This window comes from Oryza brachyantha, chromosome 7 (genome assembly GCF_000231095.2).
Source record: "Oryza brachyantha chromosome 7, ObraRS2, whole genome shotgun sequence".
NCBI lineage: Eukaryota > Viridiplantae > Streptophyta > Magnoliopsida > Poales > Poaceae > Oryza > Oryza brachyantha.
Genome location: NC_023169.2, coordinates 3,367,669 through 3,491,404, shown reverse-complemented (window position 1 = coordinate 3,491,404; position 123,736 = coordinate 3,367,669). Strand labels below are relative to the sequence as shown.

Sequence of the window (123,736 nt, the reverse complement as noted above, 5' to 3'; positions counted from 1 at the left end):
GCACTTTGGATCACCATCAAGGCCTATTTAGTAAGTTTAAGATCATTAGAAGTAGCCGGTAAGAAGCCAGCTTCTCAAGATTTGAAAAAGCTAGGTTTTCCAGCTTTTGTCTTTTAGTTTATTTCCTGAATTTATCAACTTTATATTATCATAAGCTAAGTACTGTCCAAGAGAGATTCTTCTAGATATTATGTAAGAAGCTATGGATGGCATAAACTTGAAATTTTTTATTTTTTAAACCTTTTTAAGAAATAATTTTATTACTAAACCTTAAAAAATATTTTTAAATCTAAATTTTTTGATCACGCCATCAACATTGACGTGGCAAGACTGAAAATCTGTTTTGCAATGCGTCAGCTTGCGAACTTGATTGTTTTGGAGTTGGCAACCACCTTTCTCCCACACTAGACCTCTCCTCTTCCGAGCTTGGTGGGACCCCCCGGGCCAAGCTTAAGTGCCCACGAGACAGTGGCGTGTGAGGTAAATCCAGCTCAAAAAGGCTTGAAACGGATGAAAACTCGTGTGTGGTAAAATCTAGCTACGGTTGAAAACTAGTTTAATTCTTTTGTAATAGTACTTTTATCGCTCGGTTAGATATTTACCTTTTTCGTGCATGTCAACTTAAATAGCTATCATCTTTTAATAAAAAATACAAGATATGTTAATAAAAGATATATCACTTCACATATGGAGACGTTCAAATTCAATTTTCTACCGGTTAGGTTATAACGAAAATAATAGATTTAAATTTGAGTATGTACGCATGCTAGTTTTAGTTTAGTTTAATATTTTTGCAACTAGTAAAAATTGAATTTGAATTTACATGTTTGTGAAGATATATGCCATATTAATCTATCTCGCCAATTTTTTAAAATTTTTAAATGGCTATTGAGGTGACATGGAAGAAATAACCGAGTGATAAAAATCTATCTTAATTGTTTTTGGGTCTATATTTTTTGGCAAAGCCTACCTGTGGCGTGAAGGGCCGGAGTGGAATACCCTTGTGTTTATCAATTTTTTCTTAGGGTTCTGCGTAGTACCGCTAAATGATATTTTTTTTAAAAAATATCTATATAAAAATTCATCCTCTCACGTTTTGAAGTAGATTTTTAAATTTATATCAGTTAATTTTATTATATATACAGTCAAATATTTTTGATAAAACCTGATAATCTTTTATCCTTAAAAAATTACAGCCAAGATTCCACCTTTTTGACTCCACGGAAGAGCTTGAACTCCAGCCTGCCAGCCTGCGCAGGCACTCAAGGTCTTCGTGCGGGACAGGTCTTGCTTGAGCTCGGGGGAGGTGGCAACCCGGCAGCAATAAGAGCAAGTTCAGTAATATAGCTAACTATGAGCTCTAATTCATCAATAATTAAACTACTAGGCAATTCATATAATAACTATATATATAAAACATATGCTACTCTGTCCCACCTGTCCCACCTATCATACAGTTTGTGCTGTAGCTGGTTACAAATATATAGTTTACTGTTTTTTTCTTTTTTTTTTCAATTTTAAAATATGTTCACAACTGACTTATGGTCTCATATTTTACCCGCTCTAAAAGTGCGACAGTGGAAAACACGAGGTGAAAAAGAGAGATGAGAGAGACCGGTCCAGACTGAAAAACATATAAATAATAGCTGATTTTATGTGTGTCGGGTGGGGGCAGGCAAAGTGAAAAAAATAGTAAAATTACAATATAAACTTTTATTAGCCTGTCATCTGACATTAGAAAGAAATATTAATCGTTGATATATATGTATATATATTTATTAAATAGTCCAGATATATTTTTACTGCCGTATCATTTTATTAAGAAACATCGAGGATATAATTGTTCAAAAAATAGACTTGTCAGGTAAAATCGTGTATTTGTACGTGTGTAAAAGGATATGGCATTCAGTATAGACTAGGTAGCGATACGATCTGAATGAATATACATAACATTTCATGAAAAATTAATAAAATCATAAAAACCATTGAGTTAATAAAATATTAAAAATAACTTTATGACCTGATAGTTCCGATCGATTATACTCATGCTATTGTACCGAGCAGAGAGCACTACAGCATTTCTGTTTTTCTTTAAGCTCAAGTTCAGTGAGATTTACTTCAGTCAAAAAAATAAAAAAAATCTTAAGATACCGGTAATAGCAAATTATTTGTGATCGTTGGATCTAACAGTATATAACATACTCAGCTAAATTCAACGATAAGAAACGATTTGATATCGATACCTCGAGAAACTTTTTATTAGATGAAACCAAATATCTTGTCAGCAAACTTGCGAATCTGCAGTGCACGGCGAAGAATTCCATCAGAGAAATCAAAATACAAATACATTCTGAAAAAAAACAGGTTGCGTCAACACTCAACACGTAGCTCGCGCCGCCGCCGCCGCCCGTCAGCGAGAAATTTGCTATTTAGGCCATGAAACCGAGTGACTTCGCTCAAATAGCCACCAAACCGGAGGCTTCTCTAAAATGGCCTCGTATCCGGCTCCTCATCGCTAAAATGGCCATCTGGGATTTTTGAAATCACAAAAAAAGAATGTCAACTGGTCAACTAGTTTTTGGACGAAAATACCCCTGTGAGAAAATGATAGAGCCTGTGGGCCTCTCCCATGTGTGCGTGGTCTCCAGCTCCTCCCGTGGCTGGCCTGTGCGAGAGCAGGAGACGGAGAGAGAGAGGCGGCGGCGGCACGGCCGGCGGCGACGGCGCGCCGCCGGCGACCCTGCCTCGGCGACCCGTCCCCGCGCCCCCCCCGGTCGCCCAGCCCGCCTCCGCGCCTCCTCGTCGCCCACCCCAGCGCCCTGCCGGCCGCCGCCGATTTCGGGGCTGGCGGGCCGAAGGTTCTCGCCGGCGGTGACGGCGCGCCGCCGGCAGCGCCCTCCCCGCCGTCGTGCTCCCTCCCCTCGCCGCCAATCGCCGCCGCCCTCGCGTCCTTCCGCGACCGCGAGTCAGATCTGGCCGAGACCTGCCCGGCGGCGCCAGCTACGGCGATGCTTGGGTCGGCGACGCCATCTCCACTTTGTGAAAGATGAGAACACCAGATTCAAGCATGCAACAGATTTCAACAAGCATGTAGCAAATTTCATCAAGAACGCAGCAAGCAGGCGCATCGGCTTCGGCCGCCGGGGGATGCGCTCCCCGGCCGGCAACCAGGCGTGTCGGCGGGACCAGGCGGCGCCGGAGCTGGCCGACCGCCGGAGGATGTGACTCCGGCCGCTGGGGGATGCGCTGTCGTCGTGGTCGCGGAAGGACGCGAGAGCGGCGGCGATTGGCGGCGAGGGGAGGGAGCACGACGGCGGGAAGGGCGCTGCCGGCGGCGCGCCGTCGCCGTTGGCGAGAACCTTCGGCCCGCCAGCCCCGAAATTGGTGACGGCCTGCAGGGCGCTGGGGTGGGCGACGAGGGGGCGCGGAGGCGGGCTGGGCGACCGGGGGGAGGGGCGCGAGGGCGGGTCGCCGAGGCAGAGTCGCCGGCCGGGGAGCTTGTCGCCGGCGGCGCGCCGTCGCCACCGGCCATGCCGCCGCCGCCTCTCTCTCTGCGTCTCCTGCTCTCGCATAGGCCAGCCACGGGAGGAGCTGGAGACCACGCACGCACGGGGGAGGCCCACAGGCTCTATCGTTTTCTCACAGGGGTATTTTTGTCCAAAAACTAGTTGACCAGTTGACATTTCTTTTTTGTGATTTCAAAAATCCCAGATAGCCATTTTAGTGATGAGGAGCCGGATACGAGGCCATTGTAAAGAAGCCTCCGGTTTGGTGGCCATTTGAGCGAAATCACTCGGTTTTATAGCCTAAATAGCAAATTTCTCGCTGACGGGCGGCGGCGGCGGCGCGAGCTACGTGTTGAGTGTTGACGCAACCTGTTTTTTTCAGAATGTATTTGTGTTTTGATTTCTCTGATGGAATTCTTTGCCGTGCACTGCAGATTCACAAGTGTGCTGATAAGAGATTTGGTTTCATCTAATAAAAAGTTTATCGAGATATCGATATCAAATCGTTTCTTTAGCTGAGTATGTTATATACTGTTAGATCCAACGATCTAGCTGGACTGGATCCACGGCGGCGGGGACATGAAGTCCTCGGGTTCCGTGCGCGGGTGCGCTTCGTTCGCCTCCCTCGGGCCGACGAAGGACAGCGCCGCCGCGGAGAAGATGGAGAAGTTGGCGCATGGCACCTGGTGCTCGTCGGCGATGGGTGGGACCCAGCAGTGAGAGAAGTCGACGACGATCCAATCGGGCTTCCTTCTGAAAGGATCTGGCCCTCCTCCTCCTCCTCCACCACCTTCTTCCCGGTCTCCGGCGGTGGCGCAGGCGTCGGCGAGGAAGGCGGCGAAGGGTGCGGCGAGGCCGTCGAACGCCTTCTTGAGGAGCTCCACCTTCTCCGGCGGGACGTCGGCCGTGGACTCGGCGCCCACCGGCAGGCCATCCACCGCCGGCAACGGGAGCGGCACGACGCGGATGCGGGAGGACAGCTCCGGCGGGAGCGGCGCCAGGCGGAAGGCGTTCCGCGGGGTGGAGAGGAAGGTGACGGCGGCGTGACCCCTCGCCGCCAGCCGCTTGGCGAGCTCGAGGAACGGGATGAGGTGGCCGAACGCCAGCCACGGGAACATCACGACGTGGAGAGGAGGAGGAGGAGCTGCTGATGCATCGTCGGCGGCGCCGCCATGGGTTGCCATTCTTGGCTATCTCCCCAGTTGCTGGGGAGAAATTAGACGTTATGCCACTCCCAATACCTGCTTTCGCCGAAATGCCACTTCGCGGAATTACATATTTAAAATACCACCCGAATCGATGTACAACATTTATTTTGCCAATTTTTGCATTTAAATCAATTTCTATCTCTTCTCACCACACGTTGGACGAAAATGCCCCTGCAGGAGAGCGGCAACCTCCTATTGAGGAAGTCGAAGGCTGGCCGGCGGTGATGGCGTGCCACCAACCGCGCCCTCCCTTGTCGGTGACCTTCAACGTCGATGGCGAGATGTGGCACGCGCAGCGGAAGCTGTGGCACGAGTTCTCGGTGCAGGCGCTCAGGAGCTGGAGATGACTGTGCTCGAGGGCAAGGGGCAGGATCGCCTCGTCTCGACGCCGGCGGCGATGGCAACGGTGGCCGGTAGGGGAGGGGCGTGGTGGACATGCAGGACGTGCTTCGGCGGTTCGTATTCTTCTGGCTCCTCATGCACCACCGCGACGTTGAGCAGTAGGTCCTCGGTGAGATCGCCGCCACGCGAAGCACCCGCGGCGGCGCTGCCAGTGAGGGAGACACCGAGGAGGAAGGCCTGGACCTCGACGACTACCGCAGGATGCGCGTCCTCCACGCGGCGCTGTGCGAGACGATGCTGCTGTACCCGCCGGTGGCGTGGGACTCCAAGCACGCGGCGACTTGCCACGCCGCCCCCACAATCGCCGTCGAGGTAGGGGAGAGACAACGCTCACACGGAGGGCGTGAGTGGCGGCGTGGGTCGGACCGACGCGGACGAGGGCGCTCGCAGCGGAGGCAACGACGCTCACGGTGGTGGTGAGGACGCTCGTAGCAGCACAACATAGACAGTGGCCGGAGACTTAGCTAGGGGCAATTTTGTCTGGCGCGCAGTGAGAAGAGGTAAAAATTGATGCAAATGCAAAAAATAGCAAAACAAATGTTGTGCATCGAATTCGGGGTGGCATTTTAAATGTGAAAATTTGCGGAGTGGCATTCTGACGGAACCAGGTATGGAGAGTGGCATAATGTCCAATTTCTCGTTGCTGGGAGACAATATATGGGCCAGTTTAGTTCCTAATTTTCTTTTCCCAAAATGAATCATTGGACATCTAAATAGAGCATTAAACTTGTATGAAAAACTAATTGCATAGTTACGAGAAAAATATTGAGACAAATCTTTTGAGCATAATTAGTCCATGATTAGCCATAAGTGCTATAGACCCTGTTTCTTTTAGCTTGGGATTATTATAATCCAGATTATTGGGAGTAAGTTAAAAAATAGACAATTTATTGAAGTAACTTATTATAATCTGGAGCTCAGCTTATTATAATCTGATAAGCTCATTTATATGAGCTTTTTCTATCTTATTACGTAAAAAATTACCTACCATGCCACCCCACCCTCTCTTTAGACTTGCAAACCCAATAATTTAGGCTCTAATAGTCTAGGAAAGAAACAACTCACAACTTATTCTACTACAGATTATAACAATCTAGCTTATAATAATCTGACTCAATAATCTAGATTATAATAATCTGAAACAGGGCCATAGTAATATATATGTGCTAACGATGAATTGATTACACTCAAAATGTTCATCTCACGGTTTTCAGGAGAGCTATGAAATTCGTTTTTTTATTTATATCCAAAAATCTCTTACAATATCCGGTCAAACGTCTGATACGCCCAAAAGTTTCTTTTCACGAACTAAACACGCCCAATGCCCTATGACAGCATGGTTTAACATTGATTTTTTCTAGGCTTATGGGCACACATTATTCAAACTACTAAATCATATATTTTTCTTAAAAAAGTATATGTATCGAAACATATCATCTTGTTTTAGCTAATTTCATTGTTTACACTGTTAAATACTCTCTCCATTTCATAATATAAGACTATATTTATATGAATGTTAATAAATCTAGATACATATATAAATTATATATATTTATCAATTGATAAATTTAGACCAAACTAGAAAGTCAATATGAAGCAGAGAGCATGTTAAATAGCATGTAACGTTATCAATATTTATATATCCGTACCGAAATTAAATTTTACTGTAGTGGTACTGGTACCACTGGAAGGCGAGATCGAGAGCGGGATGGATCAACCAGGGCGGTCGGTATGATCGGCGCGTATTTGCTCAACCTAGCGAATCAGCGTAGTATAACTGTTCGCTTATGGGACGGCCACGTATTATTTCGAGATAAAATTTATATGTGTAAATTGATAAATTTACACATATATACTCTAAATGCTATCTTTGTAGATATTATCTTTGTGCATGAAGACCTTACATATATATAAATATTATGCATGAATTTGAAATAAATTGAAGTTATTTACAAATTTTAGACCATGGTCAAATATTTACATAAAATTCCTACAGATTATAAATATTATATGTATATAGTGGTGGAATTAGAAGTTTTCTAAACCTAGGGCTCATGGATAGAGTATAAATTATTAAGATAAATTTTAGCTAAAATTTAATACACACTTAATACAATTTTAGGCAGATATGAGGCTTAAGCCCAAGCCGCTCCACGCTTGGTTCCGCCCATGTATGTATACACGTTTCACATATAAATATATATCATATATACAAACTTAATACATATAATGATGTGAGTCTGAGTTTCTTTACCTATATTTTGAACTCAACAATTCATACGTTCCTATTTAATTTTAACCCTCTCTATAAAGTCTAAATACAAATATACGGAATATACGGAGTACTAATGTTTACCATAGGACTACTGTGGAGCGTGTCAATTAATAGTAGATGTCCGACATTTCAGCTACCACATCCACAACGATGACACTCTCAGACGTTTCATCCACAACGTCTGGAGTTTTCTAGGTGCTTCAGTTAAATTTCACATCCTCGTCTTTTAAATTTTTTAATATTTATATGCTATAATTTAAAATTTTTAACCTTAATTTAAAAGTATGCTTTAGGTTTTTTATTATATTTTATTTTCAATCTTTGCTTTTAGATCAATAAAAATATGTATATAAAACTTTTATCCATAAATTAGTTTTGTCGCAACTACGTCGTTAATACCAGAAAACCAAACGAGACTTCCGTTCGTCGGACGACAGCGTAACACAGTCTGTTCTTTAGAAATAACTTCATTATAGCCCATGTTATATACATAATTACAGTGTCCACACTTGATGTGATGTGCACGAGGGTGGTCCGATCTTTCGGTGAGTTATGATAACTACGATTTGAGAGAAACGTTGACGATCCGACTATAACTGTACAAGACGTTGTGTTACGCCTTAACGATCGATACACCTCTCATTGGTTGTTGATCTTGCCGGTGCAAGTCAACCTTATTCCTACAAGCAAATCGAAGAAATAAGCAAGAATAAGATAAAAATAATCTAATATTGTAAATAGGAATTGAATACAAAAGATAAGTTGGGGTTTCAAATAACAAGTATCCGAGTGATTGCGTCAACACACACGTGTATAAGTAAGTAGCAAAGGCTAAACTTTAATCTAATAAAACCCGCCGTTCTAGCTGGGGAAGGCACGACCACAGGGTCATGACCTAACCCTAAAACACGTCCCTAATGGGCCCAACTTGATACATGGCCCATTGGGCCAAAAGAGGTGACGCAACACCTATGGAGATAAACCACTCCAAAGTAAAACATCAATAGCGGTCAATCCAGAATAGATAACGAGATGTGGTTGGATCCATTTGAAAGTAGACTTGATAAGCTTTCTATGAAGTACTTGAACGCCCAAGTCGAAGTTCGCATGAAGTTGTGGCGACCGTTAGAAGTTGCCGCTGTCCTGCAGTCCAAATCCTTCCCGCGCGAATCCCCGCCCGTTTGGATCCTCTCCATATAACAATAGTGCACGCGTCTCTGAAGTATAAAGAAGAGAAACATGAACTCAAGAAAGAATTCACCTCATAGATGAGTTGACGTGCACGAGCATAAATAGTGAGATCGAGAAGCTGTACTGAAGGAGCTGTGGATGTATCACTGGCGTTGATGTTTTCTATTTTTTATTTTCATATATCTCCATGAATTCTTTTTTTTTTATATATAAAAAATACGATTTTGGTCTGCCCGAAGGCCGAAGCGCTTACCCGCATCCTCCGAGCTCCTTTTTTTTTCTCCGGACATGCGCGCGTCTGCGTCGAGACCATACTACCATCTACCAGACCTAACCATCCTCGCCTGCATTCCGCCATGATAACTGAGGCTCTGTCCGATTTGTCCCGTGCATCTCTTGGAATGTGTCCATATGGAAAATCGTATATAACATTGTGGCATGAAGGTGGTTGTTATCATTTACTACTAGTTATTTGAGATAACAGTTTATTTGTTCTTGCTATATATGACCATTTGGTTAGGCGCCGTTTAGATGGCAAAATTTTTTGGGAAGAGGTCACGTCGACGCGTACGGTCACACATTTAAAGTGAGTATTAAACATAGTCTAATTACAAAATAAATTTTAGATTCCATCTGAAAATCACGAGACGAATTTTTTGAGTCTAATTAATCTGTTATTAGCACATGTTGGTTACTGTAGCACTTATTGCTAATCATGTACTAATTAGGCTCAAAAGATTCGTTTCGCCATTTTCTCCATAATTATGTAATTAATTTTAATGTTCATGCATATTTAATGCTTTATTTAGATGTTCAGAGATTCGATGTGATGTTTTTGGTCAAAGATTTTAGGAACGAGACAGGGCCTTAGTTGGTGCATGCTAAAATTTTCGAGGTATATGGCCGTATGAGACCGATTCCTGCCCACCGCAATATTTTTGTTTTTTTTTTCAACGCGTATTTTTGATTTTCTACTTCAATTTAATAGTTTGGCTTGAACTAATAACATGTTGTACACATGTTTCTGATACTCTACTTTAGATATATTAGAATATGATTCCTCAACAAAATCACTTCAAACTTGAAATATCCCATTGTATAAATCCTGCACCCGAATTTGTGTGCTTTAGCACACTAGGTATGCTTAGAGCAAGTATAATAGCAGGCTAAATGATTATGTGGACGAGAGAGGGGAGAAGAGAGGAGAGAAGTGAGCTATAATCTTATAGCTAACTTTGACACAAGAAACAAGAAGTTATGTGAGAGAGACATGTGGGTCATGTATTTAATGATAAAGAGTTAACTATTGTATGAGTGGGCTAAGAGAAGACTATAAGAAGCCAACTTATTAGCTATATTATTAGCCTTGCTCTTAAAGATCAATTATATCTTGTTCGAAAAGCACTATACAGTCCTACAAGTAACACAGTAATTTACAGTCTTGAGAGTAAACACATCGGCTCCTTTTAAACCCACGAATTATCTCTTTTGTCCATCATCTGTTTTCCATACACCTCTTGATGTCAATGCAATGCTTCATCAACCCAATCTAACCTAACATGCCAAGAGCGAACTCACACCTTTTATACTTATTTTGATATGCATAAGTTAATAAGATTTTACTCCGTAGTAATCATGAGCATTGTGCTAGTCTATATTACTATAAATATCTCTAGTGGTGGTGACAGTAAATCTGTCATCCTATTGCTTTTTACAGTTCTTTACAAATTGACCCCTGGCATTTCCTGATATTATGGAGTAGTTCATATTTAATTCAAAAAGTGATGTTACTGTAGTTGATAAATAAATTCTATGATATTTTGTAATATGTTTCTATTGAAAAACACGTGTATTTTGCTAGTGTATATAAATATAGAAGACACAACCACTATATAATTTATCAACTTCATTTAAAGAAAAGCTTCTTCGCTGGATGAAGCGAGTAGTTGTCATCGTTCTCACCACTCTTTACTGATCTAGTTAGATCAAATGAGAACACAAGGATTTTAGTACACGCCTTTCATTATTTTTATTTCTATGTCCAAATAATACTAGTCAAAGCGTTGCTTATAAAAACATTAGTCTTACATCATTATACTTGTCATTAACCAGCAAAACCAGATCAATGCACTTCAAATTACACCATCCCAGAAGAATGGAAGGGAGAGAGAAGAGGTAGAGGAGGAAGTTATTTTATTGACACATAAGGCACACTGAATTTTCTATTTTTTTTACTATAATGCCATGTAAGACGCCACATTTAGATAGAGACCTAGTCAAGATGTCATATAGGTCAAAACCGCTGCCTGAAACTGCTCAGGGAGGCAAAATGAGCCTGTATTAATAGTTGACGGGGATGTTATATGGTTTGCGGTTAAGAGACGAAAATCATTTTTTTCCTTAATGGAACACGTATAGCTGAATACCAGCTTATTTTTAAAATTTACTACCTCCGTCCCATAATAACTTTATTTTTTAGTTTTTTTATATAATGTTTTGACTCTTCGTCTTATTTAAAAAAATACGATTAATATTTTTGTTGTTACTAGATGATAAAATAAGAATAGTACTTTGTGCATGAGTAATTTTTTTAAGTTTTTGTATAAAATTTTTAGTAAAATAATGATCAAACATTTAACATAGAAAAATGAAAAATAAAGTTATTATAGGACAGAGGCGGTAGTTAGGACAAATTTTGGCATGCTTCGTGCAGGGTGAGTAAACATAAGTTATACCATTTCACATGGGCCAAATTAGGCTTTGAACGAGCTTAGATTCTTCCGTTTAATGTTTACGGTTAACAAAATTTCAGCCCACTACCGGTTCCATTGGACCAAATCTTGACCGATCATTGGCACTTGGTAGATCATCAGTTGTCACGTTCAAAATTAAAATTTCAAACGTACTTCTAAATTAAACTTGGTGCTTTTTTCATCGCCTTTTATTTTAAATATAAATAAAGTTAGTTTTGTTGCCTGGTTTAATTTTGTTTTGCCTGTGTCCTTAAATAATTGCCATATAATCAGAATAAATCCTATAAAGGTGTCAGATAAAAGCCCATTCTTGCAATTCTGATATTTTCAAGTTCATGCCAGAAAGAATTTAAGGTTTTGGGAGGATGGTTGGGTTATCTACTCTTGTTTTGCCAAATTTTACCCTATGTTATGTTTGATAACTAGGGCCGCGTTCGGCTGATACTTAACTTACCCCAGATTCTCTCGTTTTCCGCACGCATGCTTCTTGAAGTGCTAAGCAGGGTATTTTTTGCGAAAATTTTCTATACGAAAGTTGCTTCAAAAAAACATATTAATCTATTTTACATTTTTTATAATTAATACTTAATTAATCATATATTAATCTATTATTACGTTTTCCATGCCAAATAACTAACACCCATCACTACTACTCCCAACGCGGCCTAATAGCTAGTAAGAATGGTGAAGTGTCGGAAGTTTTGTAGAGTTTAATCTCATCTTTTTCTTTCTCTTATATTTATAAGCTAAAATTTAAATTTTTTTTATCTAAGTTGATTTTAGGGTTTTTCTCACCAAAATTTATTTTTTAACGTTGGCTTTTAGAAAAAAGTATGTATGTAAAAATTTATTCATGAATTATCTTTTATTTATAAATATGTTACCAAGCAGTCACCCCGATGTCTTTTAAATGGCATTAATTTTACGGTTGAGAACTTGAGATGGCCGTGGAAAAACTGGATGCATCACGATAAACAGAATTGAGGAATAATTAACTTTTTGCCACTTTTAAAAACGACACTAACATATTTATATTAGACCCATATGTCATAGACATACGAGACCTACGTGTTATAGATAACGGGTGACAAATAAGTTAGGTATCATTTTTAAAAGTAGCAAAAAAATTAAATGCCCCATAATTGAGTGCCTGCTCTGCTACGGTACTGCTACCTCCATCACCCTGGGGAATGGTGCCCCGTGCAGCATTGTACAGAGGCATGGCTGCCTGATGTGAGCGCAACCTGCAGCAATAAGCCCTGAAAGTTTTGGACATTTATGAATCATTAAATATATAAAAACATTAAAATTAATTATATAGTTACAGAGAAAATCGTCTGATGAATCTTTTGAACCTAATTAGTATATAATTAGTCATAAGTGCTACAGTAATCGACATGTACTAATGACGAATTAATTAGACTCAAAAGATTCGTTATCGCGATTTCTCCCACAACTATGCAATTAGTTTTATATTTTATCTATGTTTAATACTTTATTTAGGTGTGCAAAGAGTTTAATGTGATGTTTTTGGAAAAATTTTTGAACTAAACGGGGAAGACGACAACCTTTGTCCTAAATTAAACTTATTTTTCGATTTCTGTGTTCAACTTTTGATCATTCGTCTTATTTGAAAAATTTATAGAAAAACTAAAAAAAGTCTCGTGTAAAGTACTATTCATGTTTTATTCATGTTTTAATGAAAATATTAATCATAAAAAATTCAAATAAAACGGAGAGTCAAACATTATATCCTAAAAATTAAAAAATAGACTTATTTCGGGACAGAGGGAGTATTAATTCTTGCTTCTATGATTGTAATAAAACAATACATCTCTTCTTTCAGTATCATAGGAGAGATACTTAAATACTTAAAAGAGAAAATCTAAAAAATATATTGAAAATCATAGAAGAGATGCATTGTTTTATTAGATCTTCAATACATCTCTTCTTTTAAGTATTTAAGTGGAACTCGAGGAATAGGTCAAAAGTTAAGTACGGAGTATCTCTTTCGGCTGCCTTTTGTTGGTCGACTTTTGTCTTAGTGGTAAAAAGTCGGTGACTTAATAGTTTTGTTATATTGGTTGGTGGTAAAAACGTTGTGTAAGATTTGAGGTTGAGTACTCTATAATTATCCAACATTAATGTTTTGGCGTGTACACCCTATAGGTCTGGTTTATAATAAATCACACTGTTATTCATCATAACACACGTTTAACACCATCATATAAAAAAAATTTGTGCAATACGCAAAAAATGTCAGTTATACCAAAAGCACATTTAATAATGAATCAAATCATAATAAATAAATAATAAATACATAAGCTTTTTAGGTGCTGTTTGTCTCCATAAGAGCAAAGTATAATAGCAGGCTATAAGCCAACTAAATGCTGATATGAAAGAGAGAAGGGAGGAGAGAGAGGAGAAGCTGGCTATAAGCTTATAGCCAGCTCAGGCACAAGAACCAAGACACCATGTGAGAGAAACATGTGTGTCCTGCATTAAAGATGAATAGCTAACCATTATATGAGTGAGCTATAAAAAGATTTCAAGAAGTCTTATAGCCAACTTGTTAGCTATATTATTAGCCTTGCTCTAAGTCTCTTTTAGTCCTATTCTGTATGTTTGGAGGGACTAAAACTTCATTAAACGAAGTCTTTAGTCCCTTTTAGCACCTCCTCTAAGGACTTATGGACCTAAACAGTTTTAGTCTCTTTTAGTCCCTACTGTTTGATATTTTAGAAGCTAAAAAGAACTAAAGTAAAAGGAGTAATAGATTAGTCCCTCCAAACAAACAGCCCTTAATAACCAGTAAACACGTCTTCCCCCATCATCCGATGCACGTCATTGCACCGAGCTGCAAGTCATTCAACAAAACCCCATGATACGATGGGCCTTGGGTTCACCTGGACAGGTGTGAACTGCTCTCGTGTTTACCTATCCTAGGACCCTGTATCATCGCACCCAGGGACTGTGAGCGGGCGAAGCGGTGGTAGGCATTGTCGTTATAGGATAGCTAAGCATTGTAGGCTCCCCTTGATGTAAAGAAAAGGGGATGCCACCGACATGCAAAGTATTGCGAAGTTGAAAATCCAGGAGTCTACCCTCCACGGAAAACACCAGAGAAGCTATACTAGCGACCATTCCATAGCTCAGTTCTCTCTTTATGTTGAACTCATCGAAGTTCAGTTTTCCACTAATTTTTCAATTCGAAGTTGAGTCCTTCCCAAGCAAATCCTTCGAAGAAATCTCATCACCTCCTCAGGAAACATTTCTACTCATTACTCTCCCTGGCTGGACCTCAGAAGGGGGCTACAATTTTCCTACTGCGGGAGAGCTGGTCCTCCACAATATGCTTAAGGAGAAATGGATAGTTAAATATATTAATAATATATAGTAATATAGATAATGTAATATGGATAATCTGCTAAACTACAAACATATAACCCATTTTTTCGTTTATGTTTATGCTTATATGCTAAAATTTGAATTTTTAATTTTTAATTTTAGTTGGTTTATAGAGGGTTTATCGAAGTTTATTTTTTTAGCATTGGCTTTTGAATCACCAAGAATACACATATTAAAATTTTATCCATAAATTATTTTTTATTTGTACAAATCGTTTGATTTTTTTTAAAAAAACCAAACAATCACCTCTATCCTTTTTAGCTAGTCGCTCGTTGAAAATAAGAAGGACCAAATATTTGATGAGTGATTCATCGTCCTCTTAGAAAAATATCCGAAATGGCACGGGCGGAGCATGGTATGCCAGGCACCCTGCACTCCATACTCGGTGTGTATATCTATATGCGTATTTCTAAAAAGACACATATAAATACAAATAGTACATGTTTGCACACATATATATATTGAATAATATTGTTAATTTTATAATTATTAATAATTAGCTAAAATAGTTTTACATAAGGCTAAAATAGTTGGGAAAAAGAAAATTTTTGGGTGTTACGTCAGAGGTTTGACCGAATGTCGAAAGATGTTTTTGACACGAATGAAAAAACAAATTTCAAAGCTCGCCCGGAAATTATGAGATGAATTTTTGAGTCTAATCAATTCGTCATTAGCACATGTGAGTTACTGTCACACTTGTGTAATTAGGTTTAAAAGATTCGTCTCACAATTTTTCCTTTAGCTGTACAATTTATTTTTCACTTCATGTATATTTAATATTTAATGTTTTATTGAGATATCTTAGATTCGATACTATGCTTTCAAAAAACAAATTAATTATGGACTACGAAATGGTCTGTCACGTTCGCTCGGGACGCCTCCGTCTTAGCACGACCCGACACCCGCTGGCCGGCCAGCCGCCTACCTACCACCAGCTCTCCTACGCAGCAAATTCGCTACTGGCTTTAATTTATCTATAGTCAATCTAATAATTAATTTATATAATATACAATAGATATTTATAAAATATTAATACATATCCTCATATATCATAGACAATAGCTCAGCTGGCTACACTCATTATTTTTTTCTTTTATCTTTTTAAAATATATTTATAGATGGCTTTATTATAGCTGCTCTAAGCAAAACTGATGAGCCCGAGTGCGACGTGAGACGGTCACCCTCTACTCTACGCACTCCCCAAGAAGCTGGAGTACACTACTGGAGTAGGAGTACTACGCATCAACTCATCCGCCTCGCGCTGCTCTGCCCCCATCCCCCACGGATCTCCCACCGATGGACGACGCCGCCGCCGCCCGGCAGCGGGAGCGGCTCCACGTGGTGGTGTTCCCGTGGCTGGCGTTCGGCCACCTCATCCCGTTCCTCGAGCTCGCCAAGCGGCTGGCGGCGCGGGGCCACGCCGCCGTCACCTACGTCTCCACGCCGCGGAACGTCTCGCGCCTGGCCCCCGACGTCCCGCCGGAGCTGTCCGCGACGCTCCGCCTCGTCGCGCTCCCGCTGCCGCGCGTCGCCGGCCTGCCCGAGGGCGCAGAGTCCACCACCGACGTGCCGCACGACAAGGTGGAGCTCCTCAGGGCGGCGTTCGACGGCCTCGCCGCGCCCTTCGCCGCCTTCCTCGCCGACGCCTGCGCCGCCGGAGCTGAGGACGCCGCCGGGTTTGACAGGAAGGCCGACTGGATCGTCGTTGATTTCCCCCACCACTGGGTCCCACCCATCGCCCATAAGTATGAGGTATGTAAAGCCTTTCAAAAAGTTTTTTTAAAAAAACATCTACTACGTATTAAATATATTAAAAAATACTAATCGTATAGCGGGACGGAACTTTTAAACTTAATCAGTGCGCGATTAGGCATAAGTGTTACGCTAACAATGGATTAATCATGCTCAAGATTTGTCACGCGATTTTCATGCTAGCTATGAATTTTTTTTATTTGTGCCAAAAATATCTTTCGATATTGAATCAAACATTATACGTATCACCTAAAAATTTTCTTCTTGTGAATTAAACATGACACACTTTAAGCGTACGGTACAGTCCTGAAACTAGAACATTGGCTTCAAAAACAAATAGCAACAGTATATATTGCTATCATTTTTCTTTCATTTTTTCTCACTGACAACAAAACGCCTATTAGCTCCGTTTCATATTAAATTTACTTTTTAGATTTTAGATACGTGTTTTGACTCTTCGTTTTATTTGAAACGTTTTTACGATTAATATTTTTATTGTTATTATAACATGAATGGTACTTTATGTGTGACTAATGTTTTTAAGTATTTTTACAAATTTTTTAAATAAAATGAACGCTTAAACATAGAAATCGAAAAATAAAGTTATTATGAAACCTAGACAATATAAAAGTACATTTTTTAATGTACCTGAGTCTGGTTTTTTCTGAGACGTGCAAGCATCATGACCGGAGATGTGAAACCAATTTTAGAAAGATGAATGAAAAGGGGATGCCACCGACATGCAAAGTATTGCGAAGTTGAAAATCCAGGAGTCTACCCTCCATGGAAAACACCAGAAAAGCTATACTAGCGACCATTCCATATCTCAATTCTCTCTTTATGTTGAACTCATTGAAGTTCAGTTTTCCGCTAATTTTCAATTCGAAGTTGAGTCCTTCCCAAGCAAATCCTTCGAAGAAATCTCATCACCTCCTCAGGAAACATTTGTCTGCATTTGTACTCTGCTGGACCTCAGAAGGGGGCTACAATTTTCCTACTGCGGGAGAGCTGATCCTCCACAATATGCTTAAGGAGAAATGAATAGTTAAATATATCAATAATATACAGTTGGGAGTAATATAGTAATGTAATATGGATAATCTGCTAAACTACAAACATATAACCCATCTTTGTTTATGTTTATGTTTATATGTAAAATTTAAATTTTCAAATTTCAATTTGGAGTTAGTTTTTAGAGGGTTCACCGAAGTTTATTTTTTACATTGACTTTTGAATCACCAAAATACATATATTAAAATTTTATTTATAAACTATTTTTTATTTATACATATATTGGATGATTTTTTCTAAAAAGAACCAAACAATCACCCCAATCCTTTTTAGACAGTGACTCAATGAAAATACGAAGGACCAAATATTTGATGAGTGGTTCATCGTCCTCTTAGAAAAAATATCCGAAATGGCACGGGCAGAGCATGGTATGCCAGGTACCCTGCACGCCATACTACTACTACTACTACTACTACTACTAATATATATATATATATATATATATATATAAAATACACACAGAAAGTGTAAACTCTATATAATATTATTTATATGAGATTTAATAGTGTATACTTTCTGTTGGCGAAGTGTTTTTCGTTATGAACGTGAAGGGAGTAGCTATACCTGTTAGCAGGATCTAATTTTCATATATATATATATGTTTTTATATATGCGTATTTCTAAAAAGACTTATATAAATACAATAGTACATGTTTGCATATATATATATATATATATTGAATAATGTTGTTAATTTTATAATTATTAATAATTTGGTAAAATAGTTTTACATAAGGCTAAAATAGTTGGGGGTATTACGTCATAGGTTTAACCGGACGTCGGTTGAGGTTTTTGACACGAATGAAAAAACGAATTTCATATCTTGCCTGGAAATCACATGTGAGTTACTGTCACACTTATGTAATTAGGTTGAAAAGATTCATCTCATCATTTTCTCCCTAGCTATGCAATTCGTTTTTCTGTTTTATCTATATTTAATGCTCTGTTTAGATTTATTTAGATTTCTAAGAATTGGATGATGCTTTTGGAGAAAAAAAAGGTTAATTATACACTCCGAAATGGTCTGTCACGTTCGCTCGGGACGCCTCCGTCTTAGCACGACACGTAACCCGCTGGCCAGCCAGCCGCCTACCTACCACCAGCTCTCCTACGCATATCTGATGAGCCCGAGTGCGACGTGAGACGGTCACCCTCTACTCTACGCACTAGCCAAGAAGCTGGAGTACACTACTGGAGTAGTAGTACTACGCATCATCTCATCCGCCTCGCGCTGCTCTGTCCCCATCCCCCACGGATCTCCCACCGATGGACGCCGCCGCCGCCGCCGCCCGGCAGCGGCAGCAGCTCCACGTGGTGGTGTTCCCGTGGCTGGCGTTCGGCCACCTCATCCCGTTCCTCGAGCTCGCCAAGCGGCTGGCGGCGCGGGGCCACGCCGCCGTCACCTACGTCTCCACGCCGCGGAACGTCTCGCGCCTGGCCCCCGACGTCCCGCCGGAGCTGTCCGCGACGCTCCGCCTCGTCACGCTCCCGCTGCCGCGCGTCGCCGGCCTGCCCGAGGGCGCCGAGTCCACCACCGACGTGCCGCACGACAAGGGCGAGCTCCTCAGGGCGGCGTTCGACGGCCTCGCCGCGCCCTTCGCCGCCTTCCTCGCCGACGCCTGCGCCGCCGGAGCCGAGGACGCCGCCGGGTTTGACAGGAAGCCCGACTGGATCGTCGTGGACTTCCCTCACCACTGGGTCCCACCCATCGCCCATAAGTATGAGGTATGTAAGGCCTTTTAAAAAGTTTTTTAAAAAAACATCTACTACGTATTAAATATATAAAAAATTAGGCGGGAGAAATCATGTAACGAAACTTTTAAACTTAATTAATGCATGATTAGTTTTAAGTGGTACCGCAAACTACATGATGGATTAATCATTTGTTTTGAAGGAAAAACAAATGATCTGGTCTGTAAGGTTTGAATTTCTTTGAAAGTTATTCAGTTGGTAGGAATGCACCATAAAAAAAATGAAAGAAACTTTTTCTTTCTACGAGATATAGAGAGAACATAGAAAATTTTCATTCATTCAAACCTCTTAGAAAATTTTTTATGAATTAGTACTGCCATGCATCCGTGTTGCTCAACTTTTTCCCTGTAGATTGAAATTGCTCCAAAGCGCTTAGAATCCACGCTCTTATTTCCACTTTTGGTTTAAAAGTCGGAGCGCAGCCAGCTCACAACGACAATACCCATCTCTTGTGGGAAGCATTTTTTTAGCGCAGTATATACCTGTTACTTGCATTTCATCTGTATAGTTATAAAAAATATAGAAAAAATTAACAAGTTAGTTTAATATGAGTTATATCACTCCACCAACATGCAAGTTTAAATTCATTTTCTACAAGTTGGAGCAAAAATAACAAAAACAATTATGAATATACGTATAGTTAGTTTTAGTTTTTTTTTTCTACAACTTGTAGAAGTTGAATTTAAACTTGCATAGTTATGGAGTGATATAACTCATATTAATCTATCTTGTTAATTTTTTTTATATTTTTTGATGACTATTTTGATGACATGAAAGGTGCTAAAATCTGTTTCCCATCTCTTTGTGCATTTGTGCATTTGCAAATCGCCATTGCTAATGCATCTGTGCGAGTCATGAACAGGAGTCAGGAGGCAATCAAAATAATCTCATCATGAACAGATTTTGATCACGTTTTCATTATATAATATAATAGTATTCACATCTATTGCAGATTCCATGCGCCATTTTCCTCTCATTCTCGGCGTCCATGCTGGCCTTCCATGGCGAGAAGTCGCGAGCCGCCAACGCCGCCGGCGACAAGAAACACCTCGGCAAGAAGGTCGAGCACTTGATGGCTCCGGCGCCGAGGACGTCCGGCTACCTCCCCTCCGACCTCGCCTACCGTCGCCACGAGGCCAAGTACGTCGCCTCCGCGTTCCAGCCTGACGACTCCGGCGTCTCCGCCGCCGAGCGCACGAATCAGCTGCACCGGCGCTGCCCTCTCAGCTTCTACCGCAGCTGCCCGGAGGCCGAGGGCCCGCCCTGCCAGCTCCTCGCCGACATCTACGGCCCCCGCTTCCTCCCCACTGGCCTCCTCGCGCCCACCGCCGGATCAAACGGCGGCGGCGAGGCCGCCGCCGACCTGATGCGCTGGCTGGACGCGCAGCCCGAGAGGTCCGTGCTCTACGCCGCGCTGGGGACGGAGGCGCCGGTGACCACGGACAACGTGCGGGAGCTCGCCCGCGGGCTGGAGCTCTCCGGGCAGCGGTTCCTCTGGGCGCTCCGCGTGCGGGGCACCGGCGGCGACGACGCAGCAGCGACTCCGCCGGCGGCGAGAGACGGGCTCCTGCCGGACGGGTTCGAGCGGCGGGTCGCCGGGCGCGGCGTGGTGTGCGCCGGGTGGGTGCCGCAGCTGCGCGTGCTGGCGCACACGGCGGTGGGCGCGTTCCTGACGCACTGCGGGTGGGGCTCCACCGTGGAGAGCCTCCAGTTCGGTCACCCGCTGGTGATGCTGCCGTTCGTCGGCGACCAGGGCATCGTCGCGCAGGCCATGGCGGCGAAGGGGGTCGGCGCCGAGGTGGCGAGGAACTACGACGACGCGTCGTTCCGCGGCGAGGACGTTGCGGCGGCGGTGCGGCGGGTGATGGTGGGGGAGGAGGGGAAGGTGTTCGACCGAAAGGCGAAGGAGCTGCGAGCGGCCGTCTTGGACGAGGAGCGCCAAGGGCACTACATCGACGTGATCGCCGAGCACCTACGGGGCTACAAGTATGGTGGTGGCGACTGACTGAACCCTGATGACATCTTAGACGCGTGGATCTGTTGTATTCTCCTATCGGTTCATATATATGTCAGTGATCGTAATATCGTAATAACGCTGTGTTACCACATGACTGTGAAATTTGTTTGGATTTTTTTAATTATTAAAGTTTTACTCGAGACACTTTTGTTTAAATTTCGATCCACTGTCACCTCGTTCACTAGCTTAGGCAGTAATTCCGAAATCCATTGTTTGTTTACGTCTGCTCCGCTTTCATGGTTATTGCCAAGGCCGCACGAGCTTGGATTCTAAACTCTCGAGGGGATATACTCTCATCGGCTTTTCGTTTATTGTATGCTATCTAAATAGTTATCAGGAAATATATATTTTTTAAGATAGATTAATATGTGAGTTAAAATATGACTTATACAATTTATAAAAAAATAACAAATTAAACTATGAATAGTACACATACTCACAATCATATATTTACCTGTTGGTCATGTGTTAGCCTACCCTCTTGAAATGATGCATTCGACATTTTGATCACGCAAACATAGCCTCTCTGGCTTTTTCTTATTTACGCCCTATTTAGTTCTAAAAACATCACATTAAATCTTTAGACATCTAAATAAAGCATTAAATATATATGAATATTAAAACTAATTACACAGTTATGCAGGAAATCATGAGACGAATCTTTTAAGACTAATTAAGATGTGATTACTCATAAGTGCTACAGTAACCAACATGTACTAATAACGGATTAATTAGACTTAAAAAGATTCGTCTCGCGGTTTTCAGGTGGAATCTGAAATTTGTTTTGTAATTAAAGTACATTCAATACTTTAAATGGGTGTCAAAAACTTGATTTGATATTTTTACAAACATTTTTTGTAAACTAAACAAGGCCTTAATGCTATTGATGTTTAGATCAGCGTTTAACTTTTTTTTTTGGGTAGATACTTAAAATTAATTTTAAGTCAAGCTTAAAGTTTTCAATAATAAATTAAATTATAAAAAATAATAATTATAAAAAGATATTAAATAAGACTAATGATCCGTCAAAAATCAACGACGGTCAAATACGAAAAACGGAGGTAGTTATTTGTTGTACACACCTCGTGAGTCAGAGTGTCAGGATCATTGGGTCGTCGGTGCCTTCATGACTTCTCACTTTCCAAGTGAATGCAAACTTGTCGGTGCTTTCATATATTTGGATTTGTCTGCTTGATGTCTGCCTGCAAAGGAATTTGGACATATTTTGCCTCTATTTAGAATTTAGATTTCAATCTTTTAACTTGGTCGATTGGTAGTTCATAAGTGATAACCGGCTCAGCTCAACATGTTCAATAACCACAATAATCTAGCGGCTATCGTTGCATTTGTAAACCCTGTTTGGTATTAGTATGGAATTTATACAACACTGAGAAATGCATATTAAAACAAGTGAGCACATATATAGTCATTATACTAAAAAGGCAAACGAGTAGATTGCATTTTTGATTTTTTGTAGCTTTATTTTCACTCTGGACTTTCTTTTACTTCCTTCTACTTCAGTTTGAACCCTCACCCCCTTCTCGAGCTTGGGTATATCAATACAGCTAGTGGTACAGCCATACGATTGCGAACGTGGAAGTGACACGATCAAACAGACGAATTTCGGAATTATTCTTGGAACTGCTTCAACAAAAAGACTCCAAAGTTTAAAAAAAAAAACATAAAAGGATTCAAATCAAAACTTGGATACGAAAAGGAATCCGAAATTCCAAACACAATTCACTCGAAGGGTTCATATTGTTCAGTCGCCACCACCATATTTGTAGCCCCGTAGGTGCTCGACGATCTCGTCGATGTAGTGCCCTTGGCGCTCCTCGTCCAGAGCGGCCGTTCGCAGCTGCTTCGCGTTTCGGTCGAACACCTTCCCCTCCTCCCCCACCATCACCCGCCGCACCGCCGCCGCCACGTCCTCGCCGCGGAACGACGCGTCGTCGTAGTTCCTCGCCACCTCGGCGCCGACCCCCTTCGCCACCATGGCCTGCGCGACGATGCCCTGGTCGCCGACGAACGGCAGCATCACCAGCGGGTGCCCGAACTGGAGGCTCTCCACGGTGGAGCCCCACCCGCAGTGCGTCAGGAACGCGCCCACCGCCGGGTGCGCCAGCACGCGCAGCTGCGGCACCCACCCGGCGCACACCACGCCGCGCCCGGCGACCCGCCGCTCGAACCCGTCCGGCAGGAGCCCGTCTCTCGCCGTCGGCGGAGTCGCTGCTGCGTCGTCGCCGCCGGTGCCCCGCACGCGGAGCGCCCAGAGGAACCGCTGCCCGGAGAGCTCCAGCCCGCGGGCGAGCTCCCGCACGTTGTCCGTCGTCACCGGCGCCTCCGTCCCCAGCGCGGCGTAGAGCACGGACCTCTCGGGCTGCGCGTCCAGCCAGCGCATCAGGTCGGCGGCGGCCTCGTCGCGATCGCCGCCGCCGCCGCCGTTCGACCGGACAGTGGGCGCGAGGAGGCCGATGGGGAGGAAGCGACGGCCATAGATCTCGGTGAGGAGCTCGCAGGGCGGGCCCTCGGCCTCCGGGCAGCTGCGGAAGAAGCTGATCGGGCAGCGCCGCAGCAGCAGCTTCATGCGCTCGGCGTTGGAGATGCCGGTGCAGTCAGGCTGGTATGCGGCGGCGACGAACTTGGCCTCGTGGCGCCGGTAGGCAAGGTCGGACGGGAGGTGGCCGGACGCGCTCGGCGAGGGCGCCATGAAGTGCTCGGCCTCCGTGTGGGGGTGCTCGCTGTCGGCGGCGTTGGCGGCTCGCGATTTCTGGGCATGGAAGGCGAGCAAAGACGCCGAGAACGAGAGGAAATTGGCGCATGGAATCTGCGTCGTCAACATGAAACATTCATTCATTCAAATGTGTTTGTGAGGGAGTGAAAAACTGTGACAAATTCGACATAAGTGTTTCTGATCAGTGATCAGCCTACGTTCTTTTGACGATGAAAGATTATTAGGATCTTTTTATATAATAGGACTGACTTCGGTGTATTTTACTGATAGTAGAATTTAATTCATACCGCTTATTGAACGGCTGTGATTAAATTATATTACCAACAATATTAAGTGTAGTGGAAATTTGAAGGTGTAATATCGTCCTTTTTATTATAATCTTAATTGCAAAAAAAATACACCGGAGAGTATAATACCACTGGTAAAATGCATCGGAGAGTTGCCCATATATAACCCACTACATGTTCTAATCCTGTGGAGACCTTCTAAGCTCTCACTAAATTTTCTACCATCGATTTATAGAAAGACGTGTTAAAGTTATTTCTAAAGATTGAAGAATAGAAATTCAGTCCTCATTGTTACTTTCTTCCATATCCTTCCCTTATTTTTCATTACATACATGACACAAATAACGTATTAAAAACTATGAAAAACATTATTAACAATATAAACTAAGGAGACATCTTCCACCTCACCAAAATTGCATGTCTAAACTTGGTCTTTATATACGATTATAAAAAAACAAGAAGGGCAAAATAAGGTTGTGCATGTAGTATATTACCGGTTTAGTTCATACCGTTTATTTCTCTCCTTTTCTTAGGCTTCAATTCTTATGGGATGCTATATCATAACCCACCCGGTTATGAATATTTAAGTCAGTTGATTTTGGAAGTTTTGATCATCCATCTTGCTGAAAAAGGCTACGTACATACCATTTATCTTTTGACATATACTTTGAACATAACTTATAGTTTTGTATATTTGGCATAAATTTTTGAATAAGAAAATGACCAAACACCATGTCCAGCGCCCAGTTTCCAAACTAGCTAGCGTCCAGTTAAATCTGAATGAGTACATATGTGCCGGTGATGTTCTGTACTGTACTAATTTTCAAATGCTGCAAAATTAATCAAACCAAGTCGTTTTCGTCATATATTGTCTGCATTTGGTTTCACTTCTTCAGGTGACATCTTATGATGCATGCATCATATCTCCATCTTTTCGTTTATGCTTATATTTGTGTGATAAAATTTTAATTTTTAAACTTAAATTAGAGCTGATTTTAAGTTTTATACGCTCTTGCAGCTGGTTACATAGTATATATACCTTGTGTTCATCGGCGATGGGTGGAACCCAGTGGTGGAAGAAATCAACGACGATCCAGTCGGGCTTCCTGCCAAACCCAGCTGCCTCTTCGCCGTCGTCCTCAGCTCCGGCGGCGCAGGCGTCGGCGAGGAAGGCGGCGAAGGGCGCGGCGAGGCCGTCGAACGCCGCCTTGAGCAGGCCCACCTTGTCCTTCGGCACGTCGGTGGTGGACTCGGCGCCGTCGGGCAGGCCGTCGACGCGCGGCAGCGGGAGCGACACGAGGCGGAGCGTCGCGGACAGCTCCGGCGGGACGTCGGGGGCCAGGCGCGAGACGTTCCGCGGCGTGGAGACGTAGGTGACGGCGGCGTGGCCCCGCGCCGCCAGCCGCTTGGCGAGCTCGAGGAACGGGATGAGGTGGCCGAACGCCAGCCACGGGAACACCACCACGTGCATCGGCGTCCGCCGGCCGCGGCGACCGTCGCCGGCGTCCCCGGCGTCCATGAAGGAGAGATCCGAGGGGAGGCAGGCAACAAGGTATGGGCCGGGAAGCAATTAAGCTAGAGATGGGAGAGTAAGTGAGATCGAGTTGACGTACGTCGCACTAGCTCTTGCTTGCCTATTTATATACGTTGATCGAGTTGGTAGGTAGCTACAGCGCAAGGCTTCGGCCTTCGGGTGCATGGCTGCGTGGCACGCGCAGAGGCACGTGCCGGCACGTGTGAACGTTTTAGACACTATTATTATTATTATTATTATTATTATTATTATTATTATTATTATTATTATTATAAAGACGACCCTCTTCTGTCCGAACGGGAACGAACAACACACACCGACGTCTACATGTGGAGGTTCCTCTGACTTATGGACATGGAGGCTGGCTAATCAATCTCACTATGTATGTACCTATATGTGAGCTAACACGAGTTTCTCTGACTTAAATAAGAGGATCACATTACCATCGTCCCCCGTGCTGCTCCACGTACCCCTCCATCCACGTGTGCTTTTCTTCGGCCGGTGCCGACCTCCCCCACGCACTGCTCCTCTCCGCGCAGCTTTGCACACAGGCGTCTTCCTCCTCCTCTTCTTCGTGCCCAACCCTTCCGTCCTTCCTCTCCATCAGCGTTGATCTCCCACCGAGCTGCTCCACTCCACCGTCTTCATGCTGTGGCGGACGTAAGATTTAAGTTGTTGGGTATTTAAAATGTTAAGGATTAGGAAAAAAATGTATACCCCAAATCCTAATAATTGACTCGTATATCATATATATAAGTATATATCATAAAATTGACTCGCATAATGTCAAAATTTAACGATTATACGATATATATCATGTATAACACAAAATTAAGTATGAGATCATATTTAATTAAATTAATCACAACATAACATTGTCCAACATACAAAAATTGGTAACATATAAAACGTGTAAAGGATTGTTGGTGAGATTTCCCTCACCTTGATTTTCATTTTAAATTGTCTTTCTTTCACCCAGCTCTTTCCAAAATAAATCCTTAAGATCAACGGCAGGCACTTCCTTCCTCTTTTGAGATCTGAAAATATAACGGTGGATTATACTTCTATTAAGACATTGACAATGCACAAAATTTCATAATCGACAATTGTGGAAAAAAAATATAACGGTCATATTTTCACCCCTATCTTTTCACTGCTTCTTATGCTTATAAACCAAAAAATAATTTTTTAACCTTGAATTTGGAGTTAATTTTAAGGTATTCAAGTTAATTTTCAGGTTACTTTTACAGTAGTTTTTTTCTTTTTTTAATCGCTAAGAATACATATACGTATATTATTTTTTTTGTTTGTGAATATGCCAAGCCATTTTGGCCCCTTTGTGATGACATTAATTATGTGATTTTCTATTTCGCTGTCTCTTTTATCTCGTGTGCCCTGCCAAGCCATTTTGGCCCCTTCAATTCACCAGAAAAATTACTAATTTCAGATTTTGGCTATTATATTTTGCTGTTTGCTGCTTTCTCCTGTTCTTTGTTATTGGAGGAGATCATGGGCTCAAGCCATTTCAATGGAATCTGCTTGCTCAAGACCAGCGTTGATTAAATCATTAATTTCAGGACAATGGATGGAGTTCATTCATGTAGAATGGATTGAACCCATTAAAGTGAAATGGGTTGGGGTGAGTTGAATTAGAGTTGTGTTGAAGATGGTTGGTTTCGTTTGGGTGTTGGATGAATGGAAGTGGGGTGGTCTGGTCTGATATGATACTTTATGGAGATGTGGGTTGGATTGGTTTAAACCAATTAATGTTGGATTAGATTTCAGCCAATTAATAGGCCTAAATGGCATATATAGTTAGAATTTACAACAGTTTCTACAATACTTATCCGGTTTCTAATCTTTATTATTGATAGTGCATTTTTATAATAACACGAATACAATTAACCCTCCACAATTTTCCACTAGATGAGGCCACTGATGTTCACGAAAAACAAGATAAGGTTCACTTTTGTTCACCCATGTTTAACGAGCAAATTTATTATTCTTGAGAAGTACATAAGGTAATATTATTTTAGATAATAAAAGGTACTAAATTTTATAAAAAAATAGTGATATCTTCTCAAGGATGGTAAAATTGCTCATGTTTAACAGAGTAAATGTTACACAACCGACATCCCATCAACGAATGGGATTGCAATCAAGAATCTTTACACCTCCTAACATGCCATATAAACGTAACACTTCACATGTACATCGTCATCATCAGTGAACCATTAATGATAAAAGCTTGAGTTCATGGAGGAGGAGGAGGAGGAGAGCAAGGAATGGCGATTATTTGTAGCGCTGCAAGTAGCCGACAAGCTCGTCAAGGTACAGCTCCTGCCGTGCCCTGTCGCCGACAATGGCTTGCAGCTCCTTGGCCCTGCGCGCCAGTTCCTTCCCCTCCTCCTCCACCATCACCCTCCGCACCGCCGCCGCGAAGGCGTCCCGGTGGAACGAGCCGTCGTCGTGGTTCCTCCCTACCTCCACGCCCACCCCTCTCTCCGCCATGGCCTGAGCGATCAGCCCCTGGTCAACGACGAACGGCAGCATCACCAGCGGGTGGCCGCAGTGGAAGCTCTCCACGGTGGAGCCCCAGCCGCAGTGCGTCAGGAAGGCGCCGACCGCGGCGTGCGCCAGCACGCGCGTCTGCGGCACCCACCCTGTGCACACCACGCCGCGCGTGGCGACGCGCGGCTCGAACCCGCTCGGGAGGAGCTCGCCGGCATGGGCGCCGCTCGGGGCCGGAGACGGAGGAGGACGGAGCGCCCAGAGGAAGCGCACGCCGGCAAGCTCGAGCCCAAACGCGAGCTCGCGTACGTTGGCTGCCGTGACAGGCGCCTCGCTCCCGAGCGCGACGTAGATGACGGATCTGTTGGGCTGTTTGTCCAGCCACTGCATTGCCGACACAAAGGGCAGCTCGGAGGTGCCGTTTGGGGCGCCGCCACCGTCGTTGTCGTCGTCAGCGACGATGTTGGCTGCCGGGAGGAGGAGGCCGGCGGGGACGGCCGGCTTAGCAAAGAGCTCGGTGAGGAGCGGGAACAGCCGCGGCTCTACCTCGGGGCAGCTACGGTACACGACGAGGCGGCAGCAGGAGCGCTCCATCCCCCACAGGCGGTCGGCGTCGGACACTCCGGAGGCGTTCGGCCGGAACGCGGCGGCGATCCACTCCGCTTCGTGGCGGCGCCGGTACTTGAGGGTGGACGGGAACGGGATCCATGGCGGCGCCACCATGTAGTCCTCCGTCGTTGTGCGCGGGTGATCCACGTTCTTCTGCTTCGGGCCGACGAACGCCACGAGGGCCACCGGAATGATGAAGAAAACGGCGCATGGGATCTTGCACGACAAAAGATAAAAACGATGGCCTATTTATTAATTAGGGAGGTATTTAACGACCATGGAAATTGCCACTAAGAGCTCGCCACTTCGATATCGCCGGTTTTTGCACTATTTGACGATTTTTTTATTTTTTTAAATATTTTTAATTTAATAATTTTATTACATAACCTCAACAGAAAATATTTTCACTATATAAACCTTTTGGTCATGTCAGTGTTGATGGTGCAGTAAAATAACGCTGCCATGTAAACTGGTTGGTGTGGCAGGCTTGGCACTTCAGTATCACTAGCGTGGCAAGACGTACAAAGCTGCCATGGTGGTGTCGATGGCATGGTGAGACTAGTCGGGATGACAGTTCGAGTATGAGTATGAGTACCGGGTACCCACTAGGTACCCATCCTGATGGGGACGGGTACATGTATTTTTTTTCACCCGTGGGTAACCCATTGGGTACCGTAATGTAGTGAACATATTGAATTTTGGTTAAAAATTTACTATCTCTATCTCATATTAAATTTATTTTTTAGTTTTTAATACAATGTTTTAATTCTTCGTCTTATTTAAAATTTTTTGTGAAACTTTATACGTGACTAATTTTTTTTACAATTTTTTTAAATAAGACAAATGGTCAAATATTAGACATAGAAATCAAAAAATGAAGTTATTATGGGACGGAGATAGTATTATGGTATTCATATAATAATATTTGTGATATACTCACTTTTAGCTAAAAACTTTGATATGACCTATGTCTTGAACTTTAAATGTGTGATGTAATATTGAATAGTTGAATCTGAACATCAGACAATATACTATGGTTTGTTATTATTGATATGATTAGTTTATTGTATTTGTTGTAATATTTTATTATGAGCAATAATGTTGTATCTGGTAAACTTTATATGTGTGGTGCAATATTGCATTATCAGCAGTATATTTAGTTGGTTGTATATGTTGGAATGATTATTTTGATGTGATTTTAACATGTGAAATGATAGACTCAACAGATGACTGATACCAATCCCAACGAGTACGGGTACGATTATTAGATTTTACCTGCGGGCACGGGTACATGTAGGGAATTCTACCCACAGCCTTTGAGTTGACGGGTGGGTAATTGTTCTGCTCGCACCAAATCCAACCCGTTGCCATCTCTAAAGACTACCATACCAAATACTCTGTGTTACAGTATTATCTTGCCACGTCAATGTTGGTGACGTGACCAAAAGTTTCATAAAGTGAAAATATTTTCTCTTGATGTTTAGTAATAAAATTATTTATTAAAAATGTTTAAAAAATAAAATAAATCTTATTTAACCCTTTTCGAGAACAAATTATGAAATAGATCAATTTAAAATCTAGACCATTCGCTCGGCGCCACCCGACCACGCTGAAGTCCTTTATCTTTTATTCATAGGATTGTCATTGAGGTACATATCCCTAGATAGGCCGTACTTAGGCATCAAATCCCATCGAGCTCTGGCATGGAGATGTAGTACCTCTACACCTTCACTGACGATGCGAGCAAAACGATTTATTTTTAAAATAAGTTTTAAATTGATCTATTTTCATATTTACTTTTTGAAAATAGTCAAATAGCATAAATTTTGGTCAATATCATGATCACCCCGAGTCAGCTTAGAGCTCACCTCGTGCTCCTCAGCAATCGGCCATATCCAGTTCTGCGCAAAGTCGAGTATGATCCAGTCCGGCTTTCTCGTAAACCCGGCGGCGGCGGCGGCTTCCCCGCCGCCGACGGCGCACGCCTTGGCGACAAGGCCGGCGAATGGCGTGGCGAGGCGAGGCCGTCGAACGCCTTCTTGAGGAGGCCGACCTTGTCCGCCGGGACGTCGGCCGTCGACTCGGCGCCCTCGGGCAGGCCGTCTGATGAATATAATCTCGTTGTTAGCAGTTTATTATGCTTTGAATAATTCTGAGCCTGACTCGTGCTGTGTCCACGAGGGGTTCACGGTTTAGACGTAGACTGACTTTAGTTTTCAGTTAGCAGTTTCAGTTTTTTTCAGTTTGTAGCTGCAGACTCGAGTGAGGTCAGTCGTGGGATGGCGCGATTCAATAGGATCCACGCGGGTTTAGCGGATCGTTCTATTTTTGTAACGAACTGGTGAAGTTCGGATCAATAATAAGGAAGAAAGGAGAAAAAACCTCGCTCAGTTTCCTTCTGTTCTTCGTCAGTTACTGTAGCAGCTCGGTAATTATTCGTTTTCGTCAGAGAGTGAGCGAGCTGAAACCTGAGAGTTTTGAGCTAGGCTAGACAATTCCTAACACCGTCGACGGCCGGAAGGTCGAGCGACACGACGCGGAGGTTGGCCGACGGCAGCGGCGCCGGCGCAGGGAGCACGCCCAGCCTCGCGGAGTGGAGACGAAGGTGACGGCGTGGCCGCGCCTGGCCAGCCGCTTGGAGAGCTCGAGGAACGGGATCATGTGGCCGAAGGCCAGCCATGGGAACACCACGATGTGGGGCGGTGGAGACGAAGCAGCAGCAGCGGCGGCCGCCGCCTCTCTTGTCGCCGCCATGGCCGGGGTTCTTGGTGAGAATACCTCGACGCGCGTTGTTATATATACTGTGAGGTCGGTGAAATGCATGCAATCATCACTGATATTTGGAGAGAGAATGCAAATGCGCGCGGTACACGAGTTTGATTATTTTAGCGATTGTAATTGCTGTCGTACGTACGATTTGGTGGTCGGTCAGCCTTGAAGTACGATTGTTTGTTTGATCTTCCAACGACATATTTGAGCTTATTAAACACGTCAGTCTATCACACTACATGGATGTGTTTTGTGGGGTAGTATTGGCGATAACAGTGCAAATCCAAACGCATGAAAAATAATAGCAATATGATTTTATACGGTACTAATTAAGGCCTTACGCTTCTGGAAGAAGTACAAAACGATTTCACTAAGGATGGATTTTTTTTCCGTGCCATGTCTCTGAGCATTTTTCTCATACCTAAGGAGCTACTACTATTTTCTATGTAAAACATATTTCTACTAAATTTTATATAGAAAACAGTTATACCTCGTAGTATCTCCTTAAACATAGAAAAATTGCTCTAAAATATTAGCTAACTGTGTGCATATGGCACAACATTTTATTTTGCCAAATTCTTGTGGTGAATGCATACGTAGTTGCGCGGCAATTGCTAATACCGAACACCTGAACTTCTAACATATTAAATATTAAGTATGAGCATTTTGCATTTTTACAGTTATTAAGTAGATACCGAGAGGTACTAAATTTTTATAGAATTTGATACCTCTTGGTACCTTATGTACTAAGAGATTTTAAAAAAAAATTAATACATCTTGATATCTTCTCAAGAACTGTAAAATTATTTATCAAATATATTTTGTTTGGAGGAATTTTAAACCATATGAATAGAAAAAGTGCAGAAATAGGAATACGTGTCCACATAAATCTATATGACTTTTTTTCAAGAGGAATACGGTCCTCTTGAACACACCGTAAAACTACTAAACATTCTCGTTGGGGAGGCATGGTCGATGCTCGTCGTCATTGGGATAGAATAGAGGAGGAAGAAGGTAGGATTGGAATACAGCAAGGACATGGAGTACTGGGCCTAAGATATTTATTTCCTCAATCGGATCGGTTCAGCTCGCTTCTATCAACTCGGCTTGGTTGCCTTTTTTTTTTTTCAGTTATCCTCTCAATAACCAAGACTGGTAGTTTTCTTTCTCTATCAATCTATCTAAAACTTCGATATAAAATACATCAGTGCTGGTTTTTCTTGCAAACCAGCACTGATGAGCAGTCTCACATGTCCTGGATCTTGGTCATATGGAGTGCAAAAATCTGGTGGATGGATGAAAATTCTCCTATCAGTGTCAGGTTTTCACCACGCAGTAATTGAATCTACTGATAGGGTTATACGAGTAAGATGTGCTCTAGTAGTGCATGTAGAAACTTGTGAACTATATCAATATATTTGAGGACATTACAACACTGAAGTTGATAAAACTAGAAACAACCCTAGCTAAATTTCGAAATCGCTCGTTATCCACATTGAACTTCATAACTGGAAATTATCGATCAATTCTTGAACATCAAACCATTGCCATTATGAAAATTAGCCCCACTCTTGACTGGTTTTCTTTGACATGCTGACGCTAACTTAGTATTAGAATGGTTCTATTCTCGGTGTATTTGTCGTACCATTTTCATGTGAGAGTAGTTTTCTTCTGTTGCAATCGTACAATCATGCCACACAAAAACAATTTTGTCGAAACTATCCCCTATTTCCCTTTTAACATAAATAAACATAGAGGACATGTATGTGTCAGCTAGCTTCAGATGTTCATCAATGCCTACACATATATATCAGCTATTTTCGATAAAACTATGCTCTGTTCAGCTTAACCAGCAAAAAAAACCCACCATTTCTTTTCAAATATTTTTTTGTGACCACCATTTCTTTTCAAATATTTTTTTGTTGATATAGCCAACTAATTTACCGATGATGCAACCTTACTTTCATGCCATTCAACATAGCATATAATTATGTTAATTGAAAGATTATATATGGATCCACCTGATTCTTTGCAAAAGATCGGACGAATATAATTATGTCAAATATTTTTGCTTATGGGCATGAAACATTAGTTTTTAAAGATGAAACATCGATCTTCGATGTCCCACTGCTAATAGAAAAAAAATTTCACCACAATATGAAAAGTGTGTCAATATGTTGAAATATTGAAACATAATTGAATCGTGTTGAAAGATTTCTTTCTTTCACATATGAAGCATCTTTCCTCGACTGATGAAACATCAATGTATCTATAAGACATGTAAGATGAAGGTATGAATGCCAAAAAAAACCTAGTGTAACATAACATTGAAACAATATTATATGCAACACTAAAAAGATCAATTGCAAGAGAAATAGAAAATAATATTATCAGAGAAATATAACCAAATCTTATTATGAAGAATTAATTATATAACAAATACAATGATACAACCGGATTGAACATACAGTTTATAACAAAAATATATTTAAAGATCTTATAATATGATGTGCATGCATGTTGTCATAGGAGAGATGAGAGCTAGGTATGCATGCAGAAGTAGCCGCACGGTGGGAGGTATGGTGCCATGGATTCATATTCTCCGTAGAGAGGGCCCCGTTCGGGTGCCATGGATGCAGTGGAGGGAGGTGACACAGGCATCCGATTTTCCACACAAAATCGGGCACCCGTGTCGAATCATTATTGATTATATATGTTTGGCCTTAGATATCTTTTATTAGCACAAATTTTTCACTGTATTTACATAATTTTATTAAGATGTGAAAAGACATTACTTTGTCCATTGTATGTGTAACTGCACACAAGAACATGGCCATTATGAGTGTGGTAGATTGGAGAGAGCATGATAATCAAGAGATTTGTTACGGTCCAACAAAAAATATCTCGAGGTATTGGTATCTCACTGTACTAAATCGTTTTTCACCATTGGACCTAGCTGAGTAGGATAGACATTATTAGGTCTAATGATTAGAAACGATTGGGTACCGTGAGATACCGATATCTTGAGGTACTTTTTGTTGGAATAGAGCAAATCTTGGTAATCAAAAGTCATTTGTAGCACTGCAAGTAGCTAACAAGCTCGTCAAGGTACACCTCCTGCCGCTGCTTGTCTCCGAGAATGTCACGCAACTCTTTAGCCCTACGAGCCAACGTCTTCCCCTCCTCCTCCACCATCACCCGCCGCACCGCCGCCGCCACGTCGTCTCTACGGAACGACCCGTCGGCGTCATTCCTCGCCACCTCCACGCCGATGTCCCTCGCCGGCAGCGCCTGCACGCCCAGGCCCTGGTCGGCGAAGAGTGGCAGCAGCACTAGCGGCAGCGCGAACCGGAGGCTCTCGAAGATGGAGCTCCAGCCGCAGTGCGTCAGGAACCCACCCACCGCGCGGTGCGCCAGCACGTGGAGCTGAGGAACCCACCGGGCAGAGATCACGCCGCGCGGCGCGACGCGCAACTCGAACCCATTCGGGAGGACGGTGCCGACGGTGTCGCTGTCGGCGTGCCAGCTCGGCGGACGGAGCGCCCAGAGGAAACGAACGCCGGAGAGCTCCAGCCCATGGGCGAGCTCGCGCACCTGGTCCTGGGTCAGTGGCGCCTCGCTCCCCAAAGCGACATAGATGATCGACCTGTCAGGCTGATCGTCCAGCCACTTCATGGCTGGCGTGAAGGACTGGTCGGACGTTGCGGTGTACACACCGACATCGTCGTCGTCGACACTAGGAGGCATAAGGAGGCCGGCGGGGACGACCGGCTTAGCGAAGAGCTTGGTGAGGAGTGGGAACAGCCTCGGCTCCGCCTCGGGGCAACTGCGGCAGATGATGAGGCGACAGGAGGGACGCTCCGACTGCCAGAAACGGTCGCTGTCGGACACGCCGGAGGCATTGGGCCTGAACCCAGCCGCGACCCACTTCGCCTCGTGCCGCCGTCGGTACGCGACGGTGGAGGGAAAGGGGATCCATGGCGGCGGCACCATGTAGTCCTCTGCCTTTGTACGCCGGTGAGCTAGGTTCTCTTGTTTTGGGCCAACGAAGGCCACCATGGCCGCTGGGAAGATGGAGAATATGGCACATGGGATCTTCAAAACCAAAGAGAAAGAAAAGCAATGAATTAGTGTCGTCTCGTTTACATCACCAACATGAGTTTGGGAAGATACCTTTTAGCATACATGTGGGATGTTCACCCATTGCTTAAGGGCGAAGCTAGGGGAATAGAGGGGTACGCTCATTTGTTTTTTATACTTTGGATTAGATTTAAACTACAACAAGTGCCTAAATTTGGATTGAGAGAATACATATATATTGAAAATTAATAAATTCTAGATAAATTTTTTTTGAGGGGGTTTTCAGGAATCCCCTTGAATGAAACAGCTCTGTCACTGGTTGCTTGCATGTCATCTAAATAGTTATTCGAAAAGATTTTTTTACCATTCTTAAAAAGCATTTTAAGGTAGCAAAAGTTTTAGTGCAAAATTTTGGTACTCACTTTATCTCAAGGCACCATATTTTTACACTAAAAAAGTGTTACCTCAAGATATTTTTTCAAGATAATAAAAAAGCTCCACTAGAAAATAAAAAAAAATTAAGAAGATAGGTTACTATGAGATATATCAGTATCACTCTATGAACATTTAAGATCAAATTTGACTTCTAATGTTTGTATATTAGTTTCAATTTAATTTATTATTTATTGTAAGTTATAAAAGTCAAATTTGAACTTTTATATTTATGAAGTGATCATATATCTCGTCTTAATCTCTCTTATTAATTTTCTTATACTTTTAATGAGTATTTAAATAGCATAAAAAAAATAGGTGGATGTCCTCACGTGTGCTAAAAGGAGTTTCGAGCTCACCTCGTGCTCCTCGGCGATCGGCCATATCCAGTTCTGGGCAAAGTCGAGTATGATCCAGTCCGGCTTCCTCGAGAACTTGGAGGAGGCGGCGGCGACACCTCCGGTGGCACAGGCGGCCTCGGCGACAAGGCTAGCGAAGGGCGCCGCGAGGCCGTCGAACGCCTTCTTGAGGAGCCCGACCTTCTCCGGCGGGACGTCGGCCGTCGACTCGGCGCCGTCCGCCAGGCCGTCGACGGCCGGAAGGTCCAGCGGCACGACGCGGAGGTGGGTGGACAGCGCCGGAGGGATCGCGCCCAGCCTGTCGGCGTTCCGCCTCGTGGAGACGAAGGTGACGGCGAGGCCTCGCCTGGCCAGCCGCTTGGAGAGCTCGAGGAAGGGGATTATGTGACCGAAGGCCAGCCATGGAAACACCACGATGTGGAGTGGAGAAGAAGAAGAAGAAGAAGAAGAAGCAGGCGTGGCCGCCATGGCTGGCTTCTTGGAGATCGTAGGTGTTGTACTCGCCATGAAATAGCTAATGTAGTATACTGCACTTGAGATATACTCCCTCCTTTTTAAGATGTTTGCAGCTATTTGCTTTTTTATACACATTTGACTATTTGTTTTATTCAAAAAATTACGTAATTATTAATTATTTTTTATATTATTTTATTTATTCTTAAATATATACTTTTATGTATATATATAGTTTTACATATTTGACAAAAAAATTTAAATAAGACAAGTAATCAAATGTTTATAAAAAAGTCAACGGTGTCAAATATTTAGGAATGGAGGTAGTAATATTAATATGCTGGCTTGTATTATTATATATGCTATACATACTATCATATTAATGAATTAAGTGCAAATAATAATTGAGAATGTGATGCACGAGGCTGCTTATTAATGAAATTTTGGTTGAACTAAAACTAAGATGGTGATCTTTCCTACCTACCAATGATATTTATATATATAAACATGCCCTTACACACGTTAACCATGTAAAAATATGATTCGTAAAAAACATGAACTAGCAAAAGTTCAGTACCACCTTACTAGTGTGAGAGGAGATTTCCTATAACGAAAATAATCATCCTTATATTGCTGTTGTTTTCCTTCCTCTTAGTAGAGCTTGAATTAGATGGTGAAGATTAGGGTTTTATCCCTAGACCCAACATGTGATTGGTATTCTAGACACTTGAAAGCTCCAATGTTGCTGTTTCTAGATAAAAGTTTCTACTAAAGGATTGCCTAATGTTGCAACATAAAGTTACAAATTCATTATTAGAATTGAAACACTTCATTTTGTTGCAATGGGAACAAGCATCATTTCTTCTAAGACTGATGTATTGTAGCTCTGCAGGAAGTGGTTCGTTGTTCCCCTACCCTTATTAGTGTTCTCTACCTCTACCCAATGGTGTTAACGTGGGACGTGCCATCCGACATGTTGAATGAAAGAAGTTGTGTGTAATTTCTATGCCCCACAATAATATATGAGAAAATCTAACAAATGGCATTGACAAACACTTAATTCTAAAAAATACCATCGACGAGTGTGAGTTTTAAGAAATGTTATCGTACAAACGAATTTATCTAAAAAATATCATTGCCGTTAGGGTTCCGTTTGCTATAGCATGAACAGTGTTTTTATCGGCGGAAATGGATGGAACCCTAACGTCGATAACATTTCTCAGACAAATTCGTTTATACGATGGTATTTCTTATAACTTGCATTCGTCAATGGCATTTCTTAGACTTAAATGTTTATCAATGGTATTTTTTAGATTTTCTCATAATATATAGAGAAATAAAAGAAAGGAACTTGGGTACTTATGTATAGATTTAGATTTAGTACTATCTAGAAAAAAATAGTCAAGATTAAAAAGTCATATTCTATAATAAAGTGTCACCAGTGAAGTGCAATCATATTCGTATACCATGTGATCCATGTGATCACTTATTTTAATCAGTTTAAGTTTTCAAGTTAAACTGGCTGGTTTATGAATCTGTATGCCCGTAACATATACTCCATTTGTTTTAAATTATATAAATCATAAGACTTTCCACGTATATATTTTGTACTTATGTATGGATTTATTAGTATCCAGAAAAAAATAGTCAACACTAAAAAAGTCATATTTTAATAATGCCATATAGATTCATATACCAGCCAGTTTAGCTGAAAAACTTAAATTTATGAAGGACGGACATTCCACTACTGGTTTAATAGACACTAGCAGGAAAAGCGTGCTTTCACACGCTGCACCCATTGCATAAAAATGCCAGTCTGCGATTAGTTTTAGCTTATATCTTTAGGAGAATTTGCTATTGTAATTATTTTTCTTAGTGTGGTGAAAAAAGAAGTGTTCCGTTGTGATGTATAAGTTAATAGTTGTGCAAGATACGAGGACTAATTCACATCATGAAATGAAGCACTATGAACAATAAAAGCATTATAAGCGGGGATAAAGATTCCAAGTTCTTAGACCTAACCATCCTATAATTAAGACACTAATTTGAACATAATATTTTGTTGTACGAAAGATTTATTAGGTTGATGAATCGTGGTAATTGCTTCATACTTGGCACAGAAAAATAAAAAACATTCAACAACACAAGATCAATTTTATTAGATTTTAAAATGCGACTAAGATGCATTATGGGTTTTTATTGAAATATTTGTATATTAAGTCACTAGCATTTATATTGTTCTATCTATGATGCACAAGTTAATCAAAATTGAATTTCTAGCATAATACTAACGATACATTATATTGATTAACATGAGAAAATTTGAATACCAAAAGCCTGGAATCATTAGCACTGTAAATCTGGGGAACATAGCACTAAAACATAAACATGGTGCATTTACTTTCTCTTTGCTATCTTGTCTTGTATTTAGCATGGATGAACTATAGAGCTTCAATGGTGGGGTAAACACAGGTATGGATGAAATGATCAAATTTATGTGCCTAGATTAATGAAGATGCATACCAAAATTTAAGAAGCAAGCACAGTGGTAGAAGTGCACGCTACATTTTAAATAGCAGTGGCCTGCAAACCTGATTTCATTGGAATTATGTAGCTGGCAGGATGGAGCATTGATAGCTATATATGTCATAATTGGTTGTAGGACACACACAATAGTTCTGTTAGGATCCGTTTGGATGGTGGTCAAGGTGGGATGGGATATGACCATCCATATTTTTAGAGATATAGTGATCCAGTTTTATGTTTAGTTAGATGGATGAGATGACCAAAATTTTTGTTTGGTTGAATGGATGAGGATGGATGGGATGGACATATCGAATTACTAATAAATAATAATATAAATTAATCATTATAGATTTTATCATAATTAATATAAATTATCAATTAAATATATCTATTATCATTAATTAACACTAATTTAAACTTGGTAGTTACTAATTAATATCAAAACAAGCTAATTATCACTAAACAATCACTAATGATCATGGTTCGTGAAGGTTGATGAGCTAATCCGGCCAATTTGGCCGGATACATCCATCCAGCATCTTCGTGGAATATTCCTTTTCTAGGCCACCATATCCAGTTTCGCCCACGAACCAAACGCACCAAAAACCTGGACGGGTCATCTCTCATCCAGGCATATCCCACCAACCAAACACACCCTTAGTATTTAACATAGCATATGTTCTAGTAAAGGTGATAGCAGCAGGACCACCTATGTACATTAATATTAGGATGTAGGTCCTTAGCAAAAGAGTCTTGCTCATTACTTTATAGCTTTATTTTGGCTGCCTTCTTTCTTCTAGCAGTGGACATAGGCTTTGTACAAACATCCAAAATATATGTTGGATGGTTGGATCCAACAAGCATCTCATTCACTGCACGAAAAAAAAATTAATTTTACAGACCAAAACCTTGTCTATAGTTATATATTGGTCCTCTGTTATGGCTGTCAAAATGCTTAGGTATTGTACTGTCAAGAAATAGGGGGTTTACCTTTTATCCTTTGTGGAGCTGGAACTGAAGGTAGAGTGGTGGTCCTGGGTAATATTAGGTTATAAGTTATAAGTGTAATATTAGGTCATAAGTTATAACAGCCAATTAAATTAGCAATATTGTAAGCATCAATCACTGATGCGCTGTAGCAAGCTATTCATAGGTACCTTTTTTTGCTTGCACTTTTGCTTGGCACAGAAGGGTTAACAGGTGGAGTATCAAGTGTATTGACAAAAGCTCCTTTGGTCTTATAAGATAGATAAATTTGTTAGCATCTGATATGTTATATGGAAGCAAATAGATGTGACAGCACCTTATGTTAGGATCCAAATTCAAACGGTCCAGCTTCAGGAGGAGATGAACGCTCCAAACTTTTCTGTCCAGTCTTTAACTCGGTTGTGGCCTTGCAAAATTAATTAATCACACGATTAGATTGCTTATAAGGCGGTGCTGAAAATAGATTGGATATTAGTATAATCTGTGAAAATAGATTAAAATACAAGGGAATATCCTCTACGGGGAGTAGAATCTATTTTCACATTGCCTCAGGAACATACGGTTGTTCAACCTTAAATTTGGAGTTTGATTTTGGGATTTTCTCACCAAAATTTAATTTTCATCCTTAGCATATATAAAAATTTTGTTAACAAATTATTTTTCATTTGTAAATACTTCGTTTAGCCAAACAATCACCCAAAAACAAAAACAAAGATCAAGTTTTATCTTGAAATTTTATATGATATAACATCGCCTTTCCTGGGAAGAATATGATGTTCATCTAAACTGCAGTTCCTTTCCCTTAGGCAACAAGATAACATGTTATCGACAGAGTACACAACATCCCAAATATACAGAAATTTATGGGATTAATTCTCATTGCACTTTAAAAAGTAAGCCATATGTAAACAATTCTAAACCCGCGAGACAATATCATCTACTTTATTTAAATTTTATTATAATAGTTTAGATAAGATACAATAGACGAGACGAAAGAACGTCTCCTCGAGAATTTAGAATACGCAGCACGGTGATCAAACTGTTATTTGTAGCGTTGCAAGTAGCCAACAAGCTCGTCGAGGTACGCATCCTGCCGCGCCTCGTCTCCAAGAACGCCGCGCAGCTCCTCCGCCCTGCGGGCCAGCTCCTTCCCCTTCTCCTCCAGCATCACCTGCCGCACGGCCGCCGCGACGGCGCTCCGGTGGAACGACGACCCGTCGTCGCTCCACTCCACCTCGACGCCGATCTCCCTCGCCGGCAGCGCCTGCACGCCCAGCCCCTGGTCGGCGAAGAGCGGCAGCATCACCAGCGGGAGCGCGAACCGGAGGCTCTCGAAGATGGAGCTCCAGCCGCAGTGCGTCAGGAAGCCGCCCACCGCGCGGTGCGCCAGCACGCGCAGCTGCGGCACCCACCGCGCGCACACCACGCCGCGCGCGGCGACGCGTCGCTCGAACCCGTCGGGGAGGAGGGGCGCGCCGCCGCCGAGCGCCCAGAGGAAGCGCACGCCGGCGAGCTCCAGCCCGAGCGCGAGCTCGCGCACGTGGTCCGCCGTCAGCGGCGCCTCGCTCCCGAGCGCGACGTAGATGACGGACTTCTCCGGCTGCTTCTCCAGCCACTGCATCGCCGGCGCGAAAGAGTGCTCGTGGTCGGACGACGTGCTGCTGGCGACGTCATCGTCGGTGGGCATGAGGACGCCGGCAGCTACGGATGGCTTGGCGAAGAGCTCGGTGAGGAGCGGGAACAGCTGCGGCTCCGCTTCGGGGCAGCTGCGGTGGATGATGAGGCGGCAGCAGTTGCGCTCCATCTCCCAGAAGCGGTCGGCGTCGGACACGCCGGAGGCGTTTGGCCGGAAGATGGCGGCTATCCACTCCGCTAGGTGGCGCCGCCGGAAGGCGACGTTGGACGGGAAAGGGATCCATGGCGGCTGGACCATGCAGTCCTCCGGCGCGGTGCGTGGGTGAGCCAGGTTGTGTTCTCTTCCGCCGGCGAAGGCCAACATCGCCGCCGGGAAGATGGAGAACATGGCGCACGGGATCTTTGAGACAAAAAGAAGGTAGTGATCTCTCTAGTCGAAAATGGTAAGGGTTCTTTTCAAAACGGAGAAGTTCTTGAGCTCACTTCGTGCTTCTCGGCGATCGGCCATATCCAGTTCTGCGCGAAGTCGAGTATGATCCAGTCCGGCTTCCTCGAGAACCCGGTGGCGGTGGCAGCGGCGGCGGATTCCCCGTCTGCACAGGCCTTCGCGACAAGGTCGGCGAAGGGCGCGGCGAGGCCATCGAACGCCTTCTTGAGGAGGCCCACCATCTCCGGCGGCACGTCGGCCGTCGACTCGGCGCCCTCCGGCAGGCCGTCGACGGCCGGGAGGTCGAGCGACACGACGCGCAGGTGGGCGGACAGCGCCGGAGGGACCGCGGCCAGCCTCGCGGCGTTCCTCGGCGTGGACACGAAGGTGACGGCGAGGCCGCGCCTGGCCAGCCGCTTGGAGAGCTCGAGGAACGGGATCATGTGGCCGAAGGCCAGCCATGGGAACACCACGAGGTGGAGCGGAGAAGACGAAGCAGCAGCCGCCGCCACCTCTCCGGTCGCTCCCATGGCTGGTTTCTTTGGAGATGTGATGAGACCTTCGATGATTGTATTAGTATTCTCCTGTGTATATACTCCCTCTTCTTTCTTATTACTCCCTCCGTTTCTTAACGCAAGATGTTTGACTTTTTAGTTGCTATGATTGATCATTTGTTTTATTCAAAAAATTATGGAAATATTATTTATTTTGCTTATGACTTACTTTATTATAAAAAGAACTTTAGGCACAACTTGTCATTTTTTTATATTTTTACTAAATTTTTAAATAAGACGAATGGTTAAACATTACAACCAAAAAAGTCAATTATCTTATATTATGAAACGGAGATAGTATGTTTTTTATGTCCATCAAACTTTAAGTTTATATTTAATCAGTCATCTAATTTAAAAATTTATATAATTATTAGTTATTTTATTATGATGAAAATATTTCTTAAAAAATTTAAATTAGACGAACGATTAAATATAGATTCACAGTTGCAGTAAGCAAATAAATAATACAGCGCGTTTCACGAGCTTGTTTAGGTAAGTAGTACATGATCTGGACATGTTAAACAAAGCTCAGTAACAAACGGATTAGCGATCTATGCTTGCAATGGCATTAAGAACAGATAGCCTTCAGTGGGAAATATCTGATTTCTACCTAAATGCCAGGAAAAATAAACAGCACATGGATACTTCTATCGCATTATGCGTGTACAGAAATATGGCTCTCAGTGTCTCCCATCGATGATGCAGAGAAGAGTGAAGCTACAGTGGGTGCCAGTGACCTAACACCGGCTATTCCTTCCACCCCGTATCTATCCCCATATTATTTAAGCATTTTCTCGATAGAGATACCATATAAGGTGACACTATTTTTAATGTATTAAATTTTATATTAAAAACAGTGCTACGTCCGGATATCTATTGAGATTTTGGATAAAGGAGGGTATTACTTATTTTGCCCATTTTATTCACACCCATTTAGTATGTATAAACTTGAACCTAAAATTTTTTAACTCTTGTTCGTACTATAAAAATTTATCAAATTTGGTGGGATGATTTATTGTGTATAAGAGCAATTTTATACAAATTTTGATTAATTTTTATATATAGGACTTTATATATATATATATTCTTATCCATTGGTTACCCTTTTATATATTAATACGCATTTAGTAACTTTAGGCATACACTGAATCCGTCGGTGCGCTTAAATACACCAGCAGCACCATGTGTCGTCCAACCGAATGCTTTAATCCAACTAACGCTACATGCCTCCTTAATTAAGCCCCCTTTAAAATAGAGGATTGTTATAGAATTTTAGAGAATTCAACTTTCTAAGAATTCCTTTTTTTTTCTTATACAAACATTTGATTGATTCACTAGATAGATATAGGGAATAAAATTTTATGTAGGATTGCATACACCCATGAGGCCATGACTCTGTTTTATAAGAAAAATAAGTCGCTCCAATCTCTTAAAAACCTTTTATCTGCTTTTGTTGTTTGTGTGGTGCTATCCATAGCTCCTCTTCTCCTATTAGATATGTTTTCCATTTCTGTATTATAGATTCATGTCTCACTTCCATTCACGTAGTTTTCTCATTTATGTTACTATAGTGTCGTGGAGAATAGCCGACTCAGCTATTTATTGGGGTGACGTGGTTGATCTGAAAATTATTTGGTGTTAATGAATGTTGCGTGGCCTTATTTAGATAAATAATTATTTTTGCTCTATTCATCCATATAATATGTATGTATAATTAGGACAGTCCAGCCCACAACAACCAGCTCATTTGGACTGCAACAAGAAATTCAATTTTACTACGTTCGGCACTTTGTCATTTCTACCATCGGCAACTACGTATAGTTATGTGACTATTTGTGCTGCTCTATTCATTTTATATTAAAAGTTACTTTGGATTTATTCTAAGTTAAACATCTCAAAGTTCAAATCTATAGAAAAAATTTACTAACTTTCACAATACCAAATTAGTCCTGTTAAGATATATTTTTATAATATATTAATTTTGTATTAAAAATATTGTTATATTTTTTATATGAACTTGGTTAAACTTAAAAAGGTTTGGCTTAATAAATCTAAATTGCATTATAATATGAAATTGGTGGGGTATAATTTCATATTTTATTGCATGTTTTGTACGTTTTATCTATGAAAAGGAACTAAACTTATCAATCTTTAGCACATAATTTTTCTTGGTTGCTCAAATTAATAATACTATAAATAGGTCCATTTTATTTAATGCTAAGCTTTTAAACATCTCTGAAATTAGGAGTATTGTCATTGTCATATGTGTACATATATTCACATGATTATGATTAATTATCTATATTTAGTATAATCTTTGATGGCACCCTCTCCATCGAACATATGCATTTCGTTTTCCAAAACAATGAGTTTTTCTATCCTTTTGTTGAAATGTCCCATTCTCAAACTACTAATGTGCACCCCTCCTCGATAGGGTGAAAACGAGATATGGACCAATAGTGCTCTTATTATATTTGATTTGCATTTTTTAGCGAGATACGGAAATAAAAACGAGTAACTCAAATGCAGAAATAAATATGAGTTAATTCTAATAAAAAATAAGGGTTGGAAATTTAGAAGAACGAGGCTATTAATTTCTTGATTTTTTTTCTTTTTTGGTGGGTGGATAGGTATGGGGATTTGAGGGAGATATTCCATCCCAGGTTTTTAATACATGCGGCTGAAAGTTTGAAGGGAATTTTCTATTTACATTGTCTACCACATATCTCAATCATCCTTTTTTTTCATTTAAAATCCACTTTCTATCGAAACTCCATGCTAATTCTCATCACTTCCTACATCTATATCAAACAAGGGACTGAAATTGGAAAATCAAATTGTCATACTAATCTCTTCACAATTAATTCATCGTCTAAACTCCTAACCCTCTTCCCTCAAGTTACAAAAAAACAATAAAGAATCAGAACTTAAAATATCAAATTCTCAAACCAATCTCATTAATTCCTCATATAAACTGCCAACTCTCTTTCCTAGAGTAACCGAACAGGAGAACTGAGAATAAGCAGTGTTAGAAAATTGAGATAGCTAAGATTGAGGAACTGAAGGATTACTTGATATTTATGATAAGTATTTAAAAGTATAAACGAGTGAATTAACTAATACGAAGTGAAAACTTAATTTAGAAAGTTCAGATGATAAACTTTTTATTGAAATTTTCTGCATGAAACATTATTTTGGAACTCGAGAAGCATGCCAATAAAAAACCAAAATCCACATTAGATACAAAATTTTGAATATTTCAATCCTTTATATTTGAGGACAATGAGAGTAACTACAAAATAAATCACTTCAATGGCCTTAATACAGTGTGTTTTAACACATTATTGTACAAATCATCTACAATGCCTTAGAGCATATCCAAGCAACTAGCCTAATCATGCTAGCAAAATGATTCACTAGTCATATTTTCTATATACACTACTAAATCATAGCTGAATATCCCAGACTAGCCAAATCAGAAAAAGGAAAACATGGGAAAGAGAGGATGAGGCTAGCCAAACTTAGTTAGGCCGCATTCGTGAGTGAAGAGAGTAAGTTAACTCACCGGCGCAGAAAACGTAATAATAGATTAGTATATGATTAATTAATTATTAATTATTTAAAAATAAAAAATATATTAATATGATTTTTTAAAATAACTTTCCTATAAAATTTTTTTACAAAAATACACCATTTACCTGTTTGGAAGACGTGTGCGCGAAAAACGAGAGAGATAAATTATCTTACCAGCTCATACCAACGAGGCCCTAGTCAGCTTGGTCTATCGGTTACTCTTAGCTATACGTCATCTTGAAATATTAAATTCAATTAAATAGATGTGACGTAACCTAGTTTTAATACTATAAAGTAGATACTACTATATTTATTTTTTATATTATAAGACTTTTTACACTTGTCTAAATTCATCCATTGATATATATATATATATATATGTATAGATTTATTAGCATCCATATAAATCTAGACAACGCTATATAGTCTTACATTTTGAAATGAGGGAATAGCATAGGAATAGGTAGTCTCCTAAAACTACAGCTTTTTTGACACTAGCTAAATTTAGGTACAAAGAGTGATTTGACTATTATATTGAGGTTATCACGATAGTAAGATGTTAACGAAAAGCGATTTGACTAGTATATTGATGTTCTTGTAGCAACTTCAACAGCTTCTCATCCTAACATGCTACCTCTGTTTTTTTGGCAAAGTGTAAAACACTGCCTCCAACAGTTTATCATCCGAGTTTCTAAATTTTGGCAATTTGTCATATCCCCTCGTTTGCGCGTTTCACTTGACATTTAGGAAGTACGACGCTAGTTTTCTCTCACGCCTCCGCCTGTGAGTTTCACGTGCAACGAAAAGAGAAGTCTCCGCGTGAGCTACTCACGGTCCAGTGCCGACCGGCGACGCTGCCGCACGCCGTCCCGCCGCCGGCCAGGCCCATTCCCGGCCGCCATCGCCTGCTCCGCCCCGCGGCCGCTCGCCGTCGCGCCCGGTGCCCCGGCGACCGTTGTGCCCTGGTCGCCCGCTCGGCGTCAAGTAACACATGCGACTTGCATCCTTCACCAACCATAGAGGTTTGGGATTATGTTATCTCTATCTCCAGTCTGGTGTTTTAATTAGTTTTCTTGGTATCATCGATCTAGAATTATAATTCATAATCGTATCTTTTAGGAAGAAAAGCATGTAATGAGTGTCAATTATTTAAGTGGTTGGTTTGTCGTATCAGTGCTAATAACCATGAGAGCATGGTTGGCTTGTCATTGTCTAATTAAAGAATTCTCTTTTCAGCTAGTAAGTGCAGAGAGTCTACGTGGTCAGGCGGCGCGGAGGTGCCGGACGGGCGGTGCGGCTGGCAGGAACACGGCTTCCCTGTTTCGATTATCTGTTTCCTTCCCTATTCCTGCCAGGTGTCGTCGCTTTATTCATGCTTTATCTGTCTCCGTTTATGTAAACGTCGTTAAGTCATACACCCAGTAAATGGAAACGCCACGGTAAATGGAAACACAATTAATTTAGCTAACAGAATTATGACGCCAAATAGAGAGAATTGGTGGCGGGAAACAAAGTTACAGGCACCGCTGCCTTCTCTGTACAATACATATCCATCGTGGAAAACTAATCTATCTGATATCAAACCTCTGGCATCATCCAAGATCCTGTCACCATGGAAGACAACATCACGATTTCTTCATCTAGGGCATCACAACAACATGATGCATCTGCAGCAACAAAGTCATTCTCAGATCTCACGAACCCCCATGATCCATTTGCTAGCCTGGGAACAGAGCAAATACCGAAGGTAAGAATAATATATTGTCACTTAAATTTTTTTAGATGAGTTGAATTGCTTCATGGATCAATTTTCATAGTTATGGGCATGCATGTGTGCATATGAAAACAAGTAAAATGAAACTGTATTGATCATTCCCCCCTTCTTTTTATAATTTTTCATGGTAAATACAACAAATAAAATTAGGACCATGGAAGAAATGCACATTCACAAACAACAGAAGCTCCTAAAGACATGACGCCAAAAGTCGGAATGAAATTTTACTCTGAACAAGAAGCTTATGACTATTACAATGCATATGCCCGTGAGAAGGGTTTCAGCATTAGAAGAAGCAGCTATCATAATTTTGTGGATTCCAAAATTATAAAGAATAGGACATTTTGTTGTTCTCGTGAAGGTATTTTATTTTTTATTTTTGGTTTGATGATATGTTTCATTGGTTATATTAGATTACAAACAAGTCATTGGATTAACAGGAACTAGAGGCATTGACAAGAGAGCAGAAACTTCGGGCTACGGTAATAGTTTTAGTCGACCAGAAACTCGATGCAAGTGCCAAGCATCTATGAAGATAAGTCTTATAGATAGATTATATTCTGTCTACCACTTTATGCCCGAACATAACCATGCTCTCGCCACTAGAAGCCAAGCTCACCAGTTAAGGTCACAAAGGAAGATAACTGAAGCTCAAGTTGCAAGTGTTGAAGTTGCAAAATCTGTAGGCATCTCCACTAAAGCAGCCGTTGACCTTCTGGCAAAACAAGCTTGCGGATTTAAAAATCTTGGCTTCACGCGTGTCGACATGAAAAATAAATTATACTCAAAGAGGTCACTGCAGACAAAACAAGGTGACACGGGAGGAGTTTTGGAATATACGGAGAAAGAAAGCATCAGAAGATGCCAGATTTTTCTATTCTGTTCAGGTTGATGAGGATGATTTAGTAACCAATATTTTTTGGGCGACTTCAAAATGGTTGCGATCAGACCCTTTTTTAAGACAAAATCTGTGTTTTTAGCAAGTAGAATATTCCTAGCTTTTAGAGATAAAACAATTTTCATTTGTCATATTGTTTATAAACTTACTGAAACAACAGATTTGAAAAACTATTTTTACCATAACGGTTAGAGTTGCTCATATGAGTTACGATCCTACAGCAATATGAAGAGTGGTTTGGCCGCTCTCGGAAAAGCTTAATATAATAACATGTTTACGGAGTCCTACGGCAAATGGCACACAGCAAGTGACTTTGCAAATTCTACCATTTCTAAAAGATTTTCAAAGAAATTAGCTTCCTGTGTAAATACTATAGTATTGTAGGTTCGAAAGAGCATGAATTGTTTCGACCGGCTACTTATATGAGAAAAGCTCCCATTTTCTATCTGGCTTTGTGTACAGTACGTAAACAGTAGCTGGCGTCTTCAAGATCCACACAGGACAAATGAACCACAAAGTAGCTAACTCTGATTAATATAACTTCATTTGTATATTATTGCATGTACTAGTCAAATCCTTGATATATAAAGGGATTGATGTGGTTCCAAATCAATCAAAAATTATAATGTTCTGTTTTGGAAATGGTGGGGGAGAAACAACACATGTATCCAACGGAAAACCAAGCTTACATGTACTAGAATTAATCAAATTCCGTTGAGCTTTCCATGGTGCGAAAGCCAAAAACAAAAAGGTCAAAAAAAGGGGATTCTCCATCAGATTTAGCCATTCGCAACAATTTCATGGATCTTGTCGCTGATCTCAGGATCATCTGATCTGACGGCTAGCTTCATGGCTACTTCCTTCGGTCCGCTAATTCCAAATGACAGCCTCACTAAAACTTTAACATTACCAATGAACACGCCAGAGAGGAGGCAAGTGTGCGACCTCGAATTGCTTGGGACCACATCAGTTCCCTGGAAAAGGCAAGTTAGTTCCAGTCGCTTCATGACGTCAAACAATGCTCAACATACTAGCATCAAATTATCTTGGCAGAAAATTACAAGTCGGTGGGCTTCCATATTCACTTCACAGAGAAAATTAAGAAAATAACTGACCTCGCAGGGCTGCATGCCGAGGATGCTTATAACAGCACTCACAGCCTCAGCCAAGCTTTCCCTGACACCAAGCCCATACTCATCAACCCGCTCGCTTTCTGGATCCATGCTTTCCCAAGCATTTCTGAAGTTGGAGACTCCAACCTTCAACATGTAATCAGCAGAAGCAATTTCTAAATCTTCTAGCTGGTACTCATCCTCAACACCATCGTCATCAGCTTCACCTGTGGATGGATCAACCTGAAACACAGCTCCAGTTTTGAGTAAACCAGTCAAACCATTTAATCCATCAGACTGCTAATGTGTAAATGCATGACAATCAAGGATTCAAAAAATATTGAGCTCCTTAGGAAAAAAACATCAATGACTATATCACACACTACTGATTTCTGAAAGGAATATGTGTGAAGCATGTTCTCCATTTGACTAAGGTCCCGGTGATCCTCACATTAAATGTGAATAAAAATGTTTAATTGAGACCATATATAATAATAGGAAACAGAATAGTACTAGGAGCACATACCTCTTTGACAATGAATTTCAGTATATTTGAGAACTTCCCAGTTGCAGGGACACCTTCTGGCTTTTCAAAAGCCACAAATGTTTGTCCGGGTGAATCATAAGGCAAGGATTTTAATGATTTGGATGCAACTTCTGAAAATTCATCGGCCTCAGAGGCATCCACAAAAACGACCACCTGAAATAGAATATTGTTCAGAAAAGAACCTATAATACACATAAATGTATACAGAACTTACACATGGAAAAAATTGCTTACCTCTTCAAGCAGCTGTTCTGGTATAGTATTGGTACAATTGTATTGGAGCACAACATGTGCATCATAAATGTGCTTCACAACATTGACTGAATACTCAGTCTCAGCTTCAGTCAATTCTACAGGAGCTGATGACTGGAAGGATAAAAGGTCAAAACATAGAGTGGTAGAACACACAGTGCATGTCAATGGGAAAGGGGCAAAAACAGCTAACCTTAAAGAGTTTTCCAAAACTAGCGAACTCAGGAATGGAAGAAAGAAGCTTCTCATATGATGCATCAACAGTAGGCACTGGACCACTGAGAGCAGATGCTGGGCCTGTTGGTTTTTTGCCTGTAGTCTTTTTCTCAGCAAGAGGTTGTGATTTAGTTTCCAACGATACAGATGAAATATCAAAAGGTGCCTCTGATGGTTCCTGTGGCACACAAAAAGCATGTAAAGGCACATCCATGCAATAATCATAATAATAGATTTAATGCTATTGAGAGACGTACATAGTTCCGCAGGCTAGACTCCAGGTTAACTAGGGGGATATCAAATGAACCAAAGAGAAAATCGTTCACATCCTTCTCGGTTTCACCAGCTGTAGCTTCCCCACCAAGTGTTTTGAGGTAAAGTGTGGCTCTGTCACGCACCTGAAGGGAAAAAAAAAGCATAGCAAATGTCAGAAAGGAATGCTTCTTGCCAGGATAATTTGACAGACTGTTCTATGAACAGAAAACTGTTATCCCCTAACATCACATTGACAATGCTAAGCTATGCAAAAAAAGAACATAGCATAATTATCTTTTGCTGACCTCATCATCACCATCAAACAGGCAGCGTCTCAGAAGGACAAAAATTCGAGGCTGCAACAAAAGAAGGCTATAAGTACAAAGCCATTGGACTCTGAACAGAGAAAGGTTTGCAGGTTAAGCATGGCCGTCAAAGTACCTTGAGTGAGTCAACCAATGCACCGAACTTCGCCAATGTACTTACAGCACTAGCTCGAACAGTTGCATTTTCAAGTATCACTCTGTTGTATATATAACGTATGTATTTACTAGGATCTGAAGTTTTTGGACCTTCATTTCCCAAGAAGTGAAGTATCTGTTGTAACATAGTAACTTCATTAGAAACTTACAAATCATCATAGTTACAACTTTGGGGTTTGCAAGGAATTTTTTTCCGTGTCCAAAAGGATTGAAGGAATTCCACAACCACACAGCAGCTAAACTTTGCACTGGCTGATCTAAGTACTTGGTAAATTAATATAGAGGGAGAAAAGATTGTCAGCCAGTTATAACTTTCAACATGGTAAGGTTATATTCAACATTTCTTGAATTTCTTCAGAAGCAAGCATGACATTTCTGGACAGCTGACAGCACGAATTTGACAGTATCACAATCAAGTTACATCTTTTCTTCAGACATAACTAGTGTCTTGTAAAATAGTGCAATACACATCAAGAAAGTGACAGGTTGGCAATTACCTGAGTAGATAGATAAGTGAACTCACAATCTTCAATGAATTCACATAGGTGAAATAAACCACTTTCTTTTGCATCGGGAATATCTCTAATGAGTATGATGATTGAATCAACAATGGCCTTCTTGTATTCAAACCCACCCTCTTCCCGTAGGATATTACTCAAAAAGTTCATCCTGCCAACAAAACAGAGGTCAATGTTATAATGACAAGCTAGTTCTCAATCATTAAAAATCTTTATAAGAGTAAATGCTAGTCTACATACAGTGATCGGTATTTCAGGGGGAATTTCAAGCACAAGGATCTTATGGCCTCTACGACAACAATCTTGAATTCATCGGCAATGTCTGACATAAAGTTGGTCATCTGCTTCATTAAGCGATCAACACTTGATTCATTGCCTGTCTTAAGTAGTGTTGTAATTGCAAGGGTTGCAATGCTCCTGTTCTGATCAGATATTAAACTCTCCATATCTATGTTACAATTGGTGACAGCCAAAGGATGAGTTGACGCAACCTGTACAAAAAATTATCAAATATACACAAGTCAAACAAAGGAACCATCAAATCCATCAATGGGTAGTATGAGAATACAATTTCATATCATATAATCAATAAAGGAGCTCTACAAATAGAGAATATAAACAAAAGTATCAACATAGTAATGATATGATTTTCCCTATTGAAATTTGCCAAGTAATGAAAGTTTGCCCCCAAAAAATCATGCATAAAACTGCTGGTTAAGATAAAAGAGAAGTAAAAGACAAATAAACACTGTAAGCTATTACTTTCAACTAGGTCGATTAGTATCATGTACAAGGAGAACTGCTTTAAAACTTGTTAAGATGAAATCGATGGCCTAAATAAAAGGTTGTTGGCATCTACCATACAAAATATACAAAATCAGAGAATTTCACCTATCCAGGCATCAAGAAAGATAGTGAAGATGTTCTATTGTACATAAACCATAGTCATTAGGACCAGAAATTAAATTGAATACATTTGTAATATTATTAACCTAACAACATAGAAAATCAAAGAGCAGCAGTTCTAAATTCAACTAAACTACATTCCTGTTCAGAAGAATTTGAACCACATCAAATATCTATATCTATATTCTATATCTATATTATTCTAAAAGAAGATAACAGTGGTGGCAGTGAATCTGCGATCCACCAACTATACTATGGCCGTGTTCGGGAGCTGGATAAATTATCTTATCCCTCTCGTTTTCCGTGCGCACGCTTCCCGAACTGCTAAACGGTATATATTTTGCAAAAATTTTCTATAGGAAAGTTGCTTTAAAAAAATCATATTAGTCTATTTCATAATTTTTAATAATTAATAATTAATTACTCATGTACTAATCTTTTGCTACGTTTTCCACGCCGGATAAGTTACCTTATTCATCTCACTCACGAACGCGGCCTATATATATTGCCTTAACGATTACTCATTTATGTATAAAATATTTCAAAAGTGTCCTATATATATTGGCTCTATTTTCATCTCTAGAAAACAAGTTCCAAACAATAATAGCATGCGTATGATTCAAATTTCTCCATAGCAAAGCATGGGTAATTAGCTAGTAATAAATAATATATCATAATAGTATTCTGTGGGTAGAGCAAACCTTGTTAAGTGTCCGAACTGCAGCAAATCTGAGCACAGGTTTCGATGAACTTAAGAACAGTTGCAGCACAGTAATTGCAGGTGTAAGCTCCCGGCTAGTGACACCATTCAATTCAGTTATTGCCCTTGCAGCCTCAAGTATGACCATCTCTGCCTTATTCCGGAGACAGGACTCCAGGAAATCAAAGAAAGGACGATCTCCACCTTGACTATTCATGCTTGACTCTCTAATCACCTATGGATGCCATTCATGTTTCAGATATCTATCCAAATGAAGTATTGCAGAATCAGAAAACATTACCTGGCTAGTGTACCGAATAAGTAGGCACTGGGCCAAAGGTGAGCGAACAGAACCCCTAGTTAGACTAGTGACAAGCTTGCTGACAGCCAACCGGTCATTTTGCCTAATCTGCAAATTTCAATAAATTGTTCTCTTAGCTTGTTTAACATAATGTTGTTTGCAATTCCCTAGCAAGCAGCAACAAACAAATAGATGAATGTCATTTACTAGGAGAGTGAACAATACTATTAGATGTATCTGTATCCAATTGGATTTATTACAAGATATTTCACATACTCATGTTGATTCAACCTATCAGAATCACCAAAGATGAAATTCACCTGGTGAAGAAGAGCAAGGGCATGAAATTGAACAAGAGGAGATCTCGACTGTACAGCCTCTTGAACTTCATTGCTCCACCTTTTCACAACTTCCGGACTTGTCTGCTTGGAATCAAAACATATAAACAAAACATTGATAAGGATTTGGGCATATTTGTAATCTGCAATTGCATAAAGGCACAAACTAAACTTGTTCCACACACCTGAAGCAAGTAGATGCCACTAACAAGGGCCGCGCTTGCAACAACAGGGTTCTTGTCAACAATGGCTTGCTTCAAATATCGCTCGATTTGTGTGAGAAGTGTCGAGTCAATGATGCGGCAAAGAACTCTTATAGCATTAGCTCGATACATATCAGTCTTGCTGTTCATGTCCTTCATCAAAGAGCTGGTCACAATGATAACCTGCAACAAATGGAACATAAATTAGGCACTCTCAAAGACCCATAGACAGCAGAGAACTGGAAATTAACAATCAACATTCACCGACCTCATCTGCTGATGGAGAAAGTTCCTTGATCATAAGGTACACCATTCTCCTAAGGCCTGCATCCTTGGATTGAAACAACTTGGTCGTCGCAAAGAAGACTTCTGTAGCCTCCACCTACAAAATCGTCCACTCATTTAGATATGACTTGCATTTTGAATCAAACAACACAATCAACACTTAATGGTACTTTCACGCACTCTTCAATGCTCATTGTCCTTTTAAACATGTAGTGCAGCACAGCTGTTGTTTTCAATCAGTCTGTTACGCCCATGAACCATCATTGTATTCAGGAAAGCAAAAGTTGAATCTTTGTATGTACATAATGATCCCCTCTTTGTTAAGGCACTGGTGGTAGCTCATGATTGTGTACATGTTAATAGTATATGTGGTTACCAAATTTTCATCGAATGTGTATAACATGGAGAACCATAAATTCAAATCTGTAAGCTCAGCTAAAATGTGACCAAAGTAAGATTAGGTACGAGGCATTGTACCTTGGTGAAGGTGTCACCCTGGTTGAGCAAGTATAGAAGCTTGGTGATAACCTACAAACAACACAACACATAACGCATCAGCAATCTTCCTGACAAGCACACGCCCCCGCATCAGCACCGCGGAGCGATCAGATCACGAGATCCAGCGAAAGGAAAGCAGGACGCGACTAGGCAGGCACCTGGCAGCACCGCCGCGCGTCGAGCTGGGGGTCGTGGAAGACGCGGGCCTCCTGCAGGACGGCGCCCTTCTCGATGCCGAGGAACGGCGAGTAGTACTCTGCAAGCAGGAGCAACCAAATCGATCGAATCGATCAGACGAGCCAACACATTGCGGTTGCGGACGGGCCACGGCGGCGATCCGGCGCCGGATCGCGCCAGATCTACCGCCCCCCGGGCGGCCGCGGATCTGGGTGGGGCTGCGGCACGCACACCAAACCCCCCAACTCCCACACGTAGATAAGAGAGATACGCACGAGCGAGAGCGAGACGCACCTTCCTCGTCGAGGTCGTCGTCCTTCTTCACGACGAGCGGCTGCGCCATGGCCGCCGCTGTGGGAACCTCGCGTGGGCGGCCAAGCCGGCGGCGAGTGGGCGCGGGGAGGCGGCGGCGGCGCGAAGGCGGCGGCCAGTAGCGGCGGGATGGAGGAGGAGGTGGGCTTTACGGGAGTGGAGAAGAGGAGGCGAGCGGCATGGACGACGACGACGGTGGATCTGAATCTGGGGAGACCGAGAGGAGAGAGAAGACGGGTAGGAGGGTAGGGTGGGCAAATGGGTACTGTAGCTGTGTGTGTTCCTTTGGAATTTTGGATGCAAATTCAAAAGTTTTAGAAATTTTCCAAATAGTCATTTCTACTAGGTTCACACGTGTAGTATAATTTTATAATTGTATGAGATATAATATGAGATGTAAAAATAAAAATGTGTGTAATTTAGATATATGAAAATAAGAAAATTGATATAGGCTGTGTTCGTCGGCATCAATAAGTTAACTAAACTCAATCATTTTCCGCGCGCACGCTTTCCAAACTACGAAACGTTACAAAAATTTTCTATAGAAAAGTTATTTTAAAAAATCATATTAATTTATTTTATATTTTTTAATAATTAATAATTAATTAATCATGTATTAATCTATTACTACGTTTTTACGCTTTAACTTACCACCTCCCTTATCGAACGTGGTCATAGTAGATTGTTTTTAAAGTGAGGGTCTTACATAGTTACGTTGACGCATTGGTGCATATTTGTTGTGTGATATATGTACACGAGGTATTATTAGTTGATCAATAGTATTTATGAAATTTGTGATTTATAAGTTATTGATCCATTGTATATGAGATATTTTCTTTTTATTTCACTATATAGCAGCAGGGCAGATTATTAGTGTTATGAATTTTCTTTTTCTTTAGAACGAGCAAATAAAAACACTTAGGTAATATGCCACTTGTCAAAATCAACTATCATACTTATGATAGGATAAAATACTCTATATTTTATTTTTATCAGTTCATGAGATTTAAAAGGTCAATAAGAAAAGAAAAATCATAAAAAAATTCCTTATAAACTTGTGTAAAAACTTATATGGCATATAGTATATGCATATCACTTTCTCATAACAACCAATTAGATTCAACAATTTAGATATATCCGTTTGTACGTAAGAGTTTTGTAAAGAAAAATCATTACATGCTTGTAAAAATAATAGACTACATATACAACTTTTGCTAAAAAATCCCTCTAAAATCTTTCAATTATAACTGAACTATGATTATAACGTAGTTAAACTTACGTAAGAAAACTATAACCGATAAGTGACCCATGTGTAACTAATAAATAAGCCGTGTAGTGAGCAAGTGCATGTAATGGGGAGGCGCGGGGCCACTAGCCTGTGGGCATGCGGTGGGATGGAGGAGGTGGTGGGCTTTACGAGATTGGAGAAGAAGAAGAGCAAGTTCAATAGTAAAGTAAACTACTGACTCTAAATCATCTATAGTCAATCTAATAGTTAATTCATATAATAGTTACATACAAAACATATACTACCACCCACATATCATACATACATTATGTCTTAGAGTTTGTGATGCAGCTAGCTATAAATCTGTAGGCCGCTGCTCTTCTCTCTCCTTTCTTGTCTTCTTAAAATATGTTTATAACTGGCTTATAGCCAGCTATTATACCTACTCTAAGCAAAGACCGAGCAGAGAGAGAAGTTGTGGTAGGGTAGGGTATGCTAGGCTACGCAGTACGCATGAGTTTCTTTGACGCAATTGAAAAGTTTTATAGAATTTCCAATTCATTCTTGGTAGGTTTATATGTAGTAGTGTAATCGTACAGCACACCATAAACTTTTCTAAATTATTTGTAATTTAAAGAAACGAAAGAAATGGTGTGGTACCAGTGAGGGTTATATGTGGTTATGTTGGTGTATAATGATACACTTAATCAACTGGCATTCTTTGATCAATTGTGTTATCTGTGTTTATGAGTTCTAAATTAGAACTCTGGTTTATGAATTATTGATTTATATATTAGTTGTACTTGTCTAATTTGAGTTTCATTTATTTTACTATATACTCCAGCATCAAGTCGGATGACGAGTAACGTGGTTTTGTGAAACTTTAGAACCATTAACCATTTACACCTAGGTAACTTACCACATGTCAATATCAAATGGACTATAATACATGGTAGGATAAATTTCTCTAAATACGTGCATTTTCAATCCATGTAATTTGTTAGGGTGAATAACAAATGGAAAAATATTAAGAAAAATTTGTATAAAGATCTTAAAAAAAACTAAGCTGGCACTTAGTGAATGCATCTGTTTTCTTATAACCACCCACTCCTTAGATTCACATATAGATCTTATTTGTACATAAGAGTACTGCAAACTAAAATGAATAAATAGAGTGTTGCTCCGAAAATAAGGAACTAGCAATACAACTTTCAACATAACCTACTCTAATTTTTTTAATTGTAACTATGATACAATTACAATTTATATATAACGACATGTGACTAACCAAAAGGCATGTGGTAGTATAGTGGTAATCGCACTCACTACGTGAACACGACATCACCGCGTTAAGACCTTTACTACACACTCGCTATTATTTTTTCCCACCGGAGCACAAATCTAGGGGTCAATTAAAAATTTGACAAATTTTATCAACAATTTTCGTTCTAAGAAGTATAGAAATTCCATAAAAGTAATTGCATGATTTGGCTTTTGGACTGGTTAAAAAGACGTGCCGAGGTACATACCGTTCAACTTCTTGTCATGTTAGCCTACTGGTAATCCATACCTGGTTCTGACGTGCTCTAGTTTAAATAAATGAACTAAAGTTAACATGAGTTACCCGTAGACCGACTCACGCCCTACCTTCTACCTTCTTGTCTTCACCAATAACCACTCTTTTTTTTCCCTCATGCCCAAGACCCCCTCCTATATTAGGGACCAACCAAAACAACAACGTACGGACACCAAGTGCACACATGCGCCACCAACAATATATAAGCTCCAAAAATTTTCATGGCACGCCCCCGACGTCGTGCGTACGTGCGCGCGTGGCACTAACCTAACAATGGACACCGGGCGGTCGATGTCGAAGCTTCAGAGGTCGTCGGTGTCGTTCCGGCGACAGGGCTCATCGGGCCGCATCTGGAACGACCCGCACAGGGCCCTCGACCTCAAGCAGGGCCTCTCGCCGACGGCCGCCGCTGCCGTCGTCTCGCCGCTGGCGCCGTCGCCACGAGCCGCGTCGTCGTCGCTCTCGTCGCCCCGCTCGCTCTCGTCGCCCCGCTCCTTCCGCTATACTCACGACGACGCTGGTGACGACGGCGGCAACGGAGGCGGTGGCGGCGACGACGACATCCCGGAGAGCCCAGAATCGGCGTTGTCGACTCCGACGGCGGCGGCATTGTCGACTCCGGCGGCGGCGGCATTGTCGATTCCGGCGGTGGCAGAAGAAGAACCGGCAGCCATGGTCGCCGATGACGGGGAGGCGGACGACGACGGCACGCCCAGGTCGGAGAGGCGCAACCGGCGGCGGCGGAGGATCTCGTCGGCGTTCTGCGCGTGCATGGGCCATCCGCCCACCTCCCATGCGCAGCAGTAGAGAGGAGGCTGTATATAGGGTAAACGAGTACATGCACACATTTTACGTGTAACGTGCACGCACATAAAAGAGGTTGTACACGAGCTATATATACGGTTGGCATGTGCCATGACATTTCTATTTTGTTCTTTTATGTCGATGTGCATACGCATCTCTCGTGAATATATTTATGTAAGCGGGACAGAAATAATACCTCTCATTTCATTTTACAAGATGTTTTAGCCATTTTTAGATTCATCCATGCATTAATAAATATATTTTATATATGTATCTAAATTCATTAGCATTCATATGAATCTAACGAAAAATATTATAAAATATTTTAAACATTTTTGGATCCATCCATGCATTAATGAATATATTTTATATGGATCTAAATTTATTGGCATTCATATAAACAGGAAAGAGGAGAGATGAAAAATGTGCTGCAAAATCAATGGATATATAGAGCTGCAGGTTTAGCCATATAATACACCTATTTTACTATAGAAGACTTTCTTGTTGTCTAGATTTATATATTGTCTAGATTTATATAGTACTATAATGGATGTAGTTGTAGAGACTGGGTTTTATCCCATTTCAAAAAAAGTATATAACGTGCCCTTCCAGTTATACAATACACAGCATGGTGTCAAGTGCTTATATATCACCCTTTTTTTTGAGTTACCGAATGTACCTATAGTTCAAATATAATTTAACTAACATGTAGTTATACTTGTAACTAATATATACGGAGTAAGTCTTATGCAAATAAAAAAATTACTACCCTAGTTACGTTAGAATTACATACGAGTTATATTATATTTAATTATAATTACACTAAAAGGTAGTTACATTCGTGTAGTTTTAGTAAAATCACATGATAGATCTAGAGAAAAACAATACACAATATACTTATAGAGATGGCATGGTGCCATGGGATGAAACAAAATATAGCAGAGAATCGATCACCTCCCGTATAGAGCTCCCAATAAAAGAGCTACTAAGAGAAGCAGCAGCATCACGGTCTGTTCGAATCAAACATGAAAAATGTAAATGGTAAACCGCAAATACAATTGCCAAAATTTTGAAGTTGATGAATTACTTACCATAGCAGGGTTCCGTTTTGGCCTATCCAAGTCATATCCCCTATAGAATCAACAATGTGAATGATCAGCAGATGTGAGAAGAGCTGCAGCAATGGTTTTAGATCGCTGGACAAACCTTTTCTTCAGCATGCCGGATGATTTGCAGCTCTCCTTTATTGCATTCACGTATTTCCATGTAAGCGATGCATTTGGATCGTTTTCGTCAATCTGAAACAACGTTTATGATGGTGTTGTATAAGAAAACCAAATCTTTTAATGGGTCAACAATTGAAGGTACTCCCTCTGTTTCATTTCATATAAATCACTTTGAGTTTGTCCTAAGTCAAATTCAAAGGGGGACAACGTTTTTCCTGCTCCTGTATTTTTACTATCCTACAATTCAAAGGGGGACTTAGGATTTTCAAAACAAGAATGAAAAGTTACCGATCTCTATGCTATGTTAAAAGAGCTAAGGCATTTTAGATAGGCCTAAAAGAATCTTAATGCTAGTGAGCTGTTAACAATTAACATATTTGAGCTTATTTGACCCAACACGTAGTTAATGTTAATACTCCAGATCATACCTTCTCCTCAAGCAATGAAGAGAATTCATAGAAAGCAGTGTACACATCAGACATTGAATTTGTTTCATTGATTATTCGTGCAGTCAGTCCTACGAGAGTGCCAGAATCCTGTTAGAACAAAACCAAGGCTGACAAAATAACAGACAACAGCAAATATTGGGTGGAGATACTAGAATAACTTGTACGTTAATCACAAAGTTTGAATTTTAGCATAAGAAACTACTGGAGTAATGGAAGCACCATATAATCCATCTATAGTTCCACTAATAACCAGTTCAATAATAGCATGAAGGTGTTTACGAATAAGAAATAAAAAAAAACACTCACCACGCCTCATCTTCACAACTCCTCGAAATACATTCACGTTGTTATAGCACAGAGCATAGGTTGCAAGTGCCATTACCTTACATATAAATAAGTTGCCATTTCAGTAGAAGAAAACAGACTAGACTAGTAAAAGAACAGAGACAAGAACACAGAGCTAACAGAAAATAAAGACTTGCCAAACAATTCAGAACAAAGGAAGCTGACAAGCAGCCTCCATATGTGTGAAACTGAGAAAGTTGCCTAACTTCAACCAACAGAGTAACAAGTTAATAAACAGGGTATAGAGGTCTTGAAGATAATTTTCTATAGAAAAATACAGCCGATCTAATTGGCCGGTTGTAATCATTATCTCATAACCTAGCAAATGGTGATGGTATTCATGTTCTTTCTAAAATAACTCCAAAAGCGATAAAACAATTGTCACTAGTTAAAACTTATAAAGAATCAAATGGTATTGAATATGACCAACCACAGACAATAAACCCTAGTTTGGCAAGCGTATGAAATTCTAGAAGACCATCCAAGATCTGTAATGAATTCAAGTGTAAACACATAATATACCTGGGGAATTGCACAAAAACGGAGAATAGCAATATCCTTTAGAGCAGACATATATCGAAGGCAATCTTCAGTATGTATTAAACCATTAGTTACCATCTCATTCAAGCATTTCACTGCATTCACTGAATTTTCTTCGTATTTGAGATCCTACAATGGTACATAAGAAATATTCTTCAGAATAAACAGAGAAGATAATTCTATGTTATGTACTATATAACCACTCTTATTACAATAGTACAAATTAAGTTATCCAGATTTAATAAAAATCTGAGTCAAAAAAGTAATCAAAACAATATATATCAGGTCCAAAGCAGCCCAAGGTATAACATCCATTACACAATGGATGCATTAGTATACCTCAAGTTTATCAACATATTTACTCCATATTTCTCGTGGCCAGAACATGCGTGATTTTGGTGTCTCATTTATGTCCTCCAGGTAATCCCGAGTAATGTTGACTTTCTGCAATAGAGTAAAAAATGTTTCCAGACAAGGTGAGTTGCCAAAAGATGCTCTGATTTTATTCATCAAGTGAAAAGCAAAACACCAGACTAGAATAACTAACAACCTACCTGCAAAAATAAACTCATTGAATTAGAAAGAGATTCAGGAGCAAGATCTTCTAGACCAGCAGCATGAAAGAGCCTTGAAAGTCCAATGCCGACTAGCCCTGCCACGTAGTGACAGTACTCATCATAATCATCAACGGTTTCAACCTAAAAAGGTCACTTCATATTAGTTCACAGCAAGATATGATCACATCTACATTCAAATGACTTTATGTACTGCTGCCGTTAAAAGATCATCGTATGATTGTGGAAATAACTGATGAAACATACAGAAGCTACTTTGGAGTGCAGTGAGACAGTGAGCTTATCACCCAGAGGCTGATGTAAATACAATAAGACCCGAGTGTTATTTGCATGTCTGTAGGCTCAGGAATACTGCATGCTTGGTGACAGAAGTTGTCAGGAAAAGTTTAAGACCGTGTGAGAAGCCATACTTTGGTCAGCAAACTGGTACTCATATGTAAAATGGCCAGGATCACAAGCCAAAATAATAGAGAACAAACTGAATCTTTGCACTAACTCATGGCTATCGTTCATCAAATAGATCATGATTGCATGACAAACATATCTGCACTGGTTTGCAACACAAGCAAAACCCTCTATACGGAGCAGCTTAATGACAAATGACATGATACTCCATGTATGCAGTACAACACAATCATCTTCTTTGTCATCAATTCTAATAGAGGTAGAATACGAAAGTTATAATCTACTCAAAAACAGTCAGACAGAATCTCTTCAAAAAAAAAAAAAGTCAGACAGAAGGGCTTCCATGCAGATAGCATTTACAAGCAAAGCAAACTTTTTTTCATTATGATATTATTGCTTCTGACAATCTCGAACATTTTATTCTGTAAGAACAATACCTCCTTGCATATAAACTTTGCCATTCCTGCGCCCATTCTTCTCGTAATTTCTTCAATTGCCTCTTGGAATCTGGATAACAGAGTAAAACATGCATTATTTCTTCTACATGGATGATACCACTTACATTTAAGGAAGCATTTGCATCCAACATTTCAATTTCTGGTGTGGAGCAATATATCAGAGTAAGATACTTCTGAATTAAAATACTAATCAATGTGATAAGGTTGATACTTGATACTCCATTTTTCTTGGTCTCGCCCACCTGATTGTCCTTCATTTACTAATTTGGAAGCATGGTGTAACAAGTCCAAACAAAAAAAAAAACGATCCAAGCATATAGCATAATAGACAAAAACAGTCCTCCATGATGTGACAATCATTATAGAGAAAATCTACTATGTGCCATTGACTTTGGCTCAATTCCACAATTTGCCACTGATTTCGTTCAGTTCTATAATATATCATCACCGTCCGGTTAGCCTCCATTAGTGCTGTGCAATTTTGTCCTAATGAACAAAATAACCCTAGGATGAAAACTTCCAAAATTCGGCCAAAAATCTCAAAATATAAAATTGTAAGCATACAAAATTTGGCTGCAAACTTAAAATATGATATTTCAAAAAAATTGTCCAAATTTTGGAAGTTTTTGTTCCAGTGGTATTTTGGTTATTAGGACAAAATTGTCAGTAGTAATAGAAAGCAGCCGACCAGTGATGGTAAATCATAGAAGTTAAGCAAAAGTCGATAGCATATTATGGAATTGAACAAAGTCAAGGGCAAAGCATGGAGCTAAGCCAAAGTCAATGGTACACAGTAGATTGTCTCTTATAGATACATATCTAGTTAGAGCTAAATTCGAAAAGACTGTCTCGTTTTGTATGAGGATATCCAACTGACTGGATAAGTAGTTTTAAATTTTAATGATGTGAAATGACTATCATCAGGCCAAACTGCCAAAGTAGTTAATCTCAGAATGTCTAAAGAAGTTAATGAGAAAATATTGGGTATAAAAAGAAATTAAGAACTACTTGGAATTTACCCTGAGCCAAGCTCCAAGAAAGCTGTCAAGACGTAGTGGAATTTATCCATCAGAATCTTGTAGTCCTTTGTTCCACCTGTAACCAATGTGATGCCAACAAGCAAAGAATTAAAATGGTTACGACTTATGAAACATATGATAAATTTACATGGACCCAAAACTGTTTACTTACATGAAAAATGCCAATCACGGTTATAGATATGATGGTGGAATTCGTTAAGAATGGGCACCTTAATCTCAGTAGGGATGCTAGTGTCATCTTCTGCACACCAATTAAAACAGAACTATAAATTTAAGAAGAAAATTGTTTTTGAGAAAACGATTAAAAGGAAAAGAAGCAAAATTGCATTGTGTCCCCATGCCCTATCACCTCTCTGTTGTAAAGTCTAACAGTTTTCTCTTGCACTGCAACTTGGAAAGTACAGTTTACAACTGGCAATTGCCATCCCATTTGTGCCAAAAAAAAATCGGAAGGTGAAGGAGCATTTCCATTCTTTTTATTTCGTTCAAATTTGCAAATATAAAAAGGTACAGAGTAAACATTATACACCACTGCTTTTTTGAAAAAGTAACCATAAAAGCATATCAACGTCAGTACCTCTATGAAAACGAGATGGATGTGCACATACTTTTCACTCAAAACAGAATAGACAAGAATACAGCTACCACACGAAAACGAGTTAAGTAAAGAAGTAGTTCCAATTATAGATGCAAGCATGCACATCACATACTCACTTCGCTAGCTCAAATCAGGAGAAGAGAAAAGTGAAATTGTTGCAGTTCACATCGACTAGTCAAGCCGATCGCTGAGCCCGAGCACATGCTACGAGTGCAGAAACCTATAGTATCGCAAACACTATCGACACAAATAACTTCGAACGGAACTCGCACCGAACCGTGAAAATCCAGAAACAATTTCCAATTCTCCCCCAGCATAGGGAGGAGGATCACTGGATCAGCGAGGGCATGGCCTGCAAGCCGCAGCGAGTATCATATCCATACCGGTAGTGAGCGGAGCAAGTGAGCTACTCACCGACGGTGTCGAGCGCCCGAAGCACCAGGTAGAAGACGCACACCTGCACGCGCAAATCGGATGCCGGGATCGATCGGAGAGGTTTGATTCATCCACCCACGAAGCGGGAGGAGGAGGAGGGAGGGGGGGGGGGGGGGCGTACGGCATTGCGGAGGTCCGGGCCGAGCTGCTGGATGACGAGCGCGAAGCTGCGGGAGACGCGGTGCAGCATGGAGTAGGCGAAGGCCCAGTGCTCGCCGGCGGGGACCTCCCTCCGCAGCCGCCACGCCGCCGCCCGCAGCCGCACCAGCGCCGCCGCCTCCGGGCCCAGCACCGCCCCCACCAACCCCATCCCTCCCTCCCTCTTCTCTCCGCCGCTGATCACCGCGACGAGTCCCGTCCACCTCGTCCTCCTCTCCCGATCGCTCCGGCGGATCGCCACTCACCGCGTCGAGCTTCCGGCGGTTTCCAGAGGGATGGGTTAGACTTGGATACTTGATTACTCGTGACCCTTTTCGGGGGTATCCCGGAGAGTCGAAATCGCTGTCGGCGATAATTGCGTAAAAATTATATGAATTTAAATTCAATTTTTAAATAAAACCGTTACGGTTTTGGAAGAGATACAGTGTGATTGACGTGATAATCTTGTTATTTTCTACTATAATCATGATGGTTTAGGGTGGGTGATTTTTACGGAAACCAACACGATAATAGTATAAAATGGTGACAAAATCGTAGTGGTAGGAGCAATTATATCAGTAATCGTCCCTTATCACACGGTATGCTATCTATTTTTTTAATTGAACTTAACTCAAATCACTTTACGACCTCTTTTGATTCATTTTACTTTTTTTTAAAAAAATCTTCACCACTTGATTAAGGAATTATGTAACTATTACTACCACGTCATTGTGAGCTCATTGGCGTTGTCGCGTCCAAGTAGACCTATATCTATCGATTACAGGCGAGCCTCAATTTGATCTGTCGATGCCGGCGCCGATGAGCTCTATCTTGTTCTTCCTCAATGTCGTGCATGATTTTATAATGTCGCCGCGTGCTCTCTATGGCCTAAATTTTTTTTTGGAAATTTTCATATGTACGACTTCACGATCCGGCTTACGTAAGACTTAACCATCCAGCGGCTACAGTGCCACTCACTTGACCTCTTTTGTCTAATCATCTTATGTCTAATCAATGGTTATAGTACAATTGGGTCGTATATATAGCGGGACTGATTTTTTCTAGTTGTTGCATAATCCATATGTTAGACCACCCAGAAATTGCCGGCGACAGTGTCTTTCCCAGTTTCAAGACAAATTGAACAAGAAAATCCGTGTTTAGCTAAGAGCCTAAGATGAAGGGAAGACAACAACGAATGATTGCTTTTACAAGCCAGTGGCTCCAAGGGCAGGTTCTGCTGAAATTCCTGACCCAACCAATGTGGAAGCTATTGATCCGGTTGATTTGCAAACTCCTAATCAGAACAATGATGAACGTTTAGAAGTTGAACAAAGAATTGTAACTACGGCATTTGAGAGGGATCCAGGTAAACAAGTTCAAATCTCTGAACTCCCTGCTTTCCAACAAGATGATGCTCCTGTTGAGGTAAATGAACAAAGAAGTTTTGCTCTTGCTTTGACTTGTATTTTCTTTTAGCTGAGACATGTAGTTGATATAACTAGAAATACTTTTATGGCAATTTTTTTCACCACTTATACTAAATGGTCCAAAAGCTAATGAAAATAGTAAAATAATTTCTAAATTAATCCTACTGGTATTCCAAGCCAAAGCCACAGCTCAAACAGGTAGGAGTCCCTGTACCAGCTTTCTTAGCAAGGGAACTAGACTAAGATTCGTGCTTACAAATACCTGATGTGTATGTTTTTAAGTTTTGATGGTTTTTAGTCTTCTGTACGAAGTTAAAAATGGCAAAAAGTTAATTATTCACTGTACAGAAGTGAAAATAAGGACGTACTCCCAATAAATATGACTATTTAGAATCATGTAGGTGTTGATGTATCATGTAGGTGTTGATGTAGTGGTTGTTTGGTTGGTTATCACAATTTGCCTAAGCTTGCCACACTTTAAGTTAGTCAAATTTGACCATGTTAGGTGTGTTTGGTTTATATCACACTTGTGACAAGATCCTCTTTTTAATATATAAGGCCCACATGTCAATGGCACAATAAAGTGTGAAAAACTTATCACATGTTAGCTAAAGTGTGGCTTCATTTTTATTTGCCAAACCTCAGCCAACTTAACTAAAATATTATGACAACCTTAGATAAATTGTGTATGCCAACCATAACATCCCCGTAGATACTAACATAGCGGCAAAGCAGAGCAACATTATAAAACTGAGCACTCCTAAAACATGAAGCCTAGCAATAACCCTACAAACATTCAATCACTATCACGTGAGTATTCAGTTGTGTGTTCTTTTAATTCTAGTCCTCCTTAATTTTATGTGTAAATCTGTTAGGCAGTGACCGTTGAGTATTCTATTTAATCCTACCCCTCCTTCCATGTATAATAAATCTGGAAATATATGAGATATTTTAATCCCAACATAAAATGCTGTATTGCCAAGTCAACAAACATAACATTGTACGCACCAACACAACCCATAAAATAAAAACTTGGATCACCGGCAGGAATAGGGCTTGACACGCAATAAATCATTCAAATCAACAAATTCTGAATTCATGAACGCCATGTGCCGGATGACAATAATAAATTTCTGAAAGAATGATACAAAACTCGCGACATATACTGGCCATGCAAGCATGCAACACTTGCATTACAGGCCTTAGCTCAGGGAAGCAAATGATTCAAGAATATTTTCCTACGTCAAACAGTTATCCACCTGTACTAGCACAACAGAAGGAAATGAATAAATGCAAAAAAAAAAAAAAAGAAATTGACGAGGAAAAAATAGAGAAATGTGGAAGAAGGCAAAAAGAGAAAGAATGCACTATTGCTTATTATACAATGATCTGCCTACAAAAAGTTTAGCTTACAAACTAGGAGCTGCCATGGGATCTGAAAGATGACATGGAATGTGCTGAAACTGAGGCAGTCGGGCTGTTTATCTCCCTGTCTCCATTGGCAACTCTACCCTTTCCACTAATCATGCTGACAATCTCCTGAGAAACATCCATGAACCAATCGTCACCAGGGAGGACACTGCAAAAATATGCAAAAAGAAAGTCAGTTCAAATTTACATGTCCACACTCCCAGTAGAAGCAGCTTCTTTGAGGAAACCCCTAATGCATGAGCTGTTAAGATTGTAAGACAAAGATCACAAGCAAATGACTTCCAGCTGGAGACATGTTAGGGGATCCAAACATGATTTCATAGTATTACTGCACTCTAGGAACTAAGAAGCAGCCTGGTTACTATAAAAGTATTATAGCTAAGAATAAAGTCAGCATAGCTGGCACAGCAAAACTTAGGCTTTGTTTGTTTCCACTTAGAATTATTGTAATCTAGATTATCGAGTCAGATTACTATAAGCCGGACTATTATAAGCTGAAGTAGGTAATGGATAACAAGATATGTAATTACTTTAAAGTACCTAAGGGTAGTGGGTCTTTAGCCACCCAATAATCTGAAAAAAGCACCCTTAAAGAAGCTTATAGATTGTAACAAATGGGCTCTAGATTATAATAATCTATCAGAATAATCTATTTGTTTGTTTTAGATTATTTCTAATAATCTAGATTACAATAAATGCAAGAGAAAACAAACAGAGCCTTAGAAGTCAAACGGCTATACTATCACAAAATAATCCCCTCCAAGTTATTGGATTTCAACATCCCTTAACGTGAGAACATTGCCTACAGTCTACAGACTGCCATATGGGTTGGTGTTTTCATTATGCATCATTGGTCCAAAATGTGTCAACTAATGTTGAGTTTAATGAGTTGTTGACGTGGCTTCCTTTCTCATTGATGTTAGAAAAGTATTTTTTCAGTTCACAGAGCTAAGTAAGATAACTGCATAACATCAAGGAGCTCCAATGCAATTTACTCATTTTTCAGTGTAGTGTCAACTGTGAAGAATCTTAGCCCCTGACAACTTTGTTTGGATTTACAAAATATTTGATATAGTTTGCTTAATCTATAATCCTATTTTCTAAGAAACAGTTTTAATTATTTGGACACTCCTTGGTCCCCCTCTCACTGCTTTTGATACTTGATGGGTTTCAAGTTAACAAATTTTGAAATTGTGGCTTGTGGGCATTTTTCAGCACTCCAGGAAGAGCTGAGGAAGGTAAATGGTCTTGTTCATTTTAAATAATGTATTTACAAGCAACACAATCTTATATGTATCATCCATCCCTTAAGTGTAAAACATCTGGCATCGGCAGATTTTCCTCTTTGAAATTATGCAGGAATTTTGGTGCTAATCAAACCAAGTATTGCTGTTGTTGGAAACCCTGGTTCTCCATGGAAGCAGCTACAGGGAAATGGTGGGCAGAAACTAAAACGCAGAAGGAATAGCCAACTATAAAAGGATAGCCAACTAAGAAACATTACCAAGAAATACCTATGTTATCTGCTACTCCGTCCCAAAAAAAGAAGATTTCTGAGTTTTGTGTATGGAGGGTTTGACCATCCGTCTTATTTGAAAAATTTATTAAAAAATTGAAAAAAAATAGTGACATGTAAAGTACTATTCATGTTCTATCATGTAGTAACAATAAAAACATTAATCATAAAAAATTTTCAAATAAGACGAAGAGTCAAAAATTCTATCCAAAAACTCAGAAATTCGTTTATTTTGGGACAGAGGTTGTAGCATTCATCCTCCACAGCTCTCACTAGTAAAGAGCATTAGTTTATTTATTTATCATTAATCCTTTGGATCATTTCCATTATGAGAGAGCATTAGGATGTAATCTAAACTTTATAGGGCAAAATAAAATAGAGCATCTACAGTTCTACGCAACTGCAGTGCCGAATCAGCAATTAGCATTTTCGCTGTAGTGGCAGAACCAACTATCAAAAGCAGTAACTGTTACTTCTTAACCAATAGTTAATAAAACATGAATCAGGTGTAGCCATGTAGTACCTGTCAGGGTTCATTCCAGTAGCTGAAAATGCAGCCATTGCTCTATCAATAATGTCCAATATAACTTGATGGACATGCCTAGACAGGAATCGGCCTTGTCCAAAGATGATTACAAATTGCATATCCAGGTAGAACTGCAGATAAAGGATGATAAATAAAAATCACAACTGACAGCATGAAAGGAAAAGAGGAGGAAAGGAGCTTACTTGCTGAAGACCAAGGGGACCCAAAGGCTTCGGTCCCTGTTCAATCTCTTCCCAGAAGGCTTGATCCTCTGAGAGCCATAGTATGACAGTCTCAGTGAGTCGCATCATTAGTAGAGTAGCAAATCTTTCTCTGCCGACAAACATATCTGCAGCAATACTGGCCATCCTATTTAGCTTTGCATACAGCTCCTGCAACGAATAGTAGATGAGCTACAAATTATACTTTGAACAACTTCTTGCATCCTAATATCTACTCTGATTGGGAGAGCCATCATCATCAAGAATTTGATTTTAGTTCAGTTTATCTAATGATATGAACTGACAATCACAAACAAAGATGCCTTTGAATTCCATTGGTTAATTACAACTGGCCTCCTGCTATATCACCAGAAAACATAATAAGATTAAAAACAACTGATACAAGCAATTGCAGTAGAGGATATTGAATCATCTCAAATCTAGAATCTAGCATGTCATCGCTGAGGCAACATTTCAAGCAGAGAATTATGTGTGCATACCCACATGGGAGTAAATAGTTTTTTCCCCAAGGAGATACATGAACAAATTCTAAAAGCTGAAAAATTTATGCGACAATAGATAAAGCCTATGGATGTCAACAAGCTATTAAAAAAGGTACATGGTCATTGGTCTCACATCAATCCAGGAAAAAAAAAAGAAAAACAAAAGTTATCATTGATTGTACCTGAAAAATTGGAGATGGGGCCCACTCTGGCTCTTCAACGGTATTGTCCATATTAATGTACATGTCTGCACAGAGATGAGTTTCACCTTCATCTGTAAATATAAGTTCAAGAGCATGCTGCCTGCAGAAACTATCCCTTAATCTGTCCACCATGCGTTGTAGTTTCCTTTTCCACTCACGTTGCTCAGGAACACGGTTTTGTTTATCTGAGCCTCTTTTACGCAGATCATCCATATATTGGTTTATCGATGAAAGCTTCATAGCTGCTCTAGGTAGCAACTCCTCAGCTAGCAAAGACGCATTAGCTAACAAAGCCAGCTGCTGTTCTTCAGTCTCTGCCATCCTAACAATCTTATTTCCTAAACCATCTATGTTAGCTTCATCATCCATTGACCCAGGTAAAGCACTTATGAGCAAATTGACATATGAATTAAAAATTTTCGTAATGTCATCCATTGTAGAACCACCTAATTGCAAGCTAAGCAGTGGAGCAACATCCTCAAAGAACTCCTGCAAATTACATGCAATACCAAGATTAAGGACATGATATATACATTATACCAGAAAGGGTGAAGATATAGGTTAACCATCACTCCTAAATAAATAGAATGCAATGGAGGTAGTTCAAGTTAGAAGATTTCTTATATGCAGAACAGCAGAAGTATGGATGCCTATTTTAAGAACAGCTTGCCACCTGACTATTCCAGTTTTCCAAGTTCTAAGTTTCCAACCCACCAAAGCATAAATAAACAATTGAATTATTAAAAAAAAGCTCTAGAAAAATAGTGTATTATCACCATTGGTGTAATGTTAAAATAGCAAATCATAGGTATCAGTATTCAGTCTTCTTGAGAAATTCTCTTCAGTCATGAATCATCAGAATGATTGCAACCCTACTGCACTCTAACATTCTGAAACTAGTTTTTCGAATGCAGGAATTCCACATGAACTTTGCAGGGAATAATACAATCCTAACAGGATTCCAATCCTAAGTTCCTAACAGGATTCCTATGCAACTCCCATGGCCTTCTGTTCCATAAGTTTTCATTTGTAAAAGATGTATTTCCTAAGTTCCATAGTACATCATGGGTCTGCCAAATAAAATATGATAAAGGAGCTAAGGTTATGAAGAATGCTTGACAGTTGAGATTTTTGGGAAAAGATATGTTATGGCTGTAGTTATTCTTATCCCTCCAGATAATAAATGCAATTAAATAATACAGGTATTCGCCCACAAAGATAGATCACAATCATTTGGTTGAACAAGAAAAATCAGAAGATCAATGAGTGTTACTCAACCATAACTCCATAAGATATAAAACCATTACCTGAACCAGCGAATTAAAACGATGGGCACTACTAGAGAGCTTTGGCTGAAGAGCCAAATTAGCAGCAGATGATTTAGCTAACGGACGGATGCCAGTTGGGGGATATGTGAGAATCCAGTCATCAGCTGCAGCTAGTGCAGCAGTACTCTCTTCAATTCTTCTGATGTTTGAGTCTAATGCTTGCTCTAGACTGGACCTGAATTGCCTCAGGAGAACAGCTGAAATAGACAGACCACGAGCCTCCAGCAAGGAGCAATGACCTAGAGATATCTGAACACATTCAGCAGCTGATCTCAAGCCTCCAGCAGCTGCGCAAGAGGATAACACATGCCTCTTTACCAAGAGCGCAAATGACATAACCTGCTTAGTAGCCCATGTAACCAGTTCAGACGCATAACATGACTCATCACCAAAAACTTCTACAGAGTCACTGAGTGCCTGAGCTATCACCGAAAAGACTTGCTGAGCAAGCGCTGCAGTGTATGCCCCACCATACGAAGTGCTAGATGGATGTATAGTTTGCATATTGCATTGAAGCCTTTGATTATGTGCACTGAGTAGCAGACTGTGAGCTCGAGGGCCATCACCAAGCCTTTTGAGAGCAGAAGCTGCAGCACGAAGTTCAATGCCACGAGTAGAAGACTGACAAGCAGCTTCAGCGAGCTGATCTGCCAGCTTTTGACGATTATCAGATATTGCACTTCTCAAAGCTGCAATTTCAGTTGTAGTTAGAGTCTGTTTTAGTTTGGCGTCAGAAGCAACTCGTTCCGCTTCATCTAGTGCATCAAGTGCTTCGTCCACTCTTCTCTCAGCTAGCAAAACATCAAGCATGTCAGGGAAATCCGCAGACCATTTTTGAATTTCTAAAGGTTCCTGGTCTTCAACGTTGGATATATCATCTTCCGCAGAACCTTCAGTGTTTGAAGTCAAGGAATCTATTTGAACCCCTTCAGATAGACCATGGATTAAAGCTGCTTGTGTGTTAAGTAGATTTCTAATGGATAACAGTTCCCCTTCAAGGTCTGATATCTCCTTTGATGTTCTGGTGACCAAGAAGATATCATCAGTTTCAAAAGATTAGTGGAAACAAATACATTACATAAGGTAAGGCGACGAACATGCAATGGGTAAAAAAAATTATCTTTTTAGAGCCAAAGTGCAAAGCACCAGTCTACATTTCATTAGAAATAAGAGACGCAAAACATTGTTAAGGCAGTCTAATTTAAACGTAGTTCACAGCCTGAAAATCAACTTTGTGGTCTGTAACCAAACTCACATGCCAGAGGAGAAAACAAGAACACATAGCAACACCACGCCTCTGACACCAAAGCTATAAAGCTTACTTAGAAATGTTACACATAGTCACATCACAAAAAATTATCAGAGCTTCTAACAGTGCTATATCAGGCTATTTAAAAATTTGTATCCACAACACAGTAAAGTTGAGTAATATACATCCTTAAGGTTGTTGCCAGACCTGATAAATGCAGCATAATTTGCATATACACTTCTGCGCATCTCTTCAGCCGAAGCCTTCTTTAGATCTTGCAGGTAAGAACATAAATGCCTTATTTCCTGCAATGAATTTGAATTTTTTATCAGCTATGTTTACAGGGCACTTTTAACAACCTATCTCCAGACAAGCCAAAACACATAATTTGCTTTATACTGCACTCTTCAGAATGGCATTACATTGAAAGCAAGCATTTCCAGACCCCCCTTATTCAAATTTGCAGATAAGAATGTATTCTTATCCTTCAGCTGCCCCTGGCTCCCAGTTTCTATAGATAATACAAAACAGTACAACAGTTCTTGCCAATTAGTTATAAATTCGCATTACCACTAACACCAAAAAGGCCTCAAATGTTAAATTTGTCCTGTAACCACAAGTCAGCCATCCAGATATGAAATTACCCAGAGTCATCACAACTAGTTGTTGCAGAGGCCGAGAGGTAATTCTAACGAATTCTCCTATTATCGAGAAAACAACATCAATTAGCCCCCCCCCCCCCCCCCCCCTAAATCACGTCCCACCTCCTAACCCCGAACGAATTCGGGATCACATGATACGACGCGAACCCAAAATGCCACCGTCTCCTCCGCCACCCACGACCTCAACGAATCCCACCCCGCCGGCGATCCAGCCCCCCAACGACAAATACGGATCGAGGCGGCCGGATCAGGCCCGCGACTCACCTTCTCGTTCATCGTCTGGCACTTGGACTGCACGTACGCGTCGGGATCGAAGTTGTCGGTCTTGAAGATCTTGAGCTTGTCGGCGAGCTGCACCCCGCCATCCCCTCCGCCTCCGCCGCCGCCACCCCCGCCCCCGCCCACCCCTCCCCCGCCGCCCACCGCGCCGCTCACCGGGAACACCCCGGAGTGGCCCGCGTGCCTCGACCGCTGCGACGACTTGGCCGACGCCATCCGAGATCCAGGCGCCCCTCGAACCACGACGACAATGGGAGGGACTCCGCCTCCTCCTCCTCCTCGTCGCCGGCGGCGGAGCTGGTGGCGGTGGGGGAGGTGGTGGTGGTGGTGGTGGTTGCGTCGTCAATCCGACGAGGCCGCGGAATGAATCGCGAGAATGATTGATTTGGGTTGGAGCGGCTCGGGAGTTGGAATGGTTTGGTTTGGATTGATTTTGAGGTTAATTTAATTGGTTTTGGTTTTTGTTTTCGTACTAAATGATTTTTTTGGCGTGCGATTAAAGTTTAAGCTTCCTCGGCGAGGCAGCTGCTGAGCTGGCAGCAGTAATGTGTCCTCGGAAATGGGCCACTCCTGGTTTGTTTTGTATAGCTTTGCATGCTTTTGTAACCTACACACATCGCATCTACTCTCTATTTTCAAATGTAAGTATTTTTGTTATTTTAATCTTATATTAAAATATAACACCCTTATCTTTTTCTTATATTTATAATTAGAAGTCGAAATTTAAATTTTTTAACTTTAAATTTAGAGTTGATTTTTGAGTTTTTTACCAACATTTATTTTCTAGCCTTAACTGTTTAGATAACTAAGAATATATATATATATATATAAAACTTTTATACGCAAATTATTTTTGTTTGCAGATATGATGTTTGACAATTTTTTTTCCAATAGCCCAAACAATTGCCTCTGAGCATTTTTGGCATTATTTATCATATTGATGGTTTCATCAATTATTTTTCATTTAAAATTATCCTTATTTTATCCACACTTATCATTTTACTCATTCATTATTTATTAAGGAAAATTATAATTTTTTTGCTTCTCAACATAAACAACATAAATATATTTATATTTTTAAACAAATACAGTATAATTCTATAAACATATAAAATTATACATTATCTTTAGGAGTGGATCTAAGACATGGTAAGAGATGGAGCTCAAAACCTCTCTTTCTTTAGCTGTCTATTTCATTGTTGCTTTCCTCTTCTTCCATTCTCATCTCTCTCGTGCATTATGTAGAGATCTAGTGAGTAGGGGAGTTTGAGTCCTCACATCCCTTTTGCTGGATTTGCCAATGTCTATCTTTATGAACAAATTCAAATGTTAGACCAACCATATCAACGAAGTTACTATAGATATCTTGCGGTCAAGATATGTTAATCCGCTAAAAGAAGCATTACTCTTCTGTGTTTATTTCTTGTTATATGCATGATTTAACATGTGATTTCTTTTTATTTCAAGAAATATTGTTGATCAAGTTTTAGAGGTGAAACTTACTCTCCCTGTAATGAAAACTTCATTTTCCGATCTGTTAAGTCAAGCATTACGCACTTTAAAAACCATTATAGTTATACTAGATGAATGAAAATAATATAGATAAGCTTGTCATGAAAATAATTCTCACGGTACTCAAAGCTTATTAGGTTTTATGCATATATTGCAGTTAAAATTATTATTACTTAAAGCTGTATATGGGAGACCCAAACCGTTATGTCTTAAGCTGAAATGCAAATTTAGACATGGTCTTAAATTTAATTCTTCTAAATAATAAGACGAAGGGTCAAACATTGATAAAAAAATCAATGACGTTAAATAAAAAAAATCGAAGAGGGTGGTATTCTTGTAAAATACAAAAATAAAAACCTACATTGGAAATGGCTAGAGAAGCATGTTTAGCCCGTGTGATTGTGTCCCTTTGGTCTTGGGCGCAAGCGAACATTTCCATCGTCCGAGCCACTCTTGTTCTCACGTCAAAAGGACCGGATTTTTCCAATCAACACCGCGTCGTGGACCACAAGTGCATACAAGTAAGCAGTCTTGGGCTCTTGACACGGCCTCTCGGCCCATAACGTGGTATACTCAGGCCCAAAAGATGAATTGAGCCCATTTACTTTCTCTGCTGCAGCTGGGTTCACTAAATTTAAAGAGCCCAGACACTTTAGAGTATCTCCACTACTTTAAAAAAACAGAGTTTCTATATGGTTCTCTAAGTTAAATTTTAGTAATTTTGATAAAAATTTAAGCTCCAACAGACTTGCCAAACTGCCTCTCCCACTTGCCAAATTTGGTCATCCAAAATTACCTTGCCAATTGTAGGAGGCCCCATGTATGGACCTACACATATTGTCTTTCTCTACGTATCTCGAGAGTTGTAAATGAAGATGTTGTTGGAGTGTGTAGCCAATATGCAGAGGAATTTGATCTAACCCTAGCTTAAGGACAGAGAAGTTGAGGCTTGAAGCAAAGGCAAATGAAGAGACACGAGAAAGTGAACCCTTTATTAACCGGCACCTTTCCTTTAAGTAAAGCAAGTACTGCCAAGTTTCTTTTTAAACACAATAGAAGTAAACTTCCAATATCAAAAATACCGTTGTCTTCGTCCTAAAAAAAAGGGTTTTAAATGTTAGACATGGATACATGCATGGGTACTAATAAGGAGAATCAATATAATGTAAAATAAAATAATGAATAATTATGTTTTATTGAGATAAGAAACATTATGGAAATATGAATACAAGACGATTATGATTGGTTGAGACCGAGAACATGTAGAAAAATAACTATACTTAGGGACAAAATCAGTTATATTTTGAAATGGATGTGATATCAAGCTACTAAGGTAAACTATATGTACAATAGGGTGGCGTCCTCCTACAACATCCTCAGATGATAAAACAATGCTCCACTCATCAAAGTCAATTTAGAAAGTGAAAACAAAATATATTTTGCAGTTTTCTCTCGGTCACAGCGGATACAAATTGATTAATTGCACTATTTGAACAAATTCTACCAAAGCCCAATGCCTCCGTCTTTCAAGGAGTTGGAACTTTGGAGCTTTCATGTATTATTTTGGAGGGGGAGGCATCCACAGTATGGTGATGATGAAATAGCAGATGTATAACTATATATATATCAGGATTTAAATCCCAGTATTTCACAAATATTACATAGGCATCTTGTCGTTTTTATTTTGGAGCTTCCAAGTAATGCTATACATTTACCGTTGGTCTTCATCTCTTTGTCTATATGTTAGGAGACATATTTATGGCACGAGATTGTGTGATTATAGACAGTCATCTTTTAGGTTTTTAAAAGAAAAGACCAAACGATATATTTGTAAACGAAAATAATTTATGAATAAAACTTTTATATACATGTTCATTGTTCATAGTGATAATAAAATACAATGAAAAAAACCTCAAATCAACTCCAAATTTAAAGTTAAAAATTTAAATTTAGTTTATAAGCATAATCAAAAACCAAAAGATAGGTGCGTGTGTTCATCTGTGTGTTTAGGCCAAACAATATTTGTAAATGAAAAATAATTTTATGAATAAAACTTTTATATACGTGTTCATTGTTTATAGTGATAATAAAATACAATGAAAACCCCCAAAATCAACTCAAAATTTAAAGCTGAAAAATTCAAATTTTGACTTATAAGCATAAGTAAAAGTTAAAAGATAAAGGTATATATACATCTTTGTGTTTACGGGATGTTTCGAAAAATAAAAACAAAGGCATTTATTTATGAGGAGTCTCTCGTGCATCCGCATATATAAGTCTTAGGGGGTGTTTAGATGTAACTAAACTTTTTAAGCTTATCTCATCGGATGTTTGGACATTTATTATAAATATTAAACGTAGACTAATTATAAAACTAATTACAGAAATAAGAGCTAATTTGCGTGATAAATTTTAAGCATAATTAATCCATAATTAGAGTATGTTTATTATAGCATCACATATGCTAATCATGGATTAATTAGGCTCAATAGATTTGTCTCATGAATTAGTCTAAGATTATGGATGAGTTTTATTAATGTATATATTTACTATTTATAATAAATATCTAAACATTCGATGGGACGAGACACTCAAGTTTAGTCCTGTTTCAAAAGCTCCCTCGGATAGAAAAAACAAAAAGACCACTGCTTGCCTCCTGCTGCATGCATTCTCTGCCCTTGCTCGCATGGCACTGCCACCTTAAAAGCCCAGACAATACCTGTACTTCTGTTACTCTTTTTCTGCAGTCGATCTGTACATTTGTTCTGTACTTATGCTCTACCATGCCAATGCATGAAAGTTTTTCAGAAGTGATTGGCCTAATAAATAAATAAATCCGGTGTCTTCACGTCAGGCTCAATGCAAGTACAAGGGATGCACCACTTGATAGTTAATTAAGAGATTAATGCAGTGGTACGTGCTGCAAGTTATTGTGTGATGCTTGATGGAATGAGAAGTTAGTAGGAGCATGCATGATAAAAAATGGATAGGTATATCAAACTGCATTTGGCAGCACAACCAATCAATGAATCAATATGATGGAGGATTGCTTGATTGCAATCAGCTATGATCATGCCTCTTCCATTAAGGATGCATGAGTGCCACTCCAAATCAATCGTGTAACCAACTTCATAAAGAATCTTGATGGTCCATGCATTATATTCTCTGAATTGCAGTGTAATCAGCTCAACTTGCTTGCTTAGAGCATCCCCAGCAGCTCATCTATTCAATTCTCTATCCTAAAAATAGATGATGAAGGGTACAAAATGAGCTCCAGCAGCACATCTATTCAATTATCTATTTTTGGATGTCATCCATATTAGGAGAGAGAGCATCCATATTTAGATGTTCTCTCTCCATCCTCCATATCTCAACTGTCGCTCGCCTGTATAGCTCGCGCCCTCCCCTGGATCCCATCGGCACTGGCGTCCTCCCGCTGCACCTCCGGCCGCCCGTCGCTCATTTCTTACAATGTTGCTCATTTCTTACAAGCAAGCTAAGGCAGAACCATATCAGTGTGGATGAAGAAGACAGTAGCTCACAAACTTATATATATACAGTGAGTTCAAGCTAGTCTTGGAAATCAAATCTTTGAAAAATAAATGCTCTTCACGGCTGAAAATTAAATGTCTTGGAAATCTTCAAAATAAAGCCAGTCAAATTCATTCCGGTAGTCAGTGTTGGAATTTACAAGTATTGGAAATTAGCATGGTCAGCCAGCGAGCGTTGAAAATTACCACAGCAGTCACTGTTCGCATTAATATCTTCTGGAAAATTACTAATCTTGGAAATTACTGGTACTGTCCCGTCCAAATTAGAGTCAACCGTAGTGGTCCAAAGATTAATATCCGTGTGCAGTCATTCCATTACATGTATTGCAAAAATCTAGCCACTATAAAACATAATACAAATGTATGGTAGTTATATGTATCAATAAAATATAATAGAGTGGAATATAGATGCTCTAATATAGATGATCTGCTGGAGTACACAAATATATGGAGGATGAAACTGTTTTGGATGATCATCCAAAGTAGGATATGGATGACCAAATTTAGATGAGCTGTTGGGGATGCTGTTAGGTCATTCTTAACCCATAACACTAATATAGTTTTTATAAACTCACTATCATAAAAAAACTAGTACTAGATACTACTCTTTGAATGTAAATATCACTATTCTATACTTCAATTTAATACTACTTATCTCACATGATATCTTGGATATTGTGTAAAAACCATGTCTTATGTAAGACATAGTTTTATTCTCTTTCCTCGTTTATTCACTTGCCACATCATCTTTTATCCATGACAACTTATTTAATGTTACGTACACTATCCTAATCATTGGGTTAGGAATTGCCTTAATTATGTAGAGTTGAGCCATCAGACTGCCAATGCCGTGAATGGGGTACAAATCGTGTATTGCGTTTCGACAAATCCTTATCTTTTATAATACTCCCTGCCTTCTAAAATCATCATAGTTTTTCACAAAGTAAACATTTAAATTAATTGAGCTAACAATATATACATGCTATTAGATTTGTATTTAAAAATAAATTAATGGTCAATAAATAAGGTTAGAGATCATATAAAAATCTGACACACCTGATATTTTCAAATGGAAGGAGTAAAAAACAATGAAGTGTTTAGTTGTAACTTTGGTTCCCTTTACTACTTAAGCCTTTACTAGTTTTACTTAGAAAGAAGTACAAAATATAATTGAAGTGACATGTTTTTCTGTCTAGATTATTCCTTGGTTTTATGTGTACTTTTTCTAAACTGCTAAACGATAATTTTTTACAACAATATAGACGGATGTTATCTATTTGATATATACGAATAACTAAATAGACAACTTGTACTTTTATTTGGCTGTCTATAGCATATTTAATACTTTACTTTTTATGTTTTGTATTTATTGCACACAACAAATGCATAAAGTATTTTTCTAGAAAAATGTTGTATCTAACTTAGGAGCACATATCTAAGCAGTAGATGAACGAAGAGACAAACTTTAATGATATTATGTAGGATGATTAATCTGACGTGAAGGTTTACATACAGTTATCGTTGTTATAAGAGTTGGGTTATTTTGGGATGATAGCCCAAAAATCGAGTGACGAGAAAGCTGCAATCATGTGCTGTGTGATGATTACGGACGGGTGACGACATGTCCAGCTCCATACTCCCATCTCCAACCTCCTCCCCTTTTCCCCTTTTTCCTTCCACGCGGAAACCAACACGTACACAGCGCGCATGCTCCAATCCCACCGCAAATAAACCTCCTTTTCGCATCATCTCTTCTATGATCATCATCACAACCCATTTTTTCTTTTCCAAATCAGGGGTTATTTAGTTAGCAAAATTTTTTGCTAAAATGGTCATATCGAACGAAAAGGATTTTCGGACACGAATGGAAAAACAAATTTCAGATTCCGTCTAGAAACCACGAGACGAAACTTTTGAGTCTAATTAATCTGTCATTAGCACATGTTGGTTACTGTAGCACTTATATAATCATGTCCTAATTAGAAAGATTCGTCTCACGATTTTTCCCGTAACTGTGTAATTAGTTTTAATGTTCATGTATATTTAATGCTTTATTTAGGTGTCCAAAGATTCGATGTGATGTTTTTGGAAAAAATTTTTAAGAACTAGACAAGGCCTCGATATCACACCGAAACCACGACACAACCCAAACAGACCAGCTTAACTAGCTTGATCATGAGATGCTACAACAATAATTATAATCTTTGTTCCCATCCTTAAAAGCATACCTGGAGATATATATTTTATAGTATAAAAATTAGGCACCTCTATATGTTATATAACCAGAGATCCTAAAATTTTATACTAAAAGTTTAGTGCCTAAGTGTTTTCTTAAGGATGCTAAAATGTAGTCATCTCCATATAATATTATGTCACTCGCTCACCCACTCTTAGCCGTTGATGCACACGCTAACGGTCGAGATTAATCGATGGGTCCTTTCGGGGCGGCACCATCAGAGGGCGAGCAGGAGAGGCGCCGCGAGCGGGACGACGGCGCCGGAGAAGAGGAGGAGCACCGCCGCGCGTGCGCCGCCGCCACCGACTCCGTCCACTCCCAACCACCACCGCCTCATCGCAGCGGGGCCCCCGCCGGCCGCTGCCCCGCTCTTCTGCGCGCCCGTGGTCGCACCACCCGACCCACCTGCTGAGGAGAAACCAAAAGGACCAAAGTTAATCACCCTGATCGAATTAGCTTGGCTATTTCGTATATTAGAATGACTAACTAATTATAAACTCCACCGTCCAAACAAAAGCACTCTATGAAGGAGTATTTCATTTTCCTTCATGAATTTCACATGGAAGTGTTTGAAAGCTATCTGATTGTTGAGACTTGAGATGATTTCCATGTAGGGATAAATAATGATAGGTTCACGAGTAATTTAGGATCAACTTAGTTTGTTTAAATTGAATTAGAGTTAACCCTAAATTACACTGCTAGCGGAACTTTTGCTAAGAGGGATAGCTGATTTGACATGAAACTCCTAATTATCCTCAAAGATGCAATAATCATGATCTTTTGTTGGAAGTTTGGTAACTAATTTTTTTTCTAAAAGATTGAGGTGATTGTTTGACTTATTCAGGGAAAAGATTAAACAATATATTTATATATAATTTTTTGTGAATAAAGATTTTATATACGTGTCTCAGTAATCTAAAAATAAAAACTAGAAAATAAATTACGATGACAAAACTCCTAAAATCAACTTTAAATTTAAAGTTAAAAATTTAAATTTTAACTGATAAGTATAAGCTAAATTAAAACGATGGACCGATTATTTGCTTAACATTTAACAAGAATGATTAAAAGGGAGTGCACTAGTGCACTAGGGCTGGTTTTGGCACACTGATGTGCCCTCACGCTTACGGATGAGCCACTGTCAGTCCACTATTATTGCAACAGTTTCTTTCAGCATCCATCAAATTAATTGTTTTGGCATCTCATGCAGGGCAAAACCTACTATATGATTTTGCTTAATCGACCGGTTCGCGTCAACAGCTTGCGAGTTAAGGCCTTGTTTAGTTGTCAAATTTTTTTGCCAAAAACATCACGTCGAAACTTTGAACACCTAAATAAAGCATTAAATATAGATGAACCAAAAAACTAATTGCACAGTTATGGAAGAAATCTTAAGACGAATCTTTTGAGCCTAATTAGTTCATGATTAGTCATAAGTGCTACAGTAACCAACATGTGATAATGACGGATTAATTAGGCTCAAAAGATTCGTCTCGCGATTTCTAGGCTAGCCGTGAAATTCGTTTTTTCATTCGTGTCCGAAAACCTCTTTCAACATCCGGTCAAATATTTAACGTGACACTTCTACTAAAAATTTTCTCGCTCTAAACACCACCTAAATCTCCAAAGATTGGATGGCTAGCAGCACTGACGCCGACGTCATAGTCAATGAATTTTCTACGGATATCTTAGTGTCTCTGTCACTGGTAGTGGCAGTAGTTACTGATCTTCTCCTAGCTTCTACTTTGGAATTAGTGCTCCCAACCACTGGTTTTACAACAGGAGGGCTTCATGGCATTCTGGGAGAGTTCAAAAATGGCGTGACAATGAACTTTTGATGCAATTATGAACTATTAATTTTAATTATATAAGAAATGAGTTAAGTATTCTAGAAGTAAAATAAAACCAGGGTCCAGGGAGACTCTCTCACCAGGGGATGCACTGGGGCTGCCCTGCATGGCAGCCTGCTGCTTGGCGAACTGCAAGAAGACTTGAGCTTCCGTGGAGTTGGGTGGCAGGTTCAATAGCCCTGCAGATTGCCAGTTATTTAATTTCCAAAATAAAACACCTGTAAAACTATTCAAGTAGTGGTAATAGGCAGCGTTCGCAAGTGACACCGGCCAATACTCAAATCAAAGCACGTAAAAAAAAATCATTAGTATATGATTAATTAAGTATTAACTTTTGTAAACTTAAAAAATAGATTAATTTGATTTTTTAAACAACTTTCATATATATTTTTTTGAAAATAATACTCCATATAGCAGGTCGGGAAGCGGCGCACGAAAAACGATGCAAAAATTTTAGTGCATTATCACTTGCGAACGCAGCCGTAAAGCACTCAACAAGAACATGTAAAAGCCTCATGTTTGACTTGTACAACACGCGGTTTCTATACTCTATTTCCGGTTACAATGTATTTTGGTTTTCTCTGTATTTACCTATAAATCATTATATATGTCATGAATAAATATATACTAAGATGTACTATTATTTAAATTCAGAAAAAGTCAAAACAACTTATAATCAACTAAAACAGAGGTAATCGGGGTGATGTTTTGGCTTGTTGGTGGAAAAACCAAACAAGATATATTTTTAGGTAGAAAATAATTTATAAATAAAACTTTTATATATGTATTTATAGTGATCTCAATGTCAAAGCTGAAATTTAAACTAAGAAAAAAGAAAATATAAAAATTAACATTAAATTTAAGGCTGAAAATTTCAAGTTTAATTTAAAAGTATAAGTAAAAGACAAAAGATAAAGACGAATAGCATAAAGGCCAAGAGTGCTGCTGGCACTAGAGACCAAGCAAAGAGTCGAGCTCGCGGTCTCTGTCAGCCTCTTCCGCTATACCAAACTAGCTATGTGGCCAAACAAACACAGTCGAATTAAACCCCAACTCGATCGATCACCCACTCACCCGCTATCCCGATCTCAATCACGAAGGACGCCGCCACCGGGGACGATCCATCCATCGTCCCACCCACCCACCGCGCGAGGACACGAAAAGGCCGCTAATTTGGCCGCAAATGGCACGGTTTGTGCCGCGTTGCTATCAGCTAGCGTGCACATAAGAACAAGCCATGGCCCCCCGGCACCGCCACTCGTTACAATCGAATGAACAGTTTAGGTGGTACATGAATTTGTGAGTAATACAAGCTAGGATCTGAAAACAGTGAGCTAGCTGCAGCTCAATCTCAGGCTTACGAAAAAAGGACACATGATTCAGAAATAAGTACAACTATTTAACTATGAACAGAAATAAACCGGTTTAAAAGCTATTTAAAAAATAAACTGTTTGATCGGTGCGCACCGATCCCCCGACAGCACGAGGGATCGGCGCGGAGGTCCATGCCATCTTGAGCGCCACGGCACTGAGTCAGCAAGCTCCACGCGGAGCCCTGACGTGGATATAAATAACCTTCGTGTCTTCCGAGACGCCGCGAAACAAAACGGTTTATTTTGTAAATATATTTTGAAACCTGTTCATTTGCATAATTACTCTTAAAACTGGTCAAATAGCATAAATTTCAGCGGAAAAAAAGGGGCAAAGAAATTAAATTGATGAAGAGAAGAGAGGGAGAAATGGAGGAAGAGGACGGACGGACTTGGGCAGTCGGAGATGTTGGCGGGGGCGTTGCAGAGGGAGGGGAGGGAGAGGGCCTTGGTGACGTTGATCTTGAGGTTGAGGTTGGGGTCGTCGCGGTCCTTGATGAGCACGCACAGGCACTTGCGGCTCGCCTGCAGCACCGTCCGAAGCCCCGCGCAGCAGTCCGGCGTCGGCGCCGCCGCCTCGTCCTGCACGAACGTCAGGCACGTCGCCAGCGCCACCAGCTTGTCCGAGCACTCCGCCCTGTCCGCCGCGAAGTCCGCCGACGCCACCGCCGCCACCATCAACAGCGACAGGGCCAGTCCCCTCCGGCGATGATCCATGCTAGCTTGTTATATATATATGCAGCTAAAGATCGGTGGCTCGACCGCCGGAGCCGGAGATCGGTCGGTCGATCGCCGGAGCTGCGGTGGTGGTGAGCGGCGTGGGGGATGAGGTGGGGGGCAATATATATATAGAGCGTCGTGGTGGTGGTGGTGGTGGGCGGCGGCTGCGGATGGGATGGCTGCGCGGCGCGGCGGCGAGTGGAAAGCACGGATTTTTGGGGGAAGCGTGGTTACCGGCGTGTCCCACTCCCACGCGCGCGTGCACTCCTCTCTGCCGCAGCAACCGTTCGTTTTCTGCTCCCTCCAAAACACATCATAAATGTATTTTCTAACGACTAAGAGCATCCCAACAACTCATCTAAATTTGATCATTCATATATATTTGATGATCATCTAAACTAGTTTCATTCTTCGTATCTCTTTCTACTCCACTAGATCATCAATATATAACATTCTTTATATCTCTTTGTAGGATAGAGAGAGATCATCTCTAAATATGAATGTTCTCTCTCCTAATATGGATGACCTCTAAAAATAGATGATAGTATAGCCGTTCTATTGAAGCTCAATTTGTAGTCTTTATCCTCTATTTTCAGGATAGAGTATGGGATAGATGAGCTGTTGAGTATGCTCTAAGCACTTCTGTTAAAAAGGCTCCAATAGTCATACTTAAACGGCAAGACCACTCAGGCCGCCGCGGTAGGGTATGGATTAGTTAACTTATCCTGACACGGAAAATAGATTAGTACATGATTAATTAATTATCAATTATTAAAAAAATATAAAATAGATTAATATTATTTTTTAAAACAACTTTTCTATAGAAAATTTTTGCAAACAATACATCGTTTAGCAGTTTGGGAAGCGTGCGTGTGGAAAACAAAAAATGACTTAGTTAACTTAGAGCAAATATAATAGCATGCTATAAGCTGGCTAAATGTTTATGTGGAGTAGAGAGGGGATACGAGAGTGTAAGAGCAAGTTCAATAGTATAGCCAACCACTAGCTTCAATTCATCTATAGTCAATCTAATAGCCAACTCATACAAAATTTACCTGCAAAATATCAATACATGGTCCCACATGTCATACATATATTTTGTCTTGGAGTCTATGTGCAGCTAGCTACAAATTAGTAGTTCACCCCTCTTCTCTTATCTCTTTAAAATATGCTTATAGTTGGCTTATAGCCTGCTATTGTACCTGCTCTAAGCGGGCTATAAGCTTGTAGCCCGTACGGGCACAAGAACCAAGAAACTATGTTAGAGTGACATGTGGGTCCTGCATCAATGATTCTGAGTTTTTACGACTGTTTTGGACATCTTTACCCTGACGCGTGTGGACACACCTGCTTGCCAAATAGCCAAAAAATTGAACAACACTGCAATCGAACCGGCTACCTATAGAAACCAAACCACTATACCCACAGCGCTAGCTAGTCCAGCAGAGGACAAGTGTTGTTTGAAAGCAGCTCCGAGAAAAATTTAATATGGACAGACATGGAACAATAGGGCCATATTAACCACATCTTGATATGCTAAACTTACTCCTAAACGACCTCTATTCTAGAGCCGGAGGGAGTATATGGGTAGACTAAAAACTAGCTATAAAAAAATCTTATAACCTGTTTATTGACTATATTATTAACCTTGCTCTTATAGGTAAGACCGAACGCCGCCTCACTCACTCGCTCACCCCCTCTAACGGTCGAGATTAATCGACCGGTCCATTCGGGGCGGCACCATCAGAGGGCGAGCAGGAGAGGCGCCGCGAGTGGGACGACGGCGCCGGAGAAGAGGAGGAGCACCGCCGCCACCGACTCCGTCCACTCCCAACCACCACCGCCTCATCGCGGCCGCTGCCCCGCTCTTCTGCGCCGCACCACCACTCGACCCACCTACTGAGGAGAAACCAAAAGGACCAAAGTTAATATGCCAGAGTGACTCACTAGTTATAAACTCCACCGTCCAAACAAAAGCACTTCATGAAGGAGTATTTCATTTTCTTCATGAATTTCGCGTGGAAGTGTTTGAAAGCTATTTGATTGTTGAGACTCGAGATGATTTCCATGTAGAGATAAATAATGATAATGATAGGTTCACGAGTAATTTAGGATCAACTTAGTTTGTTTAAGTTGAATTAAAGTTAACCCTAAATTACGCAACCAGATTTGAGATGACACTCCTAATTATCCTCAAAGATGCAATAATCATGATCTTTTGTTGGAAGTTTGGTAACTATTTTTTTAAAAGATTGGGGTGATTGTTTGACTTATTTAGGGAAAAGTCAAATAATATATTTCTAAATAATTCTTTTTGAATAAAAATAAGCTAAATAAAAAGATGGACCGATTATTTGCTTAACATTTAGGATGCGTTTGATTCATGGACGAGGTGTGTTGGGTTAGCTCCATCGTAGATTGTAGGATGGGTTGGTTCTATTTTTCTGTTTGGTTGGATGGATGGGTTGGACCCTGCTTTTTGTTTGGTGGAAGAGATGAGATGAGATGGGTTAAACCTGTTTTTTGTTTGGTTGAAGGGATAAGATGGGATAAATGTTATCTCTCATATCTAAAATAAAATATTAAATACTAGGATTAATATATGAATAACCTAAAGTAATTGAATGTATATTTATATCAGTTATATATTTTAAATAAATTTAATAAATAAAATAAACACCCCTCTGTGCGTCGGGGTCATCCTGAGACAGATTCGTCCCACCGCTTTAGTAGGATGGGTTGGATCTGGATCTAGAAGGAATATTTCTCTTCTGGGTCTGATCCACCGTTTTAGTGGGATGGGTTGGATCTGGATCTGAAAGGAATATTTCTCTTCTGGGTCCGATCCATCCCACCTATCCACCAACCAAACAAGTCAGAGATAGGTTGACTCTGTCTCAACCCATCCCACCCCTGAAACCAAACATATCCTTAACAAAAATGATTAAAAGGGAGGGCACCAGTGCACTAGGGCAGGTCCTGGCACACTGATATGCCCTCGTGCTTACGGATGAGCCACAGCATCCATCAAATTAAGGCCTTGTTTAGTTCCCAAATTTTTTTTCTAAAAATATTACATCGAATTTTTAGACATCTAAATAAATCATTAAATATAGATAAACCAAAAAACTAATTGCATAGTTATGGAAGAAATCTTGAGACGAATCTTTTGAGCCTAGTTAGTCTATAATTAACCATAAGTGCTACAGTAACCAACATATGCTGATGACGGATTAATTAGGCTCAAAAGATTCGTCTCGTGGTTTCTAGCCTAGCCGTGAAATTTGTTTTTTCATTCGTGTCCGAAAACCCCTTCCGAAATCCGGTTAAACGTTCGATGTGATGTTTTTTTAAAAAAATTTGGCAACTAAACACCACCTAATTGTTTTGGCATCTCATGCAGGGCAAACCCTACTATGATTTTGCTTAATCGACCGGTTTGCATCAACAGCTTGCGAGTTAAATCTCCAAAGATTGGTTGGCTAGCAGCACTGACGCCGACGTCATAGTCAATGAATTTTCTACAGATATCTACGTCATAAATGTATTTCTGAAATTTAATTTGTTTTGTAAAAATGCATTTATGGAGTACTGGTCGTCCAATTAACTATCTTATATTCAAATCTATATTCATTCTATTGCTAGCCATCTCTTACTCCATTCGATCTTTTTATTTAACGAGGAGCATTTAAGTCATTTTTACTTTCAACTAATTTGACTCTATATTGCTAGGCATGCACTAAAAAATATGAAATAAATGAGGTTGGAGGACAGGAGAAGATAAAATAGGAAGAATTTATAATTAAAAGTGATTGATGAAATAAGTATTACTATTAATAGTGCTAGAAATACTTATAATTTGAAATAGAGAAATATTTTTGAAGGAAAAGAAATGAAACATGTATTGTTTTCCGTGAACACACTTTCTAAACGGTTAATAATTTTTTATTTATAAACATGTCATTTCGTTTATTCATAAAATAAGCAAAAAGACTGTCACCTTTGTTAATAAAATAAATACATGAGTTATTTTTTAAAAATCAACTCGGACGAGTGGAGTACAGGATTGACTGTGACTAAGCGGGTCAAGGTCTTGACCACGGTGGCCTGATATCCACTGTCGTGTTATCTTCTCGGGCCTGTTTAGTCCAAGAAAATTTTGTAGTGTCATATTAAACGTTTGACCAAATATTAAAAGAGATTTTTGGATATAAATTAAAAAAAACGAATTTTATAGCTCGCCTGGAAAATTACGAGACAAATCTTTTGAGTCTAATTAAGCCATCATCGGCACATATTGGTAAGCCATCATCGGCACATATTGGTTACTGTAGCACTTACAATTAATCATAGACTAATTAGGCTCAAAAATTCGTCTCAAGATTTTTCATCAAAATTGTGTAATTAGTTTTCTTTTTATCCATGTTTAATACTTTATTTAGATATCCAAAAATTTGATATGATCTTGTTGGGAATTTTTTTTAAAAACTAAACGGGCCCTCAATGATAACAATAATGCTATGGTTGATAAGGTTGCGTCTCTGCTGTGTGAGGATATTGATATTCTGAGTGTATGTACGTATGTCCAATCTAAATATGCTTGGAGAAAATTGGTTCAAATAGGGGTGAACGTGAGGCCAATTTGGACTGGTTGCGACATGTGGTTTAATTACAGCTTCGTATGGAACAATCAACGTTGACAAGACAAGAAGCAAGTAGGAGTATACTACTAGAAGGCTAGATAATGTGATTAATTGCACACCAGGTCCATCAAGACACAAATATTCCAAGATTTAACATGCGTGTCCATCAATCTTAGGAACGTAACCATTAATGTGATACATTGATTTAGATAGAGATTTTGACCAGTCGAAAAATCTAATGACTGTTGGGATTCTAATTTTTACCGTGGCCCTGTGTAGTTCAGCAAACTTTTCCAAAAACATCACATCGAATCTTTGAACATAGCATTAAATACACATAAATATTAAAACTAATTACATAGATATGGGGAAAATTATAAGACAAATCTTTTAAACATGATTAGTATATGATTAGTCATAAGTGCTACAATAATCAATATATGCTAATGACGGATTAATTAGAAGATTCGTCTCATGGTTTTAAGGCGAAATCTGAAATTTATTTTATAGTTAGACTATGTTTAATACTTTAAATATGTAACCGTACGCATCGTGACACACCCTAAATCTATCGAACGATCCTTGCCTTGGAATCCTACGAATCGTTGTAGTTTATTCAAATTTATCCCTCTGATTTGTATTTTTCTTTAAAAGAGAGTATTAAGAAACATCAAAATCCATGCCCTAGAAACTAGTAGGCTCAATATGCTAAGGGTAATCCCAATGATATATTAATGATGATTTTTATCCTCATTAAATAGCTTGCCAGAGAAGAAAAAGATGATATGCAACGTAATTAATAAAGAAAGAGGAAAAAACTTAGAAATTGTTTTCTCATGAAGAAACCAGGTCTTCTTTTCACCCAATGCACCAAGTAAACATAAAATCACCGTTGAAGAGAAACCACTAGTTTCTAAGGGGCATGCGTCAGCTCACAATTGGTGAAATAATATAAAGTTAGGAGAGACAAAGAGAAAACAATTATTACTCAAAAGACACCTCCATTGTGAAAAATGATTTCTATAGATGATTTATTATACTATGGAAACCACTAGTTTCTGAGAGGCATGCGTTATGCTTATAATTGGTGGGATAATATAGAGTTACAAGAGAGTAAGAGAAAATAATTATTACTCGAAGACACTTTTATTATGAAAAATGGTTTCTTAGAAAGATAACCTTAAGCAATAAATACTACAACAATACTTGACTTTAATCATTGCAAGTTTGAAGAAGCAAAAGTATACCTTCGCCTTACGAGCAAATAGTACGAGTCTCTTAACGCAAACCCTATGATGCTATAAATAAACAGTGAGGTGGAGAAGAGAACGAGTGAGCCACCCCTCATGCAATGCAAGGGTAGCCTATACACAAACTTAAAAAAAAAGGAAAAAGAGAAAAAATATATTAACTAATCAACGATTGAAATTAGTATACTAAGATAGTGTAGAGGTAATATGTTGTATGTGTCACCTCTTAATTAATAAGTTATTTATATGGATAAAATTAGAGGTGCATCCATGTCTCTTATAACTTCCTGTAAGGTATAGCCACAAACAATAAAATATATATCTCTTTTGATGTTTTACTGTTACACTTATTTTTCATATGAAAAGGTAAGTTCACGAGATAGCTAAGAAGTAATAGTTTAAGTCTAGCGGGACCTAACACGACCCACCTTAATTGCCCCTTAGTTATATAGCCATTAAGCATTAACTATTACCACCTTAGTTATAGCCAATTGTTACAGACATACTGAGACCAGTGGTGGTGACATATGGATCCATGAGGTAATCAACTATCACATGCACTAGATGGATAGCTCGCGCGTTGCTGTGGGAGAACTATACGATGATATAGTAGATATAAATTCAAAAAAAATTTCTTACCTATTATATGATTTTTTCATGTGTTTTTCTTCATTTATTAATTATCCATAGGTTATAAATGGTTGGATTGTATTAAGTGTTTTTTGGAGGAAGAGCTACAATTTATACTCTTGATTAATCATCCAAAGACCAAAAACATTTGAGGCGATGTGAAAAGATGCAATTTACATCGTTGATGTATTATTCTAAGGCTAAAAATAATTGAGATGACGTGGAGAAGAGAGAATGACGTTAACTGAAAGTAAGGATTTGAGCATTGAACAGGAGAGTGTCATCCTTTTAATTTTCTATTCCACCTCGATTCAAGTACATCATAACTTATTATCAAGGTAGTGAAGTTTTGCCATAGGACGTTGTGACTTTGCGAGGTCATTTTGGTCCATCCATGTTAATTTTTAGTTCTATCTCCCCATGTCAGTATGGATGCACTTAAAAAGAGGACCCGGTGTCATACAACTAATTTTCAACTTTCAACGGTGTATTCCTCTAAAACTCCATTGTCTCCCAACTAATTTTGCAAAATCATGATGTCCTGTAGCAAAAAATTTCCTATTATCAATGTTTATTTCATTGTCACGTTGAAAAAACATTTCATTGACTCAAATTGGGCCATCTATCTGTATCTAAGTACACCATTTTTTCTTTGAGCGAATTCCCTGTATCCCACTGAAATTATACCCGGTTTCTTTTATGCCATGCAAAAATCAAACTTCCCTCTGTGTCATTTACTTAATTTTTTCTTCCTTATATGTCACTGCTGTTAAATTTTCCATCCAACTCCGTTAACTTATTTTTGCTTACGTTCCTTTTATGCCACTACATGCCAAATGACCCGAAACATAAAATTGAAAATTGATATTTTTGAATAAAATTTGGAATTAAGACAACATAATTGAAAATTGATATTTTTGAATAAAATTTGAAAATTAATATTTTCGAGTAAAATTTGAAAATTAATATTTTCGGATAAATTTGAAATGACCCGCAACATAGAATTGAAAATTTGAGAAATATCAATTTCCCTACTTTGAATTTTTCGGAGATTTTCTGTCACTTTGTTTACTCGTTTAATTTTTTTCAGAGATTTAAAACCATTTTTGTTTTAGGAATTTTTCAAAAGGTTTAAAAAAGATACTCAGGCTGTGATAGTTAGAGACTGAGGTCAAATATTGCTCTTTAGTACTCTTCAAAGTAGGAAAATTGATGTTTTCAAATTTTCAATTCTATGTTGCGGGTCATTTCAAATTTATCCAAAAATATCAAATTTCAAATTGTATTAAAAATATCAATTTTTAATTCTGCTGTCTTAATTTCAAATTTTATTCGAAAATATCAATTTTGAATTATATGTTTCGGGTCATTTGGCATGTAGTGCCATAAAATGAACGTAAGCAAAATAAGTTAACGGAGTTGGATGGAAAAGTTAACAGCAGTGACACATAAAGAAGAAAAAAATTAAGTGAATGTCATAGAGAGAAGTTTGATTTTTTGCATGGCATAAAAGGAACCGGGTATAATTTTAGTGGCATAAAGAGAATTCTCTCTTTTTCTTTTTGTTCTTTTACATGAAGAATCTTGTTTGAACCAACTAATAAGTATTTTTTAACCATAAGGACTCAACATGTTTTTGTCTATTTTGAATAATCCATTGCAATGCGCATGCATTTTCAAGTTTCTTGTTAAGCTTCTTAATGTTAAAAAACAATCAAATCTAAATATATAGTTATATATAAATCAAAATATTCACTATATGAAGGAGCACATTTTATGAAAACTATATTTTTTATTCTAGGCAAAATTATAGTATGTTTTTATTCATAGCTAAGCACGGGTATATGTAAAAATTAACACAAAAGGCGATCACAATTGCCCCAACCGTCCTGATGGGAATTGGTCGAATTATGCACTTCAATTATTTGAATCGAAAACAGTCGCTATTGCAAAGTAAATTCGTTTGATGGCACCTAAATGCATGTAACTGTCTTGTTATCAATAACAAATGTTATTAGGTCAGAGGGCATCTATCTCCTAGTGGTTGCAACTTGCAAATTCTCCCATCAAATTCGTCGCCCACAAGCCGATTAATTGAGCCATAATTCTGGGACTGATCGAGGCATGCAGTGATGCAAACCCCAATTTCGATCGGATGAGTTAGCTGATATATATGGTGATTCGACAAATTAGAGAATTCTGAAATAAATGTTATCAAGTAGTCAAAGACTCCCATCTTTTTTAAGAAAAACAAATCAACTTATTATTAGCAATTGTAATTTATTTTACTGGTAAAAAATTTTTTATATATCCATATTAATTTAAAATCAAAAGCGAAAAAATAAACTATTATAAAAGTATTTAAATTAACTTAAATTAAATTTTAAAAATCTAAATTTTAGCTTATAAACAGAAGTAAAACGTAAACAAAGTGTCAGAGTCCAAGTGCATGTATTTGTCGCCAGTGCTGCCTTAGAAGCTGGTCTGTTAAAGAGTTCATGTAATTAATTTAGTTGCTGAGTTCGAATCTTATCTGAAGTCGGTTTGAAATTTTTGGCTTCAATAAAGGATTAATTTTAGCGATTTTCTTCTTAAATTAAAATTCCTCCAAAAACGAAACTATAATGCAACCAGCAAAGTAGTGGCGAAGTCCATCTCAGATTACTACTGGGCCTCCAATGTTTCAGTCCATCACGGACACGAAGAAAATATCGTTGCAAATAAACTCCTCTCCTCCTCTCGGACGCGTCTCCCGCCAAATTCTGATCGCCTCTACCTCTGCCGCGACAATGGCGCGCATCTCCCTCCCAGCCGCCGCCGACGAGAGAGACGTCATTGGCAGCGCCGCCGTCGAGCAGCTGGCCGCGCTCCCGAGGGACCTGCTGCTCGCCGTCCTGCAGCGCCTCCGGGGGCGCGGCGAGGCCGGCGCCATCGCCGCGGAGGCGCGCGGCGGCGGCAACGTGCCCCGCCGGTCGTGGCGCTCCGCCGTGCTCTCCGACCTGCTCTTCGCCGACGGCGCGCGGCGCCACCTCCAGCGGCAGGAGAAGCCGCGCCCCCGTAGCAACAGGCGAGCGAAGGACGGCACGTCGCCGCCGCCGCGCCACCGCCGGCGCGCGCCGGCGCGCGCCGGCCGGAAGCCCGCGGAGTCTAGGGTGGTGTGCTGTTAGGAGTGTGGAGATGGCGATAGATAGTGTTTGGGTTAATTAGTAAGTACTATGGTTTAGTCGAGTTAATCAAGGACTAGTCGTCTGTTTTGTACGTAATTTGTGATGTTTCACTTCTCCATCATGTGACATGCTGCCCCTGTTTTTTTTTTCGTCCGAGACGGCTGTGTTTTGGGTCTTTGTTTGACTATTTGATACATCGCAAATATTGGTACCAAGTTTTTTTATATTAAATATGGTATCTTGATGTACTATTTTAAATGATAGTAAGAAGCTCCGTAAATATTAGAGCATCTCCAACAAGAGGCTAATATGAGTTTCTAAAATTAAATTTTGGTATTATAGACTGAAGACACACTCAAATGGATGTCCAAAAGTACTCCCAAACTTTTAGCATCCTAACCACATATACTTTTAAGCTAAATTTTGACCTTTGGAAACGATCCCAGCCAGTTGCTGCCCCCCTCTCCCTCTCGGTCGGCTTCACGGCTGGTTGATAGATTTTTGCTAGTTGATGTGTTTGATTTTAAGCTAAATTTTTGCTAGTTGATTTTTGCTAGAGATAGGGATGGGCTAGGGTAGAGAGAGCCTCATCGAACAACCTAGGCTACCCGAACGATGCAAGGGAGGTTGGGGAAGATGCTAAAAACGACGCCTCCAAAAAAGGTAAAGGCGTCGTCGTCGTAAGATCGGTTAAAACCGACCATGACTTTCACCCGCGAGTTCCACCCAGCCTTGCACAATTAGCCGCACACCCCCGGTCAACACCTGTCACTTATGATGTCCTGGCATCCTGCACCCACGCGCCGACACAATCGAATCTGGCAAAGAGCGGCCTTGCCCCCAGCCGTCATGCTCATATCTGTAGCCACCACGCTTAGATCTGCAGCCACCGGCCAAGCGCGACCTCGCCCCCGCCCGCCTTTGGCCACTACTGCCGTCGTGCCTCCTCCGGGCCTCGTCGCTGAGCAAGAAGGCATCTTGTTCGTGGTGACGGAGGCACTCAAGGACCAGGCGGGGCTGTGTCGGTGGGACTACGCGCTTCGGTCACTCTACCACCGCGCCGCCGCCGCCAAGCAATCCACCGGCCGCTCCGTCTCGGTGTCGCTATCGTCGTAGACCGGCAGCGTGGGGTCCTCCACTTCCGCCGCCGCTGTCTGCGGCACGGCTACCAGGTCAAAAGAGGTCGGAGGTGGAGAAGCTGCACAAGGCGGCCGTGCACCCCTCCGGCCTCTTCGCGCGCACCGCCGTGCGCTAGCACGACGCCTTGCTCCGCCGTGCGCCGCCTTTCCGCCACGCGTCGCCTTGCTCCGCTGCGCTCAGACCTGCCGTCGTGCGCCGCCGCTTACCGCCTTGCTCAGCCGCGCGCCGCCTCGTGCCGCCGTGCGTCCCCTCTGCCATGGCCACCCCGGTTCCCCCTTCCGGGCGCCTATGGGAGAGGGAGAGAGCCCTGCCGCCACTGTCATTGCGGCTGGCCAGCTTGCCGGCGGCGACTTGGGCGGCGGCGAGGCAGGGGGAGCGGACAGGCGGCGGGAGAGGTGGTCGTCGCCCCTGCCGCCGTGGGGTTCGAGCAACCACGAGAGACTTTTTCCATGGATCAGAATTAGTGTCTATGGCCTATATGCTTAATGTGGAACGTTCTGGAAAACTCCCAATGTCAAATAGGCCCATATAGGCTGCTTAACGTTACAAAAGAAGGCCCTTACTCTAACTTGAATTCATGCTAACTTAAATGGGCTAAATTAGGCTTATGGTCTCCGTTTGGAAGGAAAAAGAAAAACATTCCTCGTCTATACAAGAAAGGGGTTCATTTTTCCGCTTATCAAAGAAAAAAACCAAACGGTATTTTTTAACAAAAATATTTTTTTAAATTTTTTTATATACGTGTTTTTGCGATCTAAAAGCCTAGGATGAAAAATAAACGATGATAAAAAGTAATAAAATATGTATATAAAATCAAAATGATAAAAATATACATATATGTTATTTGTCAATGGCTGAAAATTTATAATCCACCAATCAATTTTCCTATACATTAGATTCGCTCACGGACTACTTCATTTGGTTCCTTGATCACCATTCAATTTTAATCCAACATCTGGTAAAATCGATTGATGGTTTCAGGTTTTTTCGAGCGCTTACCCTTTTTTGTTTTCAAAATTTTTTGGGCAAAAAAACCACGGGTGGAAAAAGTTTTTTGTTTTCAAAATTTTTTGGGCAAAAAAAAAATAAAGTGATAATTACATATCTACCCTACCTACAAGGCTAACTATGACCCTTCTTTTCTAGTTTTGCAGATTTGACCATCTTTTTTTAAAACGAAACAGTCGTCTGACCGACCCCGTTGATATATGCCGTTAGGTTTAAGGTAAATAAAATAAAATAAATAAATTTTAATTATGAATGGACTATATTGCCCATGCGCTCTATCTCTCACACACACTGATAGCTCATACGGGCTCGGAGGCGTCGGGGCACGGCAAGGAGACGGCGTCGGGCTAGGGCGTGGAGGCGGCAACAACGGCGGGCTCGTGTGGCAGAGGCAACGTCTCGGGCTGGGGGGAGGAGGCGGCGGAAGCGGCGTTGGGCTGGGGGAGGACCGGAGGAGACAGCGGCGGCGACGTCGGACTGGGGGGAGAAGGCGTCGGTGGCGGCCTCGGGCTGGGTTAGACGGCGACGGTCGCTAGGGAGGAGGAGGCGGCGACGGCAGGCCGAGGGAGACGGCGCGGGCCGGGTGAAGGAGGTGGCGGCGGCGGCGTCCGGCCGGGGGAGGCGGCGGCGGCGGCGTCGTCCCAGGACGAGGAAGCAGCGGAGGACGGGGGAGGAGGCGGTGTGGCGACGGCGGCGTCGTCCCAGGGCGAGGAGGCGGCGGAGGGCGGGGGAGGAGGCGGCGTGACGGCAGCGGCGTCGGGCCGGGGCGAGGAGGCGGCGTCGTCGTCCCAGGGCGAGATCTTCGCCTCGATCTCCGACAGCAAGCTCTTGGCCCTGCTGCCGCCGCTGGCCGCGGCTGCCTGCGCCACGGGCGGTCATTCGATGCTTCGGCGGCGATGCACGGCTTCTTGACGAGCACCGGCGAGTCGACGCTGCGGCCGTTCTGGTCTTCGAGCTCGCTGAGCTTCTCCTGCAGCTCCTTCACGTACCTCACCGCGTCAAATTTCAAATTAATCTCAATTCTATCAAATAAATACCAAATTAAGAATTATATTAATTTAAGTTCAAATTTATCATATTTAAATATATATATATATCAAATTTAAATTTAATTAACTTAAGTTCAAATTTGTCAAATTTGAAATTATATATCGCCTCAAATCTATAAAATAAATACCAAATACCACAACATATATTTTAATATTTGTTCTAATATTTCTGAATAAATATTTCCTAAAAGTTAATATAGGTCAAAAGAGCAAGGACAAATCAATCGTCGCCCTTTATTTAACGGTATTAAATGATCTCCACGGAACAGGGTCACTCAGCTGCTTTATTTTTTAAAAAGAGGGTCAAATCTGTAAAACTGAAAAAGTAGGTTAAATCCGTAGTTCGCGTTCAAAGTAGGTCGGATTTGCAATTGTCTAAAAAAAAAATCTACAACAACAACCAATGCGATGGTATACTGGTATTGGTTTCCGATTTTATCTCTACAAATTTACCACATACGTCACCTTAATTGAATTTAGCTCTTCTGTTGTTGGACTCGTTCCGTTCTCGTGAACAGATCGCAATCCCATCGGCGGCGAATCCCGGCAGCGATGGAGCCGCCGCCGCCGACGAGACGCCGGCCACAGTGTGCAGGAGGGAGGGAGCGACGCGGCGCGGCATGGGCGTGGCCATGGCGCTACCGGAGGACATGGTGCGCGAGGTCTTGCTGCGCCTCCCGCTCAAGGCGGCCGTCCGCTTCCGCGCCGTGTGCCGGCGGTGGCGCGCCGCGCTCTCCGACCCGCGCTTCGTCGCGGCGCACGCGGCGCGCTCGGGCCCGCTGCTAGTCGCCGGCGCCCCGTACCGCCGCAGGGACAGGTCCGGCCACGTGGATATCCTCAGCCTCGCGGGCGACGTCGTGCGGCGGACGCGCGTGGAGGAGGGCGTCGTCGAGCTGCTCACGTGCGGCGACCTGGCCTGCGTCGTCGGGACGGACGCGAGGGCGCGCGTCCTCCACCCGGCCACCGGCGACGCGGCCGCCGTCCTGCCGCTCGACGTCGCCGAGGAGAACAAGCCATGGCAGGGGTGGCGGGCCGAGGAGAGGTTCCACGCCGCCGCGTACGCGTTCGGCCGCGCCTCGTCCACCGGCGAGTACAAGGTGCTCCGCGTCGTCCGCTTCTCGCCGGACCAGCGCGACGAGCAGGCCGTCGAGGTCCTCACCCTCGGCGCCGCCGCGAGGTGGACGGCCAGGCAGCCCCCGCCGTCCCACCTCGCCGGCACCGGCATGGCCGTCGTCGCCGGCGTGGTGCACTTCTTGGCGCTCCAAACGCACCCCCCCCCCTCCGAGCACACGGGCTCCATCGCTTCGTTCGACCTCGACACCGAGCAGTGGAGGCCGCTCCTCCATGGACCAACACCCAACCTCCAGCAAGACGCCGATCCGGATCCGCGGCCGCCATTGCTGAGCTTGACCGAGCTGAAGGGCTTCCTGGTGATAGCCCACCGCCACCGATCGCAGCACCAGCCATGGTCAAGAATGGATCTTTGGTTCCTCGCCGACTCCGAGGAAGAAATCTGGGTGAGGGAGTACACGATCCAGGTTGAGCTTTCGCCGAGAGATTTCTGCGCGCACCCGCTGCTGGTGCTGGACGAGAGGAGGATCGTGCTGTGCGCGCGGCCCCATGGGAGGGTGATCGTGTACGACCTGGAGACTGGGAGATGCAGAGATAGAGATTTGGGTGTTGGTGAGTGTGTTGAGGTTGGTGTGTACAGGGAATGTCTGTTGGGTTCAGGTAGTGTTGTTGAAAATGAAATAAGGCGATCCTAAGGACGCATTTATAAATAAAAAATAATTATGAATAAGATTTTTTTATATGTGTTCTTGGCGATATAAAAGTAAGGGCTAAGAACTAAGCTACGATGAAAAAAAAATAAATTTAACTCTAGATTTAAGGTTTAAAATTTAAATTTTAGTTTATAAGCAGAAGCAGAAGCAAAAGACTAAGATAGATATATAGATCTCCATGGGTTGGACGTTGAGGAGAAGCCATACATTCATAACTTTTTCATGGGCTTCATGTTTTGATCAAAGGATGATGCCCTAGGATTAATTCTTTTGCAAATACGAAAAAAAACATACCAAACTTAAATCGAACAATACTTGGTAATCCAAATTTGCACATATAAATAGAAGATGACCATTATGAAAAATATGAAATGCATTTGTAAGGGTTGGCTAGGGTCCTAAGGCTGAAGCCTGAAGGAAGCTCTAGATGCCCTAGTTTCTTCATGCCTATGTTATTCGAATAACACACACTTCTTGACAGACATAGATACTAATTAACTGGGTGATTTTACACTTCCATGTTTGCAACAAGGATTCACACCCTGATCATTATTACAGATTTACAGCCATGGAACACATGAACAGCTGCCGTGTTTAAGTCCGGGGAACTAGCTGGATGTGATAGCCTTGAGGAAACATAATCTCTGAGATGCGCACTACTTCCCCTCCTTCGATCTCGTTCCATCTGAAATCCAGAGTGAGTTCGTTCACCCGGCAAAAAGATGAAAACTGAGTTACAAATCAATGTAGGTTAATGATCAGCAAATGAAGATCAGCATGTGCATTGTACCTGTACTCTGTCACCAAGATGTGAAGGAAGAGAGAGATGAAAAGCTTGCTGAAGTCTGCACCCAGACACAGCCTGATGCCTCCTCCAAATGGCATGTAGTTCTTCAGCAGAGAGCTTCTTTTCTCCTCCTGTATTGATTTGCCATTTGGGTTTAGTTAGTCAGATAGAAACATTATGATGCAGGATGCTGCCCAAGTGAAGAAGAAGAATTTCACAATTCAGCCTTATGAGTAGTCAAGAATGGGGGTGCTTGAAATGTCTTGCACTAACCGTCCACCTCCATGGATCGAATTTGAGTGGATTCTCGAACAGTTTCGGGTTTAGATGAACTGCCATGGGGCTAATCATGACTAACCAACCGGATGGAATTGTATAACCTGTAGAAAAACCAAATATTCTAATAAACAATCATGTAGCCAGATGTATCGTGAATAGTACTCCCTCTATATTTAATGTTGTTGACTTTTTGGTGCAAGTTTAAAAAACGTTTTATTCAAAAAAATATGGAAATTGAAGTTATAATCATAATACATTTAGTAATAAATCGAATCACAACAATACAACTTATAATTATCTAAGTTTTTGAATATGACGAGTGGTCAAATATATAATAAAAATCTAACGACGTCATCTATAAAAATATAAATACAGTGATAGTAATAGTAGGCTATGCATAATATTTTTTACCGTTGACTTGGACGTCTGTTAGTGTTTTCCTGAAAACTCCAGGTGCAACATTACTAATTCGAGTAATTTCATTCATAACCTTCAGGTAAAACAAACAAGGTCAATCTCAAATTAACAAAAGCATCATGCATGGTGGCACCAATGATCCTTCAAATATAAGCATACATATTTAAGTAAAATAACCTGCGTAGTGAATTTTAAGGACTTGTACTCCTCCCATGTGAACCCGGAGGTCACACCCTCTCGTTTCTTTAGTATGGTTTCGTGCTCCTCCTGCAATGGTGCCTTGTGGGATTAGTACATTTAAACCCCTGAATTCTACCTTACGCCCTCATTGTCTGTTTTTTTTTGAAAAATCCAAGATGACATATTTGTTAACAAAAAATAATTTATAAATAAAAAATTGTGTATGTATTCTTAATAATATAAAAGTAAGTGCTGAAAAATAAACTACGATAAAACCCAAAATAAACTACGATAAAAGTAAGTGCTCAAATTACAGACCTTGAGCTCTTCAACAATTTTAGGATTGTCGGTGAGGAACTTCAAAGCCACGGTCAACGTCGATGATAGTGTTGCATAGCTCGTAAACAAGATAGCAGCAAGTGCATCTATTGCAAAATTTTCATCAATCACTGGCTTTTCGCCCTGTAGATCTTGAACAATCAGGTCAACAAGGTCGCCATGCTTTTTTCCAGGTGCACTTAGCCTCTCCTTCATCAAATTAGCCAGTGTGTTCCGCACATTTCTTCTACCCTTCATTAGGGAATCAATAAAATTAACCAGGATATATAACATGAATAACTATAAATTCCAGGATCATAAAGTGAATGAATATGTCCTGATCAAGCTGGCTCGGACCAAATAAATATGAGAAATTTTACGGTACTTGAGTAGTAGGTACCGAGAGAAACTAAAATCTTAATATAAAATTTAGTACATGTAGGTACCTTAAATTTTACACTAAAATTTCGGTGCCTATCGGTACCTTCTTAAGGACCATAAAATTGATCAATAAATATATACCTGCATGCATCTGTAGAAAGATGTCCCTGGGAAATATATTGGGAAAGAAACCATCCCCTGGAAGAACTCGTTAAAGTTCTTTCTCAATTCTCTTGACTGGGCGACGTTGAGGCTAATCATCTTCTTCGCTACGAGGTCGAAGATCATCTGCAAAATACAAACCATTAGTAAAGCATCAACAAGATGGTAGGCAGAGATGAGACCTCAACACTGTTATAGTGCATTCTTTATCTGTAAGAGAAACTTTATCATCCTTAAGTTCAGTGTAAGAGAAATTTTATGGTATTTGAGAAAGCATATAGAGGTACCATTTTATTGTAAAATTTTGATACTTACACTACAAAATACAAAATATGGTACATTAAGGTGCCATCTTAACGATAGTAAAAAAAAAATTTTAGTGTAAAATTTTGGTACCTTTAGATATATAGTATTTGGTGGTTTTTAAGTTTTTACATAAAAAATATGTCAAGGCGATAAAAGAGCTCTATCTGTGACACTTGCACGATGTTCTTTTGCCCAACCTTTTTTTTAGTTTTTTCCTCAGTTTTTACACGCAAGTTTCCTGAACTGTTCACGGTAATATTTATTAAAAAAAATATATATATACAGAAGTTCATAATCATATCTTTCTAAAGCAGATTTTTAACTTTATAGCAGTTAATTCTATCATTCATACTATTATTAAACAGCTAAAAAAAGAGATAGATAATCTTTAGTCTTCATCCAGAAAAATAACACAGACTTAGCCTACTACAAGCCATATATATCAAACTACTATCACATACACTTCAGTGTGGAATTAATTGAATAAATGCATCTTCGAGTATATAGAAACTTACGTCAGATATGCCCTCCCGCACCTCAACGCTGGGTTGAGTCGCCCATGACGCGAAGCTCTCCCTCATGGAGCTCTCCAGCTCAGGGAGGAGCGATTCCTTCAGGTTTTCAGGCCCGAAGAGCCTGGCCGAAACGCTGCGGATGAACCTGTGAAAGGCGCCGCTGTACGTGGTGAGGCTCCTCTTGCCGAAGATCCGGTTGGCGGTCTCCGGGTACCAGCTCCGGAACAGCTTGCCCTCCTGCTGGAACACGAACCTGTTCACCTCTGGGTCCAGGGAGATCACCAGGGGCTGCCCTACCAGGCTGGTCTTGAAGAGAGGCCCATACCTGATGATGACCATTGCATTAAAGAAAAAACTGATCAGTTCAATCGGTCCCAGATCGACCATTATCATGGTCTAAAATTGGGTGTATTGCTTTGTTCATGTCAACATATTGTTGTGGTCTTTGTTGCAAAGTAAGGCCGCTGCGTTCTTGGGTTGGGTAGGTAACCGGCGCAGAGAGCATAGCATGAGATTAACATATTAGTTATTAATTACAAAAAAAATAACAATGGATTGATATGATTTTTCTAAAATATTTCTTTCTATAGAAAATTTTTGCAAAACACATACCGTTTAACAGCTTAGGAAACGTGCTTGTGAAAAAGAGAGAATCCGGCTTATTAGTCGGTATGAATGAACGCGGTCGAAATATAAACTGTTACTGCATCTGTTTTTAAATATACGAGCTGAGCTATTGAATTACACGATGTTCAACCATTCATGTTATTGAAAAAGATATGCAAGTATCATTATTGTGTTGTGACTTTGTTTCATCATTAAAAATACTTTTAAGTACGACATATATTTTCACATATTTATGGTAAATTCTTTTAAAAAACGAATGGTCGAACATTAAATCCAAAATCAACCGCATGATACATTCAAAAAATAGATAGAGTAGATCTCTAACCTCTCCAGTCTGCTCTTGTAGTAGCTTGGCATGTCAATTGATGGGCTTGCTTTGAAGAACTGCAATGTCTCACCAACAACAGGGAAGCCCATGGAGCCAGGAGGAAGCCTCCCATTGCATGGAGGGTTCGTCCATCTGTATACCCAGTGAACTAACCATCCCATGATTAGTGTACCAGCACAGAGAGCTATGTATGAATGTGGCCATAGCAAAATATTGCTCTTCTCCATGCGCTATAGCTAACTAGCTAGTAATCCCACTATGGAACAAATCTTCCAGTTTGCACTGCTACACGTTGAGAGAATGTATATAGCTGGATTATATATAGCAAACGAAACATGCATAGCTAAGTACCTGAATTTATTTAATGCAAGTTGCATGCATGCTTGAACCCTGAAGTCATATATATCTATTTTCACCTCCATCTTTTCGGTTCTGCTTGTACTTATATACCATTTAAATTTTTAACTTTAAATTTGGAGTTAACATTGAGTTTTTTTTACCGAAGTTTATTTTTAGATCGCTAAGAATAAATATACAAAAGTTCTATTCAAAATTATTTTCTATTTACAAATATGCTGTTTGACTTTTCTAAATTGATGGGCTTGCTTTGAAGAGTATATATGTATACCCTTGCATCCACCACTCAAGACTCAACTAGCCACTACATCCGTCTCATAAAGAAAATTCATTTTTCGATTTCTATGTTCAGCATTTGGCCGTCTGTATTATTTATAAAATTTGTAAGAAAAACTCAAAAACATTAATCGCATGTAAAATATTATTCATATTTTATCATCTAATAACAATATAAATATGTCGTAAAAAAATCAAATAAGACGAAGAGGCAGAGATTGTATTTAGAAACTGAAAAATGAACTTTGAAAGGGGAGGAGATCAGTAGATTGTATCTAAATCGTGTTTTATGTGGTGAGAATCAAATGTCTACGTACCTAGCTATCCAGGTCCCGCTCTTACCTACTTTTGAGTGGATTCAATTCATTTATTTGGATTCAATCCGCATGCACGTGTTCCACGACAACAATCTAGTTGAGTGGTAGGTACAAGTGGTACAATTGCAATAAAAATATATACAAAATGATTTCAATTAAGGCCTCCAAGCCTGCATGCAATGTTATACTCCCTCCATTTCATAACGTAAGTTGTTTGACTTTTTTTATATAATATTTGACTATTTGTTTTATTTAAAAATTATGAAAATATCATTTATTTATTTGCTTGTGACTTACTTTTATTATCAAAAGAACTTTAAGCATGACTTATTATTTTTTATATTTGTACTAAATTTTTAAATAAGACGAATGGTCAAACGTTGTAAAAAAAAGTCAAATATCTTACGTTATGAAACGGATGTAGTAGTTGAGTGAGTACCACGGTACTTGTCTTTGGAAGAACGGCACGGTTGTGGTTGACTGTGTTGGTTGGACAAGAAATAAGAGATAGAAGAGAGAATATAAGAGATAATGTTGAAATAGGAGATAAAGATAAGAAAGAGTTTGTAGTTAGAATCAAACTGAATTATTTATGAGATGCATCCCAACTCCCACCAGTGTTGTAAATAGACAAAAACAGAGGAGACAGGGACAAAGCTAGAACAAAACATAGAAATGTGCCACTTACTTACCTTTAGCTTTAGTATTTTAAACTGAGTTAAAACTACTATATGTGCCTGAGTTTGGATTAAGAGAGATGCATATATGATGAAAATACATAAAATCTAATTAAAAGGTTTTTTGGACTGGGTGCCTGGGAAACCACCCCTTTGTTGCTTTAGCTCCACCCCTGGGAGGAGGGTACCAAAACTAAAACCTAATCGCTCGATCGACTAGAAGAGTTGGAATGAGATCGTGAGGTGATCTTAGGGTAGCGCCTGCGGAGATATAAAGGTATACTATCTCTACTTCTCTTATGGAAAAATAACGAAGAGAAAAGAAGCACGAAGAATGATAAGAAAAACGACCTAATCCAACTCTAATGTCCTCTCATGCAGGTAGTAGATCAATTTGATTTTTGCATAAGTAGAGGTGATCAATTGGTAGGGAACAAATTTAGTTGGATAAATTTTGCATTATGTCAAAGGGACTATGGATTATTCTTTATGTTTTCATTGTCATAATTTTCAATTGCAGGGATATACTGATCCTGATTGGCAGGGGGATCCAGATGACTACAACGTGTCACTATATTCTGTGGTAAGCAAACAGTGATTAAGGTCTTTAAAGATGATTATGTCGTTTAATGGAACTGACCCCATGATGTTTTCAGCTGGGTTAATTTGCCACGGCCAAAACCTAACCTAACCTAGTTGCACATGTTGCATCTGCATGGCTATTGGCTACATCATGCAAATGTACATATATTTGCAATAAAATCGATACAGATGACTTCACGGCCTCGAGCTTGCATGCAACTTGCTAGCTAAGCTGACTACCACCTGTGTTAATATCTTGCAACATGCTCGTTGATGGAAGAACGTCATGGAAGATGAAATTAATATATAGTTTTTGTTTTTATTGCAACATGCTTGTTGACTACCACTTCGTCTTAATTTATTGTACCTTCAGATGCTAGAGATTCTCGAAGCTCCCATCTATATATATAAATATATCTGTGTATGCAAAAGCACGTTAAATTTCACATGTTAATTAAGAAAAGTAAAATCATGAGCATCCATCTATCAAATATTCGTCTATGATTTTGCAACCCAAAATGGGTTTTGTGAAATTAAGGTGGTGTTTAGATTGAGAAAATTTTTGAGCAAAGTGTCATGTCAAATGTTTGACCGGATGTCGGAATGGGTTTTTGGGCACGAATGAAAAAACGAATTTCACGGCTAGCCTAGAAACCGCAAGACGAATCTTTTAAGCCTAATTAATCCGTCATTAGCACATGTTGGTTACTGTAGCATTTATAACTAATTATGTCCTAGTTAGGCTCAAAAGATTTGTCTCGCGATTTCTTCCATAACTGTACAATTAGTTTTTTGATTCATCTATGTTTAATGCTTTATTTAGGTGTCTAAAAATTTGATGTGATGTTTTTGGAAAAAAATTTAGGATCTAAACAAGGCCTAAATTAAAAATAAAGAGTACCAGGTGATCAGGTTGAGTATGGATTCTCAAGTTATTTTTTTATTCTAATTCAATAATTATAAAATTCATAATTTTAAAAAATGACGTGTACCTAGTTCAGAGTCTCAATAACAGTTTGTAGCGACCGATTTAATAATTTTAAAACTCACTTTAAACTAATAAATATCGAAGAATTTTTAGAGGAGGAGATATGGGGACGAGAAGCAGGCAGATAATCACCAAGGGAACCAACTATATATTGAATACTACTCCCTCCGTTTTTTAATGTAAGATATTCTGATCTTATCTAGATTTATATATAGATACTGATGAATCTAGATATATATATAAATTATATACATCTATTAATTGATGAATTTAAATAAGCATAGAAATTTTTATAATATGAAACAGAGTCTGTAGTATCTTAGAAAAAAAATTTACACAAGCTGAGCTTCTCTTCGAAGTATTTGAACCTACATACTCTAGCTAGGAACATGGACGCACCAGGTAACCAACCCAGCACAATATGAATTTCGTATGACGTGTGTTGCTCAACATATACTCCCTCATTTTTTTCTTTTTGACGATATTTGACCTTTTATCTTGATTCGATCATTCGTCTTATTTAAAAAATATATAATTATTAAATATTTTATTGTGATTTTACTTATTACTAAAGAATTTTAAAAATGACTATTAGTTTTGCATATTTTTTTAAAAAATTGAATAAGACGAACAGTCAAACTTAGATTTAAAAGTCAATACTTAAATAAAAGAAATTGAAATGAGCATCAAATTTTAGGGGTGTTTAGTTGCGGGAAATGAAAATTTTTGGGTGTCACGACCGGATATCGGAAGGGGTTTTTGGACACGAATGAAAAAACGAATTTCATGGCTCGCCTAGAAACTAAGAGACGAATCTTTTGAGCCTAATTAATCCATCATTAGCGCATATTGGTTACTGTAGCACTTATGGCTAATCATAGACTAATTAGGCTTAAAAGATTCGTCTCATGATTTCTCACGTAACTGTGCGATTAGTATTTCATTTCATCTATGTTTAATGCTCTATTTAAATGTCTAAAGATTAGATGTAATGTTTTTGGAAAATTTTTAGGAACTAAACAGAGGCCTTACTGATAAAGCTGGCAGCTAAGCTCTGGCCATAACATGAAGGACAACATCACTGACACTAGCAACGAGGGGTTTAGATCCCTGATATTATATTAGTACCATTATCACCGGCGATATATGTAAACTTTTTTTAAGGTATATGTTTAACTATAATAGCACGTGCGTAGTTTAAAAATATATGTTTGACTATAATAGCATGTGCTATAGTGATAGAGGATGCAAATCCAACGAGGATGACAGCGGCGGTAGCCACCGCGGCCGAGGTAGAGAAGAATCTAAGGGTTTTTTAGATGGGGCTAAACTTTTTAGCCCCATGTTAAATCGGATGTTTAGACACTAATTTGAAGTATTAAATATAGACTAATAAAAAACTAATTTCATAAATGAGAGTTAATCCACGAGATGAATTTTTTAGCCTAATTAATTCATAATTAGTAAATATTTACATTAGCATCACTTAGGCTAATCCACGAGATGACAGCGGCGGTAGCCACCGTGGCCGAGGTAGAGAAGAATCTAAGGGTTTTTAGATGGGGCTAAACTTTTTAGCCCCATGTTAAATCGGATGTTTAGATACTAATTTGAAATATTAAATATAGACTAATAAAAAAACTAATTTCATAAATGAGAGCTAATCCATGAGATGAATTTTTTGAGCCTAATTAATCTATAATTAGCAAATGTTTACATTAGCATCACTTAGGCTAATTATGGATTAATTAAGCTCATTAGATTCGTCTCGCAAATTAGTCTAAGATTATAGATAAATTTTATTAATAATTTACGTTTACTATTTATAACAAGTGTCCAAATATTTGATAGGCTTGTCCCGAACAGCCCCTAAGACATGGCCCAGTTGGAACTAGTAATTAATTAGTATAAAAAATTGGTACTACTTGTATCCTGATTATGACGAGTGGGTCGATGTCGCTAATTAATTAATTTCGGTATGTAGTAGCCCGGTCAGTATCAAGCACGCTCAGGTTTTAATTTATGTGATTGTTTAGTTGCTATTTTAAGAATATCATTTTGTGATTACTGCAGTATTCTTCTGATGTGGAACCAGAGGCAATTATCATATGTCTTGCTAACATATGGATCGAGATGAATGTTTTGTGCTACTGTCACGTGATCCCATCTTTTTTCGTGGGCCACTGTTCTAAAGGCCCGCATGTTCGACTGAGGACAATAAATACTACCTCCGTTCCATGTTATACCGTAAGATTTTTTAGTCTGGTCTAAATTTATTACTTGATAAATGTATGTAATTTATATATGTCTAAAATCATTAGCATCCATATGAATTTAGGCAAAGTTTGAAAGTCTTGCATCATGAAACGGAAGTTTCGTAACGATACTTGCTACACCCTTACTACATGTACTTTAGTTTGGTTAGGTCAATATTTTCTTTAAATACTTAAATTAACATGGACACTCAACAATGCCATGATTTGTAAGAAGTGAGGTTAAATATTATGCAACACAGCATTAATTAGTGATTGACTCTATTAATGGTGGCATTATTTTAAAGAACAATAAACATAACCAAATTGAAGGACATATATATAGTAAGTATTACCGTGATATTGCGTTCACCTCAACCGGACATCAAATGAATTTCTAAACTTCCAAACATTATTGTCGCGTGTGGTGTGAAGTTGCGTTTTTTGTTAGATGAAGATGAATAGTGAATGATTATATGACTTTTTTATAGCTATTTCATGACATAAGTTATATAGTTGAAAATCTATTTTAAAAATATGAGATGATTAACATTTATATAAATTTTTTTTAAAATACATTATTTAATAGTTCGGAAGCATCCGTGTAAAAGTTAGACAAAAAATCTGTTTAAAAGAACACAACCGTTGGCGGATAGCCAAGTTGTCCGCCTACGTAAATATCTAGAACTATCCATGGGGCAAGCTAGCGTGGCCACATCATTTATAGGCAGATTTAAGTCATTCGTCTGTGCAAAATATTGCATATGCAAGTGAAGAGAAAAATAGCTCATGCGATGATGTGAAGAAAGAAAAAGAGCAAAGCATCATTTATTAACCTATGCAAATAGATACACTATGGATCAACTTTATACTTGCATTATTATATACCACATGTTATATTCATAGCATTTAAAAAAATACCTAAGTGAGAGTGGTGGGCAAGGTTTGCAAAATCGCGATAATCGTCACTTTTATCGATTTAATCGGTTATATCGCCAGGGCACGATAATGGTAAATTGTGGTTCGGTAAATATCGTGAGAATTCAAAAATAGTGAAAGAAAATTCCAGAAAAATCATGGAGATATATAGTCATAATTGCGATGTATTGTGCCAATTTTTTTTACAAAACCGTGATTATCAATATTGAAAAAAACATAGGGATTATTGGTTTTACCAAAACCACGGCGATAATTGGAACAAACCACGCGATTATCGATTATCGTGCCCTATCACACGGTATTCCCTTTAAAACCGTGATGATTTTATTAAGATTTTATATTCAAATTCATACTGTTTTTATGCGATTATGTCCGATAATCACACTACCGTGGAGGAGCAGTTTCGATTCCCTCCATAATAAATAGAACCGTGAGTGAGACTAGGGATGGCAACGGGGCAGGTCGGGGGCAGGTTGAAAAGGAAGGGACCCAAACCCGCCACCCGAATTGTATACCTGAACCTGGACCCGATCGGAGAAACGGGTAGAATTCAATCCCCGTACCATGACCGGGTGATCCGTTCACCCGCATTGAGTAATATCTCACTTCAATCAACACAATAAATAAAAGACAATGATATATTTAGCTTGAACAAAAATTGAATATTTCATGCATGATCCATGAGTTGGAATACACAATAATCAAGATCCATCACTCATCGGCTTCTGTACATTGCTCCTCGCCGGCTTAGGATTAGTCTTTTGCATATTTTGTGGGTTGTAATTTAAGGGATTATAGTCCAATATACCCCCTCGGATCCCCGCGGGTAGGACTCAGTTTCCAGCCCCTCATCCACCCATATGTGGGGCCCCGGACCCAGTTACCCGCGAGTCAAAATTCATACCCCACCCTGTACCCGTAGAAGTGGGTATCCGTCGGAGACTCGAACCCACGGGTAGAATTGACATCCCTAAGTGAGACCACTCGTACTATAAATCCTGGACATTCAACTTGCTCCGGTGTGGACTTTCTATGCCTCGAGCACAAAACGTGCATGGCCGAATCGGGACAGCCATGCGATTTGACCAAACAAACGAACTAGAGAGCAAATTAGAAATAATAAAAAAAAAGTCAAATACAAAGGGTTACCATTTGGACAACAGATTATTCATATCATTTTCCACGCACACGCTTTCTGAACTGCTAAACAATGTTTTTTACAAAAAATTTCTATAGGAAAGTTATTTTAAAGAATCATATTAAACTATTTTATATTTTTAATAATTAATTAATCATATACTAATCTACTACTACGTTTTCCGTGCCGAATAACTAACTCACCTCCTCCCTCCTACTGAACGCGGCCTATAACATTGAACTGATCTGCCCTATGGCAACTCAAGCTCTCAGGCCTCAGCCTTCAGCATTTTCGACAGAGCGAGCTCTCGACGCGAAGTTTGTCAGTTTCGCAATGTAGTTCGTGTTCGTCAACCCGTCAATCGGCTAGAATAGGACTATCTCGAATTAGTTTGATCTGCTGCCTAGCTGGTTGACGACCTATCTGAGGCTTGTTGTTGCTTTATTTCGTCCTTGGTTTGAAGTAGTGACCTCACGAGTTCTTTATTCGATCTGTCGATATGAATTTATTTAACTTGATTCTGCCTTGGTTTAGTCCGATTAATCTGGTTGACTGGATTTATATCGTCAGATTGGATTAAGCACTCGTCGACAAAAGTTTTGAATAAGATGAACGATCAAACGTAGATTTAAAAGTCAATGGCATAAAATAAAAGAAATCGAAATGAGCATCAAATTTTACTGATAAAGCTGGCAGCTAAGCTGTGGCCATAACAGGAAAGACAACATCATTGACTCCGGCGACGAGGGGTTTGGATCCCTGATATTATATTAGGCCATGTTTAGTTTCTAAAAATTTTTAGGAGGAAGGTCATATTAACGTGTACGGTCACATATTTAAAGTATTAAACGTAGTTTAACTACAAACAAATTTTAGATTCTGCCTATAAACCGCAAGCCGGATCTTTTGAGTCTAATTAATCCGTCATTAGCACATGTTGGTTACTGTAGCGCTTATAACTAATCATGTATCAATTAGGCTCAAAAGATTCATGTCGCGATTTCCCCTATAACTCCGTAATTAGTTTTAGTGTTTATGTATATTTAATGCTTTATTTAAGTGTAAAGATTTGATGTGATGTTTTTGGAAAAAGTCTTTGGGAACTATACAGAGGCTTAGTACCTTTATCACCGGTGATATATGCAAACATCTTTCTTTTAAAACTAGTACCTCCGTCCTATAATAACCTCATTTTTAGTTTTTCCGTGTGCAACGATTGACCATTCGTCTTATTTGAAAAATTTGCACAAAAACTTAAAAAAATTAGTCATGTATAAAACACTATTCATGTTTTATCATCTAGTAAGAATAAAAATATTAACTGCAAAAAAATTTTTAAATAAGACGAAGAGTCCACTACAAGATATGTGTGGCTTTTTGACGTATTTAATATGACACATGTCATAATGTCACTATATCATTTAATTTATGACATTTTATTTCAGGCATTTGAACTTAATGACAATAAAAAGTTGTGTGTCACAATAAATGTCATATAGCTAGTCTAACATCATCCAATGACAATATTTGCTATGTCATAAGACCTATTTGTGTGTCACAGATTATTTACTGCCACATCATTTTTTTTTCATTTTTTTAATAATCTGTTTTTTCCATTGTAACTGGGCCTATTGTGTGTAATGAACCGCCTAGCTGCACGCATACATGGGCCAAAGCCCAACAGCCGCGTCGCCCAAAATGGGCCAACCAGTGCGAGCAGTCGCTAGCCAAATTTCTAAAAAAATTTTGGGCAGTGGGAGTCAAACCCACAAACTCCTGATACAGGGGCGATGTGCAGACCACTGAGCTAAACTTGATACAGGCCTCCAACCTTCCCATCACGATTCCAATCTATGCCTCCGCCGCCGCTGTGTGGCTCCTCCATCAATGCTAGGAGCGTCACCGGAGCGTCGTGGTGCTCCCGTCTTTGTCAAGTGCTGCCGGGGTCCTCACCGGAGCGTGGGGCAGCGGTTTTGCGGGTGCGGGCAGCGAGGGATCCAGTGGCGCGGCTGGAGAAGCGAGGGGAGCGGCGCGGCCGGCGGCGCGCTGGGCGGGCGAGGTGGCGCGGCCAGCCTTGAGCGGAGCAGCACGCAACCAGCCTCGACCGGAGCAGCACGCGGCTGTGCAGTGGCTTAGTGAGCAGGCCGTCCAGCGTTGCCAGCAGCGCGTCAAGAAGCCGTGATTTGTTCTCCTCAAAGTGCTAGCCTGCAAGAAAGGTACAGTCTTGCATCTTAGTGCTTAGTAGTAGTTGTTTACTTATTTGCGCCAATCACATGACAATAGTTCATGGTAATACCAATTTGTATCTTTGTTGCCACCGATCGCAGGATAATAGTTCATGGTACAACCGAATTCAATTAGGTAGAAGAATAAAAGCATTCCGCCAGACCTGTCCAAATCAAATAACCGAATAAAAATCATCGGCTGCCAATTTTTGATATAAAAAATCTTAGTGTTTGTTTGTTAAATAGAAATATATAAAGAGTATGTGTTACCTGAATAAAAAAGATTCATGTAAATTTATTTGACCCATTATTGGAGATAAAACAATGCTCAACTATTGTGTACAGATTGCATATAAATGATGTCATGTCACATGTTTGATAATTTTGGTCAAGTATCATATATATGTAAATTTTTTTGAGCAAGTGTATCTCACGATTTTGTGCAGATGGATAGATCTTGGATCAATAGTAAGAGGTTTAGCAATGAATACATGGATGGGGTGAATGAATTCATGACCTTTGTTTCTGAGAGATTTGGTGATGATGAAGAGATGTTGTGTCCATGCCATCGTTGTTTGAATCGGGTTCGCCAATTTAAAGGACATGTGCATGATCACTTGCATATTCATGGGTGGCTACAACTTACACTAGATGGATACACCATGGAGAACCATTGGATGTTGTAACACATGAAATTGATGACCATGTTGATGAGCATACTAGTCTCAATGAGGATTCTGACATGAATGTGGATGAGGAAGATGATCCTGATGATGGAATTCATGGTATAGTAGAGGAGTTGTACACAGCTGAAGAAGAAGGTCAAGGGAAAAAGTCTATGTTTGCAATTCAATTAGAAGAGATGAAGCAAGAACTGTACCCTAGTGGTCCTTGCACAAGGTTTTCTTCTGTGGTGAAGTTACTTCATATCAAGTCATTTTACCGAATTTCTAATGTTGCATTCACAGTGCTGCTAAAGTTGTTGTCATCATCATTCCCAAATTGCTCTATTCTTGCATCATACGAGGAAGCAAAGTGACTTATCCGTGCATTGGGGCTTGGATACAATTCAATCCATGTGTGCCCGAATAATTGTGTTCTATTTTGGAAGAATTTAGAAAAAAATGATGTTTGTCCGATTTGTGGTGCATCAAGATGGAAATACAATGGTGCAAGAAAGAAGATTCCTGAGAAGGTTTTGCGATATTTTCCATTGATTCCTAGGCTGAAGAGAATTTTTTCTTCCAAAAGAATGGCAGAGGAGGTGCAATGGCACAAGTTGAAGAGAAAACCGTTGGAGAATGAGCTGAGCCATCCAGCTGATGGTGAGTCATGGAAAGACTTTGACAAAAAGTATGGATGGTTTGCAGAAGATGCAAGGAACATCAGACTTGGCCTTGCTACTGATGGTTTCAATCCATTTGGTAAAATGAGCTCCTCGTATAGCATGTGGCCAGTGTTTCTTATCCCGTACAATTTTCCTCCTTGGGAATGTGTAGAGCAATCAAACTTTATCATGGGCCTGCTTATTCCTGGTCGAGAATGCCCAGGAAAGGACATTGATGTCTTCTTAGAGCCACTTATTGAGGAGTTGCTAGAGCTTTGGAAAGGCGTCCCTAATATTGATGCACTTACTAAGAAGAAGTTTGATCTACATGCTGCTATAATATGGTGCATTCATGATTGTCCTGGTTTAAGCATATTGTCAGGAAGAGTCACAAGAGGTTATTATGCATGTGTGCATTGTGATAAAAACCCTTGCTCCAAAAGGATAAGGAATAAGATATGTTACATTGGCCATCGGCGTTTCCTTGCTAGGGACCATCCATTGAGGAGAAGCAAGGTGTTTGACGGTAATGTTGAAAATCGTGAGAAGCCAGAGAAATTTACGACGGATGAGCTGATGGAGCAACTGGAGAGGGTCAAGGATGTCAGACCAGGAAAGCATCCTGAAAGCAAAAAAAGAAAGCGGAACAAGGAGGGCCAATGTTGGAAGCGAAGGTTATGTTTGTGGGATTTGCCATTTTGGTCGAGTTTGAAGCTGTGGCATAATCTTGATGTGATGCACATTGAGAAAAATATATGTGAGTACATCCTTGGTACATTTCTAGGCATGGCTGGGAAGTCAAAGGACAATACAAATTCTAGGCTTGATTTGGAAGATATGGGTATTAGGAAGCATTTACACTTGATCCATGATGGAGATTCATATAGTGCTCCTCATGCCCCTTACACGATGACTAAAACACAGAAGGCTGATTTTTGTGATTTTTTGAAGAGTGTAAAATTTCCAGATGTATATGCTTCCAACTTAGCAACATGTGTTACTGCAGATGGATGCAACCTCCAAGGATTGAAAACTCATGATTGTCATATTCTTCTTCAAAGGATTATACCTACTGCTGTACGAGGAATCATGCCCAAGGACATATACGAAGCACTTGCTGAATTAGGTAATTTTTTTAGCAACTATGTGCAAAAACTTTGAAGTTAGATGTGTTGGAAAGACTAAAAGCTGACATCCCAATCATTTTGTGCAAGCTTGAGAAAATATTTCCTCCTTCTTTCTTTGATGTGATGCTACACCTAGCTATCCATTTACCTGAAGAGGCAATTCTTATAGGTCCAGTACAATATGGATGGATGTACCCAGTAGAAAGAAGGTTATTAACATTGAAACGGTTTATGAGGAACATGGCAAGGCCTGAAGGGTCCATTGCAGAAGCATATGTTGCCGCTGAGTGTTTGACTATTTGCTCGAAGTACTGGCTTAGATCATTGCCAATTAGGAACCTAGCTTGTTATGTTATAGCTCCTAAAAGAACATATGTGCATTTATCATCACCTCGATCCAAAATCCACCAAGAATGTTCTATACAACTTGAAAATAAAAATATGTACTGCATTGTGACCTTGCAGATAGAATTATTTTAGAGACCTTGGTTCAATATAGTGCTGCATAATCTAGAGTTGACATTTGTTTATACTATTTGTTGCTCGTTGTTGCTGCACACTCCCAGGGTATCATTTGAATGCTATTTAATGATATGTTCATGCTCTTGTCCAGAGTCAATTCACAATCAACGCAGATGCTAATCCAGTGAAAGATGCATTTTCTGATTTGCTCAAAAAAGGATAGCGGCAGATGAGATACAAGCTAAAGAAGAAATATTTCAATGGTATACCAGCAAATGAAGTTAGAACAACTTCGCCGCTAAGCTCTATGACTGACAGTGAGTGGAAACAACTCGTGGACATGTGGTCTACCCCAAAGCATAAGGTATATCTTTCCTTAATATCTATCATAAATGTTGCCTTACAGAATATGAATTGTCTATCCACTAATGTTTGTCTTTCTATAGGAAAAATGTATAAAAAACAAAGATAGCCGTGAGTTAGTTCAATACCACCAGATGACAGGATCTCGGAGCTATGTTGCACAATGCTATGTCATGGTAAGATAAACCGTTGCATCTCTACAAACTTTTGTGATTTTTAGTTGATGATATAGGAGCTTGTATATGTCCAGAATGTCCACTAGTAACTTGTATGTCTTGAGTGGGTAGAATATTCAGAACTATTGTTTAATTTACAGAATTGTGCTTTGGTGGCGTCTCGGCTAAAATCACCCATATTTACGATATGGGTGATTTTATCCCAGCCAACAAGGTCCTGCATGTGGGTGATTTTGACAATATTTCAGAAGACATCAGTTTAGTGTTCTATGTTTTCCTTGTTTTGGTCATTAGTGGCTGCTATTGTTCAGCTTGGCGGCAATAATGCAGCCAGCTTTTGTCGCCTACAGCTGTTGCCCTCCATAAATGATGTGTTCATTGTCAATAATGATTTGCTCGGTTCATCTCTAGACTAAGGGCATTAAATTGGATTTTTGAGCTGCTATTATTCATTTATCTTTTCACATGCTTTTAGTTAACTTCTTCAAAAAAAAACATGCTTTTAGTTATTTACTTTTCTACTTGTATGTAATTTCAGAAGCAAACCAAATTTAAGGATGTGCCACCAACTGCGATTGATATTTTCAAGGACACCCACTGCAGTAGCAAGTCAGGTTTTAATGAGAACACAAAGGATGTCATTGTGAGTACCTTTCCCTATCTGATTACTTTGAACAACACAATAGATTACTACATATCTCCATATAGACATTAGTTAATACCTATATATATTCTGGACACTATGATAGAAGGTTTTATTCCATTCATTTCATTTCTTCCACTAGGTTGCATTTCTAGACATCATTACACATATATTGTTCTGGGACACATACATAACTAGCATAGAAAATCTGATTTCTTTTTTGGTTTTATTGTTGCTAGGCTCAAATGGAGGCCTATGTTGCTCAACCAACAGAAGAAGGCAAAGATCCAAAGACTCTTGTTGAAGCTGTAGCTCATGTTCTGCCAAAATCAACTTTTCTTCGCAATGTTGGTATGCAGTCCACAGAGATGAAGAAAAATGCCAAAGCTGCTGCAATGAATGATCGTGTGCGTGAGCTAGAGAGTGAATTACATGCTGAGAAGATGGGATCAGCCGGAATGCAATTGCAGAAGCAATTAGAGGACCAAAAAGAGGCAGCAAGGAAGAATGAAGAAGAAACTGAGAAGCTGAGGCAACAAGGAAGTGAAATCCAAAGCTTCCTTCACTTCTTGTTTGGCAGCAAGTTTGCATCATCAGATGCTCAGCAGTAAGCTCTCATACTCAGGTTCCAGATGATATTTTGATGACACTGAACTTGTGACCATTTTGATTGTGGGATGTTATTTTGATGTTGTTGTGCTTCTGGCCGTTGTGCTGTTGCTGTTGTGCTTTTGGCCATTGTGTTGCTGCTGCTACTGTGAAGCTATTGCAGATGTGCTGTTGTTGCTCTCGATGTAGCAGGAAGATGAAATTTGAGACTTTGGATATGTATTGAATTAGTGGATGGATGTACTGATATTGCATTTTAAGACTTGTGGAATGTGAAATGCATGTGACATTGCAATCATTTGTGGAATGTTAATTCATTTGAATATGATTTTGTATGTGCTGAAATATTGCATCTGGGCTAAAAAAAATCAGTTGAATTGTGTGGGCTGAAAAAATTATATGGGCTGGAAAAATATATGGGCTAAATTGTAGGGGCTGGAAAAATCATATGGGCTGAATTGTGCGGGCTGAAAAAATCATATGGGCTGAATTGGTGTGTGCTGAAAATTTGTACAGGCTGCACTCATTAAAAAGAAGCAAATAATATGCTGGGCCAGCTAGAAACAACCCCAGAAAAAATATATTTGTGGCCCATGAGCTACATGGGCTTTAGCAGGCTGAATCTTATTTTGTGACGTTTTTTTTCCACTATGTCAACTGCCAAGTCAGTTGCCATGTGGCAAGCCCCAGGATTTTGTGACAATAAAGCAATGTCATATGCTTGTGAGAATAGATGTACAAACGTCACATACTAAATTTATGACGGTGGCCTTTTGACGTTTGAAATTACGTCAACTGTTTGTCACAAATCATAATTTTTGACATAAAATTCACATATTATGACATAATAAAATGTCAAAAAGACACCCACTTCTTGTAGTGGTCAAAATATTGTATCAAAAAACTAAAATATAATCTTATTTCGGGACGAATGTGGCATATATTTGACTATAATATCACGTGCATAGAGGATGCGAATCCAATGAGGGTGACAGCGGCGGTAGCCACCGTGGCCGAGGCAGAGAAGAATGTAAGACATGGCCCAGTTGGAACTAGTAATTGATTAGTATACAAAAATAGGTAGTTAGTTACTACTAGTATCCGGAGTATGACAAGTAGGGCTATCAACCAGCCGAGCTCGAGCGAGCTGGTCCTGTCTAGGCTCGAGCTTGACACAGGCTTGAGCCGAGCTCGAATCGAGCCTAGCAAACCTTCGAGCTCTTGAACAAGCTCGTCTCGAGCTCGATTAGGCTCGCGAGCTCGGTTTCAGTATATGATATATATATATATATATTTTGATGATATTTATAAATAAAAATAATAATTTTAAGTCAACTGTTAAATAAATTATAAATAAGATTTAAAATTAATATATAATACTAAAACAAATTAATTTATTATTAAAATATATAATAATTTATTATTAATCTACTATTTTATCAAATAAAAAATAAAAATAACATGTATATGTAAGCTCGTGAGAAGCTCGAGCTCGGCTCGAGAAAGCTCTCGAGCTTCCGATCGGGCTCGGGCTCGGCTCGTCAGGAGCTCGAGCTGAGCTTGACCGAGCCTGGAACTGAGCCGAGCTCGAGCAGCTCTCGAGCTTCGAGCTTTTCTGACAGCCTTAATGACAAGTGGGTCGATGTAGCTAATTAATTAATTTCGGTATGTAGTAGCCCGGTCAGTATCAAGCAAGCTCAGGTTTTAATTTATGTAATTGTTTAGTTGTTATTTCAAGAACATTATTTTGTGTGTCATACTTTATGTGTACTCTTTTGATGTGGAACCAGAGGCAATTATCATCTTACTAACATATGGATCGAGATGAATATTCTGTGCCACCGCCACGTGGTCCCATCCTTTTTCATGGGCACACTGTTCTAAAGGCCTTCATGTCCGACTGAGGTAGGAATTGCAATGGGGCCCCGTTACCCGTCTCCCCACGGGGAATACTCCTATTAGGGGACGGGGATGGTATAAATTTTGTCTCCATGGAGGATTAAATGGAGGCAAAAGAGTCCCCGTCGGGTCTGACGGGTTCGGGTATGGTTAACCGTCCCCCGAACCCACTACCCGTGGAGACCCAAAAATATGTATGCGCACATGGCCTGGCCCATATGGCCCATAAAATTCAGGCTAATTATATAAGCAAAAATAAAACCCTAGCTCATCCAGTCTCTGACTCTCCCTCTCTCCAGTAGCCGCTGCTGCCCCCTGGAGGCCTGGACACCGACGCCGCCGGCCCCAGCACGCCGAGTCGCTGACGCCACCGGCCACGAGGGGCTCCTCCTCCCTAATGACGATGACCTCTTCGCCGCTGCTTTTCTAGGAGAAGGGGAGGAGGAGAGCAAGGTATACCTGGGTTTTGGCGGCAGGAAGAAGGGCGACGTCGTGGCGTGGGACATCGACAAGTGGAGGCGTGCGCAGTACGCCAAGAAGGCACCCAGGATGGTCGCCGTTGGCGGCGCTAGGGTCAGCCCCTACCCTATCCAGGAGCCGTGTTGAGCGACCGCCGCGCACATCAAAACCATCCATCCACCCCATCTTGACACACAAGCTGAAAAAAATTAGGCAAAAAAAGGTTTTTCTCTCTCTTTGATCATGTCTGATTGTGTTGCTGTCTTTTTGATGAGTTAATGAGTGATCATGCAATCTGGGAATTGCGTTCATGTATAATTAATTCTTTTGTTGCTGTCTTGTTGATGGGGTGAACTTCTATAGCTGGAATTGCTATCCTGTTGATGGGTTGCTGTCTTGTTCACGGGGATGGAGGCTCCACGGGGAAAAATCCCCCGCACGGGTATGGTGATGGGGAAAGATGTTGCCCCGTTGTATTTCACGGGGACGGGGACGGGGAAAATTCTCCTCCGCGGAGACGGGTCTGGTTGTGTAACCTTCGACGGGGAATTCCCCGTTGCCATCTCTAGACTGATGTAAACAAATATCATATTGATACTTACTACATGTATTTTAGTTTGGTTACGTTAGGTCAATAGTTTCTTCAAATACTTAAATTAACTAGCAGGGTGGCCTGTGCAGATTACGTGACTAGCATAGTTATAAATTGTTCTCACAATGTAAGACTTTCTAGCCTGGTCTAAATTTATATTGATGCTAATGAATCAAGACATATATATAAATTATATACATTCATCAATTAATAAATTTAGACAAGGTTAGAAATTCTTACAATAGGAAATGGAGGTAGTATATATTTAGGGTCTCTTATCTTGATAATGATTATTTTAGAATTGTTATTTGAATTTAATATTTTTCTAAATTATATTTAAAAAATATCTCAATAGCATGTCTGGTAACTTATCAACT

General features: G+C 40.2%; 13 protein-coding genes and 1 pseudogene across 15 annotated transcripts; 4 read left to right on the top strand and 10 right to left on the bottom strand.

The window, feature by feature from the left end:
- Positions 1-3,974: 3,974 nt before the first annotated feature.
- LOC121055038 (putative UDP-rhamnose:rhamnosyltransferase 1) lies at positions 3,975-4,824 on the bottom strand. The gene has a single exon (XM_040526427.1). It carries the CDS (start codon positions 4,688-4,690, stop codon positions 4,055-4,057), a length of 636 nt encoding a protein of 211 aa, XP_040382361.1. The 5' UTR covers positions 4,691-4,824; the 3' UTR covers positions 3,975-4,054.
- An 11,105-nt stretch (positions 4,825-15,929) lies between these two features.
- On the top strand, positions 15,930-21,533 carry LOC102719602 (putative UDP-rhamnose:rhamnosyltransferase 1). 2 transcript variants are annotated; one of them, XM_040525667.1, is made up of 2 exons: positions 15,930-16,495; positions 20,271-21,533. In XM_040525667.1, the coding sequence occupies exons 1-2, from the start codon at positions 16,040-16,042 to the stop codon at positions 21,321-21,323; spliced, it is 1,509 nt and encodes a 502-aa protein (XP_040381601.1). In that variant the 5' UTR covers positions 15,930-16,039; the 3' UTR covers positions 21,324-21,533. The 2 variants fall into 2 exon arrangements, with proteins under 2 accessions (XP_040381601.1, XP_040381600.1); XM_040525666.1 differs by lacking the exon at positions 15,930-16,495 and adding an exon at positions 18,348-19,291.
- Positions 21,534-22,840: 1,307 nt separating this feature from the next.
- LOC107305570 (putative UDP-rhamnose:rhamnosyltransferase 1) lies at positions 22,841-25,936 on the bottom strand. Its single transcript, XM_040526286.1, has 2 exons — positions 25,396-25,936; positions 22,841-24,162 (listed from the first exon to the last, which is right to left on the bottom strand). The coding sequence occupies exons 1-2, from the start codon at positions 25,873-25,875 to the stop codon at positions 23,098-23,100; spliced, it is 1,545 nt and encodes a 514-aa protein (XP_040382220.1). The 5' UTR covers positions 25,876-25,936; the 3' UTR covers positions 22,841-23,097.
- A 2,083-nt stretch (positions 25,937-28,019) lies between these two features.
- Positions 28,020-32,089, bottom strand: LOC102719313 (annotated as a pseudogene).
- Positions 32,090-34,848: 2,759 nt separating this feature from the next.
- Positions 34,849-37,118, bottom strand: LOC102709382 (UDP-glycosyltransferase 91C1-like). The gene is made up of 2 exons (XM_040525860.1): positions 36,651-37,118; positions 34,849-35,874 (listed from the first exon to the last, which is right to left on the bottom strand). The coding sequence occupies exons 1-2, from the start codon at positions 37,116-37,118 to the stop codon at positions 34,849-34,851; spliced, it is 1,494 nt and encodes a 497-aa protein (XP_040381794.1).
- Positions 37,119-41,397: 4,279 nt separating this feature from the next.
- LOC102719030 (UDP-glycosyltransferase 91C1-like) lies at positions 41,398-43,238 on the bottom strand. Its single transcript, XM_015839068.2, has 2 exons — positions 42,735-43,238; positions 41,398-42,651 (listed from the first exon to the last, which is right to left on the bottom strand). The coding sequence occupies exons 1-2, from the start codon at positions 43,206-43,208 to the stop codon at positions 41,659-41,661; spliced, it is 1,467 nt and encodes a 488-aa protein (XP_015694554.2). The 5' UTR covers positions 43,209-43,238; the 3' UTR covers positions 41,398-41,658.
- A 6,760-nt stretch (positions 43,239-49,998) lies between these two features.
- On the bottom strand, positions 49,999-56,848 carry LOC102718473 (coatomer subunit gamma-2). Its single transcript, XM_006658313.3, has 18 exons — positions 56,562-56,848; positions 56,249-56,346; positions 56,070-56,120; positions 55,576-55,689; positions 55,290-55,490; positions 55,087-55,188; positions 54,767-54,874; positions 54,467-54,700; positions 53,100-53,350; positions 52,839-53,010; positions 52,301-52,456; positions 52,165-52,215; positions 51,862-52,002; positions 51,582-51,782; positions 51,371-51,502; positions 51,116-51,289; positions 50,593-50,832; positions 49,999-50,451 (listed from the first exon to the last, which is right to left on the bottom strand). Exons 1-18 carry the CDS (start codon positions 56,608-56,610, stop codon positions 50,257-50,259), a joined length of 2,670 nt encoding a protein of 889 aa, XP_006658376.1. The 5' UTR covers positions 56,611-56,848; the 3' UTR covers positions 49,999-50,256.
- A 2,727-nt stretch (positions 56,849-59,575) lies between these two features.
- On the top strand, positions 59,576-60,419 carry LOC121054933. Its single transcript, XM_040525986.1, has one exon. It carries the CDS (start codon positions 59,657-59,659, stop codon positions 60,188-60,190), a length of 534 nt encoding a protein of 177 aa, XP_040381920.1. The 5' UTR covers positions 59,576-59,656; the 3' UTR covers positions 60,191-60,419.
- A 200-nt stretch (positions 60,420-60,619) lies between these two features.
- On the bottom strand, positions 60,620-66,703 carry LOC102718194 (squalene synthase 8-like). The gene is made up of 13 exons (XM_040525985.1): positions 66,380-66,703; positions 66,238-66,280; positions 65,377-65,466; positions 65,205-65,280; positions 64,165-64,234; positions 63,302-63,445; positions 63,087-63,191; positions 62,730-62,876; positions 62,169-62,244; positions 61,842-61,930; positions 61,394-61,485; positions 61,279-61,318; positions 60,620-61,197 (listed from the first exon to the last, which is right to left on the bottom strand). The coding sequence occupies exons 1-13, from the start codon at positions 66,566-66,568 to the stop codon at positions 61,138-61,140; spliced, it is 1,221 nt and encodes a 406-aa protein (XP_040381919.1). The 5' UTR covers positions 66,569-66,703; the 3' UTR covers positions 60,620-61,137.
- A 2,197-nt stretch (positions 66,704-68,900) lies between these two features.
- On the bottom strand, positions 68,901-76,209 carry LOC102709095 (exocyst complex component EXO84B-like). Its single transcript, XM_040525999.1, has 7 exons — positions 75,727-76,209; positions 75,008-75,105; positions 73,531-74,572; positions 72,203-72,712; positions 71,500-71,688; positions 71,294-71,427; positions 68,901-69,402 (listed from the first exon to the last, which is right to left on the bottom strand). The coding sequence occupies exons 1-7, from the start codon at positions 75,955-75,957 to the stop codon at positions 69,240-69,242; spliced, it is 2,367 nt and encodes a 788-aa protein (XP_040381933.1). The 5' UTR covers positions 75,958-76,209; the 3' UTR covers positions 68,901-69,239.
- Positions 76,210-82,861: 6,652 nt separating this feature from the next.
- Positions 82,862-87,267, bottom strand: LOC102717633 (non-specific lipid transfer protein GPI-anchored 14-like). Of its 2 annotated transcripts, none has more exons than XM_006658310.3 (3): positions 86,653-87,267; positions 84,971-85,069; positions 82,862-83,445 (listed from the first exon to the last, which is right to left on the bottom strand). In XM_006658310.3, exons 1-3 carry the CDS (start codon positions 86,975-86,977, stop codon positions 83,258-83,260), a joined length of 612 nt encoding a protein of 203 aa, XP_006658373.1. In that variant the 5' UTR covers positions 86,978-87,267; the 3' UTR covers positions 82,862-83,257. The 2 variants fall into 2 exon arrangements, with proteins under 2 accessions (XP_006658373.1, XP_015694866.1); XM_015839380.2 differs by having other exon boundaries at positions 82,863-83,448.
- Positions 87,268-100,326: 13,059 nt separating this feature from the next.
- Positions 100,327-101,633, top strand: LOC121055045 (F-box/kelch-repeat protein At2g43445-like). Its single transcript, XM_040526451.1, has one exon. It carries the CDS (start codon positions 100,488-100,490, stop codon positions 101,631-101,633), a length of 1,146 nt encoding a protein of 381 aa, XP_040382385.1. The 5' UTR covers positions 100,327-100,487.
- Positions 101,634-101,986: 353 nt separating this feature from the next.
- On the bottom strand, positions 101,987-106,040 carry LOC102708814 (cytochrome P450 87A3-like). The gene is made up of 9 exons (XM_015839540.2): positions 105,949-106,040; positions 104,997-105,321; positions 104,155-104,301; positions 103,633-103,884; positions 103,312-103,401; positions 103,129-103,207; positions 102,712-102,818; positions 102,442-102,569; positions 101,987-102,336 (listed from the first exon to the last, which is right to left on the bottom strand). Exons 1-9 carry the CDS (start codon positions 106,038-106,040, stop codon positions 102,246-102,248), a joined length of 1,311 nt encoding a protein of 436 aa, XP_015695026.2. The 3' UTR covers positions 101,987-102,245.
- Positions 106,041-107,953: 1,913 nt separating this feature from the next.
- On the top strand, positions 107,954-118,190 carry LOC102717358. The gene is made up of 5 exons (XM_040525859.1): positions 107,954-107,959; positions 108,099-108,161; positions 116,149-116,255; positions 116,354-116,602; positions 116,927-118,190. The coding sequence occupies exons 1-5, from the start codon at positions 107,954-107,956 to the stop codon at positions 118,188-118,190; spliced, it is 1,689 nt and encodes a 562-aa protein (XP_040381793.1).
- Positions 118,191-123,736: the final 5,546 nt, after the last annotated feature.

Excerpts from the sequence above, each read along its gene's own strand:
- LOC121055038 (XM_040526427.1), bottom strand. The coding sequence starts at position 4,690 with ATGGCAACCCATGGCGGCGCCGCCGACGATGCATCAGCAGCTCCTCCT.
- LOC102719602 (XM_040525666.1), top strand. The coding sequence starts at position 18,833 with ATGGACGCCGCCGCCGCCGCCGCCCGGCAGCGGCAGCAGCTCCACGTG. Across the intron at positions 19,292-20,270 it reads CCATCGCCCATAAGTATGAG|ATTCCATGCGCCATTTTCCT; the intron begins GTATGTAAGGCC and ends CATCTATTGCAG.
- LOC107305570 (XM_040526286.1), bottom strand. The coding sequence starts at position 25,875 with ATGGACGCCGGGGACGCCGGCGACGGTCGCCGCGGCCGGCGGACGCCG. Across the intron at positions 24,163-25,395 it reads CCATCGCCGATGAACACAAG|ATTCCATGCGCCAATTTCCT; the intron begins GTATATATACTA and ends TTGACGACGCAG.
- LOC102709382 (XM_040525860.1), bottom strand. The coding sequence starts at position 37,118 with ATGGCGGCCACGCCTGCTTCTTCTTCTTCTTCTTCTTCTTCTCCACTC. Across the intron at positions 35,875-36,650 it reads CGATCGCCGAGGAGCACGAG|ATCCCATGTGCCATATTCTC; the intron begins GTGAGCTCGAAA and ends TTGGTTTTGAAG.
- LOC102719030 (XM_015839068.2), bottom strand. The coding sequence starts at position 43,208 with ATGGGAGCGACCGGAGAGGTGGCGGCGGCTGCTGCTTCGTCTTCTCCG. Across the intron at positions 42,652-42,734 it reads CGATCGCCGAGAAGCACGAA|ATCCCGTGCGCCATGTTCTC; the intron begins GTGAGCTCAAGA and ends TTTGTCTCAAAG.
- LOC102718473 (XM_006658313.3), bottom strand. The coding sequence starts at position 56,610 with ATGGCGCAGCCGCTCGTCGTGAAGAAGGACGACGACCTCGACGAGGAA. Across the intron at positions 55,189-55,289 it reads GTGGCATCTACTTGCTTCAG|ACAAGTCCGGAAGTTGTGAA; the intron begins GTGTGTGGAACA and ends GATTCCAAGCAG. Across the intron at positions 51,503-51,581 it reads GTTTTGGAAAACTCTTTAAG|TCATCAGCTCCTGTAGAATT; the intron begins GTTAGCTGTTTT and ends TTATCCTTCCAG.
- LOC121054933 (XM_040525986.1), top strand. The coding sequence starts at position 59,657 with ATGGACACCGGGCGGTCGATGTCGAAGCTTCAGAGGTCGTCGGTGTCG.
- LOC102718194 (XM_040525985.1), bottom strand. The coding sequence starts at position 66,568 with ATGGGGTTGGTGGGGGCGGTGCTGGGCCCGGAGGCGGCGGCGCTGGTG. Across the intron at positions 66,281-66,379 it reads GCCCGGACCTCCGCAATGCC|GTGTGCGTCTTCTACCTGGT; the intron begins GTACGCCCCCCC and ends TTGCGCGTGCAG. Across the intron at positions 61,486-61,841 it reads CTTCATTGCTTGAGGAGAAG|ATTGACGAAAACGATCCAAA; the intron begins GTATGATCTGGA and ends ACGTTGTTTCAG.
- LOC102709095 (XM_040525999.1), bottom strand. The coding sequence starts at position 75,957 with ATGGCGTCGGCCAAGTCGTCGCAGCGGTCGAGGCACGCGGGCCACTCC. Across the intron at positions 72,713-73,530 it reads GTTTTAATTCGCTGGTTCAG|GAGTTCTTTGAGGATGTTGC; the intron begins GTAATGGTTTTA and ends TGTAATTTGCAG. Across the intron at positions 71,428-71,499 it reads GTCCCCTTGGTCTTCAGCAA|TTCTACCTGGATATGCAATT; the intron begins GTAAGCTCCTTT and ends CTTTATCTGCAG.
- LOC102717633 (XM_015839380.2), bottom strand. The coding sequence starts at position 86,977 with ATGGATCATCGCCGGAGGGGACTGGCCCTGTCGCTGTTGATGGTGGCG. Across the intron at positions 85,070-86,652 it reads CAACATCTCCGACTGCCCAA|GGCTATTGAACCTGCCACCC; the intron begins GTCCGTCCGTCC and ends GGCAATCTGCAG. Across the intron at positions 83,449-84,970 it reads CAGCCCCAGTGCATCCCCTG|CAGGTGGGTCGGGTGGTGCG; the intron begins GTGAGAGAGTCT and ends GTTTCTCCTCAG.
- LOC121055045 (XM_040526451.1), top strand. The coding sequence starts at position 100,488 with ATGGGCGTGGCCATGGCGCTACCGGAGGACATGGTGCGCGAGGTCTTG.
- LOC102708814 (XM_015839540.2), bottom strand. The coding sequence starts at position 106,040 with ATGGGCTTCCCTGTTGTTGGTGAGACATTGCAGTTCTTCAAAGCAAGC. Across the intron at positions 105,322-105,948 it reads TACAAGAGCAGACTGGAGAG|GTATGGGCCTCTCTTCAAGA; the intron begins GTTAGAGATCTA and ends GGTCATCATCAG. Across the intron at positions 103,885-104,154 it reads CTTTCTACAGATGCATGCAG|GGTAGAAGAAATGTGCGGAA; the intron begins GTATATATTTAT and ends TCCCTAATGAAG.
- LOC102717358 (XM_040525859.1), top strand. Across the intron at positions 108,162-116,148 it reads ACGTGTCACTATATTCTGTG|ATGGATAGATCTTGGATCAA; the intron begins GTAAGCAAACAG and ends GATTTTGTGCAG. Across the intron at positions 116,603-116,926 it reads CCTAGTGGTCCTTGCACAAG|GCTGAAGAGAATTTTTTCTT; the intron begins GTTTTCTTCTGT and ends ATTGATTCCTAG.